A 144,179-nucleotide genomic window follows, 5' to 3' on the forward strand; every position below is an offset into this window, starting at 1 on the left:
CTAAAGACATATCTGTTCAGACAGCATCTGTAAACCTCACAACTCTCGAATATACTGGACTATACTGCACCCATTTGCATCAGTACTTACACCCTCTTGTACGTGCACGTAACTGCTCATGTATCCCACTACTGCTCTTAATTATGACTATAATTTCTGTATCTTGTACTTGATTTTACTCTTAAAGGTAACCACTTTCACATTGTTTTTTTATATTTGAAATCATTCTTATCCATTTATTGTAGTCAATACTTGCTCTTAATTGAATTTACTCTTATAAGCAAATATTTCTACTATAAGTTTAACTGCTCTTAGTCGAAATTGCTTTTTAAACATAATTTATTTTCTGTATTTTTTATTTGCTCTTATTTGAATGTGCTCTTATTTACTACTAAATGTATTGTATTTTATAACTGCCGTAATCTGTAATGTGATATTTTGTAATGTAATATTTGTAACAACTGTAAATCACCATGGATAAGGTAATCTGCTAAAAAATAAATAATAATAATAATAATAATAATAATAATATAATAATAATAATAATAATAATAATAATATGTTTATTAAGCTATTACATCTATAGGGTGTGTATTTGAGATATGATTCTTGCAAAATATATTACAAGCATGTTGTCAATTAATTGATTTTACAAATGTAACTCATTGTCTTTTCCCTTTTTAAATAATATTTCTCATTGTTATAATGCTTAAACATACAATCCTGGATTTACTTCCAGAGCTACTAGTAGAAGATTTAAGGTATAGGATGCGATGAGTTACAACCACTACACATATTTGCACTCAAGGATTGAAGGAGACATTTTGTGCTGTTTTCTTTTTTTCTCATGTAGCTTTTGTTTTTCCTACTTTCTTTCAGAATATACAGATTGAATATCTGTGCTTGACAGCAATAACACAGTTGTTAGGATCCAAAGAGACTAGCTTGAATAAATGATAAAAGTTCTGAGTTAAATAACAAATGCAGGTACCGTATGCTGCTATCAGTGCTTTGGCAAGTTACAAACGTTCCTGAAAGTTGAGATTCCTCACGACATTTCTACAAATTCTTTATGTCATGCAATTCATTATACCGTTAACTCTAGGAAGGGTCTTTCAAGAGACTTGAAGTACGTCAGGGGTATGAAGATTACAACTGTCAGGTTCAACTGCATGATTTTGTAAACAGACTGTGCCTTTTTATCTGCCAGTTGACCAGTTCATAAACGCTATTAACTCACTCTTAGGTTTCAAATTCTATAATAGTGACTGCTGGCCAAGCTATCTTTTATTTTACAGTTATAACTGGAACAGTGTATTTTGTCTGTTAGGTTTTCAGATTATTAATTAAAACAATACACCAATTATGAACCTAATTTATTATGTATATATATATATATATATATGATTATATATATATATATATATATATATATATATATATATATATATATATATATATATATATAGGTTCAAATATGTTTCCTTATTTGAACCTCCAAGCCTGAAAGCTTGATGGATTCTGCTGAGTCAACGCCCTGGTTTTAACAATCGCCCCACCACAACTTTTAGCTTAAAGTCAGATTTTCTCCATTCATTCTATAATTCTATATATTCTTCTGTCTATAAGTAGATGTTTTGTGCATTGAATGATTGAGGGTCATGTTTATAGGGTTATCTTTGGTTCAGATGAAGAAGACATGGAGTTCGGAGGTTTTGGATCAGATGATACAAACTCCACAGTCTGACTGATTATGCTTTCCTTTTTTGTAGAGACCGCAAGAACTTGTAACTCCGGTGCCATTTTTTGTATTGAACATTTTAATGCTATAGGACTACTTTGGTTGTTAATTTGTTATTTTGTGTTGTGTTTTACTTGCACAGATTATGTAAGGCCCTTTTATTTAATGGACGGAAAGTGTTTAAATATTTTTTAAATGTAGAAACTTTTATTTGAGTGTTTCTCACCTTGATGTGGTTGTGCACTAGACACTGCAGAGTTAAGGTTCAATTTTTGTTTTGTGAAAGGATTTGAAGTGACAAAACAATGGTCATAGCACAGCAGCTTTGAATTGTATTTCACCAGCCACTGAATATCTTCACTGTACTTCTTAATTCTTTATTGTGAGTGTGTGCTGTGCTCTACATTTGAATTTTAAGCATCCCTAATTGTAAACGTAATTTATCTACCTAATGTTAAAAATACTCCCTCTGCAATAATGCCTACAATTTACAATTGTAGCCCCCTGCCAGGTGCCCAAACAGAGATTGCTGTTTATATGCGGGGAACCACAACTCAGTAGTCTTAGACAATATATATATATATATATATATATATATATATATATATATATATATATATATATATATACACACACACACACACAGTAAACTGGGCAGTTATTATGGGAAGCAAGTGCTCATTAACACCTGCAACAGAGTGCAACCACAGTGTGAGCTAATTTAATTTACTGACACAGACTAAGTAGAGTAAGCCCCCCACAACAAGCAACAAAGAGCTTTAAAACTCTGTCATGCTCACCAGAGATTCCTGCAAGGGATTGTGTTGGATAAATTAGACTTAAATGCCCACACTCCGGGTTGGATGTCTGGATAAGCAAGCTTCAGGGTTTATGTAGCATCCCTCCCCTTGGGTTGGCAATGCTTTCTTATATCACACACAACCTCATGCATTATTTTCTCTCTCTCTCTCTCTCTCTCTCTCTCTCTCTCTCTCTCTCTCTATATATATATATATATATATATATATATATATATATATATATATATATATATATAGATTACAGACTGTGTCCATATTCTGCGCTTGTACTTTGCAGCTAATGATAAATGAGGTACACTTGCCCTGCTTCTTTATCTCTGACCTAACCAGGAAATGTCATCAGATATTTCTACTGGATGTGTTGGACTATGTACAGAAGAAAGGCAATAATCAGTTCAGTACTTTATTTGTTCCTTCACTTCATGTATGTACAGGTAATTATGATACGCTTATTTTTGTCTGATTTAAAGCCAGTATCAGAATCTGACTTTTTATGGATTAAAGACATGACAGGGGCAATCATTATTAAGGGTTGTCATAAGAGTACCTCATAGCTCGTAAATCTAAAAACACCGCCCCGGAGTCGGTTACATATAACAACAACACAACTCATTGTAAAAATCATGCCCCAGTGAGGGTGCTCCCTCACAGCCCTGAATAAAATGAATCTGCATTTGTAGTATATTCGGTATTGTTTATGTATTCATTATTATCTGTTCCAGTCAGAAATGCTTGTAAACATTATTTAAAAGGAAAGACAATACACTATTTCCTTGTAAATGTGTAAGAGCAGGATGGTTGCTGTTAATACAGACTCTGGATTACAGCCATAAAAATTGGCATTTATTTTAACATCAACCACAGTATAAGGAATGGCTCCACTAGAGAACTGGGTTCTTACAACCTTTGTTCTAAAGCCAGGGACAAATAATCCAAAGAGCAGAAACTAATAACACATCCCTGTGGTGCTGTTATTAAACCTCCAACCCAGTACAGAGAATATTATCCATGGATAACACTATGTAACACAATCAGCGCCCAGTTCCTGGGTAGTAAGTGCTTCTCATTTGGGGAGAGGGAGCTGAGGAAGCAGGTTGGTTTTTTGGTTGTTTAGAAAACTTGAATCCAGTGAAGGCATTGCCCAGCCTGGAAACTGTTATTTTTGTGAGTTTTGTTTTTGCTTTATTTGTGTTTGAGTATTTGTTATTTTGCCCGTGTGCACTTTATTTTTGTTTATTTATAATAAAATAGTTATTTTTTTGAACTGCAGTCTGTCTCTGGGCCTCTATCCACTCGCCAGCCTACCACATATGGTGTCGGAAGGCAGCAAAGATGGCTACAGAGAGGAGTGAGGAGCTGCCGTCGTCCCCAGAGCCAGAGAGGGGTGAGGAGCCTCCGTCGCTCCCAGAGCCAGAGAGGGAGGAGGAGCCTGCCGTTCCCAGAGCCAGAGAGGGGTGAGGAGCTGCTGTCGCTCCCAGAGCCAGAGAGGGAGGAGGATCTGCCGTCGCTCCCAGAGCCAGAGAGGGGTGAGGAGCTGCCGTCGCTCCCAGAGCCAGAGAGGGAGGAGGAGCTGCTGTCGCTCCCAGAGCCAGAGAGGGAGGAGGAGCCTCCGTCACTCCCAGAGCCAGAGAGGAGTGAGGAGCTGCTGTCGCTCCCAGAGCCAGAGAGGGAGGAGGATCTGCTGTCGCTCCCAGAGCCAGAGAGGGAGGAGGAGCCTCCGTACTCCCAGAGCCAGAGAGGAGTGAGGAGCTGCCGTCGCTCCCAGAGCCAGAGAGGGAGGAGGAGCTGCCGTCGCTCCCAGAGCCAGAGAGGGAGGAGGAGCTGCCGTCGCTCCCAGAGCCAGAGAGGGGTGAGGAGCTGCCGTCGCTCCCAGAGCCAGAGAGGGGTGAGGAGCTGCTGTCGCTCCCAGAGCCAGAGAGGGAGGAGGAGCTGCTGTCGCTCCCAGAGCCAGAGAGGGAGGAGGATCTGCCGTCGCTCCCAGAGCCAGAGAGGGAGGAGGATCTGCTGTCGCTCCCAGAGCCAGAGAGGGAGGATCTGCTGTCGCTCCCAGAGCCAGAGAGGGAGGAGGAGCTGCCGTCGCTCCCAGAGCCAGAGAGGGGTGAGGAGCTGCTGTCGCTCCCAGAGCCAGAGAGGGAGGAGGAGCCTCCGTCGCTCCCAGAGCCAGAGAGGAGTGAGGAGCCGCCGTCGCTCCCAGAGCCAGAGAGGGGTGAGGAGCCTCCGCCGGCGAGAGGCCGATGGTCTCCCTCGCCGCCGCCTCCGCGGCGCGTCGTCCTCAGAGCCCGAGAGGGAGCCGGGCCGCCGCCGCCGCCTCCCCCCAGAGGGAGCCGGGCCAAAGGGCCGCCGCCGCCGCCTCCGTCACCAGGGAGGGCCGCCGTCGCCGCCTCCGCCACCAGAGGGAGCCGGGCCGCCGCCGCCGCCTCCGCCACCAGGGAGCCGGGCCGGGCCGCCGCCGCCTCCGCCACCAGAGGGAGCCGGGCCGCCGTCGCCGCCTCCGCCACCAGAGGGAGCCGGGCCGCCGTCGCCGCCTCCGCCACCAGAGGGAGCCGGGCCGCCGTCGCCGCCTCCGCCACCAGAGGGAGCCGGGCCGCCGTCGCCGCCTCCGCCACCAGAGGGAGCCGGGCCGCCGTCGCCGCCTCCGCCACCAGAGGGAGCCGGGCCGCCGCCGCCTCCGCCACCAGAGGGAGCCGGGCCGCCGTCGCCGTGCTACCTTGGAGATTCGGGGCCCCCTCAACCAAAGAAGGCTTGGGGGCTCCGACATCAACCCCGCCCACCACCACCCACCATAACAGCCCACCCAAGGGACATAATTGGACTCTTGGGGGGGAGGAGGGGGGGGGGGGGGGGGGGGGGGAGGGGGGGAGTTGATTGCGGCCGGTGTACGTTGTACATGGGGGGAGGTGTGTGGCAGAGCAAAGCTCTGCCCTTTTAAATTGGCAGGGATGGGGTTAACTTCACCTGCCTGGGTTTATTATGTTCAGGTGGCTGGGTTGATTAGTTGATTAGGTTGATTAACGATCAATCAGCGCCCAGCCACCTGATATAAAAGGAGGCCTCAGCTTCTCATTTGGGAGAGGGAGCTGAGGAAGCAGGTTGGTTTTTTTTGGTTGTGTGTTTGAATCCAGTGAAGGCATTGCCCAGCCTGGAAACTGTTATTTTTGTGAGTTTTGTTTTTGCTTTATTTGTGTTTGAGTATCTGTTATTTTGCCCTTGTGCACTTTATTTTTGTTTATTTATAATAAAATAGTTATTTTTTTGAAGTGCAACTCGCCAGCCTGCCCACACGGTCAAACATATTTAATGCATACATACATACATATTGTGCCTATAGAAGGTCTACACCCCCATTCAAAATTGTCACCTTTTGTTGCCTTATGGATTTCTTTTAAAATAAATAAACACATATCCAATGGCAGGGTTGGGCAAAATACTCAGGAAATGTATTTTCAATACAAAATACAATTGGAAATTACAAAATACATTTAATAAACACAACTTGTATATGTGGAATGTGTTTTTAATGGTTGTTATAAGTGTAACCCTTCAAAGTTGCTCTTTAGGAAATATGTAGGGATTTTGATAAAGGACTCTTCAGAGACAATTACTGTTCCAAAAACCTTTATTTTTTTTTGCTGTCAAGATGCAATTTTAAAATAAATAACATTTTTTAACACCACTACTCGAATACACAATCACTATGATTAAATATCATACAGCTTCAGGTTAATATTTAAACTATTACTGACAATGTATTTTGGAGTATTTTGAAATTACAAAATACATAGGAAATGTATGTTTGATACAAAATACAAAAAACTTCTAAATTGGCATTTGCATTACAAATTACAAAATACATATGTAATTAAAATATCTATTTTAATTACATGCATTTTCGATACTGCCAAACTATATCCAATGGGCTATATTATAAAGTTAATAGGTTATTATAAATGGTTAGTAGGTTATTACAATATTATCAATATGCTAGCAATATGCTATATAGATTTCAGAATTTAACTTCCTAAAATTAAACAAAAAGAAAAGTTTAATTTGTGTTGTATAAATGTTTTAAATAGAGGTCGTCTGTCCATCCATACATTACAGCCATTGTTACACATGCATCTAGAGAACCTAGTGACAAGGGCCTTCCTTAGCATAGGCTATAAGGTGTATCATTCATTGAGCATATGCACAAGGCTTTTATTTCTGTCAGTCCGCATGTCAAACATTTATAACTTTGCATTTAAAGCTGTGGCTGGGGATGCCTCTGTAATTCATACCAAAACTTAACAACATACCATAATAAATGAAGATTCTGTTCACGTTACAGAAAATTTGCAATGTTACAGAACATCGTGTCAAACTATTATACCTGTGACAGTACTGATGATGAGCAGAGTCGTTTTACAGGCTGCTGGTGGATGTATACCTTACTGAGAATCTTTTACTTTGTTCATTTTTGACAGTGAAGGAAATGCATTAACACAGATTGGTTAATCAGCATTTAACTTATATACGCTAGTTAGTGTTCAAATAGAGTTTCGGTGTGGTGTACAAGCATAGAAAAAAGAAATCTCAGAACGATGTGACCTTTTAGTCTGAAGTGTATTGATGGCCGATGATATAACTTAGATTTCTCAGACAAAAAACAGTATTAGTTGTAAGACAAGTTATGAAATCATTTGCATGATAAATACAATAATTGAAATTAAACTATGGCATGTGATTGAGTATATGAAATTAAGTGGTAAAGGCATCTTTCTAAGTTAATATAGGGGTCAGAACCCCTCCAACCTCAACATATCAGGGCACTGCAGTACAAATGTTCGATCTCAGTCAGAATTACAGAACCATTCTCAAGGTCTTGTCAGAATACCAGACACACATTGATTCTTTTGCCAGACTACAGCCCAGTATGAGACTCAAAGTAATAGCAAGGAATGGGTTAGATAAAGTGTCTTGTTGTCCAGCTAAAAAAAAAAAATCAGAAAACACCTCTCAAATCCATATATATATATATATATATATATATACACACATATATATACACACACACACACACACACACACACACACACACACACAAAAGCCAAATTCTGACCAAAATCCAACATGTACATACAGTAGAATCAAAAGAAAGGTGTTCCTATCGTACATTAAGAGACAGTTAGTTGCTGCATACTTTATTAGTTGTAAACACAAAAACACTTATTTGAATGCTGGAATAGCTTCAATACAAACTTAAATTCAAACTGTCAAACAATCTATTGCCCCCTGGCTTTAATGGCTTTTTTTTATAGATAGCTGTATAATTGCCAAATGATTAATTATAATTGGTCAACCAATCATTTGCTAGTTTCTCACATGGCTGAAATGTAGAGAACCAGGGAACAATTTACAGCTGTGGCCAAAAGTTTTAGGATTGAGACATAATAAAAAAACACAACAAAAAAAAACAACACAACTATATGAAGATAATTTAGATCTTTTATTTATCACCATGTAGTCACAGAAAGTACAAAATGATATTGTAAAATTCAATGGGGTGTCTTAGTAGTAGTACAGTGTTTCATGTTAGATTTCAAGATGTCATATTTTTTCGATTTTTGTCAGTTTGTTCATTAAGTATCTGGAAAACTAGAGCGGCATGTAATTCAATATGTTAAAGTAACATTATTCAGCAGGTTTCATTCAAAGCTAAATATGTTAATTCTATAGGGTGATGCAAAACTTTTGGCCATAGCTGTACATTAAGGGATAGGGAAGGGAAGTTTGCCCCTGTCCCTGCCAATCTGAAACAAAATAGAACAAACAGTACATAAGTCATAGTGCAACAGGGGAAACCTTACCTTTCACAGTGGTCCACTAAGCATCTCTGCATTGTTTGGCTGAATAGTCCATTTGGCATGGGCTGGAGCACAGTAGGCTTCAATTTTACAATCATCATGCATTGCCACCCCCTTAGAGTTGGACAGGGAGAGTGATCTTTCCTTAACATTCATGCAGCATAGCAACATCACAAAGTGACTCAAGGGTTCAGTACAGATGCTACTGCCGTTGTGCTGTAATAGAACAATTTTTCGCTGATCATAATGCAGCTGCTTACCTCTTGTGTGTTTTAATGGTCAGCAAAATATATGTAGTAAATCTCCAGTCTTTGTTGTGCAACACTGACCTGACTTAAATGGTTTGAATGTAAACTAATTGTTTTTTGCCACTAGCGTTGTAAGTAAATCCTAATTGATTTAAGGTCATTTTGTGCATTTCTAGTTAGTTTTCTCCATGTTAAAATGCACCCTTTAACAATGGTTTAGCATTTCTCAAACAAACATAGAAATGGGTCAATTTATGTTTACATGTGAAGCAGTTTTGTCATTTTCAGGCATGACTAAAATATAACTCCACCTGGGAAGAAATCAGTAAAGAACAGTGACAAAAACTTTAGCTACTGTACATCTTGGAATGTCTGTATAGTTTGCGTGTTGTGTGAATTGACACCATCGCATAACGGTTCGGTTTATAAAATGTGGTCAATAAACTGTTATTATTACCATTATCTGTTTACTCACCTAACAAAGCTGTATCTTATTGTCTCAATAACAGTGTGCAGTGTGGCTACAGTGGATACAAAATTGACTTGAAAGGTGTTTATGCTTCTATACAGTTTGTAACCTAATAACCAATTTTTTTTCAAGCTACATAAATAAATAAATGAATAAATAAATAAATAAAGAAGTACTACTTTTGGAATTGATAGACCTTGTTTTTTAACCCAGTTTTTGGAACTGATTTCCCCTTTTTTGGAAAATAGACCAATTTTTGGTCAATAGACACTTCTTTGGAAATTAGCCCTGTTTTTTGAATAAAATAAATAAACATATCTTGACTGATAAGATGGCTAGTGTGTTGGAGGTATGTGTATTTAATCAATGTTGTTTTGAACACTCTGGAAAAAGTAAAAAACGTTTGTGGGGAGCGGACAAAATTAATATAACGCTTGCAAGGTTTTCAGGCAGGAAATCTATAGTACAAGTGCGTGGTACATTCATTGGTTAATCTACAAGCGTGTTACCAGCAAGTTCCAATTAACCTATATGTTGCAGGACAGTAGGAAAGAACCCTGCACATTTTTTAAAGGGGGCAGGGCAAAGCCCTGCATGTATTGTAAATATTGGTGATGGGAAAATGTATTGTTTATTTTAAAACGGGTGTTTGTATTTTGTGTTTATTTAAAGCAGTGATTCTTTGTTATTGTTTGATTTGACTGTGTTATGTATTAGGATTTATTTATTATATAAATGATGGCGAAAAGCCATGTGTTTTGTTTTGTTTGTTTATTTTAAAAACCTTGTGCAGAAGGTGACCATCTCCCAAGTTAATTATTTGATTAATTGTTGCTAATCAGGAGTTTTCTGCGCTCTGGGTGGGAGTTTGGAGGAGAGAACGGAGGAGTCTGGAAAAAGGGAAAAAGATCAAAAGATAAGAATCAGTGAAGGCAATTGCTCAGTCTGACCTTAGTGTTATTTTGTGTTCATGGTTTATTTTTGTTTGCCTTTTTATTTTCGCTCTGTGAGGAAGTGTTTATGTGAAACCTTCTAATTTATTTTTGTTTGAAAAATAAAAAATAGAGCCACAGTGCGCTTTGCACCCGAGTTCCTACGTGTGTTTTTTTCTGTTCCTGCTTCTGGCCTGAAGTCATCAACCTCAATCGCCCTGTCACAGTATAGAAACCTATTTCGCAAACTTAATCTTGTCGTGCTTTCGAATTACCACCTCCTCCAAAACCACCACCTTTGGGTTCAGTGATTTTGGTGGTTATTTAAAGCAAGTTTGTCCTGACTGAATAGATATTGTATGTCTTATATGGTGATTTGTGTTGGCATATAAGTTATGGTATTACCTGAGTTTAAATATATTGGGAGAGATCAATAGAAATAACCTAGACATTTCTACCACATTTCAGCCTTGCATTACCCACTGCTAGTAGTGGAAGTAGTCACTTCACTGCTCTTATAAAAAGATGCTTCACAGCTACTTTTTTTTTCTTGCATTGTTCATTATTGCCTCAATGCTGTCACCTTGAAAGATAAACCTTTTAATTCAATACAAAATACCTACTAAACATTATTTTCATGTTACTAGAGTGCTGCAAAACTACTAGCCTAAAGACCTATTTCGAACAAATCTTATATCGTGGTATACTAAAAAAAAAAAAAATTTAAAGAACACATGCATTACCCAATGTAAAATGAGTTTCTAACCATAGCTTGGAAGATTTCATTGGACATAAAATATCTCCAGAAGAGTCTCTGATGTAAAATGCATAATATAATTGGACACATATTTCAGATGTGCTTTTGAGTGATTAATGCTGCTGTGCTCTGCAGTGAACATGTTATGCATGGTTAGAAGTTTGTCATAATATCATAATAAAGGCTGTTCCTTAATTATACCGAGTGCATATGTAATTCACGTCATATATTTAGATAACTTTTTAAATGAAAAGCTATTAAAAAACATAACCACATACATAACTTGTCCAGTTTTGCATTTGAAGCCTCTGGAAATTGCATCATCACTACCACTCATATTTGATGATTAGAGATTGTCTTGCAAATCCATCTCTGTTAAAATGCATGGCTGTTTTATTTTCTTCTATTCTATCTGCTTCTAGTACATTTGAAGGTGGTGTTAAATCAACAATACAGCATTTTAGACTGCATAAATCAGACTACTAGTTTTGTATGATTGATTATAATCAGGTTTTTGCATGACTGCCCAGGTGAAATGTAGATTCAGTAAACAATAGTGGTGGAGAAAGAGAATTGAAGGGGATTTCCTGTTCAAGCCAACACTTTTTAAAACATAAAATTGCAATTTTTTAACAATGTTTACTATATATATATATATATATATATATATATATATATATATATATATATATATATATATATATATATATATATATAATTCTTAATGTTAAAGATAACCAATCAATCAACAAGCAACATACACATTTGATGCAACTTTAAATCAATCAATCTATTCAATTGATTCAAACAGGGGCAGATTCAATTCTGTGTTTCAATGCCAGCAACTACATTTTCAGAAGGCAGTATTCAGGGAAACCACATTTTATATCAACTGAATAAGCCAAAGTCCAGAATACTCCAGAATTCATAAAACAATATCATTCTGCTGCAGAACCTTGGCTGGCTTACTGTAAGCCTGAAAGCGGTTGGAAGGTATGTTTTTATAGTGGATTTATTTCTTCTTAAGATCATCTCCTACCTTACAGAGATCAGTGAAGGAAAATCATTTCTGGCAGTTCAATATGTGAGGCTTTAGCAGGGTGAAATGTCACGGCATGCTGCATTCCTAATGAGTAACAAGATATGACGTCGGAACTAAGAAATGAGCAAAAAATACCTTCTAAATGAGACTTGGAAAGACATATTTCAAGGGTTTCCATTCCCAAATATATGCTTGTGTGTCCTGCCTTATTTTATTAATGCAATTCTATAATTGCTGTTAATGATGAATAGGCGTGCACAGGAATATAAAATAAACAGGACTTAAATGGTTAAGTTTAAAATGTTCTAACATTATTTTTTTTCCATGTTGTTTCAAAAGTAATCTGTCTTCATCCGCAATGTGTAGGGATAGTTGAAATACTGGCATATTGTACTTAAAAAAGTCAAGGAGCCTTAAAATTGGTTAGTGTGTTGGGAAAAAAAAAAAGTTAATTTTCCCCACAATGATCACTTCAGGACAGAGGATTGATATTGTAATTTATTTCTCTATTCTCTCTTTGCTACCCGAAACATAATTGATGTGTGTATCTCATTTACAGAGTGCCATTACAATACAGTTGTTAATTATATTAGGATATATAATGGAACATCAATTAACAGAAGACTTTACCCACTGCCATTATTTATATGTTACTAGAATGCTGCTTAAAACAAATACATGCTGTACATATTTTAATTAACTTGTTGATTGTAAAAACTATTTTTTTAGATCAGACAAATACATTGTAACTAATGATATGGGTGATTTTTTTATCTGTCTCTATGGCACATATTGAATTGAGTCTGAACATGGCACTGTTTCCAGACGATTTATTACTGTTTACAAGCAGTCCAGTTTTATTCTACTGCATGAAAATCAGACGCATCTTCTTGAATAGATCACATCTTGGATTCTTACCACCCTTGTCTATTCCGTTTATGTCTTCATAGACTAATTGAGTCATGGTCAAAGTAAATATATAGTTCTACATCTTTGTCTCCCAGCAAGGTAGGCTTGTTAACACATTTTTCAGTTCATATAGTTGTGATAAACATTATTCTAAAGTGCAACTGGTGTATGATCAGATGTTTATTTAAGGTTTACAACTATATTTAGAGCATTTATCCTCTCCAAACAAATCATTGTCACCCTATCTAAACAGGAACCACGCCTAATGGTTCGAATTAGAGTCTACGCTGTATAATGTGGGTTCAGATTAAGAGATACCTGCTAGAAGATATTACTTCCCCTGGAAAAAGAAGGTCAGATTCATATAATACAGGTTCATCAATATAATGTTTAGGGACAAGTAGATACTGATACCCACTGAGGACAGAGAATATGATGAGAAAAACATAGAATTGACCAGCAGGGCAAACACATATAAATCACAGAACAGAAGTGTGTTAACATGTATCAATTACAAAAACAGACTCCCCAAGCCAAGTAGTGCAATGCATTTCAAATGCATTTTACACACTTCAAAGGAAATACCATCAAAACAAACATCGCCAATCTCATTGAGAAGATTATTATCTCACGGGAAAGAAAAGCACTTATCCATGCACAGCACTATCAGAGGGAACACCTCTTGTTTTTTTTTTCAGCTTGTTCGTGTGCATGTCTTTCTGGCTGCAATGATTTGATCACTGTGTGTGTTATGTTGTTGGTAGGCTGTATTTATTTAAATAAATAAATACTTTACAGTTAGATACATAGAGTACTAATCACAGCTTTAAAACCCACATCGCTGTGGCTCAAAGATAATGCTGTTAGTGAAATATTGATATTAAAACTTTGGTTATCACCAATTTACATCTAGTGAGGATCAAAGTACTTTTATGTAAGTTATTGTTAATTGAAAATTATTGTTAACACTTTACATTAAGTATATCTAATTACTGTGAATTTACATAGTAGTTACTTAGTAAATTCACATGTACTTACACATAATTACAATATTAGTATGCATAATTACAATGTACTTAATATGTACTTTTTTTTTTGCATGACATAACTCCTAACCCTAACCCCCTAACCCTAACCCTAACCCTAACTCTAAGCTTGACCTTAACCCTAACCCTTTTCTTATCCAATTGTGTACTTACATATATGTGCAAAAAGATGTACACATTAAGTACATTTTAACTATGAATAATAATGTTGTAATTATGTGTAAGTACACATGCATTTACTAAGTAACTACCATGTAAATACACAGTGATTAGAGACACTTATTATCAAGTGTTAGCAAATTATCTTTGTTACCTTTGTGGGTGACCCAGATCTCATCATTTTTTAAAAAGTTTAATATCATATTGCTTAATACGTTGAAATGAAATAGCAATAACACATCCTGCCAAGATATGTAGGCAGCTAGAATTTAATGCATGTCTGCCGGGACATCCATATGGCACAGGTTAAGGACAGGTGGACTTTATCATACATGGCAACTGACATGAAGCTCTGATAATGAATTAATAATGAACTGCATAAATGGCATTTTGACAGTATATGGCCACTAGGTCAATGAATGTTTCTCAAGGGGCAACATTACATTGATTTTTTAGCAGCTGTTAATGCACAGGCTGTGAGTTTTTAGGTGACATTCACAAACAAAATGCGTTACACAGTTAGCAAGGATACCATGGCAAAGCTTTTGTGCATTTTTAAGTTATGTGAAGTATACTGTGAATTATAAACAGTTACAAATGATATTATTTTATTTTTAATTTTTTTACAATGTTCACAAAAAACAAACAAACAAAAAAACCCTTGCAAAGCAAGAATTTAATATGTTGGTATGTTTGATCACTCCAAACCATTACACACAATGATATTTTGGACACAGATTGGTCTAATGACGTTTTTAATTGGGTTCCATGATTAATGAATAACGTGAGATCAGCTAGATGCAATGCAGGATGATCAATCACTCTGACTGGGATGTAGAGAATTTGCGAAGTAAGTGTTTCATATAAAGCTGGAAATGTTAAGCGTGTATGTGGATTTTTGAGCAAAAACAAATCCTAGGACACATTTCCTGATCTATTTTTAATTTACTAGCCCATTAAAGTTTGTTTTTCTCAACATGAAAAAAAAAAAAAAAACTTCATTTAATTTTACTGTTTCATTGTCAGATCTGAAAAGCAAGCATTGCTGTTTTTAATCATTTCACATTATTAATATGCAGTCAAATCTTGCTATGGACTTTTCCCCTTTTTTTTTAGCACAATTGATGTTATTGATCATAATCTGGAGGCATTTAAAGGGTGTCTGTCTGTCAGTCACACTTACATTTTAATATACCTGTACAGAATGAGACGTGCTAACTTTCTTTAGCACAGGTTTTTGATAATATGGGGGTATATAGATACTTTCTGCCTGTCTGTCTGCATGACACATTTATACGTGCTGAAAAATCTAAATAACAGCTTGTTAAATTAAATTATGGTCAGGCATGAAATGCTAACTATGAATAATATAAAAATAAATAAATAAATCAATGACAACTGTCATACATGGTCAAATAGCCATTGTGAGAATCTGTAAGAATCTTTCATTTTATTTGTATTTTTTTTTGGTATTTTATTCTGCGCTGCTGGATTGCAAACAAAAATCAATCAGGATTTAGTCAGTTCAGCCCATCTAAGCCATGTATCAGTCGTAGAGAGTGCTGACATGAAGAGCAATGAAGCACTGACAGATTGAGGGACGTTGTCAGCAAATTTCAGGAAAAAGTATGCAAGGTCTTATGAACCACGTTACAAAAACAGATTCCTAGCTCATACTTTACGAGCTATTTCAATGTTCAATCACAGGATGCAGATGTAAGCCAAGGCTACTAATACTGTAAGGTTCATACTGATATCAAATACATTGCAAATGCCATATGAAAAGATAAGAGATCAAGATCCCCTAAAACTCACACTACAAACCTTTTAAGTCATGTAATTCTTACATAACAATGGCAGTGAACCACATGTTCCTGAATTGGCCAGTTTTGTGCTGTGACCAGGATATTCATCTCACAGTATAATCTGTTTCTATACTTTAGCAATACAACATATAGATTCAAGGGTGTGTGGATACTTGTATTTGGTGAGTAATTTCCTTTAGAAAGTTTTAAGGTTTTACTTAAATATTCATGCAAAATGCAAAACAACACGTTCCCTCGGTTGCTCTTGATCACACAATTATGAGCAAATATCACTATTGCATGATTATCGGCCTGGGTAAATTGCAGTCTCTGATTCAACTTGATGAAGCTCTTAAGTTAGGTCTAAGGAAAGGTGACGTTTATGTGATGAATTACTTGCATTTGCTAGTTTTGCTAAATATTTTCATCATCAGTTTACAACCTCCGTACTGCAGCATGCAAGTAAAAATGCTGGCTAGACAGATGAATAGAAAATCATTCAGCTTTTAAAACATTCAATGCTGATGTAAATTACCATTGATTGATACTGAATTGTCATGGTTAGGGAAGGACAACTTTTCTTGTTGTGAAATCCTCATATAGTATTAATAAATAGGATTGTTTGGTTTCATTAAATAACCACTGACAAAAATTTCTTAAAGGGAAATACTCGAAAAACGCAAGTTTCGCATCCAGCGATCCCACCGCCAACACAATTTCCTCTTTACAGCCTTGACAATGGAGGACGACTAGCTTCTGGCCCCTGGAAGACAGAAGCCAGGCATGCAGGTGTCTGTTTGTGTTTACAGGGCCCCTGGCCAGTAGGGGCCACTGTAGCTCTGTCTAGTCTGCCTCTTCTAGTCAAACACCAAGAGTACACAGTCTATCTTATTGTATCTATATCGCTATGTATAAAACTCATTCAGGAAAGGCGGCTTCTTAAGTACCATTGAACTCTGATGTGTTCTCCTGAGGGTTTTTTTTTTTTTTTTAAGTGTGAGAAACTCTGATAGTGTGTCAGGAAAAGCCTGCAATACAATCTGCTAGAAAACACCCTCAGAGGCAAAGTCTGGTAATGAATCAGAAGCATTTAATCTAGGCCATGCAGAAAATGTCAGAAAAACAAAGTCTTGCCAGAAGAACTATGACCAGATTTGGGTGCCAATAATAATTGTGTTCTTTTCTTTTCTTTTTAAGTACTGAATAATAATAATAATAATAATAATAATAATAATAATAATAATAATAATAATAATAATAATAATAACTGAAGCATCTTCTAATTTAATTTTCTTTTTTAAGTTTCCCTTACATGTTATGATGTTTGAAATTATTCTGAAAGGTTCTTACAAAAAATGCTTAATTTCCAGTGGTTTGTCATAAATAAATGTACTGTAACATAGGTTAGGTCATATAACTTGTCTTTATAGAAGTAAGAGCCAGTAAATTCTGACAATACACAGCCAGTGGTGCAGGCATTGACTTTAGATGCTGATGCAGTCTACATTACATGTCTATGAAGAGCAGTTCCTGAACTTATGGTCCTCAAACTCTTCAAACTGCTGTGTCTTTACCCAAAAACTGCTGTAGGAAGATATAACCAAACCCCTGGCAACAGACTTGTCTTTAAGGGGATGCTCTGTATCAAACTGAGTATCAAATTGAATGCAGGTTCTTTAACACAGGTACTGCAAACAGCTCATTGTAATAGCTTTTCACTGCATGAACAAAACACTGTGGTATTCTCAACTCTCAGTGAATTCAAAAATGGACCACTGGGATCAATATGTTTTTGAACTGCCATTAGCAGCATCTTAAGCTATAAAATATTAAAACAACATTCAGTGTGGTTGCTAAGCTTGGTGGTTATACCAATAGCAAAAACAAAAGCAAGAAAGGAAAACTGCAATGTAATCTACAGAAAATGATCTGCATTGTTTTCAGATGACAGAGAAAGCTAAAAGATATTAACCCTCTATTAAATGTGAGGCCATCAATAACAAGGGTACTAATAATGCTCTATTAACACCAATTGTCTGCATAATTGTCTTTGTTCTATATGTTGGACATGTTGGAGAAGCTATAAAAAGCATACAGCACGAAAATGGATTTAAAAGAATTGGTTTGACTCCTTAAGTTGCAATATAAAGCAAATGGCCGACTGGGTCTAAGGATATTTACAGATGGGGTCTTAATTATAATAAAAGCATTTGTCTCATGATAAAAGATTGTGGGCAAGGTCATCAAAGCTCTTCAATTTAAAGGAGTTTTTTTTTTTTTTTTCAGAAAGGGAAAAAAAAAAAAAAAAACCTTAAAGTTACCATACTAGAAATCAATATGGGCAATGACAATAATGAGAATATTGTCTTGTGTTGATGTCCCTAATGATGATCTGTAGTACTTTACTGACTTTGATGTTTTGTTGTCAGGAATAGAAGCATCTCCTTTAGAATGATTGTAAACTCCCAACAAAAAATATGACCTTGCATTATTTACAATAAAAGTTTTGGGAATAAGGCTTAAAATGTCAAAACTCAAATCGAAACAGTCATGATATGAACACATTGGTGAAAACTGCTTAAAAATGGCCCCCAAATCCCCCTTTCATTTTAATTGAACTGTCAATCTTCAATCTTCTGTGTAATTCATTCCAATGTTTTTGGTTTATACAGGAAAGAAAACTGTCCTTATCCATTATGATTATATATTAATATTCTGACTCCTGCTCTTCTTTTTTTCTAGAGGAGTCCCTGTTTGTTTCCTCTGGGAACACTTGAATCTATCATGTTTTATTTTTTCATCCATCGGGGTCTTTGAAAGTTACATAAAAGACTAAAACAGACATATAATACACAAGTTTAAGTTCAGAGAACATTGTTCAACTGGAGTAAACTTTCATAAGTTTTCCTTTAGCGATCAGCAGGGGTTGAAGCAAGGAATCCCAAAGATTATGCTGATTAGGAAAACCAGAATTAAACAGAGATTAGGTGTTTCACAGCCAGTTGGTGGGTCATTATATACATTAATAATGTAGACATGCTGATTTTGTCTGGCATGTTTATCTTTTTTTGATTTATTTGTAAATACATTATTATATACAGAATGGATGCTGTTTACAGGGTCATTCTGTTTATTCTGTACATAAGGGAAGACTACAACACATAATGCACAGTATACCAATTGCTAGCTTGATAATGGTTCAATAATTGTGTTCATGGAGGTCAAATGTGTAATATGTATTACAAACACATCTGCAAATACTGCAAAATTATTTCATATCACGCTTTGGTGCTTGTGACTCCATGCATCCACATTTGTGATAATGTCATTTCGCATTTCATATGCATGGCATCATGTGCACAACATACGCAGGTGCAACACAAAGTTGTATATAAGCAGTGACATGCAAAATTAATCTATCATTAACAAAAAATATTGAACTGCAGTTCATTTTTATACCAATATTTTTACATTATGTTTTGTTCAACACAAAGGGGTCTATTACAACAGTAATACTGGGCTCAAATTTATGGAAATCAAACATTTAACATAGTGTATAATCTCTGGATAGATCCTATCTATTTAGCTCTAATGACATCTGCTATTTAGATCAAGGATTAGGACAAATAGACTTGTTCTTTATATACATTACAAAAAATATCACACAACAATGTGTTAATGCTTTTTTTTTGTTTTTGTTTTGGTTTTTGTTGTATCCTGAGAATGAACTGATAAGCAAGGTATTACAAAATTACTAGAATTAAATGACATTACGTTAAATTTGAATGTTGAAAAATGTACACAGACAAATTGCCTTTCCGTATATTTTCAAATTCAAAGGAATGCTATTAAATAGTGTTTGTTGTTCTTGCATGAGCCAGATAAAGGAAGCCTCAGAGAAAGTAGATGATATATTGCAAATACTTTCAAGGAAATAGAAGGAAATAAAGATTAAGGACCAATTTTGCTAACCTTACAACTATTGAAAATCACAACAGGATGACAAATAGTGGTCATTTGTATATATATTATCATTAAAATCACATCAATGTGTGTCCCTTCAACAGAGACAAATTTGTGTGAAACAAAGACATTTATTCAAATACATACTACATAAAAATACCTTTCAGGTGTAGATGAAGCTGTATTAAAGTAGCTTATTCATTCTAAATGGATAATTGGTTATGGATTGCCTTTCATCTCTTTATCTTTCACACCAGTCAGCTGAAGTGTTATGAATAAGGCAGATATACTGTAAAAGATAGCATGTCAGTCATAAAAAAGCACATAAACTATAACGACCTTCATTATAACGAACCTGGCCTCTGGATCCCAAATAATAATAATAATAATAATAATAATAATAATAATAATAATAATAATAATAATAATAATAAAAGCACATACGGGATGCCACCTCCTGCGTTTTAATTCTTTAATGAATAGGATAAAGCAAAGGCAGAATACTGCATACATGAGTTGAAAAGGTACATGTAAGTCTACTTTTATTCACAATCTCATCTCATTAACAGTTTATCATTCATTTTGATGGTCCTTTCACTACAATGAACCGCTCGATATAACAAATAAAAGGTTTGGACCCCAACAGGTTCATTATAGTAAGGGTGTACTGTGTATATATATAGTGCTGAGAAAAAGTTTGTGAACCCTTTAGGATTTTCACATATTTCAAACCTAAAATGTTATTTGATCTTAATCTAAGTCCTAATAATAGATAACCTGATTAAACAAATGACACAAAACATGATACTTTTTCACCATTTATTTATCCACAAATGATTCAACATTCAATATCCATGGGTGAAAAAAGTATGTTAACCTTGACTAGGCCATTTTAAAACTTCTTCTTCTGCAGCGATTCTTTTGTAGATCCTCATGACCCACTTTCGGTTCAGCTTCAGCTCATGGACGGATGGCCTGACATTGTCCTCTAGAATTTTCTGATATAATGCAGGATTCATGGTTGTGTCAATGATGGCAAGCCGTTCAGGTCTTGAGGCAGTGAAGCAGCTGCAAACCATCGAACTCCCACCAACATGCTTGACGGTTGGAATGAGGTTCTTCTGTTCGAATGTAGTGTTTGCTTTTCTCCAAACATAACATTTCTCATTGAGGCCAAAAAGTTCTACCTTTGATTCGTCTGTCCAGAGAACATTGTTCCAGAAGTCTTGTGGGTCATCTATGTGCTCTTTGGTGAACTTCAGATGGGCAACAATGTTCTTTTTAGAGAGTAGTGGTTTACTCCTGGTTATCCTTCCATGAACACCATTCTTGTTCAGTCTTTTTCTGATAGTTGAGTTATGAACACTCACATTAGCCAAGGCGATAGTGGCCAGCAGATCTGTGGATGTTACTATGGGGTTCTCTATGACTTCCTTGATGATTTTCCAGTTTGTTCTTAGAGAGATGTTGGTAGGACGACCGCTCCTGGGTAGAGTGACTTTCTTCATCTGTCTGACAGTGCATTGGTGGAGCCCCAAATCCAAATCTAGACTGATGAGCATCAATAATTGTTTTGCTGAGGTCCTCAGGCATTTCTTTTGATCTTGGCATGACTTATATCCACACAACTGTATGATGAAAACCAAACTCACAAAGTTTCTGATCCTTATATAGGGTGGAGCCTCCCAAACTCACCTCTGAAGATCTACCTAATTATTTAAAAACCTGATTCTAATTATCCCCTTAATTGAGCTGATAAAACCAGGGGTTCACTTACTTATTCACATACCCTGAATCTTAATTACCCACTGTTTGACTAATTCATGCATAATTTTGTTTCAAAAGACATGGAATTGGTTAATATAAACCCTATTGGATATTTAAGAAAAGAGTTTTGATTGAAGAAGGCTAACATGGTAAAACTTCGGAATTTCCATAATTATCATTGGGGTTCGCAATTTTATTCTCTGCACTGTATATATATATATATATACTGAACAAAAATATAAACGCAACATGTAAAGTGTTTGTCCCATGTTTCATGAGCTGAAATAAAAGATCCCAGAAATTTTCCATATGCACAAAAAGCTTTTTTCTCTCAAATTTTGTGCACAAATTTGTTTACATCCCTGTTAGTGAGCATTTCTCCTTTGCCATGATAATCCATCCACCTGGCAGGTGTGGCATATCAAGAAGCTGATTAAACAGCATGATCATTACACAGGTGCACCTAGTGCTGGGTTCTTTTTTAAAGGTATCTGTGACCAACAGATGTATATCTGTATTCCCAGTCATGTGAAATCCATAGATTAGGGTCTAATGAATTTTTGTTTATTTATTACTGATGCAATAGGACAGGATAAGCAAGATGGCTTATAGTACAATTTCAATACATCTTGGGTGTGTTCAAGATAAGGATTGATTGCTAGCATTTCGTAACAGCTGTGAGAATCTTATGGAAATTGGTATGCTATCTAATACTGGTATCCTGTTTTTATAACAACTGACCACAGGAATCTACTGTATCCACTGACATTTTCACCAGCGTAGCTGCTGAAAGCAAAACATTTGACCATGTATATCTTTGATCATTCCATATCTAAAAATTATTATGGTAAGTGTTTTGTCTTCTAATTAGTAGTTTGTTATATAAATGGGTTGTCTTAGGTATGCATTCCCAATGCAAATACAGATTTGTCTAGAAACAAGTAGCAATATTTATGTTTTGTCACACTTAGTGTGTTGCTCAGTTATTCTGCAAGTACATTGGTCAGAGTTGTTCTAAAGTTCCATTCCCGTCTGCTTGTCTCAATAGATACACTGAATCTCTGATAGGAGGCATTTTCTGTTTAGCAAAGTGAAGGCAAAGTGAAACCATTTAGAACTAGGAGGCACAGTATAGTGTTTCTATAGAGGTCAGTGCTTTCAATACGTCCTCAGTGCGTCTACTTCTGGGAGTATACAATGACAGGGGTGGCTTCTCTTAATTGCCACTATCAGCAGTACATGTTTCTACAGAGATCAATGATCCTGCAAGTAGAGTAAGTCAATGCTCCATCTTTCCTTCATTGTTATATACTGAAGTATTGCAACCTCTACCTAAACACCCCAGGTAACCTAAATATGTTTTGTGAGACTGAAAATAGCATCCCTTAAGTGAGTTTCAACATGTTTCGATTGATAGACTGCAGCCTGCTGTTTAAATGCATCGACAAGAATTTCCAATACAGTCATCAAGATAGTTTGACACAAGGCGCCACTTGGATTTAAAGGTTTAAGTGCACTTAATATTTCATTGATTTAACTGACATGCCTTTCTTCAAACTCAAGTTAAGATTGAGTAAACGCAACCTAAAACATTAAATTACTCTTGCATGTATTTCAATCTGATTTACGTCAGTGCAGCCAGTATGCCAAACTGACACACAGCTTTGGTGATTATACCTTGTTCCACTGTTAGATTTATTGCCACTGTGGAAGGGTAGTGGGTAATTCACTGACACACGAGACAGAACAGTTGTACTTGGAACACCACCCAGGTGCCCAGTTTTATTTTTGCCACTTTCACTGTTTTACCCGCAGAGGGCACTGTTGTCCGTGGGCTGCCTATCAACAAGGATAAACAACACCACGGTAATGCCAAAGCTGGTAAGTTGAATTACCTGCGGGCGCACTCGCAGGTGCTCAAAATAATACAGAGAACTGAAGGCGAAAAGAACAAGGAAAAATAAAACAGTAATAAAACTATAAATAAAAGGTGCTGCACTCGGCAGCGTTATCCCGGTCGCCGCTACCCGCGCAACCCGGATCACCGTCCTACTCTAGCGGCTCCCTGCCTGCTCTAAACAATACTTCGGGGTTCTGCCCAAGGGTTCCCCGCTGTCACTCTCTGGCTTGTTCGTTGCTCCCAGCTGGTTTCTCTGTCTTCGACCAGAGCTTCCGCACACACAGCGCGTCTACAAAGGCAGTCCTGAGGAAGCAGCAGAGCATTTTTTTATAGGGCTAGCAATTTCCCAAGACTCGCCTTTCAGCCATTCAGAGAGGGGGAAAGTCCACACACCCACTTTCCCACCTCCCCGTGTCACTGCCATGACTCACAGGCAGTTGTTGGAAGACTGCCACCATCTTCCTGCAGTACTGTGAACACGCCAGCAGTCAGCACAGATCTCCCCCTTCTACAGCCACATATAAGCAATTCATGATTTATTTTCTATGTACTTTTAGTGAAAAGCAGTTGTGGTGATCACTTCTCATTAATGGCAATATTACACGTCAATGAAATTGTTAAGATATGTAATAACTATTGCTAGTATCATCATCAGTCAGTTACTTCATGTTTATCAATCTCATGGGTGATAACACATGTCATGTTTTGCATGTAAAAAGCATAGCAAGCCAAGGCTAACCATACATTTAGCCAACTCCCATGGCTCTTCATTATCAAGTAATTAACCACAAACTTGATATATATATATAAGTATATATAATATATTATAGATATATATAATATATATATATATATATATAACATCAAATATATTTGATATGTAATTTAGTAACAATAAATTATTTGGGTTAATCAATTTTTATTTACCCCGTATTTGGTTAACATTTTTATTTAGGGTTTTGGGGTAAAATCACTGTATTTTTTGAACTAAAAATGTTACACTGAAAACAGGTTAAGGCAATTGAGTCAGTACATTTATCTCTGATCTGCATGTTGCCAAGGAAGTATTGAAAACAGCCAACCCCATGGGACACATTTTAATACATAAATAGCAACAAAGAGTTTTGTATTCTGCTTATGACATCAGGTACCTCACGATGGTAACTGACAAATTCACAGCCTACCTCTGTAAAGTGCTTTGTGATGGTGGTCCACTATGAAAGGTTCTATATAAAAATAAAGATATCATATTATTATTATTATAAATTATTTTCTGTCATCAATGACTATACACACAGCCCAGCAGCTGGTCTGTCTGATACTTTTCCATGAAGAGAATTGCTAGCCCAGCAGCAAACACAAACACAGAAGGTTGACACAGGCTACTGTTATTCATTTAAATAACGGGTGCCAGTACAGCAATAATTTCTCTAGAGCAAGGTGATTATAATCCCCTCTTATTCTGAATGGAAACATTTATAATTCAGATACCGAATGATGATTTAAAAAAAAAAAAAAAAAAACTAAAAGGGTTATATTAAAAGTACATAAAGACATTTACTGTAGTTCTCGCTTGGATCATATGTTGCTGTGGTACCAGTGTGCACATATCCACTGCATTTCACTTCAGATAAAGTCCATGAAGAAGATTCAACTCTCAACCATCTTCTCTGAGGCTAAACTATTAGAAACTAATTCAAGAAGACAAACATTTCAGCTAATGCCTTACCTGTCAGCATTATGGCAAAATCGTATAACACTGACAAAAGGCATTAGTCCTAAAGGTGTGTAGGTAATGTACAGGGAGAATATAGAGGTCATTGGAGCCAGGTTCAGAAAACCAATACATGAGTATTTTATCAATACATTTGATGGATTGTGTTTGTTTTCATATATCCACTGCACTGTGAATTACTTCTCCATCATTCATTAGACAGAGATTTCTTCTCACAGAATGTATATCTGCTACTGAAGCCATCTCAAGCTTAGGCTCTTGTTTGGGGTGATAAAACCATCTATCACAAACCAGCAATCAAGAGATGCTTACCTCTTCACAGTAATCAGCTCAAGGATCTAGCTTTGACCTACCTGATACCACACTTACCCAGCTATTTTCTCATCAATTCAGGGAGCAAAGAAGCAACTACTTGTAGTCACTGTTTTTTTTGCCAGTCCCTTCTTCAGACCCTCTAGACACAGATATATCATATTGTTGAAATACAGAGATCGGTTGTACCCTATATACATAAGAGTTATTAGACATAGAAGATATTTATAGGACAAGTCTTTTGGTCAGAAACCACTAATATATATATATATATATATATATATATATATATATATATATATATATATATATATATATACAAACACACACACACACACACACACACACACAGCTGTGCAAAAGTCTTAGACATGTTGCATTGTTCTACTCTGATGTATTATGAGCATCAACAATTTACTCAAAGCCTCCACTTTCTACTATTATAACAACATGGATAAAGAAGGAAAAAGGTGTGGTAATCGAAGCATAATCAACAAGTACAGATAAACATCATAAGTAACTGACAAACCCAGGACTGGAAGACCCAAAAAGCTGTCTAACAAGGATGAACAGTACTTGAAGATAATATTCTTAATATCCTTAAAAAACAGAAAGAAGATAATAAGAAGATAAAGATAATAGATAATATCCTTAAGGAATAAAAAGAAGACAAGCATTGAATTGACAACAAAACTGACAGAAGTCACAGGTGTCATTGTTCTGTAAGAATATCTCTGTTAAGAAAGGGGAAAAAGACTAAAAGGCTAAAATATGCACAAGAACACAAAAATTGGACTATGGAACAATGGTCAAAGGTGCTATGGACTGTGAACAAATTTTGGCTACTAGCCGCCACTGATCACTGTTGTGAGTCTATACATCGATTGTATTTTAATATGTACAACCTTCAATTTATGAATTATTAATACAATGATTGGATTTATTTTATTGTATGCCTTGATTGGAACTAGTTCACCGTCATGGCTTCAAGGCTAACCTGTTTGGTAAATCAGAAGTCAACAATTTGTGGATCCTACATTGATAGTCATAGCGTCAATGTGGACAACTGAAGCCAATGCAAATAAAAAGCAACAGCAACAAATAGATAAATAAAAAGAAAACTGTTTAATATAAAAGCAGCAAATCTCTCATTTCTGTGGTTAAATTTAAGCCTGACAAAGAATCCTACATCCCTGAATGAACTTTTGTGAAATACAATAATGGGAAGTTATTCTACAGCAAGATTCTACTATTGTACCTCTTCAGTTCAAATTCAAGGTTTTAGTTAAACATGAAAAAAAGATGGATGAGAAAGCAAGGGATTTATTCAGAATCTAGGGCACATTTTCAGAGATCAGCAAATTAGCTAACAATATGTCTGAGGAAAATTGGGGTAATTTATTCAGTTCATGTATTGTCACATTCTTATTCTCCAAAGTATTGTACAAAAAAAACAAAACAAAAAAACAGGATGTCACTAGCTAACCAGGATCGCTAATCACAGGGGATCCTAGAACTTCTCAGTTTATATCTCTATGAAATAATGTGATCCTTAAAATACAATGTTTTGTTATATACACTTTCATATACACACAACTGCTTTGAATCCATTAGTCCATTACAGCCATTAGTCCATTAAAGTACTCTACAGACTGCTCTCATTCACGACTACACAGTACACTGACTACCATGTGCTGCCTAGTATATAAAGTCTTTCAAGGTCTAATTTAGGCAGAAAGTACACCCTAGGAATTTATTTCGCCTCACTAGGATCCAACAAACATCTCTAGTCAAGTGATATATACTGTAGCTCCAGAATCAACTGGAATCTAGTGATGTAAAATTATACAGAGTTCCATACAGGTTACACCCTGCAAATGACATCTACAGTATTAAAGGTTATGTTTATAATTTATATCCCTTTGTGTTTTTATCAAATGTAATTTCATAGCAATCAACGCTATTGAATTTGCTATTAATCCACAAATCAGTTTAGGCCTGCTGCAGTGACAGATTCATAGTGCCATGTCTAACCACTATCTAACTGTTTTACTTTCCTAAATACTGGATGCATTGACCCTTTTGTGAAATTGTAATATATACAGTATACGAATTGGCTTGCAAATGTAATTGTGTTAAAGACATTTATTTTTTTTTTCCAACAAGAAAGTTCACACAAGCAAGCATTGTCTTTGTTCAGAAGTATGTTTTTGTTGATTGTATTAGTCTCGTACGACCCATAAACACTGCAGCTTGAAATAAATTAAAAAAAATAAGACAAAAGGCATAGCTATAGTATTTATGGAATTCTGATTTTAGCTGGGTCAAGCTTTTTGTTTCCATTTTGGTATACAATGACAGTGTAATTAAATGGCCAGGGATCATTTTGTCAGAAACCTAGATATTTTATGCTATGCTGGAAATTAGAAACGGAGGCAGACAGTGGAAAACCTCATTGTGACAAATGGTGCAATTGCCTGCCTTTATTGCTCAGTAGTGAATGTTTTCCAAAGCAACTTGCAAACAGGCCAATATTTTACAGCATTTGTAAGCATTTAACATACATTATTTAACAAAGAAAATCAAGTTAAGGCATAAGTATATCTGATATTGGGGTCTACGTTTTAAATGCATCTTAAAATATAAGTTCACGTTTTAGATGAATGTAATTGACATATTGGGTTAACTGAAGGGATACAATACCTCAGAGTCAGCTTTACATATGAAGCAGCCTATCTCTAAATTATTCACAAAATGTTTCTAATTTTATGATGGGTTGTGCTTCTTTGCTTGCAGCATTGATATTTCTGTCCTTTGTGTTACAGTTCGTGCTTCACGTGTTATAAGGATGATGGTCTGTGATGTGATGTTTAGACCAACCCCATTTGAATTTCAGAGGAAGCCTATTCCATTGAATTAATTCATCTGTGAACTACTGAGCACATTTTTGGGTACTTTCTATAGGTGGAAAAGCTAGGAGTATCAATAGAACACCAACAAGAATAGTAATAGTCTTTTATTTTTAATGAGTACAATTGACCATATTTATTGCAGAGTGTAATGTCTACTAGGGATTTAGTGACTCCTATATTAACTGAGAATAGATTGTATGCTACCACAATTAATGTTCATGAATAATAATATAATGGGTCATTTACGTGTTTCACATTTTAGAATTGAACTTTGAATAAAAAGTAAATGAACAAAATTAGCAATTTCCATAAATAAAAAATGCAGAGCTTTTAAAACCAGCAACGTTTCATGCTATCTTCAGCACTTTTTGCCATATTAATAAATCTCTTGAAGAGAATAATATAGATCTAGCTGAGATGCATTTGGACTAATCGGAGTTTTATCCTGACATCAGGAAATATATGACTATTGACTGGAAAGGTGAGACGATTAACCACTGCTAGACTTTTAACTCACTTAAGGCTAACTATAGAATAGTTGCTTGCAGACTATTGACAGTTTAGCTATGCCTTGTGACAAATATGTTAAAGCAGATTGTACACATAACACTCAGCTTACAATCTCACCATATGGTTCCTTGCTTGAACAGAATTCCAGTATTCTGCAGTACAAATGCATAAAATGAAGATATACACAGCCTGATTTTTCACTGAAGAATCAGTCTGTGTGCTTATAAACTGTCACTCCTACATGGACAGGTTCACGGGCATTCTGCTAAACTCCTGATTAGGCACCATCAAGTCTGCACATTTTCATTATAGATATACACAGTGGATAGATGTTCAATAACTGATGTTCTCAACTTCAGAACTGCAGCAAAATAACAATATAGCACTATGATGTAAGTGATGGGGGCCAGAGGTACTTTATAACAGATGCTTATTCAAAACACAGAGGTTGGAGCATTCACTTCATTGATAATGTCTCATCATACTTTGCATTTAAAACTCCCCACTGATTTAACACAATCTCATTAATGCTTAATTGAATTCAAATGCTATATTGTGATTTCCTAAAGTAGATAGAGAAAAATCACTTTTTCTGATTAATATCAATGTAATATATATATATATATATTATATATATATATAGGAAGATAGATAATATATATAGATATATAGATATATATCCTATATACGTGGATATATGCAATCAAACATTCACCTAGCTTCTTTAGTTGCGTGTTGATTTTCTTCTGTATGTTTATGCATGTAGACTGACATAATGTAAGAGCAGGAATTCAGTTTTTACATTTTTATTTCATATTCTGTTATCATAGTTCTATCACCACTAACAGGAATTTCATTTTTTTTTTTTAATTAAAAAACAAATTTAGCAATTGCTAAAAGAAGACAAAAATAAAATCTGTCTCAGTTGGCAAGTGTAAAAATGATAGAAAGTAAATCACATAATAATAATAATAATAATAATAATAATAATAATAGTAATAATAATAATAATACAAATAAAAATGGACACCTTTCATCCTTTACATCATACTTATGGTTGTGTATTATTTTTAAAATAAGCTCTAAAGTAAATCGTGTAAGTTTGACAGTAGTTATGCTGTATTCTTCACATCAATCAGTTCCATCTGACCAGGGAAATGGCAAAACATGTAACCTTTAGAATGTCCTCTGATATTTATGGAATAAAAAGGCTGTTGTCTTTAGATACAGTTTTATTCTTAAACTTCTTGGTATACATTATCATTATACTTAAGTTAATAAAGTGTGACTAATACAGTTACTTCAGATGGATTTCAATACTTTTGTAATGTTGACCAGAAGGCACTGTCTTTCAGATTGGAGGTATGGTGAGTCAACGGTGAGCGACACCAGTAGCCAGCGCTGAGGTGCAGCATTGAGTTTTGGAATACATCTATTATGCTGATTCATCTGTGCAGTATTTTCCATGGCAACTATGAACGACTCCTACTCGACCAAGGAAGCAGTTTTTCTAAAACTAAAACTGCTTGCTAAAATAAGTTGTAAGATAAATGTGGTTGTAACGTCAAATAAAAACTTCATAAAAGAAAACAAAAGAACAGCAAGCATTTGCACTGAGCTAATAGAGGACTGCTTATTAGGTTAAACCTGATACCCTCAGTTGCCATGGAGATCATTATACAGCCAGAGGCTGTATGAAAAAAAAAAACAGATTATAGCTAACAGAATAAGGAAAATGTCCAAAAAAAAAATTTGAAATACAAAACCACAGATAACTAGAAAAAAAGAGCTTTGGTTCTTATGAGGCCTACACATGGGCTCTTGATTAGGCTTCGGTATTTCAGTATCCTTGGACAGCAGCCAGTGGTGAACATTCTGGGGGACCATTACTGATAAAAGTAGAGTTTTTTTTCTTTTAAGATTATTATTTTGATTAAGATGCAATTCCTTCCAATGTGCATTTCCTCTACCCCTGAAACGTTTGGTTTTCGAGGGTTCCTTAAGAGTGTCGTTAAAAAAACAAACAAATAAAAGGTATTTTCATTGCTCATCAACATATCAGACATGCTTGACTCCGTGCCTTAGTAATCTTCATCATCATTGGATTTTTTTTTTTCTAAATGACAAAACTAGGACAGATTCTTTTAAAAACACATTTCCAAGGATGTCTAAGGGGCATTGTTCAAAATACACCAGAACTGTACACTCTTAAACAAACAGCCACCGTAGTGCATTTAAAGTATCACATTCCTGGAGTTAAGAGGGTCAAAACAATTACCGCTCACGGATAGCAGTGTTATATAAGTGGATCACTAAGTTAATTGGGTTATTTTTGTTTAACTTTGCCTTTATATTTTCAGAAACACTGAAATAGAATATCACTGCCATGAGAAGGGGTGCTATTCCTTTAATCTTCGATAATGGAGTTTTTCACATTTCAAAGAAAATACCATCACATCTAAAAGGAGTGATTATGCTTCTCTTTAAAATGAAATCATAAAAAAACAGACTTGTGACTTAATGTAGGGGTCAGACTTGCAACTAATGTAGAGGTCATTGGAGCCAGGTTCAGAAAACCAATACATTAGTATTTTATCAATACATTTGATGGATTGTGTTTGTTTTCATATATCCACTGCACTGTGAATTACTTCTCCATAATTCATTTCTTCTCACAGAATGTATATCTGTTACTGAAGCCATCTCAAGCCCAGGCTCTTGTTTGGGGTGGTAACGCCATCTATCACAAACCAACAATCAAGAGATGCTTACCTCTTCAAATGCTTACCAGGTCAAATGTTCAATCACTATGACCTATAGCAGCAGGCCAACAGCGTACATATCACACAAGCTATCATAAAAGACTAATATAATACAAACTGTCAAAATAAATAAGCACTAGCATTTATACAGTGTGCATCAAATGCCATTGGTTTACAACAGCACTAAAACCTGGATGAAGTTTAACACATCTGCATTGGAAACCAGTCACAGTGGAGAAGGGCAATTCACCTATTAAATTATGTTAATTAATCTGGGAGCGACCATTTCATATGCACCACAAATCCATTTAAAATCAATGAAACTCAGTGAGTTTTAATATATTTAACTTGTTGATAGATGAAATGGTAGCCGTATTAATCCAGAGAGGATAGACAAAGAGATGGAGATGTGATACCTTTTATTATACTAACTAAATAATGATTATTCACAAGCTTTCAGACCTCAAAGGTCTCTTCTTCAGGTGAAAGAAGAAGAAGAAGAAGAAGAAGAAGAAGAAGAAGAAGAAGAAGAAGAAGAAGAAGAAGAAGAAGAAGAAGAAGGGACCTTTGAGGTCTTGAAAGCTTATGAATAATTATTATTTAGTTAGTCCAATAAAAGATATCACATCTCCTTCTCTTTGTCTATAATGTATTTAACTGAAATCTTATCAATGTTTTTCCAGCTATAATTTTTAATTCCTCTATTTTGAAGTTCATCTCAATTGTACAGCCTCTAAAATACACTTACATTACAGTACTATTTGTAATTGAGCTTGTGTGATATAGAATATAGAATAAATCAGTTCAATCTGAGTCAATTATAAGCAGGAAAGGGGAAGGGGATAAGGTGGTAAGTTATGTTTCAGTCACATTTTAATATTTAGGTGTGTGGTAAGTGATTCTGTGTGCTTAACAAAAGTTAGATGGATGCTAGACAACAATATTTTAAGCTAAAGGTCAAATTCATTTTTGTGTCAAATATATTTCCTGTGAGAATTTTGTCAGAGCAAAAGGCTGAGAAAGATGTCATAGATAAATGAGAATGTTTGCAACATGCACTGCAGTATATGTGTCAATTCCCTTATAGTTTAGTGTAAGTGTAAATCGAATTTCGTTGCCAGGTTATCAAACATCTGTTATGAAATTCACAGGTTTTATTGAAGCTTTAGGAAATCCTGCAAATTTGTCTAACTGCTTTTATGGACGGTATAACACCATCACCATACTATTTCAGATACAATCATAAGTGATACTGTATGTATATATAGCTGTGCTTGCAATAGTACCATGTTGATACAAGATGTATATATGTTAGAATCCCAAGCTGAAAAACTGGCTTGGTGTTTATTGGGGATAATTAAAACATGATCCTTGTGGTTAAGGCTGTAAGGGTTAGGAATAAAGTAAGCTCATATTAATTGACCTGTATTTGTAAAGATTCAGCTATCATCAAAAAGGGTTTCTTCACTGGAATGTGAATGAATTTGAATATTTACCAAAGGATGCATCTGTCTCAAAGCAATTGAATATTACTGATATATAGCCAGAAAGACAAAAGAATCCTGTCTTTGCAATACAAAATCACAAAACAAACTCTGATGGCATGAACTCTTCAGCTTGAATGAACAGTGTGCAGCCAAGGTTCCTTTCAGCTATTTCTTAAGAGCCTGCATTATTAAAAAAAAATTAACACATCCAATCGAAACTATTGATTTCAACATTCATTTTCTATGCTGAAAGTGAAATCTTATCTTGAGTCAGCAATAATCTTTTCTACAGAAAGTGAAAACAGTGCACTGTGTCTTGTAAGCTTTTATTAAGTACTCTTAACAATCATATTTATTTTGCACTGCATGTCATTTTTCAGCGCATACTTATTAGCCTATGTAGCATATGATTAAATTGCAACACTTAAATTTAAGAATGTGTACGTGTTGAGAGAGAGAGAGAGAGAGAGAGAGAGAGAGAGAGTGAGAGAGAGAGAGAGAGAGAGAGAGAGAGAGAGAGAGAGAGAGAGAGAGAGTGAGAGAGAGTGATTCTAACTATGTAGATGTTAAATGATTTATAAACCTATAGGGATTAATATATAGCAAGGACATAATTGGTGCTAATTTCAGACACAACTCATTACGTACATATTCTAGTGTAAAACAAAAAAAACAAAAAAAACAAAAAAAAACATTCACACTATTTTTGGAGTCCCAAATAATCAGTGTGAGCTACTGTATTGTACATACAACCAAAGTCGCAGGTCGACATCATGGTAGGAGGTACCATTCAAACTCAAGCAAAACTGGCCAATTAAAACCAGCAGACGGATGATTCCGATGTGTTCACCTGCATTTAAAGTTACACTGATGAACACAAGCTTTGTTTTGCCTTTTGGACTACCAGACAATGCATCATTGTACTAGTGATATTTGTACTTGTCAAAAGCGACTAACCACATTGTAATACACCATTCAGGTCAGAGGACACAGGGCTCATATCTGTCCTGTGAGTCTCACATGCTTGGTAGACTAGCTTGGGGAGAACCTGTTGAACACTGGGCTGGCTCTTTTAATGCTGTAACAATCTGTTTGCAGTTTCTAAGGACAACTTTACCAATGGCACATTCTATGTGTGGTCTGACTGTATTAGTTCATGGTCATCGTTTTTGCAGCCAGGCAAAACAGGGAAACAGCACAGCTGAGTTTGACAGTGTTCAATGCTTCCTATGTTAGGGTTTGTCTAGTATTTACTAGTATTAGAATTTGAATTGTGTGGTTTGTTGGTCTTTTTTTTTTGAATACAATGTGCATGATCAATCGTTATTAACACTATATCAATGAGCAAGAGCATGAATAGGTAAACTATAAAAGCCACACATTTTAAATGTGACTTCTTATATAAACAGAATATGCAATATAATGTACCTCAAACCTATGAAGAAAGACTAGTTTAACTTAGTCATAGACAGATAGGTAGCCATGTGCTTAAAGTGGACATGATTTATAGCATTGCATGTGTACCTCTATGGTTTCACTGAACATGTCACTTTGGAAATGTGTGCAGTGAAGCAACGGGCTGTAGAGAATGCAATCTGCCTTTCATTAAACTTGTCACTTAAAGTAAGAAGATTTGTTTGATTTTGCATTTATAGAAGGGTACATATCCTTATACTTTCCAGCTTGCTTTGTAAATTGTATATGACATATATGTCATTTTGCTGTACCCTTATTGAACTCTGTATGCTGTATACAGATAGGACATAGGAAAATGATTTTGATGCTTCTTTCAGCTGCTCATTCTTTTAAAGTATTTATGCTTAGGCAACAGTACATGTATTTTCTACTTTCCATCACTTTCCCTCCCTAACAGTATGAAATGGAAAATTGCATTAAAATAATCACAGGAATTATTTTTAAAACATACCACTACACTGTTTAAAGTAAGTGTGTGTGTGTGTGTGTGTGTGTGTGTGTGTGTGTGTGTGTGTGTGTGTGTGTATACACACACACACACACACACACACACACTTACTTTAAACAGTGTAGTGGTATGTTTTAAAAAAAATGATAATATGCTGACCCATTTAAAACAAACAATGTATGATGGATGAAGATATTTTGTGTAGGCTTAAAAGCCTGGGTCAAGATTAAATCAAATTCATGTAGTTTAAGGATTAGTGATAATGATTTGTCTCAACCAGCAACAAAATGGTTCTAGCTGATCTAGCTTTACTTTTCTTTTGAAGAGTACATTGATTTGAATTGATTCTAGCAAGGGCCGACTGTGACCATTTTTAGGCTAGAGCACAACAAATCAGTATGCAGCAGTCCAGCAGATTTAATCTACAGATAACTGAAACCAGAATTCAGTACAATGCAAGCTATCTTAAACAATATGTTACTTGGATGCATATTTATATTTCTATAATATATAGTATCTAGTTATCTACATTCATTCTATTTAACAATATACTGCATTATGGCAGTACACGTTCAGACACAAACAGCATATTACATGTACAGCATACAATACTCTATATGATTTCTTTCAGGAAATCATATAGTTTGATATATGCTAATGAAGAATAGACAGAGGGCTGTTTTTGTAAAACTTAAATAGTAAACTGTACAATGTTAATGCCCATGTCACTGTGGCATGGTTGATATTCTACAGTTGCTGCTGTTGTTTGAAGGACAGGGGCAAGCTCATCTATGTTTGATTGATGGACAGAGACAAGGGTAGTGCAAAGTCTCTTCTGTGATTATTTTCAGCCACAACTCATTGAGAGGGGCTGGGTTCCCAGGCAGATATAGATACAATCTTGGAAATGACTTTGGAGTTCCATGCATCACCTTGATTTCGTATTTTTTCCAGGAAAATAGTTAATCACATGAATACAACACAATTATGTTATGTATACAGGTGTACTGTGTAGTGCACAATCAGGATTAATGTCTGTATTGCAAAATCCTCTTTGTTTATGTCCCTTTATTCAGTGGACTATTGTCATGACTAAAAACAGGTCTTCATTTCAAGGGAATTAAAATGAAAAAGTAAAACGCTACTTAAAAATGTCACTCTAAGTTTGCCTTTAGCCTGTGCAAACTACATTACGACTTCCACAAACATTAATAGTGCCAGAGTCACGTTTCAATTATCACTTCCTACTCAGAGCAATTATAAAAAGTTTTTTGAAAGCTAAATTGTAAAAAGAGAAAGAGAAAAAATATCGTTGCAACTTCAACAATACAAAATGGGTTTTGAAACAACTAAGCTTAAAAAAAAATCCTGTTATTAAAAACAGAGAATACATTAATTTAATGGCTCTTGATTTTTATTGGTTTCAACAATTACATTTATGCCTTTTAGATATGATTTAATACCGTTTGGACTTTTGTCCAAAATAGTATTAAATCCAATGTTCTTGGATCTGTTTTTAGGTTCAGGAAACACGCACATAATTCTGTTATGAAAATTGGAAACCAAATAATATCTGTGATGACAGAGGATATCAGGCATTCAATTAAAGTTTAGAGACAGTACATACTAAAGCCAATAATAAGATGATCGTTCATTGGAAAAAAGCTCTGGAGAAAACACTATATGGTGGAGTGCACATGTTCCATACTTGCATCATAAAAATGTCTGGATGCACCCTGCAGCCTACTCATACACAGGCTTTCACATCAGTCCAGAACCTTCGATCCTCTCCTTCAAGTTAGTGTCAGAAGCATCAAGGGACTTTTGCACTGGACCCTGTTAATGTAGTGTTTATCATGCTTCCCTACAGGGCCTTTTTTAAAAATATTTTAGCCTGTGAACAAATGCTCCATATCATTGATGTGGTAAACTTACTTTTTAATCACCCTGGATATACTGTGTGTGTATGTGTGTGTGTGTGTGTGTGTGTGTGTGTGTGTGTGTGTGTGAATCCTACTCCTAGGTGACTTCAACATTCATGTTGACTTGCCTTGCTATGCTACTATCATGTATTATGCACTTTCCACTGTATTTAGTGTACTATTTCATGTATTATGTACTTTCCACTGTATTTAATGTATTATGCTTTTTTTTCTACTGTATATCATGTATTATGCATTTCTCTATATTTTTAGTATTATGGATTTTCTTGTATTTACTGCATCTTGTAAAACGCTTTCTGAAGGTGTTCCACTATGAAAGGCCTATGATTCAGTTTGGGGCAAAAATAACTGGGTGATACTATAACGGTATATATATATATATATATATATATATATATATATATATATATATATACCCAGTATGCATTGAACTTATTTTTTTATTGCAGACCTAAATTTGTGGCTAAACTTCCAAGTATTTCATGTTTGGCATAGCTCAGAAATTGCCCACAACATGAACTCATGATTTAGTTTGCCTTTTGTGTCTGGGAGCCAGGTGCTGATTCAGTTGGCAAAAATAACTATCCATCAGATTAATCTGAAACAACACTGTTGACCTAATTCTGTGATCAAATATCCACAGCGCAATTGTGGCGCAGAGACGATAGTGCGTAACAGCAAGTTTTGGGAAAGGGAATGTTATACCCAGCTTTATCCCAAAAGACTTGTTTCTAACCCAACTCCCTTATAGAAAATCACTCACTGTACACCATGATGCAATGAACTGGACAGACAGTGTTAGACCTGATGCCTTCATATATTACAAAATTACACTGAGTAGCCAGGCACAGTTGGGTCTATACATATTAGGCAGGCATCCAGGGTTTGCCTGAGGGATCTTTAATCTTTTGTCTTTTGATGGATTCTATATCTGTAAAAGAAAGCCACAGAGCTGTGTAGACTTCCCTTTACAATCCATATGCAATGTTAACTAGAATGCTACCTCCCATGCTGTGGCACAGTACATATTATTTGTTTAAAAATCTTATGATCACATAATTAACTGAAAAGACAAGGGGGGACCATGAGAGGGAAAAAAAAAAAACTGACTCCATTTTAATAATCTCAATAAGCTGCCTGCTCAACTGTGTACCTCATTCCAGCATATTTGTTTTGCATGTGTTGATACTAATAATCAATTCTTGGAGAAAAAGATGTGGGATTTATACAGTCAAAGGCTGGCAGTGTTAAGTTCTGATAATGTCTAGATTATTACACTAGACCTCAATTACATTTATTGAAATAGTCTTGCAGATTCTTACAGTCCAAAAGTATAGAAGCAAACAATACGCTTTGCCATGCTAAAAATTGAACTAGCTGTAATGTTAACTTAAAATATGAAACAGGAGGTAGTTTCCTTTTAAGTTAATTTATTTGATGGACTGAATTAATTTGTTCAAGTATAGTCCAGATTGTAAGTAATGGCATTTGAGCTGCATAAATTAGAACATTAAGATTTCATTTAGATTTAAGAAGTACTTTTCAGAACCAGATTCGTTGTATCTGTAATGTGTCAAATTATTTTTTATCACTAAGACAAACTTATTTTTTTATGATGACATTCTCATCAAAAAAACTCAACTATCACACAGTGGCAATCACCAGCTAATTTATCAACCTCATACCCTTAAGAAATCTTCTCTGTGAATAGTGTGTGATTACACAGAGAGAATAGACTTACCACTACTCTACTGTTTAAGAGGTACTGCAGCACACTGACATGAAACTCAGCTTCTAGTAGAATGAAAACTGAGAGGGAGAAGCCTTTGGAACTTTTCAAATTATTTACAAGCATGGATGCACTTTAAAACACAGGTACATTACACAGTACTAGCACTTCTGTTACACTATTTAACACCTGCATTTACAACAATTATAATTGATCGAAAACATTATTTTGCTAAATAAGTGTTCTGAACGTATGGAGTTCCATCCTCACAATCCATGTCAGTACAAAGACCACAAGTAAATGTAAATACTCTAAATGGTAACTACATGTAATTAATGCACCTGCATTTTGAAGTTTATCCAAGGTATGTAATATTACTGAAATCTTAAAAAAAAAGAAGTGTGACTAAATGTGCATAACTAATCCTACAGTGTGGTTCAGAAACAGCAAAAGACAGAGAAAGTCAGATAAGTGAATTGGATGGGAAAAGTATATTCTGCATAATAGAAAAATAAAAACTATTCCAGACTCTGAAAGTGCCATTGTGATTGATCATTAGAAGTATTTATTTTCTGTTGATGGCTTCATGAAACAATACAGTGGCTCTCAAAGGTATTCACCCCCACTTGGACTTTTCCACATTTTATTGTGTTACAACATAGAATCAAAATTGATTTAATTAGGAGTTTTTGCCACTGATCAACACAAAAAAAGTTCAGAATGTCAAAGTGAAAAATAAAATCTACAAATTGTTCTAAATTAATCACAAATATGAAACTGAAAATAATTGATTGCATAAGTACTCACCCCCTTGAGTCAATATTTGGTAGAGGCACCTTTGGCAGCAATTACAGCCATGAATCTATTTGAATAAGTCTCTACCAGCTTTGCACATCTGGACACGGCAATCTCAGGATGATGTGTGGCATTAGGCTTGCGCCAAACATAAAGCTTAGCGCTGGGGCCAAAAAGCTCTATTTTGGTCTCATCAGTCCATAGAATCTTCTTCCACTTGATCTCAGAGTCTCCCATGTGCCTTCTGGCAAACTTTAGCTGAGATTTGATGTGAGTTTTTTTTTCAACAATGGTTTTCTTTTTGCCACTCTCACATAAAGGCCAGTTTTGTGAAGCACCTGGGCTATTGTTGCGATATACACAGTTTCTCCCAGCTCAGCTGTGGAGGACTGTAACTCCTTTAGAGTTGCCATAGGCCTCTTGGTGGCTTCCCTGACTAGTGCCCTTCTCGCCCGGATACTCAGTTTTTGAGGACGGCCTGTTCTAGACAAATTCACAGTTGTGCCATATTCTCTCCATTTCTTAATAATGGACTTTACTGTGCTCTGGGGGATATCAATGCCTTGGAAATGTTTAACCTTAATTGCACACAGGTGGACTCCATTCATCTAATTATATATTGCACCAGAGCTTATTTAGGTGTGTCACAGCAAAGGGGGTGAATACTTATGCAATCAAGTATTTTCTGTTTTATATTTGTAATTAATTTAGATCAATTTGTAGATTTTATTTTTTACTTTGACATTATGGACTTTTTTGTGTTGATCAGTGGCAAAAACTCCTAATTAAATCCATTTTGATTCCATATTGTAACAAAATAAAATGCGGAAAAGTCCAAGGGGGTGAATACTTTTGAGTGCCACTGTAAATACAACCACTGTTGGGAGAAAAAAAGAACACTAAATACAAAGAATTGTTCTGTCATTTGTGATTTCTGGGTACCAGAAATGTCCCTGCACTGTAATGCAGTCTGTAGTGATCATTTTCAAGGATTCGGATGACTTTAAGGTGAGTCATTAGTTCTGATACTGCGTGGTGACTTCACTCACTAATGCACATTTGCACAGCTAGATAGTGAGAGCATGGGAGAAACATGGAGAGCGTAGAGCAATGTGGGTGTGCCTTGGGAATAATCCAGGGCAATGTGTTTACTGGTAAAGCGCCTGATCCTGTAATATGTATGTTGTGGGAAAGGAACTGGAACCTGGCTATGTTTGGTCTGAATCCTACAACTGCCTAGTAAATGTGCTATGTTTGTACCCGAATTCTTTGAGCTGGACTCTCTTTATTTACCTCTGGCCTGCAATCCTCACCGATACCAGCCTAAACAAATTTACAAGTGGCAGAATGATGTCATGACAATAAAACAGGGACATTCCAGGAGAATTATATGAAAACTTGAGTCTCACGGTGCCAGACATGAAAAAGTCAGCATATTTGTGCTTCTAGTTTTCTTCATGTGCTTCATATGCAAACTGTGTGTATTACAGAATGCTTATATGTATGTTTCAGGTTTGCACTAATTATATGTCATTACTGCGGGGCTTAATGACTGTGCTTAGTTGCCAATATTATGCAATGTATTACAAGTAACATACTGTAGCATATGCACTCATCGTTGTGTTTTTCACATATTAATTGACTTTAATATTATGCTATATATATATATATATATATATATATATATATATATATATATATATATATATATATATATATATATATAATATATATATATATTTCCAAATCTACCATAGGTTGGTTCAATTAAACAACTGACTCTCAATTAAACTCTTCAATTGCATAATTAAGGACATGGTTGGAACAGGGTCTGGAACTGGAATTTATTGAAAGAAACCACTGTGTGCCACTGTTCTACACAGTATGATATGTTTAATAAGGGAAATATTCCACAACCCTCTTAGTGATGGTGCTATTCACAGAAGCACTCCATTGATAAGAGTTCTGATAAAGACTAATAGATAATGAATGAAAGCAATAGTTTCATCAGTGGTGCCTGTGACAATTTCCCCAAATCCTATGGAGTATTGACAGATCAAGTATGACCTTTTCACACACTGAGTGTTTGTACAGTGAAGTTTGTGAATTCAAATATATGGAAAAACAGCCTATGGGATCATCGGATAACCTTTGTGCTTGAAACAATCTTCTCAGGGAGCATAGTGGAGAATTAGTGGAGAGTTAGCTTCTGAGGAAACAGTGTTTGCTACCCAACTACCTTCACCACCTATCAACTAGTCTTCAGTTTGCACCAGAGCAGATTAAGTTACTAGAGGTGGATCAGTAACTAATTTAAAACACCAATAGAATTTAGCTTGGTTCTCCTAAAAGCATGATAAATACAATACATGCCAGTAAAATTTATATATACTGTAAGATAAAGCCATGCCTGTTATTACATTTGTATTACTCATCTAAATGCGCCCACTTTTTTGAATACTATATAGAGAAATATGTTTTCTAAGTACATATGTTCTCAAGATCACTAAAGCAGGAAACAGCAATTTTAAACAGTTTCATGAAAACCAATCTATATTTATTTTTCATAAAACTCATGAGTGGAAGTTTGTTAATACCACAGGCCCTTTATTAGGCCTTAAAACCAGGTTTTCTGTTGAAAAAGATTTAAAACCCCTATTCACACAGACCAAATTATATCATGAAGATATAGTCTCTGTGAAAAAAAATTAATTTTATTAGTTGTCCCTAAAAACGTTCCATGAAATTTAAATCTGGTTATAGTAGGTCATAAACTGACATTAATTACTTTTTTGCTCCTGAGTAAATGTGCAATTATGGTTGAAACTAAATCATTCTATTGATCACTCCTGCCCCCCCCCACCCTATCGTCTTTCCCAGCTGCACTGGCTACCTGTAAAGTTCAGGATTATTTTCAAAACTCTCCTGCTCACCTACAATGCCCTTCATCACACAGGTTCTGAGTACCTCCTCAACCCATTGACCCGCTGTGTCCCTGCCAGCAAGCTGAGGTTCTCCGACTCTGGCCTGCTTGTTACCCCCAGGCAAAAGTGCACCGCGTTTGGAGAACGCTCGTTTAGCTTCATTGCTCTGACTCTTTGGAACGCTCTCCCAGTTCCTGTGCATGATGTTCCCACCGGTCGTTGTTTTAAATCAACTGTCAGGACGCACCTGTTCTCTCTTGCTCTCCATGCTCTTTAAGCCTGATATCTGCTATTAGCTGCTGTGTTGCTGCTACTATTTCATATATTATGCTACTATCATATATTATACACTTTCCACTGTATTTAATGAATTATGCATTTTTTCCTTCTTACTGTATATCATGTAGTATGCATTTCTCTGTACCAGTATTTAAAGTATATATATATTTTTTTTCTTGTTACTGCATCTTGTAAAGTGCTTTGTGATGGTGGTCGACTATGAAAGGTGCTTTATAAAATAAAGATTGATTGATAAAGTAAACAGATTGAGTCATAACATGCTGTCACCGCAAACAGTTTTAATTCTAAGTCCTGGAAAAAGGCTAAAATATAACAAGATTACTGTAATCAACACAGAAAATACCATAATGATGAAAATAGCCAATAGTCTGCTCAATAACACTGTAGTAACATACATAGGTGTAGGTGTACTAAGATGGGCCAGGCGCAGCGCAAACACACCACAATCTGCATTTGTTGTTGCAGCACTTAGCAAAGTATACATTTTGTCTCATATACTAAGAGAAAATATGTTTATGAAAAGAGCCACAATATACTAATTTAAATATGTGTTGCATCTTCTTAACGAGACCCTTATTGCGAGAGTTGTGCAACATTGTTCAAATAAATAGCGGCAGCTGAGTTGTGGTTTGCTGCAGCACAGGGTGCCTGAAGGACAATGTCTATACATGCAAGGGTGCAAGAATCAAAATAACATTGTTTTTGCTAGGAGGTGGGTTTTAAAAAATACAATAAAATCGCACACACATACATTTACAATGCTCAATGTATTTTAAATGTATAAACCACTGCCCTAAAATAACACAAATGTGTTTTGGGTAGGCTACAGATTATACTATGAACAAAAATATAAATCTGTACAGTAGGCCTATACAGTACAGTAGTAAAATCAAATGAACACCTAGCACACTTTCTTTTTACTTTAGCCTGTAGGCCACCGGTATGGTAAGACAAAATAAGTCACGCTGCTGCATTGTACACATTGGTGTACAATGCAAATAAAATATTATTTTAAATTGAAACTAAATAATAATAATAATAATAATAATAATAATAATAATACTAATAATAATAATAATAATAATAATAATAATTATTATATATTATTATTATTATTAACTTGGCAGCCTAGACAATTAACACAAAATAGACCATGGTGCTGCATTGACAAGTTATGATGCTTACAGGAGGACAGACAATTCTTGTTAATACGAATTTGAAAGGACCGTTATACCACTAATGCATATTATCATTAGTATTCTATAAGCCAAGTGTATACTGTCACAAACCACCTGCACATTAATGGAATAGGTGTGTTTCCTATTACTATACAGATGCTCAGAGTGAGCTGGAGGGGTTAGCGGCATATGTGTGCAGTCTATTGCTCCCAGCACGTTGGGGAAACCAGAAATGTCATAGAAACTTATTTTAAAGGCTTGTAAGTACACCCTGCTTTTAGGGGAAAATAGGTATTTGGCTGTTTGCCTCAAAAATGCATTGAGCTCAACTGGCAACGCATGAGAAAAAATGGACTGGGAAATGCCAGCAACAATTGTGACTGTTTAAAACATGCTTTCAAAAGTTCTTAACAAACTGATGCAATTGTAAGTGCAGCAATTCTCTGCAGCTTTCGTACATCTCATTATAATATTTGAGAACCCTCATTTGCACTATCCACTCCCTTTTTGAGAATTTACACAGTAACATATTCCTCTACTCTTGAACTGCAAACAGAAACTGCTGCTGCAAAGCATTCCCTAAAAAGTCCCAACTAGCATGATGCTTGTTTAGTACATTTCACACAAGACTTCAGACTCGCTTGCAACTGGTTTGCGACGATTGCGACAGGTGCAACACTTTAGTACACCTACCCCACAGTGTATTAAATGACTTTATTACATTGTTTGATTATTCTTAGATTTTGTTGTGCTTCTGGAATGTAGTCCTAACTGGAATTTTATGGTAACAACTTTGTTCTGAATGATATTCTCGAGAATCTCATTTTGGTTCCTTCCAAACTGCCAGTGTGTCATTTACTACAAATTACAATTCCTTTTTAAATCCCATGGTTATTAGTTCTCCTGTGATGATTTTCACATTTCTTGTATATCCTTCTGATATGTGCCCTTTCTTATATCTTCATTATAGCCTTCTAATGATAAAGCATAATATTAACTTTCTGAACCCAGCTGGCAAGTTTTCCAAAAGAAGCTAACACAGTTATTTAAACCGCTGTCATTCATTTTGGGAAACTTTGAGGGGGCTCTTCAGAATGTAGCTCAGAGCAAAAGTAATGAAGGAGACTATGACCTTGTTTGGGCTTCTTTTTTTATGCATTAAAAAGCTAATAGAGGACGAGAAGAAGTTTCATGTAACAATGTAATGTGAAGAAGATTGGTAATTAAAGTGAAAACTGTACAAGACAATTTACCACGGTGCTTGCTATCTGAGTTTCTATGTTTCACCATTCCTACATAAGACAGCAAGACAAGCGTGAAGAAATAAAGCCTAGAAGTTTGGATCATTTTACGAGAGCTGCAACAAAAAGGCAAATCTAACAATAATCAGATAATTGTTTTTTTCACCGTAGCTGTGTAGCCCATAGTATTTAAGCATTATTTTTTGACACAGCGTTCATCACATGATAGATAAACGTCTGTGGCAACAGTGTCCCGAGCCAAGGACTAGGGCATTTAACGAAAGACAAAGTCAATTAACTGCTGGTAATGACCACTGTGAAGGATATACACGCTGTTCTAAGCAGAACCTTTCTTTTGTGCTGTGATATATGCAGAATGAAACAGCAATGTGCATGCTTTTCTACTGCAATTTTGAGATGATCTCTTTAAAATCACACACTGCCTAGGACAACTGTCTAACTCTAGGCAGAATAGTATTATCACAGACAATAAGGTTTAGAAATTATAAACTAGTCAGGTCTCACACTGAGATATACAGGATTCTCTTACAGCCCATGCTGTTGAAAATCCTAGTGTTTACAGTCAGGTCACAACCATGGTCTAATGGATAATGTTGCCACATGTTCTGGGACCTGTGACAAGAGTGTTAAGATATTGGTAGCAGGCAGGTTAGTTGTCCTGATTGAGATTTTAATAGCTGGAAACCTGGAAGAAGTGCTTTAATGGCGACTGCCAGTAATGTTTAAGCAAGACGGTTAATCCAAGATTTTGGTGATTTTGTTAAGACCCCACTGATTTTGCTGCATACAGGTAATATATTCCTTACTGAAACAGTGAGTTTGTTAAAAAAAATTGCTATCACAGTTACAGGAGGGAATACATTACTGGTGCACAACCCAAGTGGCCTCACTACAGAAATTCCACTTTGAAACATCTAGCGCTGAATAACTTTTTCATATTAAATAGTGAATCTCATTTTGGAACCAGTGTAACATATTTGAAAGTGTAGTAAAGCTTGGGAAATGCAGGGCAGGGGAATTGCACAGCAAATGAGAAAAATACTGTGCAAAGAATTAACTTCAGTCCTTTTATTTTTGGCCCATGCCTTGCTTGAAAAAATGGCATTTCTGTAAAACGCTAAATCTGCATGTCTATAGCACTTCTCTGTTGCATTATGTCGTACTTAGACAGGATAACTTGGATTTGACATTGGTGGTTTGGAAAACGTTCCATAGCTTCGTGTTGAAGTTTGTTGATGTCCTCCATGGGTAACACTTGTCTCATTCTAACACACACGCACACACAATATCATAAACACATTTAACTGTCATTTATAAAGATAAGTAGATCACTATCTCATACTGTGTTTCTTTTCATTGAAGTCAGTGGGGAGAATTCAATTCACAGTGGCCCTAAATACTACCACTGATTAAATCTACATCATTATTACAGTCAGAAATGAAATAAAGAGACTCCAAATCACTGTTTAATTTCCATAACCGTGGTGTACCAAAGGCTATGTTATAGCATTTTGAGCTGCGGCTGTCTAGATTAGTGTTTCACAACTCAAATCATGGAAGGCCGGTGTCCCTCTTGGTGCAGTTGGAATAAAAACCTGCAGGGACACCGGCCCTCCTGGACCAAGTTGTGCACAACTGGTCTAGATCGATTGAATAGGTACCACTGACTGATAATTATGCAAAATCTACAGTTACTTGTATAGATGTATTGTACTGTAGCATTTATATTGTCAAATCATAAAAATAAAAATAAATATTTATATCGGATTTAATTGGCTATTTAATTGTTATTTACTTTTTATAGCATTATATTAATTATGCTTTTATGTGTAAAATCAATTTAAAAAATATTTTCCAGTGATGTATATTACAATAATAGATAACGTAACGTTAACTTGTCAAGAGTAAGTTGCCAAATTCATCATCTGATTAAACCTCACAGTGGTTGACCTTTTGCATGTAATGTTAATAATTCCGGAATATAAAACTTTCAATTGATGTCATGCCCTGCTTAAAAAGATGATTTATGTGCTATAGTTATAATTTCCTAAAGTAGAATTAAAGGGACTGCAATTGCTTTAATTGCTGTCAGAGAGCCATTTGGCGCAGCAGGGAATATCAAAAATGAATGTGGAAAAATAACCTTTTTGTTGGATAATATTTTTGATAGATTGAGTAATTTCTTCCTTCATACCCTCTGAATTTGTTCAATTTCTTCATCATCATGTATTACTTTTTCTGCACCTTTGGGACTGTCTCTAATCTAGGTGGAATTTTTTTAGTCAAATTAATAATGCCTAAAAACACATATAAATGATATTGTCTGATATTGAACAAATGCCCCTTGAAAAATCTTTAAAGAATTTTTTCTTTTTTTCCATTATGGTTGATGATAATAATAATAATAATAATAATAATAATAATAATAATAATAATAATAATAATAATAATAATAATAAACAAACATGACTTAAAATACAACCATTTTGTGAAGAAAATAATGTTTTCTTCTAGTGTAATCTAGAAAACGATAGTCCCGAATCACTCTCGCTGTCATAAATTCCATTACAAGAGCAGATGCACTCTCATGATGAATCACCTACTTCTGTAGCTTAAGGCTGATAGTAATATATGAGGGTTTTGACTTCATTGTACTCCACTAAAAGTTTGTGTTCAGATTAATAGAATTTGCTTGTACCCAAAAAAAAAAAAAAATAAAAAAAAAAAAACCCCTGCAACTGCTACCGGTAGTCTATGTTTCCTGAGAGATTGATGTTGATTCTGTCATTGAGACTCGTCTGTTGTGTGACATTACTGTCTCTTTAAATACTTACACATTATCTTATCTGCCATCATTTTCAGATCAGCTAGTCCACCCTGCAGTAAGTTCACCTGGAGTGAGGCAGCCACCACCTTCACATCGTGTCCATCCTACAAGATCTGATGTATTCACGTAGAGTTACATTTTGCCCGTTTTATACAGGCCAGCTTAAAAGGCAATACTGGGATTAGTGCACCAAATGTTATGGCTATGGGTCAAAGATCTTGAAAATAATAATGCTTCATTCCTACTTACAGCATTTTGAAATGTCGTCACTTAAAATAGGATAAAGCTTTGTTCTTTGTCGGATGTTGAGCATGTTAGTTTATTTGTAAGGATAAGTTGAAAGCATTACAAATATTCTCAATCAGGCAGACCATTGACAGACTTCTGTTAATTTAAAATTAGGTACATGCAGGACACGATTCAGAACAATCCAAATAAAATAATATCTGGCAAGCCTTAAGGACTTGATTTTTGCTTTGATTTGCAATGAGACAATCAGTGGTTGACAGCTAAGAATGCTATGTAAACTGGACCTGATGGCCCTTTTATAAGACATTTACAGCTTTTATGCCTGAAATACATTCTCTGCACTTTGAGTGCTTTAAGTAACACAATTATTTTGTAAACACCTGTGTATAATATTAATCATAAAAAAACAGTCATCAGAGAATTAAAACAACATGCTCTTGTACATGAGTTAGTTTACCTCTGAGAGGTTTGAGTACCATCTGTTGTTTATTTGAATAGTTGCTTTCATCACATTCACACCGAGTTACGCTTTCATAGAGTGCCAACCACGTTCCTAACTGGGTCTTCTCAAGCTAAAATATTATAAGCATTTATGAATATGTAAGTGCTAAAAAAAATAAAAAATAAATAGATGACACATATTTTTCCAAAAAGAGCTAAATAGCTTCACATATTATTACTACGCATTATTTATAGCAATGATGTTTTCTATTTTTATAGTTTTCTATAGTCTGTAGGGTTTAATTGTGGTTTACATGCAACACCATTCCACTGGAACCAAGAAGAGGAGCCTGGCAAGAATTAGAAGTGAAGCATCTAAGAAAACCAATTGCTTTGTGAAGTATCCTTGACGACAGGCAATTCGGAGTCAACATGCCCCTTCTACAGGACTTTGAAACTTTGATAAGGGTGCTTTTTGGACTGGCAGTCTTTATTTAAAAAAATTGAGGGATGAAGCCTATCTATCTTTCTTTTTTATTAAGAATGAATATTATCTTTGTACACTGTGTTTTTTTTGTGGGTTTTTTTTTTGACAAAACAGCTAAAGCTGTTTTTTGGGTTTTTTTTTGGTTTAAATTAAAAGTTAACCATGATTAATTATGTGGGGTGCACAATCATATAATTGTCCAGGTATATTGCATAATGGAGAAGTATAACTGCAGACACAAATAGAAAATAAATCACAATGCAATGGGATGTATCTATTATTTTTACAGCCCAATATTTTCAGGGCTGTAATTATCAATATATTATATTTATATTTCAATATATTATACAGTACTATATACACATTTTGCTACTTGTTCCAGTAATTCTGTTTTTGGCAATTTCGTTAGTAAACAATGCACTCTATTGTGGCAGCAGAGGTGCCAGAGAGATAATAATACTTTTAAGCTCTTATGAAATTAGGATGAAGGATGTGATTCCATAAAATACATACTGCACAGTACAATAAATATAGAGACCATATCAATATTTATTTGAATTCTAAGTTGCAAGACACATGTTTATTTAAGCAGGGTGTTCTTCACAATTGTTTTTAATAAACTATAGACTCAATTAAACCTTTTGAGAGTTGCTGGGTGTCTTTGGTAAATATCGCAGCAAGTGTATTCAGAAGCAATTAACATGCCTAATGACAGAAAATTGGTGTTGATTTCTGCTTGATTGAGAAAAAAATAAATAAATTCTAAGAGAAATCTCAGCCTTCTCAGAGAAAATGAATGCAAGCATGGAGCCAAAGGACTATATGTCACGGTTCTTTATTTGTTTAATTAGACATTTAACAAATCACACCCTAATTTACGGATATCCTTGTACTCTGGCATACTCACACAACTCTAATAATGATATACAGATTAAATATACACAATTACTCTACAAAATAATTACTAAACTATTTTCATCAGAAAAAGATGGTTTTCCGTTTTACAAGATGGAGGATGAGGTAGCTTGGCAGTGGCTTGACCCAATAATTCCAGTCCAGTTTTAGTTATTCTACTGCTATCGTAACTCATGGAGGAGGTGCAGAGTAAAATGTATTGGTAATCATATGAGAGCAAAATGTAATGGTGATGTTAAACCAGTTTGCTGGAGGTGACTGGCACAAGTAGAGTTGCTAAGGTAATGTAGATTAAAAATAGTTGGAGAGATAAGGCATGTGCAGAAATGTATGGGTAAGAAAATACAGTAAACAATTAAACACAGTAACCATGTTAAAGTAGATAGTGGTTTGTTGCACTTGAATGGAGCAACAGCTGAATGGCTAATTTCTATTGATAATTTGTAAGATAACAAAAGCAGACCTTAATCATGTATGTCCTGAGCCCTGAGTCTACTATACTATAAATACCAGGCATAAAGGCATGCACACACAAAGAAACTCCAATACCTCTAAGATCATAGTGGACAATTGATTAATCAGTCTATGGCTGTCTCTCCAGGGGTGCAGTAATTCAATCAATTGCCTATGCCTGTTAGTACTCTAATATTGTTAATAATCTGAACAATAATGTTCAATGTAGAATGTAATGTGGGCATTTGGAACCAAAAAATGGTGAACAAGATTTAAAACATGTCTCGTCTCATCCGTATAGTGTAACAAGTAGTTTATTAAGTATTTAATTCGTAAACCATACACTGACGACTCTGTTGTATAGTCTATAATAGGATTCACATGAACAGCAGGACCTCCATGGGGCACCAGTCAATTCCTAACAACAATAAAATAAAAATCACTGGACTGTGAATTACAAATTCTGGTGATATTAGACACCACGGGAGCAAAGCAAGCCAAAAGGTAATTAAATAAAGGTCAAATGAGCGGGATATGTTTTATGGTAATTTATCTTTTTTTTTTTTTTTCCTGAAATGGGTCCCCATCAGAAATATTGAATTACATGGAATTGTTCCTGTTTTTCCCACCTTATGTTTAGAACCTATAAGGTCCACTTCACCTAAAAAACAAAACAAACAAACAAACAAAAAAAAACATTAACATTGTAATATTTTTTAAACCCATTCATGTCAAACAGACAAGCTCTTTGATGTGAAGGAATCTTCTGAGCAAAACTACATTCCATTTGTATGGGGGTCTCCCTGGAAAAAAAAGGAATGATCTTTGGTCTTTCAATTATTCCCCAGAGATTAATTAACTCATTTATAAGGCACTTAAGAAATAAACTACTGATCCATCTTGTTAACATGTCATCCCCTCAGCTATTGACTTCACATGTTCAGGGTCTGTGCCATCCTCTCAATATTCAAAGCTCCTCCATCAACCTTAACTAATTGAGCACCACGCGTTCTCAGCTTCTGTAGGCCTTAGGTTTCACAGAATAAATGCTATAATCCTTACTATCCATATTCCCAAGGTTCACTTGTCTTTGTTTAATGTGTTCCTAATACCAAAACAGAGCTCTGGCACACCTTTATTGAATCTGGCTGACCACAGTTTGAAAATACATATTCTGTTTTCTTATAATGGATTAAAGGACTCCCATTCCATTGATACGTGTGTAATCATCTTCCCTGGGGAACCAATACAATATAAATGTTCTGATTACGTTCAATTGAAGTCTTGGTAGATTTAATGAGGAATGTAAGGTCTTTTAATTGAACTCCCTTCTTTCCACTGAAGAAGTAGCTAGTGTCGTCCAATATAATGTACATCCCTGTTCCTTGTTTCAACCTCATCTTTTGGTTGATTTTACAAGGGCAGGGAAAATAAAATTAGCCAAGACAGAAGTAATTAACAGAGCATACACTTAGGGGAATGTGTACACCTGTTGTTCAGTGAATAGTGCCACACTTGGGCATAAATGGAGGTCTAGCCCAGAACGAACAGTGACTTCTACAGGTCAACCAGCACCCCTGCATGCAGCACATGCTACTAGTTAGGGGCATCCAAGCTAGACTACTGAGCTTTTTCTTCAGTAGTTTCTGACAAAATGAAAGGATTCTACTGTGTTTGGAAGTCCTGACGTTTCAGAAAACTATTGCATCAATGCAATAATATTTCTTATGCCAGTTTGTACTACTATATGTCTGGAAAGGTTAGGGTTAGGGCTTCTAGCATCCTGCTACTACCTTAAGTGATGACAGTGTTTATTCTTGTTTTGGCTTTTAAACATTACTAAGCATGTGTCCTAAAGTTCTACACTCACATCCTTCAAGCCTGCTGCCATGTGATATATGCTTGTTATTTTGATATTTCTCAGCACATTCAATCTGAACATGTACATTTATTCCATACTCTACTAGTTAATCCAAAATACCAGCCATTCTCTAGGAATAGTCTAACAAACAAATTAACTACACTACTGGTTTGCAGATAAAAACAGACCAATATAGAAAAGTCTGTGCAGATATCTAAAATACATTAGCTGTCCTGTCAGCGAGACAGTAACATGTGTATATGTTCCATCCATGATAACACAAAGCAATGACAACATCACCTAGCTATCCAGACTACAGGGGGAGTGTGGCAGGCTGGTGAGTGGATAGAGGCCCAGAGACAGTCTACAGTTCAAAAAAATACTAATTTTATTATAAATAACACAAAATAAAAGTGCACAAGGGCAAAATAAAGGGATTTAAACACAAAAAGAAAGACAAAAAGCAAAATGTACAAAATAAAGGTTTCCAGGCTGGGCAATGCCTTCACTGGATTCACAAATCTCCAAAAAAAACCCACACAAACCAAAAACTACCAACCTGCTTCCTCAACTTCCTCCTCTTTAATGGGAAGCAGAGGCCTCCTTTTATGTCAGGTGGCTGGGTGCTGATTGATCATCTAATCAACCCCAGCCACCTGAATACAATGAACCCAGGCATGTAGGGGAATTTAACCCCATCCCTGCCAATTTCTAAAGAGCAGAGCTGTGCTCTGCCACAAGGAGTAAGAGAGGACATTTATTCACCCGCACTCTAAGATGCATCACAGGTCAATGATGTATATACCTTTGAGATGTTTTTCAATCCATGCTTGTAAAACACACATACACACTCACACACACACACACACACACATATATATATATATATATATATATATATATATATCGCGATATAAATTATATATTATATATATATATATATATTATATTTAATTGAGCCGAACCTTTTTATTGTTGGAACTAACCAATTTGTCGTAGTGTCACTGTGTGACCATAGCGTATACCGTCGCTTGCATACTAATGAGCCGTTTCACACTGAATAAATCACTATGCACCACTACATTCTCAATTACATGACAAACTGTCATTTTATTTGTTATTAGTTACAAAACCACTGCCAAAAATAAGTTGCATTTCACCTATTTCCTTTAATATATTTGGATCTGAAACGCCACATACCTGGTACAACACCAACTTTCTGAGTCAAGACAGCAGTTCATCTGAAAAAAAAAAAAATAAATAAATACGTGCACCAGCAATAATAGACACATAATAGTAGATGAGGAACAGCTAAATGAAATAGACGCCTCGGGCCTTATCATTACCCCAGGCATGTTATATATCATGGGAACCACATGGCCCGTCGTGGTTTATACCTTATTTATATAATTATGGCTCGTGTGGGCAAAAGGTACTTTGTGTATTTAGAAATGTTTTGTTTGAAACTTTTGTTTGTGTTCTGTGTTTGTTTGTTTTGTGATTTATTAAAAGTGCAGAAAAGCGCTTAATTGCAGTTCTGTGTCTGGGTCTACTGTTTAACCCTTTGCTGCCAAACGCTCTATTTCGTAACTTTTGTTACAATGACGAAACATGATATATCTCAGCAGTCCAATCAACAATCTTCTTTTTTTTCAATGGGACATAGCCATTGCTATGATGAATATCCCTGTGTAATTGGTTTAGGGTTGCGGTAGGTGTGGCTTTTTTATTTGTGTTTAATTTTTAACTGGAAAATTGTACTGATACTCATCTGTTGAAACGTCTATATCTCCCGTTCTACAAGCCCAAAAGTACTGATCTATAATTCATTCTAAAGCTAACAACTGGGACTAACTAGTCACGTTATTATACACATCAGATGTCTACTGAGACAAACAATTAATTACTGAAAAGACATCTAAGATAGCCCTCTCATAAATGTTTTACTGTTATTTTTAATTATATACATTTTTATTTTATTTTGTGTCCTGTTTCGAAAATGTTTCTCTGGATGGAGGCGAAAGTAAATATGACACCTGTCTGATCTCTAGCTAGCTAACTTAGTAGATTTGCCATGTCAGTGTTGTTTTTATCATTATTTTGTTTATTAGGCTTCCCAGCCTTTGGCTGGGAAGCCTATTGTTATTGTTAAAGTTTTTTTCTTCTTCCCAAAACTTTAAACTGCTGCTGCTTCGAAGCTGTGTGACTGACCAGGTTCTGACTTGGCAGCTAACAAGCTGGATACATTGGCTGTCTGACATTGAAAATACTTTGCTGCTACGTCCTTGCAATTGGCGCCGTGATGCATTTTTTGATAAAACCTTTTGAAATCTTCTTCTTGGGAACCGGTGAAGCGATTGATCTGAAGCTTAGCATTTATCATCAGCATCCAAACCTACATCAAGTTTGCGAAGCAGAAGCTGCTGTGATAAATTTTAATGTCAAAATGGCTGCTACAAATCTTATCAAAACACGCCCCTAACAACAAACTGCTGCTGTTTGAAAACTGTTTGTCCAACAAACTCCAAACTTGGTAGTTATTGTCCCAGTAACAATGGGATACAAATATATCAAAATGGTTGTTTTATAAAAAAAGATGGACGCCCGGTGTACTTTTACGTCCAAAATTTAAAACTTCCTCAGTTGACAAACGATTTACTTGAATAACTCGTTCACAAGTATCATCATTGACACTGTATCAATACAACTGACTTTCAAAAAATTGTGTTGAGCTGAAACAAACATGGCCGTTTGACGCATTTTTTTTAGAAACTTTTCAAAATCTTCTTCTTGGGAACCGGTGAAGCGACTGTTCTGAAACTTGGCATATAGCATCAGAATCCAAACTCGCATCAATTTTGAGAAGCAGAAGTTGCTGTGATAAATTTTAATGTCAAAATGGCTGCCACAAATCTTATCGAAACGCGCCCCTAACAACAAACTGTTGCTATTTGAACACTGTTTGACCAACAAACTCCAAACATGGTAGTTATTGACCCAATAACAATGGAATACAAATATGTCCAAATGGTGATGTTTTATAAAACAAGCTGGCCTCCAGGTGTACTTTGACAAATGGTTTACTTGACTAACTCGAAACTTCACAAGAATCATCCTTGACACTGTATCAATACAACTGACTTTTAACTTGTGGTAAACAAGATATTTGCCTGACATATTTAAAAAAAAAAAAAAAAAAAAAAACTTTCAAAATCTTCTTCTGTGGAACAGTTGAGAACTAAACACGCTTAGACTAGTACTGATACTGGGGTTTGGGAGCCGTAAAACTGCCTGGCAGTTCTATTATTATAATTATTATTAGTGTACTTTGTTTTTTTGTGTGTGAAAATGATGGATAAGTATTTTTCTGTAGTCATTACTTTTATTATTATTTAGCTGTTTGTTATTGGAAGTTTTTTTAACCTACAGTATTCGCAAGTTTCTTCTTTTTAAAAAAAGAAAATAAATAAATAAAAATAATAATAAGCATACTCAACATCTTGTGTAGCAGACATATTGATACCTCTACACTTAAATAATTAACTAATCACAAACGGCATTATATTATATTTCTAGGTTTCTTCAGTTTCACTTTTCGTTCTGTATCCAACCATTTCGGCTCTTTTATGCACATTTTTTTTTTACATTACAAAACCTTATGTAGCTCTGCAACTGTACAAGCAATTTAAATTCTGATTAAATATTTGAAATCCTCATAAAATTGTACATCTCCCATATACTTAACTTTTTTTTTCCTAAATTGTTTGGAAAAAATATGAAAATTTGCACATTTGTGAAATATTATTAATATGTCATATTTCAATATTTATTTGGAGGTGTTGCTTATAAGATAAAATCTATAAAACACCCTACAACAAAACAGATGATACCATTGGAAAGGTCTACTCAATACCTTTCTGTTGATATATTGGGTTTTAATTTGTGATTTATGGTTATTAAACTACAAGCGTTAAAATAGAAAGCTGTTTAATACATGCACAATTTATAGTCATTCCTTGTAGGCTGCATAGGGTTAAAAAAGCAGCCTTCCGGACCCCCGATCCACCCCCCCTACCCCCCCCACCCCCCCCCCCCCCCCCCCCCCCCCCCCCCCCCACCCCCCACACACACACACACACACACACACACACACACACAATCTGAAATAGACTTTATTGTTCACATGTAATTAGAAATGAATTACCAAAGCCTCGTTATTATCGAACTACATTAAACTAAAATGCCCTTTGTAAATATTTTGCTAAGCGACAAGACAGACAATTAGTCGATCTCTTTTATTTAATAAAATGAAAATTGTCCTTTTGAAAGAAACTCTTTAAAATATACTTGTTAGTTACATCACTACCAAAAGTCTTTTCAGTCTACTTCCAGTAACAAAACTCAACTGAATTTACACACAGGAGACAGCAGTGCCATGCCTCCTACCTCTTATCTACTGTAGTTAAATAACTTACTCACTGACTTGTCAGTTTCATAGTGTGAATTTGGGGTTTCAGACAGTATCAGACATTATATTATTCATATCAGTCTTTCTGTTTAATGAAGTGCTATTGCCCTAAGGCACTAAAAGTTTGCAATTATTGTTGTCAGTGCCTATGATAGGTCATAATGCTATATGGTGAAAAATAATTTTAAAAAACCCCCCAAAAAACTGCAGACTCATTTTCTCAAACATCCCCACTATGAAATTGTATTAGTAGCTAGATTATGTCTAATGTGAATGGGAAACTGATTATTATAGGGGGTTTAACTCACAGGCATCCTCATAACAGTGACAGCACGTTGCTCTGAATTTTAATGATTAATATTGAGACAATAAATGTACCAACGTCCTGATGAGAAACAGAACCAGTTCCTCCTGAATGTGCTATTGATTTGCTAAGATTCAAGTTGTCTATCTTACTTCACTGGTTGTCTGAACCCTTTATTTTCACAGCAGCAGCAAATATCTGGTCAGAGGTTAACTGAGCAAACAGATAATACAGATACCACCACATTCAAAGACCTCCAGGCTTTTGGAAAATAAGATTCTAAAAACCATGGGTCAGGCTTGATAAATTGAAAACCGAGAAATAAATAAATAAATAATGCAATTTCTTTTGTAAAGAAACTATGTTTCAATAATATGTATCACATTGTGCTCATGCATTTTGTAAACATGTTTCTGGTTTACACATCACGAAGAAAGCTTTCTTCAGGAAATTACAGTTTTTAATGATTCATAAACTCAAAATTGCACTAGGAGTCACAGTTGCAGCATAGTAGGGGAATAGTTTTTGGGGGGGACTTTTGTGCAATTCCCATTAAAAAAAAAAAAAAAAAACATCAGAATTCTATTCTTGAAAGATGACCAATTGTATCTCAATATAGTAAAACACGTTAATTAAAAAACAAAAACAAAAACAAAAACAAAAAACTAAACAAAACAAAACAGTATTTTTAAAGTCAGTAAAAGGCTTCCAAAATCAATAATAACGGGAAAAAAAAAAAAGCAATTCACATTTTGAAGGTTGGCAAGTTAGTAAAAAATGTACACAACTCCACACTGGAACGAAACTATGACGAATGTAACTGCAGTAGGATAGGCAGGTCCCTCTCCTTCCCCAGTATATTACAAGAATTGAAACTCACAACTATAATAACCAATGCTGGTACAGTAATACATCTAATTAATCATCATCCTCATTTAGAGAGCATTCATTTTACAAAATATTATGGTCTTTCTGATAACACATTACTAAAACCTTGAACCTAATCCAAGTATACAGATTGTATTAGTGGTTTTCTGTTTACCTTACAGCAGATATAATAATCTTTTTAGATATTAAGATTTTAACCTGTAAGGAAAAAATGAATACAATGACTATAAATGTGATATTCTGGAATAAAACAGAGCTAGTATTATAAATGCAATGTATAGTGTACAATTAATAAATGATAAAAAAGATGAATGCTTACAAAACGTAGACTAAATACATTGCTAAGAATTACCGAGCATTGGTAAGTGTTGGCATTTATTAGCTACAACATTACGTAGCTTGCCAATGTCCCAAAACATTAATTTACAGTTTTTGCATACCTTCTTGCAACTTTGGATGAACTATTACAGTCCTGGATTAAATTTCCCTTTTGGCATGTTTTAACTATGTCTGATTTATTAAAAAAAAAAAAAAAAAAAAAACATAACAGCATATAAAATTACATTTTAAAATGTCTAAAATAAAAAAGATGATCCCACACAAACAAGCATATTATTTAAAGGAAATAGTGAAAGCACCTATAAGCCTATACTGTAAGCATACATTTGCACAGAATGCCTTAATATAATCAAAGTTACTGTCATTGTAGCATTTTTTTAAACACAATTTACAATGATGTAAGCTAATGGACTGGGAAGGTAGGTTTCAGTCCATTTGCTTGTGAGGTAGAGGAGCAGGGAGGTTGCAAGAACTCAAAACTGTGTGGACTAAATTAAAATAATAATAATAGGTCTGGATTACAATGAGTAAAATCACTATATTAAAAGTTAATTGACAAAAAATATATATAAAAGAAAACAAGAAAAACAGACTTGCCAAAATATAAAAGTGTGTGTTTTTTTTTTTTTTTAAACAGTGATCCAAAGAATTCCTGTTTCATGTGGTAAGATACAGTTTCAGGTTGATGGACTGTACATCTAAAATGATCCACAGGTTATATGGCAAAACGTTTTACTGCGCTGACGCCAAAACTGAAGCAATAGTGATTAACATATTGGCTCCACTTGTAATGAAAGAATGTAACTAGTACTGTGGTAAACAACAATAAAACTATGCCAAGCTTACAGTATATATACAGTACACATCTTTATTTATAATGCACTAACTAAAGTACTCAGCGTTGCCTGGGAAAATTCAATATTTCAATATTTCATGTATGAAACGGGGGAACGGTAGCCTTATGATTTCCTATAAGTTATCAATCATGGGTGTCGCACTATGTGCTCGGACCCCATTCTCCCTAAATTTTTTGGGGGGTTTTGACATTTTTTATTGTTCTTTTTATTTATTTATTTATTTATTTATATTATTTATTTGTGGGTTTCTTTAATTTGAGATACATGGTAACTGTAGTGATCCAGCAATGGGGTTACTAAATAAAGTACCCCGGGGGTTAAATTTTGATCCAAACACAGCCTTCGACCTTCTCCGGGATAAAAGGAGGCCATGCAAAGTTTGGTTGCACTGGCTTCTGTGGGGTCTGAATGCATAAAGGAACAGACAGACAGACAAACTTTCTTCTTTATATATTAAGATTAAATGTCCTGAGTATGTGTAAAGTAATATGTTCCAGAATGTTTGTTTTTTTCATATGAGTTACTATATTAAATGAATAGTATGCAAAATTATGAGGTTAAAAATAGCAATACATATGGTTATAACATATAGCTAAACTTGGCCATGAATTGGAAAGTGTTGTACAGCAGTCAGAGGCTGTGATTTTTTGTTAGTTTAATGTGAAAACAGATAAAAGCACTGTATTAAAATTTTAAAAAGCACATTTTTGAATATGTGTCCCTACTCTGAACTGGTGCGGCAGGTTGTAAGAAAACAGTGTGTTGGTATGGTAGGATGTAACAAAGCATTGAACTTAAATGCTACAGAAAAAGGTTTTTTTTTCTTGACAGATAACTCAACAAAGCTGCAAAGCTAAGCTTCTATACTAAGTGGAGTTTGGATCAGTGAAAGAAGCCAATTATTGCTCTGATTAAAATGTATCCATTTTTGTTTGTGCTTAAGAATTCTAATTGTTTTTTAATTATATGAAAATTCACAAAGTCGATCAGGTGATATTGTGCAGTGCACAGCAAGCATATGGGTGTTTGGATAACTAGTAAGTCTGGATAAGGGGTGTTTGGTTAAACTGTTTTCTGCAATATAGTGCATTAGATTGTCAACTCAATATTGTCCTTCACCCTTACATTTGTAATTACTGCATATATAAGTGTATATTTGAATAATTTAGTAATTACATACAACTGGTATTTGAAACTCTAGTGAGTTAACTTTGAATCAGATGGTTTTGAAAGAAGTAACTATAGTAATTACAACTGAGATAATTGTATTTTTTTAATTGCTATCAATTACCTGATTAAGGAAATTCAAATTAGCTGCACATGATATAAAATAATAAATTATAATTTAGTTTTGTTCTGGCACCAGATATTGTTTCCCTCAGGAAGAAAAAAAAATACTATTACACCTCTCTGCAAAACCCTATTCAACAGCATGTGACTAAGTAGAAATATTGTTTAGGATATTTTGTCCTATCTGCATCATTCACGGTATTACACATGGGCTCCTTTTTTGGAGCACTATTTTATTCCAGATAGTGCAGATAATTATGAGCTGTGTGAAATATAATGATTGTAATTTACCAGTGCCCTCTGGGGCATAGATTATTGTAGTGGAACTTGGAGGAAGGGGGAGGAGGGAATTGGGACCACAAAAAAAGAGCATTCCAACTGACCTGACACTTAAGTAGCATATAATGTATATTGCATACATAGAAATGTATCTATTAATTTTTATCTGTTGGTTTTGGGTTCAGGGATATTTTAATTTCTAAAACCTCTAATATGCCATACAAATATAAACCATGACTGATCAGCCACAATATTTCAGCCAAACTCAATGAAACTAAATGTCACTGACTCTGTGCACCATCCTTATATTGATAGTATTATTAGAAGTAATAGTACAGTAGTTGTAGTACCATGTGCTTCCTGTCATTAATAAACATATTTTGCTTCACAAACTGAATGGCATATCAAAATTACTTCTGGTGACATGAAGAAACAATTTTGCTCTTGTAAGTTTATAGTGTCACCAGAATGTCAGAATGATAAAATGACAGACATGTTATATACGGTTGAGTGTAATCTGTTTATTAGTTATTATTATTATTATTATTATTATTATTATTATTATTATTATTATTATTATTATTACACTTTACATTGTGTCTCTAATTACTGTGTATTTACATCAGTAGTTATTTAGTAAATACATGTGTACTTATGCATAGTTACAATGTACTTAATGTGTCAATCTTTTTTGCATGTGACTAAACACTTGTATCAGATAAAGGTTAGGGTTAGGTTAAGGTTATATTATGCACACAGATTTACATTGTAACTATGTATAATAACATTGTAATTATGTGTAAGTGCACAAATATTTACTAAGTGACTACAATGTAAGTAAATGTTAATTACAGATATGTAATGTAAAGTATTATTATTATTATTATTATTATTATTATTATTATTATTATTATTATTATTATTATTATTATCATTACATGTTGTACTTTGTTATTTTTGTTCTATTTAGAACATACTTCTGTCATACTTGTTGACAAGTTTCTTGATTTGTATGCATTTGAAAGATTTTCTATTTAACATTTGGATGCTACTGTAAATCAACAACAAAAGCAGGAAAGAAATGATGGCATCCTCCAAAGATCTCCTGCACAGCCTGAGTGTGCTTGAAGTTAGCAAGCAAAGGTTTCTTAGAGATTTATTTCTGGCAGTAAAGGTTATAATGAAGAGTTATGATCACATCTGAGGCCTTAAACGTCACCACAGCTGAAAGCGTGTTAATGTTTTGATGGAAGCAATCAATCAGTTGTGTGAAATATGTCAAATTTCAGTCTCTGAATAATTACCTCTGAGTACTGCTAAACACTTGGCAATCATTTCTATGAAATCTCAAAGTGTTCTGAAAGTCTCAGTGGCAAAGATAGAAGAGAATCGCGTAGAATTATGCAACCGTTCTGAGCGTAGGAGAAAGCTAACAATAGCACTATGGCTTCTAAGCAACATGCCAATTATTGCACAGGTTTAGCTGTACTGAAAAATGAAAACAAGGTCCTCACAGAGCAGATCTGCACCAGCAGTAACAATCATACAGTCAATTCCAAAATACCATAAAAATCAAATTAATAACAAGTCACATTTTAAATGTCCTCATACATTAAGCACACATAACATATACTATACAGCTCTTGTTTTTAAGTGATTATAGTTCATTGTGGAGGAACTGGCAGCATGTACAGATTCTCAGTTACAGTATCTGCAGAGTGCTTATTGTGCTAGCAGCCACAGTATGGGAATGCTTGTCAGCACACCTCAATGCTGATCTCGGGACATGCGACAGGACAGGGTACACTTCATCTACTTGAACAATGACCAACACAGGTGCTTAGATCAGCCGCACTAGGTGAGCTAGATTTAAACAATGGGTAATTGTGCAGTGGTAGAGTTCACTGTTACTGTAAGCAAGTCAATCTGAAAAGTCTCACATCAAAATATTTTGTCATTTCTTTATTTCACAAGTTTATTGTGTCATCTTTTTTTAAATTTAATTTCCAGTTTACACATGTTAATCTTGAACAGCAGAATCTAATGTAAAAGAGACATATAAGGCTGGCATAAAGTTTCTGTAGCTTACCTAGCTGGCGTAGGGTGCAGAATTTCTGTACTGTCACAGAACAAGCCATGTGGAAAAAATGATGTAACACCACATTTAGAGCAACTTTATGCCAGCCCTGTTTTTTACACCTGTAGAAAATGCTACTGAATGCCATCTTAGAACATGGAAATAATGCAGGTTCTGTATTTTTTATTTTTTATTTCGTTTTCTCCTTAGAATCCCATCTTGTACAAAAATCCCAAACATGTCACAACACAGGTGCTCACATCCTCGTTAGTACTGGATGCATCACCACCTACAGTAGATGCTTACTCTTTTAGTCAAAATGTAGCTGCGTTGCACTCGTCCACTCTCACATGCTCATACGCATCAACTGGGCAACATGTTATTGAGCATCGCCATGCAGCATCCCTTTCTTCAGCACTGCTGGGTTATATTTGGTTGATCTATAAATAGCAGCACCTTTTATTGAAAGACTGGGTTAATGGTTTAAGATTGTTTAGGATATAAACTTCTCTGTCCTGAACTGCCTGTGATATGGATCCTTGAATAGATATAGTAAGATATACCAACTGTTTTCTTTGAGCACATGTCCTTGTGTGTCTATGTTTACAATATGTCCACCAGGTCATGTTTCACTTGAACAACTTCTGTGTTTTAAATTAAAATAAAAATGTACAGGTCAGGCACCGACATTTATGATATTAGTGGATGTAAAAATGATCAGTATGTTTATGCATACTGACTTTGTTGTTTTTTTAGATACTGTCCACTTATCAATAGCAGTGTTCAAATCAAAGTATATTGACCAACATGAAAATATACACATAGGATATAGTATGTGATATGCATGTTTAACATGTATTTTGAGAGTTAACAGCAATAGCTGATTGGCACTAGCATTTACAGTAAGAAATGGTTTAGCTCAATCTAGCTCAGCTGGCTCAAAAATCTATTGCTATGGGATATATATTTTTTAATCTTAAAAAAAAAATGGATTTAAACACCATTGATTAAATACTTAATTCACAGGGCAGCTGTAGCACTTTCATTTTAGCTAAAGCACAGAGTAAGAGACAAGAAGAAAGCATAAAACACATTTGATTTTAAATGTGGCAACAAGGAAAGTGCAGGCTTGTTGGTCCCCTTACTTTTGTGTTGATGTCTTATACTGATCTTTGAGAAATGTATATATATATATATATATATATATATATATATATATATATATATATATATATATATATATATATATATATACACACACACATTCAATATATATATTTTTTTAAAGCTTATGGTATAGTGAAAGAGCAAATGATTAGATTTAAAATGGAATACACAGCTGGAACTTGCAGAGAAACAACAGCAAGAGCTGCCATACAAAGCTGACAGCAGTTGAACAGAACACAGCTGCTGCAATAAAGAATGGTTCTGCAGGTGATTAAATGCCAGATGGAATGTAGGTGGATGACAGTTCCATGGATGATTTCAGTGTTCCAATCTCAGGGCTCGGTGCACAGAAGGGAGTTGTTCCTTGTTGTGATGCAGCAAAGTGAGATGTTCATGGTACTGAAAGGTTGCTGAGAGGCAGTGAGCAATAATCATTCTGAAACTAAGACTTGTACCCTTGGACCCAGTCTTATCAAAATAATTGCATTCATGTGAGCATTTGAAGTAAATGGTACTTGGGGTATTTTTCCACAAGTTAGGGCTTTACAAATCCACTATACGTTATTTGTTATAATTAGATTTATTTGTAATGTTCATTGCATTTAGTCCTAATTAACTATTAACAAATATATACGCAAAAGTATAATTCATGATTAATTTCAGCAGAATTCAAGCAAGCTAATTTCTTCTTTCCCCTTGATAGTCTTGTTATTTCTATTGCAATACTCTATCTTTCACAGTCATTCTTTATCTATTTTCAATGCTACAAATGATGACTGTTTTCTCCAGCTGAATGTGCCATGATTGAAAAAGAAAGCTGTTTATTTTTGTCCAGTATACAACACCATCCTTTTCTTAAATTGTTAGCAGCAGACATAGCCTTTCCTTCAGAAAACAAAAGTCTTCAAGATCCCTGTATTATATTAGCTGCTAAAATACATGAGTTTTGTAGCAATATACATACAGTATACAAGTAAGGATGCTAGTAGGAAGATCCTGTGAATAATTTAATCCAGCCCTTTAAATCCATTATTTCTTCAAACCTCTTCATTAGAGCCCTAATGCTGCTCTCTATACACGCAGAATAATTATTTTAATGGATTTGAAACCATGTTTCCATATTTTTTGATATTTACTCATAACTTAAATTAAATTAAGGGACTGGGTTTAATAAAAGAGTGCAAATAAAAGGGAAGCCAGTCCATTTAGCAAGATGCTAATATGATCTCAGGTATTTCCGGTAGTTTTCTAGTTTTAACAGCTTCTTTTATGGAATCCATTATTACAGCGTTGAGTGCTTGGTGTGATAAACATGCACTTATGTGAACTTGGTAATGTTTTTTGCCATAGCAGACTATCATGTTAAATGACAACCTGCAATGTTATGTTAGCACGATATAGTTGTTGATCACCTTTGATATTTCTGGTAATTAAATGTATTTATGTTTTGATCCAATTGGCGATATAATAAGATCTGTCACTTGTGGACCGATGGACAAACTGAAAGCCTCATGGCTGCAGAGTAAAAACCAAATTAATCAGTCCAATTAGTAATCAGGATAAACAATAATTATTGTATATATAACAAAATAACATATATGAGGGGAAAAGCCTGCACAAACAAATCAAGATATGTGTGTAATAAGGTATGTCCACATTAAGCCCCCTGGATTGCTCACAGCTACACTATAACAACTTGTGATCCATGAGCAACATCTGCCAACATCAACAAAGAGGAGCTAGCCACCTTGAAAAATATGGTTGGCTGTAATATTTTCTAAATGTTTTTACAACACCCAGTTTTGTTGCCTGATGCTCTATTTGTTGAGAGCCACATTTTGCTGGCATCTGAGCATACTCCACAATGCTTTCAAATTAGACATTATATGTAGAATCTACACAAACTACTCCAAATTGATAAAGTTAAAAAATCCATATAGAATATTATAAATAAGTAAGATTTACAGAGAAAAATAGATTAATCTCACTTGCATAAGTATTCAACCCCTTTGTTATTGCAACCCTAAATCAGCACAGGAAATATGCAACTCACATAGTGATCCAACAAAGCAACCATGAAGACCAAGGAGCTTTCGAAACAAGTCAGGGATAAAGTGGTAAAGAGGCACAGAGCAGGAGAAGGGTACAAGAAAATTTCAAAGGTGCTGATTATCCCTCTCAGCACAGTGAAGCCCATTATTAAGTAGTGGAAGATGCATCATACCACCCAGACACTACCTAGATCAGGTCACCCTCCGAAAATGAGAAGCTGGGCAAGCAAGAAACTGGTTCGGGGTGTCACTTTAAAGCCAACAATGACCTTGAGAACTCTGCAAAGTTCTGTGTCTGAGATGGGAGTTAGTGTTCACACATCAACAATAAGCTGGTCCGTACACAAAGCTGGCCTGTATGGACGGGTAGTAAGAAAGAAGCCATTACTCAAAAAGCCTCATCTTAAAATACATACGGAGTTTGCGAAAAAGCATGTAGATGATACTGCAGACGTGTGAAAAAAGGTTTAGTAGTGAAACAAGACAAAAATGTAACCTTTCGGTCTAAATTCCAAATGTTGCATCTGGTGCAAGCCCACACTGCACATCACAACCAGGATTCTGCTCCTTATTTGGTCAATTAGTTCCTGAGCCAAGCCTAATTCCAAAGGTGATAACTTGCCAATGTACAAGTTGACCAGGTGTGCGGGAAGACAGATATAGTTTAGCATACAGGAGAACACTAACAGTGTTTGAATGAAGAAGGCGGCACCCTTCTAAGCTTGTAAATTGCAAAGATGAGTACAGAACAGTGCAAATACAAAGTCTCTTATATCGCCTTTGTGTTGAAAGCATCTCAAAGTTCTGAAGAATATGCATGGTTTAGTCTGAAGATGTATGATTTGCTTAATCTCTGGCCAGGGGTTCCACAAAGACTACATTATGAAGAATATCACATTTAGTTGCTGCGTAGCATGGAGGCCAGCTACAGATTATTGCCTGTTGGAGTGTCAGTGGAATTAACTGCTACACAGCAGTCAGAATATTTTTTGCAATCCTTTTGTTGTTTCTGAATGAGCCTATCCTGTAGCTGCTGAAAGCTCCACTCTCCTCCCCCTTCTCTCCTCCAAGCCACTCTATGATACACAGCAAAAATTAGATCCCAGGCAGGGGATTCTTTTCTGAATATGCAAAACCCCACTGGTGTAGCTGCATAATAAGCCTTATGCTGAAAAAAATCCCTTTGCTCTGCGTCTTTTTTAATCGAGGATAGAGAGATTCAGCTATCATTGTAAATATAACACAATGCAATGTACCATTGATAAATAACACCCAGAAACATTGTTTGTGTTAATCACCATATGCTTCAGTATTACCCAACTGGATAATGCTGAATATATATATATATATCTATAAATATATATATAATATATATATATATATAAATCATAATATATATATATCATATATATTGATACAGATCAGACGCATACATACTATCTGGGTAGTATTGACATCTATATGTAAAAAATAAAACATACAGGAAAACAAATGATCTCCTAATCATAAATCAGGGGCTAGGTTAAAGAAGCTTTGCACTTTTATGACTGCCTTTCAGGTGGTCTGTTTCTGTTTGTCTTCCTGGGACTGACAGAACTGAGGGGTTCTGTCTTTGGGGGCAAAGCCTGCTACTGGCTTTGAATAAATGCAAGACAGATTCCCAAATGAGTAATCAAATATGAAAAAGTTATTCAATGTTCGATATCTCAACGCTTCTTGTATAGACTTGAATGATTAGACCTCAGTGTCTATCTAGTTTTCTGTGTTAATAACTATGGTAGAGTAATTAATTATTAGGCGCACAATCATTTCTCCATGAAATATCCACAAATTCATTGGGTTACTGATCACTTGTGGCGTTGCCATGAAAGTGACTTTGTTTTTAGTTCCTTTGAGAATTAAAATATACCATGTACTACAGAACCTTCACAACCCCCAAAAATAAATTATGAAATTATGAACAGTGTTGTACCATATTTATTAAAGGCTTTACACTAAAATACAAGTTGCATCATATTAATTATAAATAATCATACATGTAAATTAACATTAACTTTAATTCAGTTTGGAGTTTTGTATTATTAATGTTTTGTATTGGTATTAAAATGTTTTGTCTATGGCTGACATATAATAAACTCCAAAAACATTAATGCTAACTCGATGTTATATCACAAAGTCTCTGTTTTAAGTCGAAACTATCATGTTACTAATCCTATTACCTGAATAAAGATGCAATCAGCTCTAGAACTGCCAGGTGCTATTATGGAGACTGACAGTTCTAGGGTTAAGAGGTTACTATATCTAATTCCCAGTGCTGTAAATTATCTGGAGTGAGCAAAAGGTCCTACAGATGTAGAAGTAATAACTTTCAAGGTTAATTTGTAAGAGGCTAAAGAATTGTACTTCTAAATATGAATAGAGGGTATAGATTTTTTTTTTTCATATGACCTTGCTGTTTTATTAAGTCCTTGTGTAACTTTTATTCCTTTCAAATTATGTTAAATGACTGATATGGGGACCTTTAATGTTACCCTTTTATTCCTAGTGGGTAATCTAAGGTTATCCATGTCTTTATTCTTACTAGGATAATCTTTCAGGGAAAAAAATGCTAGAGCTCTGCAATGGCTTTGATTTTAGCATATATGGCCTTAATGGTTACCTCCCCACTTAAAGTCCCAAAAGAGTCTCTCCGGGTCCTGGCACAGGAGTTAACAATGGAGTCACAGACAATGATGCAAGACCCCCCTCCCGTGGCCATGCTGGCAGCGGAAAGGCTGACAATGGTGTGAGGCCCTCCTGCAGTGGCAACAACAAATCCCCTGGGGTCAACAGCAAAGGACAGCCTGTTGATGACAAACAGGCATCCCCAGGCATTGTCGACAGGAATCCCGGGTGGTGCAGGACAGGCAACCCCGGGCGATGACGAACAGACATCTCCTGGGCGGTGGTGAACAGGCACCCCCTGGTGGTGACGAAGTTGCACCTCCCGGGAGGTGATGATCAAGTAATCCCGGGCAGTGTGGGAGAGGCAACCGCGAGAGGTGTGGGAGAAGCGAACCTCGGAGGTGAGGGATAGGCAACTCCAGGCATTGAGGGATAGGCAACCCCAGGAGGTGGAAGTAGAAGCAATCCAATCACTAAGAAACCCATAGGGATTTGGTAGGGGGAGTCCCAGATTAGAAGACAATAAACACCCAAGTATCAAGAGTGGATAGCTCTTTGAAAGGCTGGAAACTAGTGCCCAGAAAACAGAGATAACAGCATGTCTCTATAGGGGCTACCCCCAAGGCCAGTTACTAGAAATTGATTGAGCCTATTACTGTGGTCTGTATAAATAATCTACCTGTACCAGTGATTCATCTAAATATTGCCAATTTAACTCTAATAATCCTGCTGGTGTTTACGCCCAGTGATGATTTATTGACCATTAAAACAGACCTCAATATTTCACAACAACATTCACCATCGTTCTTAATTAAACATTGTTTAGAAAATACAACCCTTCTTCTGTTGGATCTTGGAATTGGATTGCAGCTATGGTAAAAATAGGTTGTTTGTATTATATAACATAATAGAGATCTATTGAAGTATGAAATATAATCATAGGCTTCTTTTTAAGAAGTGTATTTCATTAAAATCTTATTTGCATGCATGCAAATAAAGCAGTATGGCAAAATTGATGAGGGAAAATGTGTCATATGTAGAAGTAGTTCTACTGGAAAGTAAATTAATTTAAAACTGTGTGATTATCCAGTGGAAAATGGTTATTGGAAACAGGTGTTACCTCTCTATTTTTATACATATAACCTGTCAGACGTTAAAGCTGCCCAGTGAACCAATACATATCAGTAGAACTATCCTAGAATCTTATGTACATATGAAGACTTACTTACTTTATATGAAAAGGCAACTTGCTAAGATGATGGGAGATATTTGCCATTTGTATAATACAAGCTAAGGCAACACATGCACATGATCAATTAATTGCATAGTAGGCCATTGATAATGCTTTTTGTTAATCATGACATCCTTAAGTTTCCAGCATTGGTCAATTATGTTGTCCATCTGTTTGTATAAATCTTGACATTCATTGAAAGCACAAGGTTCATAGAAAAGAGAGGAGCAAGAGGCAAAGTAGTTTTCTGTGCTATTTTGGATAAACTGCCATCTTGCCAAGCGCCAACTCATTCACATTCTCATACACGTATTTCATGCATTTGATCTGCATTTATAGTGCCTGAAAAACACAAGCCAAGCTAGTAGAAACAATTGGAGCAACCTTGGCACCCATCGATTTGACAATTGTACCTATTTGCTTGGTGCTGGCCAAGGTTGCCCCAATAGTTTCTTGAAACTTGGCTTGTGTTTTTGACATATCCTGTGTCACAAGAAGAAGCCAAGTGCTTCTAACCCTGGAGGAGAAGTATGTATATTCAATATATATGGACTATATAGTTCAGATTATATATATTGGTTCAGATTTCTGTTTTAATTATATATTTATATAGAGGAGTGTTTTCTAATAATTTTTTACGCCAGAGAATTATGTTGTGAATTATGTTATTATATTTGAAAAGTAGGTGTAATGATTTGGCAGACTCAGCAATGAGACTGACCTTCACTTTGTGTGGAAATGCTGATTGTTAAAAAACAATGCTAAAAAAAAAACTAAAAAAAAAAAAAAAAAGAGTATTCACATTATTTTCTTGCTCATGTGTGTCTTTGGAGAGACAACACATCTGTACACTCCCTTATAACACCCAAACTTATAGATAATTAGACTTCATTGGAAAGCACCGGAAAGAAAACAATTGTCATTTTTCAAATCCCCAGATTTTCAAATAATTCCTTATTTAGTATGGTGTTTAAATAAATAAACAATAAGTGTATTAACACCTCAATATTAACATATACACATTTTTATCATTAAAAGCTGCTATGAGGAGTTAAATATTTTTAGTTTGTGATGATGAGTAAGCGCCACAAAAAGAAACTATAAATTGCCAATTTGTTTGTGAACTCTGCCATGCATAATGATGAATACAATTTAGACAATTTACACTTTTAATCAGTGACTAACATATGGCTTCTATGGATTTAAAGGATAAAAATATTCTTTATACAATATAATGGTTGCTTAAAACATTGTTATCGATAACTTGAAAGAAAATAACTTTTACCTAGACAGTGGGGTCTAATCAATTGATCTAAACACTAAGCAGGGATCTAAATACAATTCAGAATTTGAGAACCACGATTATGGAAATCAAACAGTCAAAGTGCAGTGATTGAAAGGACAACAGTACTCCTATCCACTAACATTTAGATTTATTGAATAGATCCTAGTGCAGGTTATGCATTTATTTTACATTTTAAGTCATATGATTTACATAGGTCAAGCCTATGTTGATTAAGAAAGATTATGGGTGACCTTTCAGCATTACAGATAGATTTATCTGTTTGGGAAGGATAATTTAAGAATCCTAATTCTTGATCACCTCAGAATGTCTTTTGCTGTCATCCAGTCTCTATAACCTCTCATGCTCTGCCAGTCTATGTCACATCAGTGTAATTGTCCTGTCTATCTTTGTGTTGCTGTAAAGCTGATGCAGTAATGTTATCCATGGGGTTTCTATGGGTGGCACCAAAGACAGAGCACTAATTGTCTGTCAAGTAATCTTTGTAATGCTGGTGGCTTCTCTTCCATGTCTTCTGTGACTGACTTAAATTCCCTCTGAAATAAAAGGGCTTTAAGTAGACCTTGAAGCATTGATCTTGCTTTATTGATGCAGCGTCTGTTATAGAATTATACTCAGGCAGGCTCTGCCACTCTAGAATTGCTACTGACCCTCCAACAGGTTCTGCCTTATCGGATTATGCTACTGCTTTATTCCACTGCAAGAACCTTTCTCTGAATAACAGATCTGTTTAATTTCCCTCATTAATATTGTTTTGTATTTTAAAAGATAGCAGACTGACTTTAAATAAAAGCACTCAAACGAATGTTGCAGAATTGTGATTCATTACATTGATCCAAAGAAAATCCTTCAGAGCATATACTGTAACAGTGTTTTGTTATAATGCAACTGACTGCTTGTTATTATGCTACCGAGTATATGAATGCTGTGTTATGTCAAGAACTTACACAAAGTCACAATGTAGATAGATCATTGCATGTTAAACAGAGCTGTGGCTGGATGTTTGTCCCTATGTTTTGTATGTTTAATAAATGCTATACTACTGTCGAATTACCATACAAACATTTACTTTGTAACATCTTATGATAACCATGGTTATTAGGGTGTAGCTAATATAAAGTGTTACCACTAGAGTTTTTACGCTGCATAGCACTACATGCAGTTCTGCATTTACACAACTATATGGACATAAACTGAATTGCAAAGGCATTCCTATAGAAATATAACTATAACAAGCTTATATATCTTAGCTCAAAGATACATTATTTCCTAGTTTTTCCCATGCATTAATATTTACATCTCCATATAAGATGGCTAATAAGGTTTAAACGACAGTGTTCTGCATTGGGCACAAGAATAACAATACTACCATCAAGATCTCTTTTTTTAAACCTTTGATAGAGTAACTAAACTCACTGTATGTTACTCATTGTAACTAAACTCATTGTACTTGAGGGTCTGATAACCTCAAGTTATCAGAACCCATCCTATAAAAGTACGTCTTGCAGTCATGGGACACACTTGCTGGCCCCCTACCTCCTCATACATTAGTTCCACTTTTTATATTAGCACTTCTGTATATTTCCTCTGGGCTTTCTAGTGCCTACCCCATGATACAACACCCTCTGCACTCCTGATTCCAATGAAGCTCAGCTCTGAAATTGACATTCTTTATGGTTTTCAATTCTTTCCTGAGGTCGCACTGCTAATATATTTACTGTATATTACTAATCTTCAAATAAGGTATAAGGAAATAATTTGTAACATTGCTGTAATCACAAACCTTCTGGATTCTAATTATTAAGATAGCAGTCTTGGGTCATTATTTGGGTAATAAGGCCTACAAACTCTTGCTTACGCATTAATACCTTAGTTTGTCAAGGATTAGGATGAATACATTGATAAACCGATTGTGATGCTATAGTGTCTAATTTAATATTATCATTACCAAATGAGTTTCTGCTTTAAGCTTTACTATAACAGCAAGATCATAAATGCTAGCTATTGAATCACTGTAGAGTATTCAGGCTTGTTGAAGTGCATTTAAAAGGTGTACAGGGAATGAGAAGAATAAAGTGATCATTTATTGGTGTGTACATTTCAAGTGGTTCTCTGCATATAGTCAGTATCTTTTTAATACATAAAAAAGAATGTCTGTCTTTCTGTCTGTTCCTTTATGCATTCAGACCCCGCAGGAGCCAGTGCCAAACTTTGCATGGCCTCCTCTTTTATCCAGGGGAAGGTCGAGGGCTGTGTTTGGATCCAAAACTTTGACCTCCGGGGTACTTTATTTAGTAACCCCATTTGACCTCCGGGGTACTTTATTTAGCAACCCCATTGCTGGATCACTACAGTTGCCATGTATCTCAAATTAAAGAAACCCACAAAACCAAAAAGAAAAAAATAAGAACAAAAATTTAGAGAAAATGTAAAAATGGCAAAAAACAACAACAAAAAAAAAGGGACAGGGGTCCGAGCTCATTGTGGGATATCCAAGATCGGTAACTTATAGGAAACCATGAGGCATTTTAGTATTAAATTTACCATTGAATTATGCTTACAGATGCTGTATGCATGACTGGACAAGTAGATTGAAGAAGTGAAGCAATTTTTCCGTGGATTGCCAAATGACTGGCCAACCTATAGTAATAGTTCTGTTCACATGTGTCCTGGAGGACTTCTGTGTTACTATACTAATAACAAAACCTTATACAATAAATATTACTATCATGGTCAGAGTACAGCAGCTGTTCATACTAACACACCTGGGACATTCAAGAAAAGATGAGATGCTGCCCTGGAACTAATGCTGTGCCTACGTGGACAAGCTTCAGTGAGCCAAGTACTTATTATGTTCTAATATTTATTCATAAATAAATACATACTTTATTATACATCTTCTGGATTAAGTAGCTTCAAATATCACTTAACATCTAGTTGCCTACCATTGATATATATATTAATGGGCTAGATCAGCCAAAGTTTCTTTATAAAAGTAAGCCTCATCTAATAATCTGCCACTCGCTAATACGTTTCCTTTAGGCTTCCTGCTATACACTGCTATGCATTAGATAGTGCTGGCACTTACTAATATAAAGACACATCAAGCCTATGTTACATACAGTATGTCTATGGAAAGCAATAGAACTGAAGAGCAGCTGCTGAACTCCTAGTCAAAGCACCTTAATACAGACTTATCACAAATGACATACAACTTTAAATGCGTAATTAGTAACTAATTAATGCTAAGAATGGTAGAAAAAAAAAAAAGATTTCAAAACCGTAATGACTAAAATAGTGGAAAATGTAACAAAATAAAATTAAAAAAAAGTCTTCACTAAATATCTCTCTGCATGTTTAGTTTGTTTTAGGTTGTCTCTGTAAAGCTGCACTAATCCTTTGTAATCACTTTCTCATGTTCATTCCATTTTGTTACGACGTGTTGTTTAGCCTAGATGGTGATGTGTAAAAGCTAATATCCTCATAAGACCTATTGCTAGCTGAATAACATCCAATAACATAACCTTCAGGTTGGTTAAGTATAGTATTACTGAAAAGAACAGAGCTATAAAGTTATAGGACTCGATATTCAAAAGGTTTGCACACCGCGCAGAGGGATATGCGCCGCAAATGGCCGTTGTGCTGAAATTGCGCAAAGTTGCCTTATTCAAAACGTCCTTTTGCGCATCACAATCCATTCTGCTCTGTGCAGAAATAAAATGTATGCATCGCACAATATGGGGGGAGTGGTCGACACAATAAAATACAATTAGGACACAGGCAAATCACATTTAAAGCAATAATCAAAATGCACAAAAGTAGTCAACTATTTAAAACACTCAGTCAGTTTACAACTCTCAATCATGAAATCATGCATCACCATAGTCAATTCGTGGCAAAAACATACAAGCAATAAGCCTCCTTTTTTATATAACATGTTCATATCATAATGATGTTTATAGCATATTCCCATGCCCAACAGACGAGTGTGGAAACATGCACTCACCTCTGTCCAGCACACTGCCTTCCTCCTGTTCCTTTAATACGGTCCTATTAGCATATGGTAATGCATCGGTAAATAGAAACATGCAATGCAAATGTATTCTATGTGGACATTCAATATGCACATAGCGCAATTAAATTTGAATTGGTCGAAAGCCCTAATTCAGACGAATATACCAATATCTGTGCGAAGATTTCGACAGCTAGTTCCAATAACTGCGCACCGCTAGGTCCCACAACTATGCACCGCTGGCTCAAAATGTGTCACAGTCCACAGCTGTGTGTTTTATCACTGTATTGATATGATGGACAGCGGTAGTGTGTTTACATATACAGTTATATGTGTTCTTCACTGCTCCACAGGCATATCGGCATCCAATGTATACCATCAAAGTATGGAAATGAAGAGAAGGGTGAAGAGGGGAGGGGGGTCCTGCCTGCTATCTTTGCTGTGTGTTGCCACACATCTGTAAATTAATTGTATAAATACGTCATACACCCATCCTTTGGCCCATTGCTTTATTTGATTATTCCATAGGTTGCTGTGCATTTACGGGTGAGGGGTGGGCAGCTGCATTTAACATTTTCCTAAATTCAGACTGGTGATACGATCAACCAATCAAAGACCTCTATTTTCTCTGCAGCAGTCCAATCATAAGTTAGCTGAGGTGGGACAAACAGTTCTGTTAACTGTAATTTCTGGCCATTTTTATGCAGCTGTCCAGTCTACCGAATGTCAGTTTTGCTAATTGTACTGAGACTGTTAATTTATTGAGAAATCATAGTAGGTCTACAATTAATATTTTAGGAGCGTATTTAGGATTAATTATTATTCTTACAAAAAAATAGCATGACAAAAAAAATCCATTCCAGCGACACTCGAAACCTTACAAACTGGGCTTAATCATGATGTTCAAATGGGTGAGTATAATGAATAACATAATTTATTTCTGTGTATTGTGTGTATAAAAATGCTTGATTGATGTTTACTTTGCAGGTGAATGACCTCGTTACATTTACAAATCAGAGAGCGTGCTACCATAGTTTAGATTTTGTCACGGCACAACTTATATAAAAAAAAAAAAATCATTCAGAAAAAAAAGACAGTATCCAAAGCCTTTTTTAAAATGTTACTTTAAAAACATACATCTACGTCGGATCAGCTGGCCTTTAAAGAAACCTATATAGTATTTCCTTGTGATACAATACTGTTTGTATTCAATAAAACAGTGGAATTATCAGTACATTAATTTGAAAATTCGGCACCTAGCTATTGAGCCAATTGTGTATTTGAATGGTCCGTATGTATGTTTGCACGATATAATGTGTGGTCTCGTCTGCTGTCATATCGGTTCATACTGTGACAACAGCAATGATAGCAGCTTGTCCCATTAATAATGATGACTGCCCATTCTGCATTCTCGCTTGGCTGTTGTATGTAGTTGCTATATTGGTAGTGAATGGACAGAAGGCTTTGCGAGGCACAAACAGATATGCGAATTGCTCAAAAAACTGTTATATTCCAATGTCTCGCAACTGCTTTGTGCCGTTTTGGAATATCTCTCATTTTGTGCCAAATCACTACTTTTTTGCAAGGCACAGATTTAGCGAGGGGATTGCATGAAGATCAAAGATCGGGCCAATTGACCCTTGATTAGAGGGTCTTCTATCAACTGTCGGAACTACCAAGGCAATTCCTGATAATCAATTTATTGCTGAACAGTGGATTAAACAATCACCAAACAATTAAATTAAACTGATTAGCTTCAGCAACAAATGCAACAATGTTGTTGCAAACAAAGACCAATAGTACAGTATTATGAAGCCAGGCTAAATTGTTGTAAATTACAGTATATCAAGGCACTTCAGGATAACATGGAGTGTTGCATCACATGACATCCCATCACATCATACTCATGGACAAAAATGACAGTCTCTGTTTATTTCACTGGCAGTGCCCATCAGTTTCCTTTCTGATACTCAGAAAGCTTCTCGTGGCAGCAGCACTGGAAGAATCTGGGTAGAATGTGTGTTCCAGGAGCCATGTTCATAAACCATGAATGTATTTTTTTATAATAATTGGTGAGCAATTTTTTCAATGGGCTCATTCAGCTGACTCCAGGAAACACACACTCATTATCACCAACAGCAGAGTGAGACCCCCAGCATGAGCTGTCAAAGTGAAAGGAATTCCACAACAAGCAACACAGAACTTCAGACCTATGGCAGGAAAAAAAAAATCCTCAGCAGGATTATAACAAATACTGTATGGGGTAGTGTGATTAATGAGAAATGAATGCCCACTCGGGCAGGATGCTTGAATTAACCTCTTTGGCTTTGCCCTCAGGGTTTAGGTAGCATCCCACCCCTTGGGTGGGCATTACATTTTCATAACATTCACTACCCCATGTATTATTCTATATGTAATGTCGTTGTTGGAGAGATTTGATGCTAACCTACAAATGTGTTGCAGGCAAGTCCTCTGCATTAGTGTTTCTATAAAGAAAGGTTAGCTGCCTCATGCAATTATGTTATGTATTATGCTGACTTCAGCAGTGGGATGGGACTATTTTGTATAGTAGGGTGTCAACTACATGATAAATAGACTGCACTGTTCCTTTTTTACAGTACTTACATTTCCCATAAAAAAGCAAATTCATATTCCAATGTGGTCTTACCAGAGTTGGTTTAATTTAATTAATAAAAAATACATATATTTTTAATTCACTGAGCAATAATTACACTTCAATCCAAATAACTTTTAACCGCTCTCGATGGCTGCACACGTTGTTCTTGTTTAAAATAGACATTTCCCTAAGGCTTAAATCCAACTTCTATGATTTTGTTCATTGTTATAATGCATTTGTTAAATGCTATAATTTATATTTATTTTAGTGAATCATGGCACGGTGAAGCAAAAATCCTCTTGCCTATTTGGCTGGTGATTTACTTTTCTTGAGTTTTGCACCAACTGTATATCAGAGTTACAATATTTTATCTTCAACAAAAAAGGCTTGCAATGGGCTCCCTTAGCCCAAAGGGAGAGGAAGGAGGATTATTGTAATAAGTTATGGATGGTAAATAGGGGTGGGGGGTCCCTTCAAGAGAGAATAATATGATCACACTGAAGAATTAAATCAAAGGTTATCCCAAGGCTGATAAGCCCCCTCAGTCTTCTCACTGAGAACTAAAGGGCCCTTGCTTTTAAATCAATGATCTAATGGTTCCGCCTTTGATCATATCTGACGCTTGGTGTAGCTTTCGCCCCTGTGGTTAGACTGTAACATCGATTTTTATATTTATTTATCTGAAAAGCAACTTATCAAACCTCGGGAATAAGCCTTTCGTTGAACAAAGACCTTCATTCTCGGAAGTAATTCCTGTATATAGTAACCAGCCTGCTTTATTGCAATACACTATATATATATATATATATATATATATATATATATATATATATATATATATATATATATATATATATATATATAAGAATTATAGTTATTAAATACATTTTCTGTCAATGAGTTTAAACAGCACTCTGGTGATTATATTGGGTGAGAGGGTTGTTTTTCCTTCAGGAAGTATTGTATTTAATCTACGTCTTCTAAAATTCTGGTTCATTAGATCATTGTACCGTAAGGTTATTTTGAGATATGCATATGCTGATTTAAGTTTATACATGTTGTAGCTAATGGGACCCCAGTGAACATGACAGTATATTAATTAATAACCCATGTACAATTCTCAGTAAATGCCCATTGTAATTGGAATGCTGTCCTTAAAACACTTATATGACTGGTTCATATTATATATATATATATATATATATATATATATATATATATATATATATATATTATATATTATATATATATATATATAATATATATATACACAACCAATGGCTGTTATTACCGACGATAAAATATTTATTAGGCTGAAAGTGGTAATAAAAAGAGAACATTTTAAATAAATATTCTTTGTGGAAATAATACAAAGTGATATACAAATTCAAAATAAGAAAATAATGATGAGGAATATTTTAAAAAAAGTAACTGTCATAAATATAGCTGGTTGTGTAAAAGGTAATTGCGGAGTACCATATGTTGTAGAAGAGCAATATTTTATTGACGGGAAATATGAATAACTATTCTGGAAATTCTTAACGTCAAACAGGCAGATAAAAATAACACGTACCGATTCCTGACATTTGCCCCACAGCGATAGCAATATATGATAATAAACTGAATAGCATTCAGGTTTAGGTTTGCAAAGTAACATATGTTTTTGTCAAATTTTTGTCCTTGTCATATTTTATTCTAAAATGTTTTAGTTTCTACTTAAACGTCTACATCCCATCACCATTTACTTTACTCTTCTGTAATCTGTGTAATGGCACATTCAATGAAATTATACATTTTATTAGGTGCTAATCTATTGAGAACAGGGACATGATGAAAGGACCTGAATTCTCCTGTGAATGTTTCTTTTAAATGGCATTGGCGTACCTTAATGGTTGAAATTGTACCTTAATTGTAACATTCACAATAGCCAAGCTAAAACATAAAGGACAAATGTAAAACCAGTGAAGTGAATATGGCTAGGAGAATCAATTAGTCCCAGTTCATACAGAGTACAGTATGTTGTTGGGGGTTAAGTGACATTTTATTCATAGAAGTAATAAAACCTATTCCATAGCATTAGAAAAGGTGCCAATTGGGAATGAATTACAGAAGTGGCATTCCCATATATAAATGGCTTTCATCACACACATACAATTGAATTGAAGTTTCTTAAATGAAAATGAGTTTAAAACATACCCTGACAGATTATGATTTTGTCTAATGCGTTTGTCCACTTGACCAGCTTTGCAAAGAATCCTTACATCACTTTCTGGGTGAAGGTGAACAAGGCAGGGCAGTGTGTGCGGTATCTGCTTCCTGTACTAATTTTCTGCTCAGGTTAGTTATATAATAAAGGTGCAATTTGAAGAGCTATCAATCTGCTTTAGTATTCTCCAGTGGCCCTTGATGGAGTGATTGTACCTGCTGTGTTCGCGGTAACGACCATCGTCCAGTATTGAATTTCACGGTTCTCTTTGTTGTTTTGCTTGAGACAGATTATTTATTATTCAAACTGCTTATGTGTGAGTACTTGAGATCTCACCATAATATAAACAAAGAAAAATGAAAAACACATCAGCTATATAAAAATTATTTATTTTCAATGTATGTATTAGCTTCATAAAACAAAACAAAACAAAACAAAACAAAAAACACATTACTTATTGGTCATGAATTCCCTCCTATCACCACCTAACTCTAAAACATGACTTATGTTACAATGTTTTAAAAGCTTCCAAATCCCGTTCAAGTTGCTGACCTTCTTGCCTTCGCATGCTGTTTACAATCATTCTAAGTTCACTTGCTTTGGTATCCAGTTGCTCTTACTGTACATCATATTCCCTTGGCAAAGTTCCTGTCCCAGGATGTGTAGAATGTGGAAAGCTACTGCCCAAGCACTAGACAGAAGAGGTGGATTAAGATAAAAGCAAAACTGCAGTGTGAAATACAAACAAGGTCAAGTAGAGTGTCTGACCTCCACCCCTGGGTGATTGAAGCTGTTTCTACCCATTCATTCCAGAGATTTTGTGACATTGGTTGAGTTTTTGTTATCCAGCTGTGGTGTTGTTTGCATCCTCTCTTTAAGCTGCTTTTCAGCCTTTTCAGTTTACATTGTGAGAGATACCTTCAAAATTAACCAATTGGTACAGTCAAAAGCAACCACCTCACCAAATGATGATCACAGACAATGGGCTTGCCAGGAAGTCTGTTACCTCTTTCAGTGGTTGTCAATCAGGAATGTTCTGCCACTGATGGATTTTTAAATGTTTAATTTTTTTATTCAAAAAATAGCTGGCATGGTGGAACAAAGGGACACAAAACCATGAATCAATGTTGTTTGCTCTTAGAACACACAGAAGACAACGAGGGATCTTTATTTTGTTACTAATTTGCTATTATTTATTTGTTTTGTTTCTAGGAAACAATTTACATTACATGTCTCTAATTACTGTGTATTACATAGTAGTTACTTAGTAAATATATGTGTCATTGCAAATAATTATAATGTTAATGAGCATAGTTACAATATACTTAATGTGTTAATCTTTTTGCACGATATAACCCTAACCCTTTTCTGAAACAACTGTGTACTTACGGTACATATATTGCACAAAAAGATCACACATTAAGTACATTGTAACTACATAATAACATTGTAATTACATGTAAGCACACCTGTATTTACTAAGCAACTACTGTGTAAGTACATAGCAGTTATATACACTTAATGTGAAGTATTACCTGCCTTAAATATGAAGATTGTGCTTGACAGGCAACGTCCTTCAATATAGTAATTGAGGATGACTGTCCAATCATTATAGCATTGAAGTGGTTAAGATTTAATGCTCAGCAGGAGCTAGGAACATTAAGAAAAACGCATACAGAATAATACTGCACACATTTCATATGTATACCAAAATTGTGGAAACAGCACATGACATGACACCCCAAAGAAGGTACACTCCATGTATCACAACTCCAGATGACAAAAATAGATAATAATAATAAAAAAAACCTAATAGAGCAAGAGAGTGATGAACACCCCTAATGAGAATTGCATTTAAAAGGATTACAATAATTTGTCAAGGTACAGAGAGACACATTAAGCCAACCGGAATATGTTACTTTAATTATAAAATTGGCAGATAAGGGAGGTATAATTGTCATCCAGAATGGCTCTTGGAGCAGGAGATTGATTGACAGTTGAATAACAGTGCTCTCTAAAGTCCACTCTAACAGGAAGGTCAAACAGGAAACAAACACTTCAGTTTTGTGGTGAAGTAAGGATGTTGATTTTATGAATGTAGACTTCCCAGTCTGACCATGAATTATACTCCTACAGGCATAGCATGCTCTATGGACTTTTACATATAATATGACACTAATGATACAAACATGCTCCTTACTAAAACAGAAAAAGAATGTTGTCATTACAAATACTGACAGAAACTCAATGAGTTCCTATGAGTTAGATAATGAAAAACTACAGCAATGTGGAAATATCTGTGCTGTACTAACCTTTTTAATTGAATGTTAACAATATACATGGATAAACAGGTTGGACGGGTTCACTGATATGACCAGGCAAAGTGTGGTCTTGTTTGGAGGAGAGTTGAGCATACCAACCTGTTCAACTTGTTTTCGAGAACTGCACAATATTACACTGGAAGTTTATACATGAAAATCTTGATGTGTCGTCTTGGATTTTAACATACCACTGGCTAAGCTTCAAAATAGAGATTCTTACCTGTGGGTTTATGTTTTATATTGATACACTTTTGGCATGTTATTAAGACATTTGAAGATTTTGGTATTGCTGGACTTTAGGTCTCCTGGTGGTATCATTTTGGGTTGAGTGCTAATTGAAGAATGGCCACCTGTATAAAAGGAGGAGAAATCCTATGCGTGGTGAAGGGAGTGTGGGTGTGTTAGCCTGTGTGTTAACCTGTCTTAATGACTATGTGTAGTGAAGGCGATTGCCCAGCCTAGAGCCGGTTAGTCTTTAGTGTGAACCTTTATTTGGCCGTCATGCCATATATATTTGTTTGTTTCTGAAATAAATGTTGACGTTGTCTCTTCCTTGTCTCTGAGTCTCATTCCTGCCAACAAGATGTGATCCCACAGCGCTATCCTGCCACAGTGCCATTGAAAACCTTACTCTTGGACTCTGAACTCATAACTTGGCTTCCAAAGCAGTTTAAAAAACAACACCATATAAGAATAAAGATTAAAAGAAACAAAACAGTGTTATATTGACACAAGTTAGGTAACATTTCTAAAATACTGTATAGTTCTGAGGAAAAAAATATTTATCATAGCGTACATAAAGAATAGACAGAAATGTGATAGGAGCTACATTGCATTAAAAAAAAACTGTGGCATGCTTCACCACTGTGCAGCTCTGACACTTCTAAACTTGTTCTTATCCTCCAAGGTATGCAAATAAAACCTCTGCTGGAGTCAGTAGCAGTAGGCACCCTCTGGAATAGTAAACTGCAGTGCATTGTACTGACACAGACATCTACTCTTCTGTATAAGAACCAGCTGGATAGTGGTCCTCAGAAATATAAACTAAGCTCAGGACAGCCCTTGCTGTAAAAGGGAATCGGTTTTCCCAGTAAAATTGTATTGGTTGACTAATGAACCCTTTGATTTGTTTCAGTACTATTAGCATTATCGTTAGCTTTGTATTAGACCAAATCAACTGGGTTTGTCAACCTAGTTCAGGTGTATTATTGATATATTGTTTTTACAATATGAATTATTAGAATATACAGCTAAATTAAAATATACAAGTACTTTTTTCTGTTTTTTTTTTTTTTAACACAATTGTCAAAAAGTTTTCTAAATAAAATATAGGCGTGAAATCTTGCATATTTACTTGCATCAGTGCTCAAGCAACACATTAAATCAGAATGTTTTCTTTTCAAAGACTGTGAGCTTTGAGATAATGTTCTAATTAAGCTAATTACCAACAAACCCACAGAGTTGTAGCTTGCATTCCACAGTAGAGCGCCATAGCAACCACCATAAAAGCTGCCCAAGTTTGTTTTATTTGCAGCTTCTTATTGCAAAGAACAAGTGGGGAACCCTATTCCTTAGACAGAAATGATGAAAAGAAAAAATAACACAAGAGAAAAAAGGTAGTTTTGTGTATTACATTGTTTGACACTCAAATCAATAGAATTGCTAGATATTAAGGTTGGGTGAACAATGCATGCATATGATGCAAAGGCACTGTTCACTGTAGCAATGCAGTTGTTCTACGCATTAGCACAGTAGTGCCACACTTGTGTCCTTATATTCTGGCATCACAGTTAAATAAACCAACTTTGTCTGGGGAAGCAGAATGTAGACATAGGTAATTTTAGCACAGCCTGCAAGCTGGTTTATGTGTGTGCATAAATTTGGGGTCACACAAGCACTCAGAGGGACACGCATCTAAGAGCTTCCATTCCCTCCCCGAACATGTGCTGAGGTATGCCCAACATGACTCCTAAGGTAATATGGCCGACTACCTAACTATTGTTTAAACCTAATGACCATTTTAACATGTTCAATCTTGAGTCATAATGACAATAAGTAATCAATGTTATAAATGTAAGAAATTAAAGCCTCTACCTTACATATAACTAAATCAAACACCTTATGATATCAGTACTGTATCAGAACCACTATTAAGTACACTATCTGCTTTGCCACTGCTGGTCTCATTATGATTGTTTGGGTTGCAATGGTACCTTATTGGTGCCCCAATGGTTAATTTAAATGTTTTCTCTGATTTGAAACAGACAAGGATCAGGGATGTTCAATGGTTTTCCATTGCAGTGATTCTAAATATACCTATAATGTGTTCTTGAAAATGATGGCACCAGCAAGAAGTCTCACAATATAAAGTCACATTTATAAAGACCCATTCAAATTTGCAAATAAGTTGTTCACCAGAGAGAAAATGTCACACTAAAAGCATCTAAGTTTGAGCTGGAGAGATATTTGGAGGAAACACATACAGATTCAAAAAGGCAGGAGCCTATGTCAATTCCTTCATCAGAATACCAAAAGGAGGACTGTGCATCTAAGTGGAAAGAAGTAGAGCAAGCTGTGATAAAAAACAAGGGCATCATAATCTCCAGGGCCTAATGGAGTTCTGTACAGAGTGTACAAGAGTGCTTCAGGAGTTCTAGGAATCCTGCAGAAATTGATGAACAGCTTGTACCAAGAGCATGTCGGCGAGCAGGTGGAGTCTTTATACCAAAAGAAAAAGATTCTACAAGCATCATTCAGTTTCACCCAATTTCCTTATTAAACATAGCATCAGCATTATTCCTCAGAGATTGTTAACGTACCTATTAAAGAACTGCTTCATTGACACTTCAGTACAAAAAGAGGGAATTCCAGGTTTCCCAGGATCCTTAGAACACATCAGTGTGATCTGGCTACAAATTCAATCAGCTATAAAGGAAAGGAAGGCGCTCCATGTGACATTCCTGGATTTGGTTAATGCATATGGTTCAGTGCCACATCAACTTCTTTCGGCAGCATTTGATTTTTTCATCGTACTGATGACAATAAGAAATTTAATTAAAGCCTACTTTGTAGATTTCCAATTAAGATTTTCAACTTCAGAATTCAGCACTACATGGCAATGCCTAGAAGTTGGAATAATGGCAGGATGCACTATTTCCCCACTGGCTTTTACCATGGCAATAGAAATAATTATTAGGGGATTAAAATGGGTAGTGGGTGGAGAGCATGTGGCTTACAGCATATATGGATGACATGAAAACCAAGATTACAACAGTAGCCTGTACTAATCGGTTATTGGGCAAAACAGCCAATAACACTGAATGGGCACGAATGCCCTCTAAATCAAGTAGGATCCCTATAATTAAAGGTAAAGTAGTAGATAAAAGGTTCTACATTAATGGTGAGGCAATACCATCAGTGTCCGAGAAGCCAGTGAAAAGTCTAGGGAGAAGGAATGATGGAGATCTAAATGACACAGTTCGTTTGAGAGAAGTTAGACACCAAGCAATGGGGGTTGAAGAGCATAGACAGCAGTACTTTACCGGGCAAATTAAAACTCTGTTGCTTTCAGTTTGGTCTACTGCTGAGGCTTCTGTGGCCATTGACTGTGTACAGGGTTTCTTTGTCAACAGTAGAGAAGCTGGAAGCTTTAATCAGTTCATACATCAGGAAATGGTTGGGACTTCCATGTTGCCTCAGCAGACTTTATGGTAAAGGAATACTGCAACTACCAGTCTCCACTCTAACTGAGGAGTTTAAGTACGACAAGGTCTGACTGGAAATGACATTAGTAGAGTCATGCGACAAATGTGTAAAGGAGGCAGCATCTGTGTTGAAAACTGGAAGTGGGCAGCAAAGAAAGCCGTGGAAGATTCAAAGGCTGCTCTTCGAATCGGTGATATCATGGGTCAAGTTCAACATGGAAGGGGGTCTTGGTCTCAGTTCAGCTCCTCCTATATGGCACAAGGCAGCCCCAGCTCAACAGAGGATTAGGAGTGTAAAGGCTGTTTCCCAGGCTTAGCAGGAAGAATGGATGAGATGTGACAGTGTGGAATAATGCAAGATCGGCTGGCAAGACCTATGGATAATGGAACAGAGCAGTTTCCATATCAGGTCAACATATGATGTTCTCACATCACCACAGAACCTAAGTAGGTGATCATTCCTCATATCCTTTGTGTTCATCACCTGCAACATTAAGGCACATTTTCACAGGATGTAAAGTGGGTCTTAGCCAAGGACGGTTTACTTGGCACCAGGACCAGGTGCTGGGATGTTTGGCCTTAGCATTTGAAGACAAGCGTAACATGACCAATAAGTTGCCACCAGTTTCATAGAAAACATTTCACACAAAAGACACATTCATCCGCCCAGGACAGCAACTGCCAAGAAAAGGTATTTAAACGAAGCCTCACCCAGGACAACTGGAAGCTGCTAGAGACTGGAAAATGCTGGTGGATGTTGGTCAATGGCTTATTTGTCCACCTGAGTTTTCCACCACTAACCTTAGACCAGATATTGTCTTGTAATGTGGATCAGCATGCCTTGTTCACCTGGTAGAGTTAACTGTGCCATGGGAGGATGCTGTAGATGAAGCGTGTGAAGAAACTGCGGTATGCTCAACTAACCATTGAATGCAATAGCAAAGACGGAGAGTCTAGGTTTACCCAGTTGAGGTGAGTTGTCGCGGATTTGTGGCACACTCTACAACCCGATTTCTCAGAGATGTTGGATTCAGTGTCCAAGAGTGGGTCATAAAGTGAATAACTTATCTGAAGCAGCAGAGAGGAGCAGACAATAGAAAGAAAAAAAACGCTGATGTACAGGTAAGTAAACTGGGTTGAGTTGAGTGGGGGATAGATGGGGGTGATGCTTGGATGCCAGAATCACAGTTGAGTCCTCTTGAGGTGTCGTGGGTGAGTCGGTGTAACAACGAGCACGGAAGGTGCTCACTTGAAGACCCCAGAGATGTATCCTACTTAGCTCAATCCAGACGGTTGTCATGCTGATGCACTGGGGAGACAGAACTGTGGTTCATCCCCGGAGCCAGCATCGCCACCCTTGTGTGTGCTGATGCACTGGGGAGGCAAAATACGCTGATCCTTGGAGCCAACATTACACTTCAGCCATCAACACCAGGCAGAAGGATTTCTACATCACCAGATGGAAGGAAACGCAAATGGATAGATCACATTAATTTACTGTAAATCTACATCATAGTTGGTGCTTATCTTGGCGAGAGCCAAGTTCAAATCAGCATGAAATTTTAGCATCTACTCTCATGTAGTGGAAATCATGGTGCTGTGTTAAATCTGACAGCCTGAAAACAAGCTGAAAGATTGTGAACATGGACTTTGGCATGAATGAATGAAATTAGTCTTATAAAGAAATGAAAAAAAAGAAAACTGGGCAACATATCTTGACCTGCTACTTAACTTTATCAACCATTAGTTATTTTTATTTTTTTTTGTATGTTGCTTGGAAGACGATAAACATTAATTTGTGTTATTGTTTGTTGAATTAAACTGATAGAAGTTACGTAGAAAAACAAGAAACTGTGTATCTTTTTTTGCAGTGACACAAAAACACAAACGTTAAAGTTTGAGGTATAATACAATAATAATATTATTATCATATCTTAATAGTATATATATAATAATAATATAATAATACGATGATTGAGGACTAACTCCTTACACTTGTATGATATTTGCAATTGTTCAGTCATTCAGAGTGGATCTTCAAATTATTAGTACTGAAAGCTGTCTACAAGTTTAGGAGCGGCTCTTATGTTTTAGTTGTCTGCCATAGAGATATGTAATGTAGGCTAGATCAGCCAAAGTGTCTTTACATTAGTAAACACCAGCACCATTTATTACAGAGCTGTGCATTGTGAGCAAAACAAAATTACAAATTAAAATGTAAATAATAGTACATTCCAAAAACATTTAATTTGCATTGTTTTTTCATTTACAAAATTTAGTAGAAAGAGATTTAGTAAAGTTGTGTTAAAATATTATACTAATATGTTTCAATTAGCAGCCTCATACTTATAACTTCACAGGGGAAGACTTACACTTTGTTTAGTATCTCAGCAATGTTTGCTTGGTAAATGCCTTTCTGTTGCAATTTAGTAATTCATGTCTGATACTTAAAACCCTTTTATATTTCATTTATAAAGGTGAACATTCTGTCTCTTACACTAGAGCCCAGAGGCAATTTAAGAAACTAGGGCAATGTGAAATATTGCTATAATAAAAGCTGGTTTGTTACAAGTGCACACCATCAGTAAAGTCTGTATTGGTACTTGTTACAACTTTAAATTACATGTTTTACAACTAAATATAATTAAGACAATATTGCTCAATTTTCTGAATTTCTTATCTGTTCTCAAATGCTGGCATTATCATAAAGTGCTGGCATGGTTACCTTCATGTGAGTACGTATATACTTGATATAACAGCCTAACCCTAGCCAGTTTAATATCCTTCAAGCAATGTCTTTAGACTTCTTTATGAGAGTGAAATAATAGGGGCCGTGAAGAAGTGTTAGATGATTCACTTCTGTGAGCAATTTGAGCTTGGATCATCAAGAAGAAAATTGTTGTGTAAGAATAACTGCTAGCATTTAGGTTATTGTGCAGTTTTATAGATTACACAGCTGATAAAATTGCAGCTTATTTCTGCCTGATATGTTATCTTGTACAGAGAAAAAAAAAAAAAAAAAATCAATATATATATATATATATATATATATATATATATATATATATATATATATATATATATAATTTTTTTTTTCTCTGTATATGTATAAAGATTGCAGGCAGGGAATATAGTGACAGAAGGGATAAAAGAGAGCTTTGTCATTTATCATCTTATTTTAATATGTTTATTTGTGTACTATACAATTATTATATTCTGATATTCAGTGTCAAAACTTGCGTACAGTGAGGGTTGTAGAAATCTATTGTAAGTTGGTCATCATGAGATACAATGTGTGTTCTATATGTCACTCACTTTTCAAACATGTAGAAGTATTTGCACCTTTTTTGCTTTCTGTATAACTGTTTCAGTTAAATGTTAATGCCTTTTAGCTATATATTGTGTAAACTGACAAATGACATTTGCCTTGTGAGACCATGACTGAATTCCATGGCTATCACTGCCAAGATAACAGTAGCACTGGCATCACTGCCAAGGAAAGAGACAGCAAGATTGACAAGGGCAACTGTATAGGATTAGAGTAGAGGCCTGTTAAAAAAAAAAAAAAAAAACAACAAAGTGAACTGCAGGGCACATGGCGTGCACAAGGAGTTTCAAGACAGGGATCCAAGACGGAGTTGAGTTGAGTCCTTTTTAAGTCAGATACAAGCTGCTTCAACTTTGAGTCTGACTTCAGCTGAATCAATCATTCACCTCTTTGACAGGCTGTGGCTGCAGTGAGTCCTTTGTGATGGTTGTTTATCTAGACTGTACAGTATTACGTTATTGCAGGATAACAATCCCAAATGAAAGTGAATGGCAGAGACAGATTCCATATAATGATCTGTATTTATTTACTAAATGGAACTAAACTAAAACCTGTCCTAGCACACATGTCTCTCTTCTAAATGGATATGTTTCTGAACTATCAGATGACATCTAATGTACTTTGACGGGAACAATCTTCTTCTTATATAGTGTTGCTGCCACTGGGATATCAATGTAAATAAGAAAGAAAGCCATAATACTAGCCACAGGGGGTAAAGGATTTCATGGCAGCATATGCACAGTTAAATGGTGTGGCAGTTAATATCTTAATTCACTGTCAAACACAATACATACAGTTTGTCAGAACACCACAGTTAAGGTAAATACAGTAATGCACAGTAAATCAAAGCTAAGACAAGAGGACAGAGGTGGAAATAAGATGACAGGATAGTTGTAGATTGCATTTCACAGTATCAAAAGCTGTGAATGGATCTAAAATGAAACAGATGGCCAACACAGCAAGAAGGAGTAGTTATGCTTTAGAAATGTTTGTATGCCACAGGCTTGGCCCTATTATGTGTATATAAGGGATTTAAAGACTGCATAATCCCAGTCACTAAAATTGTAAACCAAACAATGCCTGAATAAAAGGGATAATCTGCAGTGAGATAATGCATGAAGTGAACAGCCCATTGCTCTAGTGACAACAACCTTGTGACAAAGATTAGATAGCTACTAGAACTTTGGTTACACCATGTAACAATTTTTTTTTTTTTTTTTGGTTCCTGGGTAGTAAGTGTAATTTCCTAATTGCTTATGCCTCAAAAGTATAGAAAATGGCTATTATTCCCCACAAACTTTGCTTTTGTGACCAGGACAGTGACATTTTGAACTTTACCTATGTTCCGGAACATTCCAGATAGATTCAGTGCTGAGTAAACTTGGAGTAACTTCTAGAACTTTCCAGTAATATAAATAGTAGTATAAATACAGGGGCCTTAAGCCCACCAGTTCAGTTTTGTTCCAGCTGCCTAAGTGGATACATATCTGCATTTTTGTGAGATGGCATCAAGAGGCTGCAATGGTGATATTCCTGATGGGTCTCCAAGGCGGTTTTACCAAGTTTCCCTTTTATCTTTGCCTTTGGGACAGCAGGGACACCAAGGCGCATTACCACAGGCGGGACTTGCCACAGCGGACCGAGTTCTCTGTGGGGAGGAACAACGTCAAGTGGGAGCCACTGAAGGACCCCCGGAAGGTGCTGATGCCACCACTTTACATCAAATTGGGCCTTATGAAACAATTTGTCAGAGCTCTAGATAAGGAGTCGGCAGCCTTCAAGTACCTTCAAGACTTCTTCCCTAAGCTGTCTGAGGCAAAGGTCAAAGCCAGTGTCTTCGCTGGACCACAGATAAAGAAGATCCTGGAGTGCAATGAATTCCCCAAGAAGCTCACTAGTAAGGAGAAAGCGGCATGGGACAGCTTTGTCACAGTGGTTCAGGGCTTCCTGGGCAATCACAAGGCCGAAAACTATGTGGAACTGGTTGAGACTCTAGTGAAGAACTACGGCACAATAGGCTGTAGGATGTCCCTCAAAGTCCATGTCCTTGATGCTCATCTTGATAAATTCAAGGACAACATGGGAGCGTACTTTGATGAGCAAGGTGAGCGCTTCCACCAGGATATACTGGACTTTGAACGCCGCTACCAAGGGCAGTATAACGAGAACATGATGGGAGACTACATTTGGGGGCTGATTCGTGAAAGTGATTTACAGTATAATCATAACTCTCAAAAAACTACTCACTTCTAAATCTTTTGTAGTCATTTTTGTATTACTTTAGTATAAATACATGTTAATTTGGATTCATATGTTGTTTTTTTCTGACTTTATGTGAACGAAAATATCACTGTCCTGGTCATAAAAGCAAAGTTTGTGGGGAATAATAGCCATTTTCTATACTTTTGAGGCATAAGCAATTAGGAAATAACACTTACTACCCAGGAAAAAAAATTGTGTTACATAGCGTTATCATTGACATTGCATGTGTTTTATATTTTTGTATTATAACTTTTCTGCAAAGGAAAAATTTTATTTGTTTCATACTGCACTTTAGTTTCACTGATGTCATAGTTTTATTAATGCAAGACCCCATTGGTGTTGGTCTTGTAGTTTGTTAAATAATAAAAAAAATAAAATAAAAATCAAAAGACTGATAGCACTAGTTTTGTTTCTTTGTTTTTGTATCTATGTCTTTATTATGATTTATTACAGTGGAAAGAATATATTTTTCAAAAAAATACAATAGTGTACAGCATAGTTAATTTTTTACTAACAGTCTTATTGTTTATGATGCCACATTAACCCTAGATGGAATTATTTTCTTGCAACTCACTGAAGCCCATCTATTATTCTCTCTATATAAATTATCCTGACTGCTAATTAAAAAAAAAAATATCCTAAATGCCCTGGTGCAGAACATTTGTGAGGGTTGCTTTGAAGTTTGCAAAAGAGGACTTTAGAATATCTAAGATTTTGTTTGGAGATCATTTGGAGATTTGAATGCGTTTTTCTGTAATAAAAACAACAAATCTAAAGCTATATCAGTACACATGTATATGTTTCCTGTCCTACTGGGTAGGACATGACAACACGAACAGTCCTTATTTGGTGAAAGCAAATTGTCTAGGGCATATGGGACAGGTATATTAATAAAGCCAAGGAAATCAAAGCCCCAGCGTTATCCTCTGCTGACATTCTAATGACACAAGCTGTCTGCAGTGGAAGATCAATTGCAAAAAGAAGAAAGTACATTTTCTAGATGATGGTTCTCCAGTAGGTGGTAATCTTGCATATTTATTGCCATCTGCATTGCTGGCTGCTGATCAGGAGTTGGCATTAGCAGACTTGCCAGAGGGGTCAGTTTATTGTCATACAGTACAACTTCTTGTGTACATACTGAACAATACTGTAGTGTTGGGGCATAGAAACTCATGGCACAAAGGTTTGTTGTTGTTATTATTGAAAATTTAGTAAATTTAGTTGTGTTAGCTTATTGTCCACCATAAAACCGTTTGCTTCTTCTTAAAATAATTGGACCAGATCTTTACTGCTTGAAAGATCTTCACATGTAGTAGAATTTATTTCATAATTTTGGAACACTGAGTCAGTCCAACCAGCTGGGCCAATTTGTCATGTTCATTTTGTTCGCTGTTATCTTAATACTGCCTATGACACTGTAACTGCTGAGTGCACCATAATGTAAAAGACAAAAAAAAAATGTAGCGCAGTGTGCTTTTACTGTATGGTTTACTGTATTGATTTATTCAAAAGTACTTTTGTCCGATGATTTGTGATAGTGAAAGTATCTATCATACTGTATTAGGTCACTATAAAATGACAGATGTAGTAGTCATAGGGTATAGTTAAAATGCCAAACAAACATGTCAACTTGATATAGCCTGAAATTAGAGGATGAAATTATAGATCATGTTAATTTAATCACATCAGAAATTGTTACTGTATAGCTAAATTATATCACTGTACTGCATTGTGTCTTGACAGGAATCCTAACACACAGGGAAGCATCTTTTTTTTGCCAAAAAAGATCAAGAACACGTAACTTTAAATACAGATACACAAATAATCTACAGAAATATACTTGCCCAACAGTGCCAGTTTTGGAACAGTTTTCTACCTAAACTTCCTCATATAACCAGTAATTACATACACTACAAAACACATAATAGGCCCATAATTTATCTGGAACCTTTTGGTGTGATTATCGTAATACAATATTCAGAGATCTACATCATTATTTATTTATTTATTTATTTATTTATTTATGTGTTTATTTATTAAAAGTTAGGAGAAGTGTGCTTGGCAGTAATTAAGAATTTGGGATTTAAAATGCATAGGCAGATATAATGCTTCTTGATAATTTCATTACAGTCATCCAAATTGGGTCAGCAGTCTGCAGTATCTACTGCAGTTTGTTTCTTGCCACCTTCAGTCTCACAAACAAAGTTATGCTATCAAGCATATTTTGAGGGCAAAGTTCTTGCTGCTTCGAAAACCCACTGTACCCTGTCCTTTCTCGCAACTTGTTCATCTTAACAATGCCTTTAATTTGTAACATGTTAATAGAAAGTTACATCTGGTTTTGTAATGACATTTTCATCAAGGTCCTGATATTATTATTATTATTAATTATAATAAAAAAGACAAGAAAGAATGAGACTAAAAGCAACTGGAAAACTTTTGTAACTCAGAACTTACTAACATAGTAAATGATTTGACTCTTAATGTTCTATTTTTACAGAGAACATCAAAGAAGTAGAACAGGCTTGGAAGTTAGAATTCCACAGCTTCTGGAACGTCTATATGCTGGACTGGAAGATCAATTTAATAATAAAAATAAATAAATAAATGTCCCTAACTACTAACTAACAAATACAGGGATGGAAATAAGGTTCATAGTTTTTAAATGTGCTTGGTTAGCTGCATTGTATAGGTAAAATGCTCAGGTGTGTATCATTAAACTCATCATAAAACTAGAAATGGATCAAACTGTTATGTAATGGGAGTCTTATTACCATCCCTGCAAATACATTTAACAATGGGAAAATTAAGGTAATACACATAAGTATTTTAAAGTACAAAATATGTGATTCTTTGTATTACCATAACACTGATTAAGATTTCAAATAATGACTTGTCTTGCAAAGTAACTTATTTTACACATCAGAACACTAATTTCAAAGTTTTATATCAGATATACAAATATGCTGCATAATTATTTATATTACATTTCAGATTTACCATTGTGCTTTAAAGGTAAATATTTTAATTGCGTATGTTTGTATTTTTTTTTTTAAATAATCACCACTGATCAAATTGCATTAATAAAACTTGACATCAACTGAGATAAATATTAAGGCCATACATTTTTGTAATGAAGAACATGTCTGTCTTTCTCCTATTAACGGTAATGTTTTCTAACAATAACATAATACATATTGTTTAATTCCTACACTGGTTCATCCATCTATTTCTTTTTAATGTCTTGAATGCCATACTCCTCCATTTATAAATGCATTACACATAGAGGTGTTACAATTGACCTTTTAAAAGTGATGCATTGGAAAACTGCTTTTGACATTTTAACAAATTACTCAGCTTATCCACGAGTGTGCAATCAACTATTGCCATGAATTTCAACTAACAAAGAAGCTATAAACTTTATCCATTTAATTGTACCAATATGGGATATTAGATAAAGTATTACTTACTGAGATAAGAGTTTAAATTTACTACCAAATTACTGTTATGTAAAATATATTAATATTTAACAGTTTTGAAGCAATATAATTAATAATACATTACTATTATTGTTATTAGTTTGTTTAGCAGACACCTTTATCCAAGGCGACTTACAGAGACTAGGGTGTGTGAACTATATATCAGCTGCAGAGTCACTTACAACAATGTCTCACCTGAAAGAAAGAGGACAAGGAAGATAAGTGACTTGCTGAGGGTCACGCAGTGAGTCAAAGATTAAGCCAGGACTTGAACCAGGGACCTTGCTTTCTTGATATCCTTGGCAACTGAGATAGGGACGGTCATACTGACACTTTTAAGAGGCATGAAAACTGTTTATCCAATGGAGCTAGATCTTGGAGGGCATATTTTCAAAGTATTATATCTAGACCTAATTGGAAGAAGAAATTGGTTAATTTGACAAGACATTATTCTAAAATGTGCTAGTGCAGTGTTCTTTCTACTATGACAAGGTGTTTTATGTAGGTGTATTTGTGTGGAAAAATAAACAACCTCTTATCTTGATTGCTTCTTAACAGAGGAGTTTTTATTTAATAAAAATCTTCATAGTTTACAATTCCACTGCAGAAAACAAATTGAGTAACACCCAGCAGTACAGAGAATTACCAGAGTATTTTCCCTTTTTCTGTTCTTTTGTAGAACGTACAAGATAGCATTAGATAACACCCAGACAATAATCACCTGCCACTGTCTAGATTAATCCAATAGTTAGTTTTCAAGCATTTTAATGCCTTTTTTATTCTATATATAATTTTTTAAAGCATATATATATATATATATATATATATATATATATATATATATATATATATATATATATATACAGTGCCTTGCAAAAGTATTCAGACCCCTGACCAATTCTCTCATATTACTGAATTACAAATGGTACATTGAAATTTCGTTCTGTTCGATATTGTATTTTAAAACACTTAAACTCAAAAACAATTATTGTAAGGTGACATTGGTTTTATGTTGGGAAATATTTTTAAGAAAAATAAAAAACTGAAATATCTTGCTTGCATAAGTATTCAACCCCCACACATTCATATTTAGTAGAGCCACCTTTCGCTGCAATAACAGCTTTAAGTCTTTTGGGGTAAGTATGTACCAGCTTTGCACACAGTGTTGGAGTGATTTTGGCCCAGTCTTATTGGCAGATTTGCTCCAGGTTGTTCAGGTTGGTTGGACGACTCTTGTGGACCGCAATTTTTAAACAGTGCCACAGATTCTCAATGGGAATGAGATCAGGACTTTGACGGCCACTGTGGGACATTCACCTTTTTGTTCTTGAGCCACTCCAATGTTGCTTTGGCCTTGTGCTTGGGATCATTGTCCTGCTGAAAGGTAAATTTCCTCCAAAGTTTCAGTTTTTTAGCGGACTGAAGCAGATTCTCTTGCAGTATTTTCCTGTATTTTGCACCATCCATTCTTCCTTCAATTGTAACAAGATGCCCAGTCCCTGCTGATGAGAAGCATCCCCACAACATGATGCTGCCACCACCATACTTCACTGTAGGGATGGTGTGTCTTGAAACATTGGCAGTGTTAGGTTTGCACCACACATTGTGCTTTGCGTTTTGGCCAAAAAGCTCTATCTTGGTCTGATCTGACCACAAAACCTTTTTCCACATCGCAGCTGGGCCACTCTCATGCTTTCTGGCAAACTCCAGACGTGCTTTCAGATGGTACTTTTTGAGTAATGGCTTCTTTCTTGCCACCCTTCCATACAGGCCAGTGTTATGCAGAGTCTTGATATGGTTGACTGGTGCACCATTACTCCACTCCCAGCCATTAAACTCTGTAGCTCCTTCAAAGTGATTGTTTGGCTCTCTGTGACTTTTCTCACAAGTCTCCTTCTTGTTTGAGCGCTGAGTTTTAAGGGACGGCCTTTTCTTGGCAGTGCCTGGGTGGTGTGATGCAGCTTCCACTTCCTGATTATTGATCCAACTGTGCTCACTGGGATATCCAAACACTTGGATATTATATTTTACACTTTCCCTAATCTATGCATTTGTATTATTTTATCTCTCATTTCTGTAGAATGCTCTTGGTCTTCATTTTCCTTCAGAGTTACAGCCTTGCCAATGATCCTTCAACAGTGGGGTTTTTATCCAGAAAATTTGGCAGCAACTTTAATGGTTCACAGGTGGATGCCAATGGTAAGATAATTGTATCCTCGTTAGGGCAACTTCTTTAATCGGTGCAAACTGGGAGCTTCCACAGCACAGGGGTTGAATACTTATGCAAGCAAGATATTTCAGTTTTTTTATTTTTCTTAAAAATATTTCCCAACATAAAACCAATGTCACCTTACAATAATTGATTCTGAGTTTCAGTGGATAAAAATAAAATATCAAACAGAAGGAAATTTGAATGTACTATTTGTAATTCGGTAATATGAGAGAATTGGTCAGGGGTTTGAATACTTTTGCAAGGCACTGTATATATATACATAACACATACACACACACACACACACACACACACACACACACACACATATATATATATATATATATATATATATATATATATATATATATATATATATATATATATATATATATACACACACTGCTGTGCAAAAGTCTTAGACATCTTGCATATTTTTGGGGGAGGTTATACTACTATAGAATCAACCTGTGCCATCTACTAAACGTTATGTCATGTATACATTTTCAATACAAAAAAAGGTTTTCCTTTTTTATTTTTGGAAGCTTCTCGCACCCCCATTGGATTGCTTCGCATGCCCCTCCACTCTGTTGAGAGCCACTGGGTAAATCGGATGGATTAGCTACTACAACATTTCATCTTAGCTGCTGATATATAGCTTACTCTGATTTGTTGTGATCACAAGTTTTTGAAGATTCTGATCAATGTGAAATAAAGATTTCTAAATGACAAGCTTGATTTCTTCTAACCCAGACTAAGCAGTATAAATAACTGTCAAATTTGTTATAATAGTGGAAAACACTGGTGGAGGCTTTGACTAAATCATTGATGCTCATAACATCGATATCATATCTTGTAGATTGAAGCGTTGATTTGACCTGTTGGCATGGTGTTTTCATAAATAAAATTATTTATTTTGGAGCTTATTTAGTGTGTGGGTATTTAAATTCTTTATTCTTGTTTTGACTACATTGTAATCTGCACCTCTTTTGATTAATGGATGTGTGTATAGTTACCTTTAACTCCTGAATGTCTCTAGGAATTCTGCACAGCAGTATATATATATATATATATATATATATATATATATATATATATATATATATATATATATATATATAAAACCTTGAGGTTATGAAAATACTTAATCATATTGAAAGAAAACTCATGATATATCTTGCAACAACTCAACTGGCTTTTAGCCAACAAAAGACTTCCTCTTTTCCGTGAACTTGCAGCCAACAAAGGATTTCCTCTTTTCTGTGGACAAAGCCAGTTTTCATCAAAATTGCACAAAGCCTCCTGTCAACCAAACCCCTTCATGACAACTGCTAAATAGCATTATTGTCTACACATACCCCTACATTCTACATATTGTGTATGCATTGTAGTAATATGGTTGTGTTGCACAGATGGAGGCATGTTAAATTCACTGTTATGTATCATTAGCGAAAAGAATACTGCATTTTATAATTACATGACTAAGCCTTCCACACAATAGATAAATAAATACCATGAGTAACACTGTTTTGCGAGGTCACTTTGCCTTTATGAAATGTTTTTACACATATTTTATTTTTCAGCTTGTAGGCTGATTTAAGCACTGATACGATTAGATAAAATGGTGCTTGCTTTGTTTGAAAAACATTTATATCGTATTTTATTATTGGCCTACTAATCAACAGCTTGGTTGCTATGAGGATTTCTAGGGTATATGGCAAACATATAGAAAACAATGAAAATATACAATTCCCTTTCTTGTGGAAACTACTCGTTGGTTACAGTGCAGTATGTACAGTAAGAGGACAATCTCAATGATAAACAACCCATCACTGACAGCCTAATGGAGATGCAACTGGCCTGATCTTAAAGGAACAGAATAATATATACATTGTGTTAAAAACTAATCTTAATTCTGTCGCTTTCTGTGTGAAAATTGCAGAGCAATGGCAGTTAGTCAATTTAGTCTTGCATAATTTGCTAAGAAAAGAAAGCAGCTCATTAACAATGTCTGTGATGGCTCTGCAGTGCCTACTACATTGCACCATTTCCATCTGCTGTCATGAATGAATGGAAAGTGATTTGAAATGAGACCCCTTTTAGCAGATTATTATATAGAACAAAATGAAGATTGCAGGCTGGCAGAAAGCAATGTTAAATTACTCTGACATACGTGACATACTCTGAAAGATGATTGACCAGTAGACTATTATGGGTTTACACTGCAAAATCTATCATCTATCTTTTAATTATATATTTAGTCCTATATTGAGTATTGACCAGAAACTTGCTGCATGCATGTATTTTGTGAATTTATTTAATGACTTAATTGCAGGTTACTGAAAATCAAGGAATTTATAAATAAAATCATGGACATAATGGGTTAATGTTCTATGCTGTGCCCCAATATGTGAATATTATATAAATACTAGACTACTTTTTTGGAAAAAAGTAGTCTAGAAGTTATATAATATTCACATATTATTGCATGTACTCCTTTATAATGCTTTATTTGTATACTAATAAAAGACAATTATCATTTCAGTGTACTTCTGCTGGATGATAGTTTGTTCGATTCTGCCATGACTCACTGAATTAAACTGCCTTGAGGTGTAACTATCTGAAAGGAGTAACATACAAAGAATTTTTTTAATAATGGCGTAATCAACTTTTTTTTTTCAAAAGATGCAGTACAATGAAACAATGTTTGATGTAATATGTTTGAAGTGTTGAAAAAAAAAAGCTTTTTTAATGCTATTATAGTTTTTTTTTTTTAAGTAACTAATGTTGCATCAAGTCATTTCCGTGGATGGCACTAATTTTGAATTCACTAAAATTGGCAACATGTGCCTCCCTTAGCTAACTGGCATGATTAAGTACTGTGGAGATGTTTTTAGTTGTTAAATAAATGTATGATCAGAGATCTCATGATTCTGTAGTGAAAGGAGCTGCGAAAAAAAAAAATGTTGTAAATTGAAAGTACTGTAATCAGAAATTGAACAAATAACAATTGATTTCCATTACATGAGAGGAGATGTTAAAGCTTCATGCTAATCTGAACTCGGCTCTTGCAAAGATGAGAACCAACTAAGACATAGTTTTACAGTAAACTAATGTGATCCATCTGTGTCTCCGGCCATCTGATGATGTACAGTGGCTTGCGAAAGTATCGACCCCCCCTTGGCATTTTTCCTATTTTGTTGCTTTACAACCTGGAATTAAAATTGATTTTTATTTGGATTTCATGTAATGGACATACACAAAATAGTCCAAATTGGTGCAGTGAAATGAAGAAAATAACTTGTTTAAAAAAATTCAAAAAAATAAATAACGGAAAAGTGGTACGTGCATATGTATTCACCCCCTTTACTATTAAGCCTCTAAATAAGATCTGGTGCAACCAATTACCTTCAGAAGTCACATAATTAGTTAAATAAAGTCCACATGTGTGCAATCTAAGTGTCACATGATCTGTCACATGATCTCAGTATATATACACCTGTTCTGAAAGGCCCCAGAGTCTGCAACACCACTAAGCAAGGGGCACCACCAAGCAAGCGGCACCATGAAGACCAAGGAGCTCTACAAACAGGTCAGGGGCAAAGTTGTGGAGAAGTACAGATCAGGGTTGGGTTATAAAAAAATATCCGAAACTTTGAATATCCCACGGAGCACCACTAAAGCCATTATTAAAAAAAGGAAAGAATATGGCACCACAACAAACCTGGCAAGAGAGGGCCGCCCACCAAAACTCACGGAGCAGGCAAGCAGGGCGTTAATCAGAGAGGCAACAAAGAGACCAAAGATAACCCTGAAGGAGCTGCAAAGCTCTACAGCGTAGAATGGAGTATCTGTCCATAGGACCACTTTAAGCCGTACACTCCACAGAGCTGGGCTTTACGGAAGAGTGGCCAGAAAAAAAGCCATTGCTTAAAGAAAAAAATAAGCAAACACATTTGGTGTTCGCCAAAAGGCATGTGGGAGACTCACCAAACATATGGAAGAAGGTACTCTGGTCAGATAAGATTAAAATTGAGCTTTTTGGCCATCAAGGAAAACGCTATGACTGGCGCAAACCCAACGCCTCTCATCACCCAGAGAACACCATCCCCACAGTGAAGCATGGTGGTGGCAGCATCATGCTGTGGGGATGTTTTTCATTGGCAGGGACTGGGAAACTGGTCAGAATTGAAGGAATGATGGATGGCGCTAAATACAGGGTAATTCTTGAGGGAAACCTGTTTCAGTCTTCCAGAGATTTGAGACTGGAACGGAGGTTCACCTTCCAGCAGGACAATGACCCTAAGCATACTGCTAAAGCAACACTGGAGTGGTTTTAGGGGAAACATTTTAATGTCTTGGAATGGCCTACTCAAAGCCCAGACCTCAATCCAATTGAGAATCTGTGGTATGACTTAAAGATTGCTGTACACCAGCGGAACCCATCCAACTTGAAGGAGCTGGAGCAGTTTTGCCTTGAAGAATGGGCAAAAATCCCAGTAGCTAGATGTGCCAAGTTTATAGATACATACCCCAAGAGACTTGCAGCTATAATTGCTGCAAAAGGTGGCTCTACAAAGTATTGACTTTGGGGGGGGTGAATAGTTATGCACGCTCAAGTTTTCAGTTTTTTTGTCTTATTTCTTGTTTGTTTCACAATAAAAAATATTTTGCATCTTCAAAGTGGTAGGCATGTTGTGTAAATCAAATGATACAAACCCCCAAAAAATCAATTTTAATTCCAAGTTGTAAGGCAACAAAATAGGAAAAATGCCAAAGGGGGTCAATACTTTCGCAAGCCACTGTAGATGTCCTTGTGCCTGGTGTTGATGGCTAAAGGGTGACTCTGGCTCCAAAGAACAGCTTATTTTGCCTCCCCAGTGGCTGCGACGCTGGCTCTGGGGATAAATCGCAGTGCGGTCTCCTCAGTGCATCAACATGACAACTTTTGGATTGATCTAAGTAGGGTACATCTCTGCGGTCTTCAAGTGGGCACCTTCCATCCATCCATGTGTTTCGTTGATTAGCCCACGACACCTCAAGAGGGCTCGACGGTGATTCTGGCTTCCCAGCTTCACCCCCCTCCATCCCCCACTCAACTCAACCCAGCTTACTTACCTGTACATCAGCATTTCTTTCTTTCTATTGTGCTTGAGATCCCCAACCAGAATCTTTCTGTCTCAACCACAGCCAGTTACTGCCACTCTCTGCTGCTTCAAATAAGTTCTTCACTGTGCTACCCAACTCTTGGCCACTGAACCCAACATCTCTGAGAAACCGATTATATAGTGTGCCACAAATCCTTGACAATCCACTTCCACTGGGTAAACCCAAACTCCATCCTCGCTGTTGTGCTCAGTGGCTAGTTGAGCAACTGCAATTTCTTCCTCTATTATGCCTCATCTACAACATCCTTCCATGGCACTGTTAACTCTACCAGGTGAACAAGGCTTGCTGATCCAGACCACAAGACAACATATATATATATATATATATATTATATATATATCCAACCATATATTAATATATATATATATATATATATATATATATATATAATATTATATATATATATATATAATATTGATAGCACATCTTTTTTTCTTAACAATGCAAATGATCTTGCATGAATGTATTAATTTTGCATTGCAAAAAACATGTTATTTCATTAAAAAGAAACAAAAAAACACTACATTAGAATTATTGAATGTTTTAATGATTTAATCTTTGTTGTGTGAGAAAAACTGAGGAAAAACAATCTCATGAATTGTCGAATATATCACTATTTAAAATATAGGTCTATTTTAAAAAAATCAAACAAAAAAAAAAACATTTTAATACAGAACTGAATGAGTTTCTGCACTAAACTATTTTCAGTAAAGATCCTGAATGATTCTTACCAGTTTATTACATTAACTGCTCTGTGTACACTTCAGTGGCTACACTCTTGCAAGCCATCATTTGAGATGACAGCAGGAGCCCATAACTCTAGTGTATGTATAGCTGTTCAATCTGCACCTCTTCTATTTATTAATTACAAATAGAGCTGGTGTGATTATAAAAGGCACATTTTATATTCAGTTCTATTTAATTCAGTACAAACTGTTAAAGCATTGGCACAGTACTGTATATACACAACCTTATATATACGAAAGCCGTGTGTGTTCTGGCAGAGGCGTGTTTTGGCAGCTTGTCTTTTGTCAGTATAATTTAGAAACCCTGTGCCCCATGTGATCGAGGGATTATTGAATAATTGATAGTTAATCTCTTGGTCATTATTATAAAAGCTTGCAGCTCTCTACACTCACAGGGTGTTCAGGAGGAGGAACAAGAGCGGAGAGGAGTGAAAATTAAAATTACAAATAAAGATAAAGTGTTTTGTCTTTTTTGAATGTTTTTGTTTAATCTTTTTATTTCTTTCGGTGAGCAAGTGTTTGTCTTGTTTAAATATTTATTTTGTTATCTTAAAATAAACACGGCGCAAGCGCCTTTTTGCACCGTACCTACTGTCTGTCTCTTCCTGCTTCTGGCCTGACGTCAGTACACACATTATCCTGTCACAGGCATCTTACAGTAAAATAAAATATATGGACTGATTTGGCAATATAGGATTAAGACCCCCTTGGTAGATGTGTTGCCAATATCTCCCATTCTGTGGGAGCTTACAACAATTCTGAAACATAATCAACTAATGAACATCAGACGTCTATGTCTTCATTCATTGCTGACCAGTGTAAGGATCCTGGGACCGTAAATAGAGCTATGGATATAATATAAAGGTAGAAATGGAGTATAAACCACACTGTATTTTTGGTTTATAAAACACACGTTGCTCCAATTGTGGTGCTGATGCTGCAGTGCAGAGAAAAACTAAACTAAACCAGTTGAGTGTTCTAGTCTCTGGTCAGAATGCGTCCCCTTGTGATTAAGATTACCATCCTTTGTACACAAGAGAAGGCTAATTTTACTGTTATCATTTCAGGCTACAAACCAACAGGTCTAAACTACCTTCCCAGATCAGCACTATTAAGGAATTTCAGGGTAAAGTGGAGTGCTGTTCAAATATAATGCACTGTTGACAGTGAATTTTGTCACAACAATGTATTTTTTTTTATTCCAAAAACTAGCTGTAAAACTAGATGTACACAGTTTCAGGGGAATAAGAAAAAAACAAAAAACAAAAAACAAACAAACAAAAAAAAAGACGTCCACAAGGGAATTGTTTGCCCTTCCTTTGGTAAATGCCAGTCTAATATTGAGCAACGAAAGAATTAATCAAGAAGATATTAAAAATAGATCATCTTCACAGTCTTTATTGGTTTTCCCAGAGAGTGTGCAACCAGTTGCTTTTCACTTCAGATAGCAAATCATTAAACATTAAAAAATATTGAACATTGTTAAAATAAATAAATAAATATATAAATAATATTTTGTATATACTCAATGTTTGCAGTTATGTTATATGTAGGTTGTCAATTCATCCAGTCATAAAGGCTCTGGGAACATCTACAGTTTAAATAGCATTTGTTGAATTAAACATATGTCAATCAACCCAGCTAGGGACTGAATCACAATTTTACTATCTGAGTTACTTCAAGTTTAGGATTACTTTAAAAGTTTGGGTTAAAGTTATATGTTAAGTATAGTCTTAGATTTCTGTATAGATGCTTCTGCAGCATTAGGCCCTGGAAGAGTCTTATGCATTGTGATGATTATTCTGTACTGTGTATCAGACAGTATAGTATTTCCAGTAAGTGTGTATTGTTTTCTTTTTTTTTCTTGTTGCATTTAAACATTAATACCTATATATGGTTGCAAAATTTTTATTAAAAGAAATATAATACCCTGTAATTATTTGTATTATTCAGTCAAGTGTTAAGATGCAGCAGTTTCTAAGCACTTTATCTGTAATGTTGACAACAAAGAATAGGTTCCATGTTGATTTAACCTTACAATGTGTGCCTCATGCATTGTTAATTGTACAAAACTAAAAAAATAAATAAAATAAAGGAGGTGTAATAATAAGCTGATATTCAGACACTAAACCATTTGGTCAATAATGTTTGAAATGTTTCTTTGTTTATTCATGTTTATGCATGTGCCTTGCAAATTAATTTTAAAAAGAAACTGCAAAAAAAAAAAAAAAAAAAAGAAAAAACATTAGTGTGTATCATGCATAGTCACAAACCAATCCTTAATTTCAGCCTTTAATTTGAATTTACTGGCTTTTTCAGCAGGTGAGACATTTACATTCCTTATCTATACTTAGCTTTAGGAAAGTAATTCCTTCGAAGTGCTCTTTTTCCAAGAAGTCCTTCAGATAGATGGAAAATCCATGACATCAGCAGAGAGAGAAATAAGCTGTAAATAATAACCTATTATTATTTATGATATAATTTCAAATTTTTAATAACAAACACAGTTTTTGGTGCTGTGGGGCGGCTGAGTGCATTCTATTTCTTAGGCCAACTTTGCAAGAACCAAATCTTAATCAGCTTAAATGTGTTGCTGCATCAGACAAGTAATCACCAGTATTCAATAGAGGTGTTTATACTAAAGGAGTTTAAAGTAACCTTCTGGACATTTACATTTTGAGATATAATTGTTGAAAATGTTTTTCCTGGTCTATTTTAATATCATAGGATGAATTCAAAAGGCCTTTATCCTTAGAAATCATAGCTGACGGCACTGTAGGACCAGACAAATGTAAAACAGTGATCCAAGTAAGTAACACTCAGCCATGCAAAATAATATCAGACATTCTGGAAATTTTTGTGTTATTGTGTGACAAAATGTTAAGTATTATCTTATTGATTTCCACTGACTCTAAAACTATAATTCAATTCAAAAGCAATCAGCTCAAAATAATCTATTTTAATTGCATTTGTAGTTGTTTAAATCAAATTACATATCACTAGGAAGGTCATATTATATGTACTCTGTGACATTTAAGAACACTTAAATAATAAAACATATTCTCCTTGAATTGTTTAAGTGTCCTGATATGAATCATAACTCTACTAACGTGCATGTACTGGAACATTATTTAAATCTGAAAGGAAAACAGGAAGTTTTTTTTTTTTTTTTTTTTTTTACTGACAAATTATTTAATTTGCCGTTGAAGGTCAAAAGGAAAGAAGATTCTAGGATTTCCAAGACAGATTATCAGCAGGTTGCGTAGCTAATGACCGTACATCTTATTGCATGGACTGTTTAATGGGGACACTGTTAGCATTAGGGGAAATTCTGTCATTGGGATTGCATTTTAAATGACAGAATGCAGCATTTTCACAAACTATGGAAAGAAAAGTTAACCGAGTTACATATTTAAAAAAAAATGCTTCTTATTAAAATGGAAAGTTTTCTGTAAAAACAGTAGTTGAGCCAGTTGTGAGCAATATTACAATGGCTGTGTACCTGCATTGTGAATCCAATAATTAGAGCAGCTAGCAGTGTGCTCTTGCTGTTTTCTACAATAAATCAGAGAGCCTAGTCTTGAGAAGTAAACAGAGACCTGCCTGCTTGAACTAGCGCACTGATGCATTTGCTGTTGCAGGCAACATACAGAAGGCAAATGACAGAATATACATTTTAATGAAGCAATAATGTTAAGATTTAAGTGGAGCATCTGGTAAAGGTGCTCCATGTGGAGTGCAGGATGCATCCCATAGCCCGGACGATGCCAGTTCGAGTCCAGGCTATTCCAGTGCCGACCATGGACAAGAGCTCCGAGGGGGCTGCGTACAATTAGCTGAGCAATGCCTGGGGGGCGTAGGTTGGCCAAGGTTTAACTCTAGCTGACACTTTTAGGTCTTTACCAATTGGGCAGTCTATCTATATGTCTTCACCACAAGAGGATTTGCTTATGTCATGGATCTGATACAGAGATAGATACATATCAATGACCAATGTATTTGTCTTCAGATTTTTGAACAGAGCATTGGTGAATGAGAATTAATTCAACTACTGCAGAATGATAGCAACATCAGAAATCAAGGGCTGCAGAAACCTGAAGTCAGTCTAAATTAACAATGCATCTGTGACCTTATTAGGTTCTAGAGCAGGAGTCCCAGACTACTGTCTCAAAGCCTAAGACAGAGTTGCTTACATGAAATGACAGATCCTACTCTTGATTTGTATCCTGAAATAAACTAGAAAAGATGTATGGAAATCTTACAGCTTTCTTCACCAGGTTCAACTCAGCACTCAGTGCACATTTTTGTTGGTTTTACAATAAATACAGAGTAATTATGACCTTTCAGTAAGATAAAAATCACCTGTTCTAGACACTGTTAAGTTGAAACCTGTTCTGAACTGTAATCTTAAGAGATAATACTATTTTCAGTGTAATTTGGATATTTTGTTTTCATTATGACTGGACCATCCAAGAAACAGCCGTTAGTGTCTGATGGCCCCATTCAATTAACTTTTAGCTTGGAAAAGACATTTTAGGGGCCAGTAAAATAATGATCCAAATTTGCTCCGTTGATTTTTTCTTAAACTATTTTTCTCATCTAGTAGTTAATTACAGTAGCTAATTAGTATAGCATCCTGCAGTATTGAAAGGTGTAATATTATTTTGTATTTACTCATTTGTTGAATAAAGCCAAACTTGATTAGAAACCTGAGGCCTACTGTTTACAGCTGTAAGGTTATCAGAAACACAAATGTATATTTTGCTGCCAGGTAAAATGTGTCATCAATCATGCTCTAAAAGGGATGTTTTCATAGTGAGTGTTTGCATTGACGAAGGACTCTTTCTCTTGATCCCCATATGCTTACAGTATTACCCTCCAGACCCCCACAGAAATAGACTGCACTGGGATTTGTGTTCTACACAGACCTAAAGATGAGTGCAGATTTAAAACTGAGAATGGCAGGCCCATTGTTTTTATTGGCTGGAAACAAAAATCTGCAGCAGCTGGCTTTGTTTTAAAAGCCATGATTCTGTTTTAGAAAAGAGACAACATCGGGCCCACTGGCACTTTGAAAAGAGGGGTGCTTAAATTGAGCTACAGGTCTGAATCTCTACTAAAACACACATTTCAGGAAAAGGGATAATGACAGTGCAAGCCAGATGACATTTAACAATATCTAGAATGATTGAAAGAAAGACCATTAACATCAACCAAAATTGCACAAATGATTGATTGTCAGGCATTTGGTATTGTAAGAGAACATTCTTCACAAGACAGATGGAATGCCTGGAGCAGAATTCTAATTAAAAAAAAAAAAAAAAATTAGCTACAGTGTTCAGGGTCTTTTACGGTTTCCTTTCAGCTTAAAACTTTTGAGTTAAGAGGCAAATGTTGTTATACTAAGGCCCAGAAAGGTATACATGATCATAACATACCATCATAGTTTAAAGATTTGTTACAGACAAGCAATAATAATCTATAAATGTGTTATAAGCATTACTAGATGGTTAAGCAATAGTTTTTCCTCTTCCTTCACAGAACATGCTTGCACATGCATGTTAAATTAATATATTATATATATATATAATATATATATATATATATATATATATATATATATATATATATATATATATATATATATATATATATATGTGTATTGGTTAGAACTCCTCAAACAGAGTTAAGTCAATTATAAGCACCTGGTTTGGTAAAGTACCTTAAGTAAATGATCAAACTTATTTAATCTTCTTATGGGCCTTCTTGATGGGCCTGCATCAACTGTGAGGCTTGGTTATTTCCAGATAGCATTATGCAGAAGATCATTTTTATATTCAGATTGTGCATAAAAATAAATAATGTGGGGGTCCCCAAGTGGCTCATCCAGTTAAAGCACTGCCGCTGGGAGCGCTAGATGAGTCACACAGCTTCGATGGTGCCAGTTCGTATCCGAGCTGTGCAAAGAGGCCGAATTTTGCTGGTGACCTTGAGGGAGGTGTCACATTGACTCTGACTCTCCCAGGGTGGGGGGTGGGAAACTGGCAGGGATTGTTTCTCCTCATAACGCAAAAGCGAACCCTACTGGCCAGACACAGAGCACATTCAGAATAGATAAGAGGCAGGTTTGGCCTCTGTTCTCCAGGATTGGTAGCCCACCCAGCTCTGCTCTGGATTGCTTGGCATAATAGTGATTCTGGCTTTAGGCTTGCGAGATTAGAGGACGCTCACACGCCCTCAGAATGTCTGTGCTGTGTGGGAACTCGCTGCGTTGAGGAGAAAAAACATAATTTGGCATTCCAAATTGGGGGAAAATAAACATAAATAATAATTGGTTACCCTAAATTAAATATTTTTAAGGCTGCAGTCAGGACAGCTTGGGGTAAAATAGAGTTCTTACCCCTGGGATGCCACTGCATTGTTTTTACACAATGATCCTCCTTTGAAGAAAACTGCAGTTTAATTGTTTAAGTAATGTGGATTGACTACAGGCATCAAAGTATCATTTAAAGACTGTCTAGCATGGGGCTACAATAAGCAATAAGAATGGGGGTCTTGAAAAGACAATGAACAGTGGGCTTGGGGAAAGAGAGTTTTAAGGTGTTTGAGTTTTGAAGATTGTCTTCAGTTGGTAACAAGCATGATTTTGTCTTATTTTGACTACGCTGACATTGTTCTCCTTTCTACCACTGAATAGTCCATATGTCCAGTAAGTAAAATAAAAATACTTGTTTTATATCATACGAGTGCTAGGTTTGCGTTAAAGTCCTCTAAATAAATGCACCATTGCAATAATTCTAGCAGATTAGGGTGGCTGTATCATTTGCGGCTCACTTTTTAATTAAGCAACCATTGCCTTGCTTCTAATAATCTTCATTGTGTCTGTCTTGAGTGGTGTTGAGCAAAATACTTTGTGGATACTTCATGAGGATTTATCTGCTGTCTAAAGTGATGGTGACGTTAAAGGTTTACTTGTTGGTTTGCTGAGCTGTGTGCTTGTAACAACTTTATAGAGCTGTCTCTTGTCCAAGGAATAAACTGGAAATGAGACCTCCGTCTGAGTGAGTAATCAGTCCTTGTTCAAATGGTCTACACTACGGCAAAAGAATGATGTCTCACCTGTCAACTAAAAAGTTATCTCTGCAGTCAAGTAGCTAAGCACGTGTCTTATGCTGATTTCAGTATTATCTAGGAGGAACCCAATAGGGAGCTCATTACAGTGCATGTGCACATATCCTTTGTTTCCAGCTGCACACACATACATTTTGAATAGTATAGTGAATCCCTAGAAAGGCAAAACTGCTTAAGCTTCTGTTTTGGCTGCATTTAACAAGAATACCATTGTTGAAAAAAAAAAAAAAAAAAAAAAAAAAAAAACGCTTGTCCACCCCAGCAGTTTCCTTACTTTGTTTCCAAAAGGGAGAACATGCATGTTTTTCTCTCAATCATATTTCCCAATGGATTCACTGATATCTTAGTACATAAAGAGCATAGCAGAATGCAGTAATAAAACTATCCTACATTAAACTAAAGGAGCCAATGCAGCACTTAGCTGAAGGAACGTGATGAATGTTTAATGGGTACACCTTAAATGAGGGTTAAGGTTCCATTGCAAATCAATAAATACATCGGCTGTTATTATTATATTGCTACTCTGTTTACAGGCGCAGGATACTTTTATCTAAAGAAACTCTGTTACTTTTTATAATATAAAATATATGATAGGAGATGGAATGTAGTTGTTTAATGTACTGCATATTAAACATATTTTTAATATTAGACATTATTTTTAAGTGAGACTCATTCATATTGGGTGATGAAAAATATGCATAGGTTAATAGTTGCCTTTTTTAGACACTGGCTATGCTGGCAGAGCTGCAGAGTGAAGTGTATGCTCTAGAGATGAGCTTTCTATGCTTTTACTGGAATTCATTTATAAACCACAGCAATGCCTCTCACTCTCTCAGTCCCTTGGTACTGAAACGATATGTATATCCCATATGAAATTGAAGCAGGGTCAGGAATAAAGTTCTCTAAGTAAATTATGAGCAGCAGGATATTCCCTCCTCCCACAACTACAGGCTGTCCCCAACACCTTTATTAGACCTTCAGTATTTTACTAGAATGGGACTGCCAGCTGAGCTAACATGAAGCATTAACATGTGCTGATAATAACATTGGTAGCTAAGCATTAAACCCTTATGAGGCCAACAAAGATATTTGTCTTTCCTCACTGCAGCACAGCCACCAAGCACACTCTCAGATTTGTGAAAGATTGTAAAAGAACATAGTGAGATAGAGTTAAAAGAGAGTTGTAGAGTTGTAAATGTAAATGCAATGTCTTCTGTAAATTGAAATCAAAGCGTGTGATACTGACAGTGTTTACAGTGATGCCAGGTTTTTGCACACGCAGCAACAATGGTGTATGCTAGTGTTCTGAAGGTAATTGATTCACATTTAGCGATTCCAACAAAAACAATTGATTCAGCTGGAGATGTTGCCTGACAAAATACATTTGGCCGGTGTTTACAGACACTATGGATACAGTGCTTCTGGGTACATTAACAACTTGCAATGTAGTTATTAATATTTACCACTGTACATACCCTTAACAATCAATTACATGCTGCATTTAACACATTAAACTTCTAATCGTATCATTTTGTTGTGAGTACATGCATTAAATGATGTAAAAAAAAGTGTAAGTACAGTGTAGCTACAATGACAATTACCTGTAGTTTAACCCTTTACTACCCTGGGTATGTTCCCATAGGGTTAAAGTGAATCCGTGTTTACCACATAATATATATATATATATATATATATATATATATATATATATATATATATATATATATATATATATATATATATATATATATCGTCATTCCTTCGTAAGAACTCATATATATATAATATAGATATATGATTATAGCATATTCTTGAGCTGTGGGTTGCTCATATATTATATTAATTATATAGATTACAGATTAGAGTAGAAAAATCGACACTGGCAAAATCATCTCGCACACAAGCAGATTTTATTAAAATAATATATTCTGCCTTGTAGCCTATTCCTCAGGTATTGAAATCCATGAATTATATTGAAAGCAAGCAACTTCATAGCCATTCACTCTCTCGTAAATAGATTTATAAAGTACAGGACAGTATTGCATAGTTGACTGTGCCTGGACAACTTTCATTTTCATTCTTTAAGTTGCTCATTCATTTTAAGTGTTTAAGAGAACTCTTAGAAAAGTTACATAATATATATATAATATATATATGCTATATATATATATATTATTATATTATAAATGTATATATATATATAATTGTTACAGATCTCTATCACCTCATAACCACTGAGGAAAGTTTTCAATTTTCCAGTAGTGGAACTGCATCTGATGAGCTGTTACAATCATCCAGTTAAAAAAAAAAAAAAAAAAAAAAACATTACATTTATGCATTTAATTATGGTATAACAAATTTGTCTCAACATTTTTGCAATAGTTATATTCTAGCAAAAAACAACATCTTAAATGTCTATCAAGCAGTTAGTGCCAGATTTAAAAATGGGTTCTTAAAAAATTAATCAGCCTTCAAGCATCCTATTCCGATAATAACACAGTAAAAATCCTATTCGGAGAAATGCAGGCTTAAGAATGCTTACGTTACATTTCCAAAAAGGAAGTTCTGATGTCCTGTGGGCTGCCAAGGTTACTGTAATTGGTCTTGTAAAACTCAGGGCAATATCAAGAAATCAAATGCAATCAGCTTACGGAGAACTTGACAAGCAGAATGATAAATTCATATTCAATACCTGAAACATTATACCATGGTTTCTATTTCAAATCCAATTCTCTTTGAAAATATTTTGGACTGGTTATGCACTCCACTCTCAAGCCATGATGTAAACACTAATGTTAGCAACTCCTAAAACCACAATTCCACAAATGTTACAAACTATGTGGTTCTACATCACAAAATAAAAGCTTTTATAAATCCTCTTTCGAATAATATATTTTTTTAAAAAGTAAAACTAATTGGGCCTTCAGTTTCATTCAGACCCCAAATACAGCTTCAGACCAGCCAGATTTTCTCTGCAGTGTATAGTCTACTTTTATAATATGATGAAATTAGTTTTTAGTGCATATTCTGCAAACTGCAACGATTAATGAGCTGGTTTCAGCTGAATCTAGCAATGTCAGTATAAAATATCAGGCTATATTAATAATTTGTACTCCATTGTTAAAAACAAGAGGAGCAGAAGAGCTTCCAGCTGATACAATCCTAAACAGATAGATTACTTTGAATCAGCGTATAGACTTAAGACAGGTGTTGTATATCATGGCTAGAACTATCACCCCACAGGACAACACAATGCATCCTGGTGGTCAACTTTTGTCTGAATTTGCAATTCCAGTTGAATGATTTTAATGCAGAAGCATACATTTCTGAGCACAACCAGCACAATTAGCAAATGAGAGACTCAATTGTGTTTTTACTGGAGGAACCCTAACGAATACAAAACCTTTTAGTGCCTACAATAATAGTGCCTACATCAGTTTTAATCAAACAAAAGATCAAAACTATTTGTTCATGAACTGGTTAGACATGCACTAGGATAGTTTAATGTAATTTTACTTGACACAGTTTAACTTAAAACTTAAATAAGCATAACATAATAATAAATCTCAGAATCAGGATTTCTTCATTTAAAATCTCCTATAACTTGAAAGGGTAATTGTGAAATAGTAGTGTTACAAACCCTTAAGAATCTCTTCAAAGGCAAAATAGGCAGACTTTAATTGTACTCTGAGGCATGCAAGTGTTTAATTACAGGCATCAGGCAGACTGCCAGCACTCTAAGACCTCTCCTGTTTTTGCAGTGACTGGTGTTATACAAGAACTGTAGCCTGAGACTGTACAAGGAAAAATACCCTTGGTCATTTTGCTTCTACATTCCCTTTGCCAAACATCATTATGAGACATCCTGCCTTACAAAAAAAGGTAGCTTCTATTTAAAGCATTTGCTGCAGGAAATCTGTCTGCCTTATTGTTTGATATTAAACTCCCATGTCTGTCCTTTCAGCTATTAGCAAGTAAAACCAAGTGTACAAAAAATGTTGCTAAAAAAACCTCCAACCGTTCGTTGAGCATGTAAACACTTACTGACTGCTCCCGAGGGAGCATAATATGCTTAACTCTAATTTTATTAAAGATAATCTGATATATATTATATATATATATATATATATATATATATATATATATATATATATATATATATATATATATATATATATATATATATATATATATATATATATATATATATATATATATATATATATATATATATATATATATATATATATATATATATATATATATATATATATATATAATATATATAATAAGGAAGATTTTAATTTACTAAACATATAGACATGATTCAATTAACTGTAACAGAAAAGAGATGAAATGTCCTGCTAGATAAGTATTTCATTGAGCACAGAGCCTTTTGACATTTACCATCTCCTTTTATAAAACAGTATTTGCCCAAAGTGTAAAGTAGAAGTCTGAAACAGGCTTACATTACAGTCACATACAATTGCTCTACATAAACGAGAATGACATAATAGTCAAAGGCATTACAGCCCTTTGTCAAGCTTGAAAAGATAAAGAGGCTTACGAGATTGCTAGGATTTTAGTGATGCAGATCTGCTTGTTAGATTTTATCAGCAAAAACATTTTTGACAACAACAATATCCTTAGGTATGCAGATAGACATGTTGTCAGATTCACATTTTGAAAGCTTTATTACAGATATCCAGTCGTTAATGAAATTCAAAAATCAATCGGCTACACACAGTATGTAGCTCATTTATTTCTTTGATCTTTAACTGAAACCCTCTGAATTTTCAGTACACCATTCACACAGAGTATATACAAAACCTGAAACGCAAAGGATGCTATTAGTAAACAGCATCTAAGGCCACAAAACTGTGGTTTCTCCAGGCACTAAAAGCAAATCTGTGTATTAGCAACACTGAACAGAAGGCAGAACACCACTGAGTATAGCCCTCTTCCAAATCCCCAAACACCTAATTAGGCCCATTGTGTAGGGAGGAAAGTGTAAAGTATAACAAGCTCTGGGGGTAGTTTAAGGCTGGCACATGATTACAGCTGGAGCAGTCCCGCTTTATCTTGAATCAGCAGGTAACTAGCATCCTCGGGAATCTCCTGTAAAGTTGCAAAAATCAAATTGTTGAGCTGGGAAAACAAGCTGGGTCTGTGTTCCTGACACCATCACACTCAGTTCTTTTGCTATTCTGATAAATATTTAATATAACGTCATCTACAGAAGCCATTATTTACAAATATGCAAATACATACAGGTAGTTAAAAACACAGTATTAGCATTAATATTGGCATTTAAGTAAGAATGAATGAGTCTGTGTATACCAGTTATACATTCCATATCCACGTTACCTGATTTTCCTGATTCTAACAAGACAACCTTGTAAAAGATTGTATAATTGTTCTGTAACAATTGTTTCCAGTCAGAATGCATGACTAAAAAAAAAGAAGTGAGAATTTGCATGGGTTTTTAAATACACTAAAATATCTGTACTTGCCTATGTACAGTATACAGACTACATTATGCTTTGTGGTAGATTAGTGACACCCTCTGCACTTGTGAAATGCTTTCTCCACCCACACATGCCTGGCTATGGTAGCAGGTGACAAGGGAAAACAATGGAAGGTGATTCGTTTTTTTTTTTTTTTTTTTTTTTACAGAAAAAACAACAATGAAAAGCTTCTTATAATAGTTAAAACAGAAGTTGCAGTAAGGTAGGTCTAATTTCATTTTAAGTTTTATATCCTACAGTAAATATTCACCATAGTTGATGGTTAGAATGGGAAAGAGTTGAAAACTAGTGGTTTAGAAACGTTACAAACTATTCAATTTATATAAACAGAGGTACATCTCAAATCCCTTTCCCATTTAAATATTAAATAAGGACCACATTTGTAATCAAACACCTAAGAGAAATGTATGGAAAGTTAGAGATACTGGTTCTCAAACTCCCCTTCTTTTAATGAGGGTGATATTTAGATCTGTCGTTGTAGGAACCAATTGAACGAAACCCATAATTCTCAAAGAAGCAACTCACAAAAAAAAAGGATTAAGAAAACAGCATCTCCCAGTATAAACATTAAACTTATGGAATCATAAAAAAAATCTATAGCTTCAGAATAATAATGCCATCATACCGAATGGAAAGATGTAAGAAATCACTACGCTTGCTATTTTGAGAGTAATGTTTGATTGTTTCTATCTGCTTACCTCCTGTAGCTGGTACCAAAATAAAATGTATGATTCATTTCTCAGAAAGAAACATAACTGAAGGGAGGATGGCTATCACCACAGTATATCAGTAAACATGCTTTGATTGACACTATAAATCAAACTCAATATGTAATATGTTGCTTTATCCCCCAAAACTCAAGAATCATTTACTGGCGTCAAGTTATCTTGTTACTGTTACTATTCTTATTATTATTTTTTGTTATGAAATTATAATTGGCAGTGGGTGTTTATCTCTATGTATAAACCATACTATATACTGCATTTCACAACGTAATGTGTTATCAAAATTTTTTAAAAAAACAATATCTGTACAGGAATTATTTGTGAAAAAATGTATGTCTCACTTAATCTTGGTAAGGTATCTTTGAGAGGGCAGGGCATCTTAACAGTAATAATCCATGCGATTTGGGGACTATTCTACATTACAGAGAAAATTGATGGGATAGCTAATAGGCTGCAGAGCAGAAACAAAAGTCAGGGATCTACTCTTTTGCTAGTTTAAGGTGATGCATCATGATTATTGAATGCTTCTAGATATCTCCATACACAACCTGACACTGCAGCTCATGAATTTTCTAATTACCATGAAAGAGCCCCTAAAGTGACTGAATGTCAGGTTTACCTGTTAGTGAATGGCAAACTGTACTCGGTACTGGATGCTCTCAAAATGCCCGATTGAAATGTACAAACAAAGATATTAAGAAATCAGGAGGATCAAATATAATGAAGGGGGGGGTTACCCGTTGACTCAAAAATCCTGGAAACAAAGGATACAGATTGCAAGCTTCAGATATGTAAAAACTCAGTTGCCTGTATCAATATGAGACTTTATTTATTTAATTATTGATTTAGTTATTTATTTTGTATCTCCCTCACAGTCAAAGCCTGTCATGGATTTGGTATTTCCTTCATAGTTGCCTTGTCACTTCGTAGGCTTGTTTATGATTGCTTAAACAAAAATAAAATACATATATTAATGGGTAGATCTGTATTATATCATTTTGCATCAAATATGTTCAAAGATCTACAAAGGTAAAACCTGCCTGCTTGAATTACATACAAGAAGCAACAGTAGCACCATTTCTATTGAAAGTTAAGATGCAGCTATATTTACATAGCTATCGGTTAAATGTTAATTAGCCTTTTCAATCCTATCCACTATCCACTAGATGTGAATTAACTGTCTATAGCCTCAACAGCAAATCAGCTAAACAGATCAAATACATATGGAAGCATACATAATCTTAATTCTTCCTCACCACTTCTTTGGATGTGTCAGAGATCCATAGTGAATAAAGCGACACCTGGGGTGCATTCAATAGCCAGAGCTCTACAGAACATTCCGTAACGTTTTCTATTCTACGCTCTGTTATAAAAAAGCATTCTGGAACGTTAGCTAACACTCTCAGGAGTTGACTCTGTGGGCATGTCAAATGGTGGAGGTGAACTACCAGTGTGCAAAGTGCTGTCACATTTGACCAAAACATCTGTGTTAAGTACATTATTGTCTATGGTTGTAGTCATTGTTAATGTGTAAATCTTGTTTGCTTTAAAAAAAAAAGTGATATTTTTTGTACATTTCCACATGTACAAGAAGTAAACAGTCTTATGTTTTGTAATGGCTGCACACATTTATAAATATTATTATAAATAAATATAAACTTATGGTCACACACCATACTGTAGTATTTTCAATAGGTTACTAAAGATAGGAATGTTAAATGTTTTGCTACACTTGCAGTTATAACGTTTATTTATTTTTATTAAAGAGGGAGAGTGACATTAACTTCATTATTATTATTATTATTATTATTATTATATTTATTATTATTATTATTATTATTATTATTATTATTACAATTACTATAAGTATTATTAAAATAAAACATGACATAGGCTACCTCCAATGTTACTCGCTCCATCCAAAAATGAACTTTAAATGCAGCATCGGTGTAGTAGGCTATATCGCAACATTCTCAATTATCATAATTTTTTACCCTCACTGGACTATTTGAGTTCACTGCTGTCACAGCCACTAATGCTGCAATATTGGCTGATGAGTATAGGCATGATGCTCTCTATCTTCCAGAAACTCCTGCAAAACTAACCAATTAACTCCTGCAAATTTGTCCACCATTTTTTAAAACATTCCCTAACATACCATTCAATAAGGCCTAACTACAAAAACGCACTCTGCTTATTGAACACAGCCCTAGTGGTCTTTTCTGGGTTAACTCAGCAACTTTTAATTTATTAATTTTTTTTATTTCGATGGGTTCCGGTCATACGGATGAAGTTCCTGAAATTAATTGAAACCCTTGGAGATTAAATATTCCTTTCAAGAACTACTTGGTACCATTAAGCAATATTGATGAATCCATTGTATGATAATGCATTCTGCTGTTACTATAGTGCTTTCAATTTAGCCATTTTGTCATTAGTGAATAACGATTCTAAATTCAAAGAGTCTGTTACTCCACCCCCACAGAATATGCATGTGGGGTACAATCAGAGTTGATTGCCTATAGACAGCAGTAAATATTTTTTAATTAGTAGGTGGATTACAGTTCATGTACAAAGTTTTGTAATTTTTTTTGTGTATACACTATATATATATAATATAATATATATATATATATATATATATATATATATATATATATATATATATATATATATATACATACATAGATAGATGGGCTTCAATGAGTTACAGGAAAATAATTTCATCGAGGGTTTCTGTGACATCATAAATTACAAGACCGAAGGTCGAGTACTTTATAAACTGTTACAGAAACCCGAGATGGAATTGTTTTCCTGTAATGCACTGAAGAAGCCCATCTATTATTTTTTATAATAAATGGATACCCTTGTAATGCTAATATTAAAGAAGATGAGGTTTAGCAGTACAGTTCGTTTTTTTTTTTTTTTTTTAAATGTAGTGGTTCAGTGCTGTACAGGCGTTCTATGTTGTTATCCTTTTCTTCAGTTTCTCTGAGACACGAATGTACCAGCTTTAAATCTTTTTTTTTTTTTTTTTTTTTTAATGTATTCTCATTTTTTGATCAATAATGAACATTTCTGTACTGTGGCTGTTGTTGAGTGATTGAAAATGAGACATTTTGTGTTTAAATTGAATGGGTCAAAGTTAAAGTATATTTTTCTGTAGAGGATTTATCACTTCTTGACATCACTACTGTGGTATTATGCCTTTTCTTTTTTAGAATGGTTCAGGATGCAAATATAGACTTCATATATATATATACACACACACACACACAAAACCAACATATAGAATTATGTTGACATATAGAATGTGTTATTAGACCGAACTTCTCCTTTTTGAGCGAGTTCAATGCAAGTGAGAATTGTGAACTCCAATGATAATTGTGGAAATTCCATAGTTTTACCATGGTAGCCTTCTTGAATCAAAACCAGCCTTTTCTTAAATATCCAATAGGTTTTATATGAACCAATTCTATGTCTTTTGAAACAAAATGATGTATGAATTAGATAAACAATGAGTATTTAAGATTCAGGGTATGTGAAAAAGTAAGTGAACCCCTGGTTTTATCAGCTCAATTAAGGGGATAATTAGAATCAGGTGTTTAAATAATTAGGTAGATCTTCAGGGGTGAGTTTGGGAGGCCCCACCCTATATAAAGATCAGAAACTTTGTGAAGTCATGTCACGATCAAAAGAAATCTCTGAGGACCTCAGAAAAACAGTTATTGATGCTCATCAGTCTAGAAAGGGTTACAAAACAATTTCTAATTATGTTCTCTGGACAGACGAGTCAAAGGTAGAACTTTTTGGTCTCAATGAGAAAACCAAAAACTGTGTTTGAACAGAAGAACCTCATCCCAACCGTCAACCACGGTGCTGGGAGTGTGATGGTTTGGGGCTGCTTTGCTGCTTCAGGACCTGGATGGCTTGCCATCATTGAAACAATCATGAATTCTGCATTGTTTCAAAAGATTCTAGAGGAGAATGTCCGGCCATCCGTCTGTGAGCTGAAGCTAAACCGAAAGTGGGTCATGCAGCAAGACAATGCTCCTAAACATACAAGCAGATCTATAAAGGAAAAGCTGCAATAGAATGGAATAGCTGTCCATGCAAGGAAGCCCTTAAATGTCACCTAGTTGAAGCACTTCTGTAAGGAGGAATGGGCCAAAATTCCTCAAATCCAATGTGAGAGACTGACCAACAGTTACAGGAAACGCTTAGTTGAACTCATTGCTGCTCAAGCGGGTGCCACCAGTTACTGAATCTAAAGGTTCACATACTTTTTCACACATGGATATTGAATGTTGAATCATTTGTGGATGAATACATGTTAAAAAAGTGTCATGTTTTTGTGTCATTTGTTTAATCAGGTTATATTTATCTATTATTAGGACTTAGATTAATATTTAATAACATTTTAGGTTTGAAATATGTGAAAATCCTAAGGGGTTCACAAACTTTTTCTCTGCACTGTATATGCTTATTTATATCCTTACTGTAGCTAAAAAAAAAATGCTTATAACAATTCTTAAAATATGGTGGTAAGAGTTCACACTCAACCATCACATGTATGTAATAGATACTGGCCCTTATGATGACAGATCTAAATAAAAAAAAAAAAAAAAAATTATAAACCCCCAACTCCCTGGCATTATACATATAGTACCATTATTTCCAGACAAGGAATGTAAAGTAAATACCCAAATGGTGTTGGTTTTCATAACAATTGCACACAAACGTGTTCTCTTCGTCTTGACGATGTTGAAGTATGGCAGAATAGTGTGTCATTGAATCTTTCTACAATACTCATTATTTACTATTTCTGCCCCCAGAAGACTGTTTATTGGTGTAATTTAGTTTTAAAGAGAACCACAATGATTTATACATTTACTGTATAATGTAATACTCTGAACCATTACTCAGTGCTGGCACAGGTCCCAAACTAATTTGAATGGGTTCTGATCAATGCTAATCCAAAATGCCTGGTGGAAGTACTTGACACAGTTGTGTCTCTTGCCCTGCCCTGTGGTAAAATGCGAGCTGTAGCCGCCACGGGTAGTCAGGATGACACTGCAAGGTGTTCAGATTCTTCTGGAAGGATATGTGACCATCACATGTTAACCATAGGAAGTTGCTTTTCAAGATTGTATTTTGTGTGTTGCAATGAGTAAAAGAGTCCTGAATCCTTGTTGGTAAAGAAAAGATTAAAAAAAAAAAAAAAACATCATCAAAAGGTAAGCTGAATGTGAAAACGGAGCCTTGAAAAATGAAATTTGAACGATTACATTTACATACTCATCACCCAAAGCAACTTGCAATTAATTAACATGGGTTCCCTGACTTTTTTTTACAAGGAAAATTGATTAATAATATTCCTTGAAAACATGTTCAATCAAAGACTGTTGAAGGTTATGCTAGCCTATGCCCAACCAAAGACAGGTTTAAGCATAGCGGGCTTAAAATCATAGAGCTTTATTTTTAATCTTAGTAACACCATCACAAGCCAATTATATCCTATGGATATGTAATGACTTTATTTAGATTAACAAAAAACCCACAGAGCAGAGATGTTTCACCTCAGACTAGAAAAGGTAGCTAATAATATGATTTTTTTTAGCAAACTCTTAAGTTTATGTTTGTTAGGCTTACAAAATGTAATCTAATTCATTGCAGTGCAAGGAGCCCAAATCTGTAGTTAAAAGCTCCTCCAAAAATATGAATCCTTATCTGTCCTGTAATGACTGGAATCATTTTTAATCCTAAATCATGACTCACCTCCACTTTGCTTTAGGAGTGAAACAGTGATCATTTTAAATGCATGCTGACATCTCACACTTAAACTCACCATCAAACCTGCAGTAGACACCTAAATGGAATCAGTGTCACTTATAGGTTATTGATTTTCTCGATATCTGTCTGCGGCTGCCATTTTCAGCAACGGCAAGCTTAAGGACAATACACTGTCCTACAACCCTGATAGGTTCAATGTATGTGTTACATGGCCTGTACTCAGTTATGTAGGTGTAAAGACTAGTATCTTTATACCAATGCACCTTATGAATTTGTTCTTAAACAGATGAACAATTGTGCTTAATTAAAAACCAAAACAAAAAGGGCTATTATAGAACTAGCAAGTCAAAACAAATGTATACGATGCAGGCCATATACAGTTTCTTGCAAAAGTATTCAGACCCCTGACCAATTCTCTCATATTACCGAATTACAAATGGTACATTGAAATTTTGTTCTGTTTGATATTTTATTTTAAAACACTGAAACTCAGAATCAATTATTGTAAGGTGACACTGGTTTTATGTTGGGAAATATTTTTAAGAATAATATAAAACTGAATCTTCTTGCTTGCATAAGTATTCAACCTCTGTGCTGTGGAAGCTCCCAGTTTGCACCGATGAAAGAAATTGCCCAAACGAGGATACAATTACCTTACAATTGGCCTCCACCTGTGAACCATTAAAGTTGCTATTACATTTTCTGGATAAAAACCCCACTGTTGAAGGATCATTGGTAAGGCTGTGAATCTGAAGGAAAATGAAGACCAAAGAGCATTCTACAGAAGTTAGAGATAAAGTAATACAAATGCACAGATTAGGGAAGGGGTACAAAATAATATCCACGTGTTTGGATATCCCAGTGAGCACAGCTGGATCAAAAATAAGGAAGTGGAAGCTGCATTACACCACCCAGGCACTGCTAAGAAAAGGCCGTCCCTCAAAACTCAGCGCTCAAACAAGAATGAGACTTGTGAGAGAAGCCACAGAGAGGCCAACAATCACTTTGAAGGAGCTACAGAGTTCGGTGGCTGGGAATGGAGTAATGGTGCACTAGTCAACCATATCAATAGCTCTGCATAATACTGGCCTGTATGGAAAGGTGGCAAGAAAGAAGCCATTACTCAAAAAGTGCCATCTGAAAGCACGTCTGGAGTTTGCAAGAAAGCATGAGAGTGACCCAGCTGCGATGTGGGAAAAGGTTTTGTGGACAGATGAGACCAAGATAGAGCTTTTTGGCCAAAACTCAAAGCGCTATGTGTGGTGCAAACCTAACGCTGCCAATGCTTCAGGACACACCATCCCTACAGTGAAGTATGGTGGTGGCAGCATCATGCTGTGGGGATGCTTCTCATCAGCAGGGACTGGGCATCTTGTTACAATTGAAGGAAGAATAGATGGTGCAAAATACAGGTAAATACTGCAAGAGAATCCACTTCAGTCTGCTAAAAAACTGAAGCTTGGGAGGAAATTTACCTTTCAGCAGGACAATGATCCCAAGCACAAGGCCAAAGCAACACTGGTGTGGCTCAAGAACAAAAAGATGAATGTCCTACAGTGGCCCAGTCAAAGTCCTGATCTCAATCCCATTTCGAATCTGTGGCACTATTTGAAAATTGCGGTCCACAGGAATCGTCCAACCAACCTGAACAACCTGGAGGAAATCTGCCAAGAAGAATGGGCCAAAATCACTCTGACACTGTGTGCAAAGCTGGTACATACTTAAAGCTGTTATTGCAGTGAAAAAGTGGCTCTACCAAATATTGATGTGTGGTGGTTGAATACTTATGCAAGCAAGATATTTCAATTTTTTATTTTTCTTAAAAATATTTCCTAACATAAAACCAATGTCACCTTACAATAATTGATTCTGAGTTTCAGTTGATAAAAATAAAATATAAAACAGAACGAAATTTCAGTGTACCATTTGTAATTCAGTAATATGAAAAAATTGGTCAGGGCTCTGAATACTTTTGCAAGGCACTGTATATATTATTCTACACATTGTACTACAGGGGTTCTCCAAAACATTTAATTTGTATCATGATCTTCATTTAGGTGCTGCCAAATGGAACAAACATGTAAACCATTCGACTTCTTGCAATTGCAAAGTACAAATTTATGGCGCACACAATATAGTGTATTATATATATGATTCATGTGAAGCATTGACACGCTATTCTGACGAAGGCACTGTGGTGCTGAAACTGGTAGATTTTTACATATCTTTTTTAATGCAATAAAGCATATTGAATACACTATATTGTGTGTGCCATTGCAAGAAGTCAAATGGTTTACACACACACATATATATATATATGTATATATATATATATATATATATATATATATATATATATATATATATATATATATATATATATATATATATATATATATATATATACACAGTACCAGTCAAAAGTTTGAGTACACCTGCTTGAAACCAGGTTTTTCATGATTATCTATGCTTTTAACTGTATAAACTTGTCTATAAACACTTAATATTTAATTATATGATATGTGTACTTATATAAGCTGATAATCATACGTGAATTGCATTCAAAAATGTAAATTTTAAATGAAAATGTAAATCTTGTCAATTTCAATGAAATGGTCACCCAAAGCAAGGGGATTTCAGTCTGAAGCCCAAGTCAGTTAAAAGTCTGAAATGTGTATAACACGGTGTTAGAAACTGGCCTAAGTATAAAAGTGTATTTATTAGATGTTTTCTGAGTTAACTAGCATGTTACCTAATTAACCTTTTGTCACCAATTATTGTTAGCAGGTCAGGGTCCATGATTACTATAAATATAGGTAGCATAGGCACAAGTTTGTCATTCCTGAATGTAAGGGAGCAGAAACAGCAAAATACTCTCAGTTAAGCAAATAAAAAAGACATTCTGTAATTACTTTAAGAAATGAAGGTCAATCTTTAAGACAAATCGCAAGAACTTTGCAAGTGTCTGTAACTGCTGTGGCCAAGACCATCAAACGATTTGATGAAACTGATATTCATGAGGACCAAACAAGGTCAGGCTGGCCAAGGGTGACCTCAGAATTAGAGGACAAGTTCATTCGAGTCACAAGTCTGTGAAACCGGCGATTAACTGACCCCGAAATACAAGCTCAGCTACATGCTACTAGAAGTACAGATGTTTCAACATCAACTGTTCAGAGGAGATTGCGTAAAGCTGGCCTAACTGGAAGAATTGCTGCAAAGAAACCATTAAGAGTACAGAATAAGAGGAAGAGACTCGCCTGGGCCAAAAACCACAGAAACTGTACGTTTGAGGAGTGGAAGTCGGTCTTATAGACTGGTGAGTCAGAATTTGAAATATTTGGGTCCTACCGCCAAGTATTTGTAAGATGCAAAGAGGGTGAGCGCATGAGTTCTGCATGTGTGGTTCCCACTGTCAAGCACGGAGGAGGCAGTGTCATGGTCTGGGGTTGCTTTGCTGGTGACAGAGTCAGTGATCTTTAACAAGTCCATGGCAAGCTCAACCAGCATGGCTATCATAGCATACTTCAGAGGCATACCATTCCATCAGGATTACAGCTAGTTGGGCAGTCCTTCATTCTTCAGCAAGATAATGACCCAAAACACACCTCAAAGTTGTGCAAGAACTATCTGGCGAAAAGGAAAGTGAAGGACAACTCAATCTAATGACCTGGCCTGCCCAGTCTCCAGACCTCAATCCCATAGAACTTATATGGGACAAACTGGACAGAAGACTCAAAGCAAAGCTACCCACAAGTGCCCTACATCTCTGGGAATTGCTGCAGAAGAGCTGGGAAGACATGTCGGGTGATTTCCTGCTGAAACTTGTTAACCGAATGCTTAGTGTTTGTGAGGCTGTTATTAAGGCAAAGGGTGGCTATTTTGAGGAATCCAAGATTTAGACAATTTTCAATTTTCTTGAACATTGCTTTGATACTCCTTATGTTTTGTTTTGTATATTGTAACGTGTTTTCATTTTCAAGTATTTATAGAAACGTATACGACGTAAAACATTGTCAACTATGAAAAAAAAACTAGCTTCCAGCTCAAACTTTTGACTGGTACTGTATATATATATATATATATATATATATATATATATATATATATATATATATATATATATATATATATAATATATATATATAAAATCATATAGGGGGCTTCAGTGAGTGAGGAATTGTTTTCCTGTATCTCACTGAAGAGGCCCATCTATTATTATTATTTTTATAATACATGGATATCTTTGTGATGCTAATATTAAAGAAGATGAGGTTGAGCAGTACAGTTTGTTTTTATTTTTTAATAGTGTTTCAGTGCTATACAGACGTGCTATGTTGTTATCTATTAGTGCTTCACCTTTATTTGAATGATTGCCTTACCTTGTTTTAATTTCCCAAATGTACAAGCTTTACATCATGTTTTTTAATGTATTCTCATTTTGTTGATCATTAATGAACATTTCTGTACTGTGGGTGTTTTCGAGTGATTGAAAATGAGACACACACACACGCTGTATATATAAAACATATTATTTATAAGAAAACTTTCATTAATGCATAAACAGTTCAAGAAAAAAATAATAATAAATAAAGCACATTTCCACAATATTAAAATAAGTTATTTTATAACTATAACAATAGGCAAACTATTAAGTGGAACTAGAAAGTAATGAGACTTAAAGTGCTATTCCTAATGAAGTGTTCAGTTTAGTACATTTGGCTTTCCTAAAGCAACACAAAGGGAATTACTCTGCACAGCTGTTGTTTATGAAATTACCATTTAACCAAAAAAAAGCCTTCTCTAGTTGTCACATTGCTTTAAGTGAATGATTTAAAAATTTTAGTGTGTTTGGTCACTGTAACTCTTTGTGTGCAATTTTGTTAATTGATTAACGTGTTTAGATTTTTTCTCAGGGGAATTGCCTTTACAGTGGGACAATGTAACAATTAAAACAGTTGACTTCTTAGGCAATGCCCTCAACCATTCCACATTTAAAATCAGCTTCGGAGTCAGTTATCCTCTTTTTATAATCCAGGTAGAGAACATGTTTGTTATAAAATAGATTTTTGTGATCTTATTGTCAACTAAGTCAAGCTGTGCAAGAAGCAATTACATTATATCTCGAAAAATAATTTATTGAGTTAAAGCTGCAAAGTGTATAATGCACTGTTTACTTTGAAACCCCTTTATACAAATGATTTTATTTTTTTTATTAACTAATATGTCAGTCAGGTTCTAAAACTTTTTTTGTTTGTTTGTTTGTTTTACAACTATTTTTTAAATGCTGTTGAAGCCTACCAGGAATTAATACATTAACAATTTCATATAGTTGAAGATGCATGTACTTCACACTCAAAGATTACAAGCTAGTTACTACCAAAGAAAGAATTTGGAGAACTTGTTTGACACATATTAGACATCTACTTTTGGAACAAAAGCAGAACAATGAGGTAACTGTCTGGAACTTAAATAATGTACAGAATTTTCAATCCACCTTTTTACATAATGAAGCACCTCAGAGCTCTTCACAAGTGAAGAATAAATCTATATTGCCAAGAGCAATGAACAAAGCTCAATGGTGGCTAAGAAAGCATTGGCATGTAAAATGTGTATTAGTAGTATTGTAAATTAGTGAACTGTCTCAGCTCCCTTGATTTCCCAGGGGAGAGAGTTCAAACAGAAGGGGCAACTGAATGCACTGCAACTCTATATGTTTATCAGTGGGTGGTGCAACAATAAGGGGAAAGCTTGACTTGATGCAAAAGCATCACCCAATGCCAATATCTCTTACCTATATGGTCAACATAATATGAATTGATCCACACCCTATCAAAAATAGTTATCCAATACAAATTACACTACGTATTTATTTATTTTTTTGCTAGAATATATGAGCTATGAGCTATGGTATGTTATTATTCTTTTCTCCTCTTTATAGCTGAGACAACAGGATTAGTGTAATATATTATTATTAATTCAAAGGTTTTGAATAGTTTTGAACTTGTGAGTCTGTGTAGCTGCACCCCATCTTTGCAAACAAACATGGATTATATATGAATGTATTATTTTTAACATTTATTTACATGTAAAACTGGACATTAATGTACCAATCCGAATATTATCTTTGTAAGTGCACATATGACCAGACATAAGTAATAGAATGCCAGTGACACAGTGTTGTGATAAAAGCTAGAACTCCTTTTAAATCTTTCCTCGCATTTTCAAGTGATTGACAGTATAATCGTAAATCTCAAAAAACTATTCACTTCTAAATCTTTTGTAGTCATTTTTGTATTACTTTAGTATAAATACATGTTATTTTGGATTCATATGTTGTTTTATACTGACTTTATGTAAACAAAAAGACACACATTTGCCCATTTGCCCATTGGAAATAGTGATATTTTGAAATATCACTGTCCTGGTCACAAAAGCAAAGTTTGTGTGGAATAATAGCCATTTTCTATACTTTTGAGGCATTAGTAATTAGGAATTAACACTTACTACCCAGGAACAAAAAAAAAAAAAATAATTTACACAGTGTTATTATTCAAGTTTGTTTCTTTCAATATTTGTATTGGAAAGCCTATTCCCTCTTGACACAAGGATTACAGTCAGACTCCTGATGATTTTTTTTTTTTTTTCTACAAACAGATTTTCTATATTATATATATATTTGTTGTTGTTTTTGCTCAGAAGAGCCAACTTCCCAACATTCTGGTAAGTGTGTTTGAGAACAAACAGTGAGGTACTTATAGGCTTTTGATGCCATGGTAACTATACTCATGTATTTCTATTTGAATCTATTAAGGTGCTCGGGATGTTATTCACTACATCATTAATTATGTCACAATCACCTAACCCCTACTGTTGAACCCTTCAACCATCATGGCATTGAGTGGATTTACATATACTCTCAGGGGTGAGAGTAACCTGCACTTCTTTTATATATATATTTTTATATATATATATATATAGCGCCTTTCATAGTGGACCACCATCACAATGTGCTTTACAAGATACGAGACAAGGGTATGTGAACTATGCATCAGTTGCAGAGTCACTTACAACATCGTCTCACCCCAAAGACTTCTGCAACACATATTTTAGGGATTTTTTTTACAACGTCTGCGAGTTAACAAAATGAGTTGAATGTAGGTCTCGAGCATGAAGCGATTGGGGTAGGGCATCATTTTGGTGTCCATGCGAGGAACAATTACCTCCCATCTGGCATCCATTAGCAAAGCTTGATCTGGTGCTCACAGGGAATGATTTTTGAAATGAACGTGCCACCTGACATACAGAGCCATAAAAGTTTTACATTACCCTTGAATGTAATACTATTTTATTTATAACTCACTGGGCAATAGAACAGAACTCTGAACACTTGTTATAGTATTTCTATAAGACTACCTTTATAAATAGATATGAACTCATGAAACAGAATTCTACTGTACTGGAAAAACTGGGATGGGTTCTAACCCTAGAAGTGATTTTACCTCTATAATTGGTAACATCATAACTGCAAATTTAGAAAAGTACATTCCAGCTTTATGTGAGCAAGGATTACAGTTATTTTTGCTTTCATTTACACCCTTTTTGTGGTATAGGTTATTTCATGCAAGGAATAGTTTCTGCTAGTGATAGACATTGTCCAATACAATATCATTATTACTGCATTTCTATGGAATAGAAATAGAAAAAAAGCCATTAGTTCTTTGTGTCACATGTCTGTCTGTGAGAAAGTATATGAATTTAAAAGCAGGGATCAGCAAAATAAACATTTGACAGAAGCTTAAAGTGCAATAGAGGTCATGACTTTACTTTTTTTCTTATGAAAACCCTTGTGTTTTAAAGGAGTATTAATGTCTGCAGTGTCTGCAATATATTGTAGCGATCTCAGTTCCCGCAGACAGGCGCATCACACAGGGCGAGGCAAAACACACACAGATGGAGGGCGGGCACAAACCTGGGACTTCCTGCACTAAAGCATAGCACTGATACCACTGTACAAAAGAGCCGACTCCTTTGCAAAGAGCGTATACCGGGCTTAAAGTGCCATGAAAAAGTATATGCCCCCTGTCTGATTTTCTGCATTTTTGCATATTTTTGACACAATGTTATCAGATCTTCAACCAAAGTCTAATATTAGATAAAAGGGACAATGAGTGAAAAAAATTAACCAACATTCTGATACGTATTTCATTTATTTATTAAAGAAAGTTATGCAACACCCAATGCCCCCGTGTGAAAAAATAATCACTCCCTTAGACTCAATAACTGGTTATGCCACCTTTAGCAGCAATAACTGCAACCAAACGCTTCCTGTAGTTATTGATCAGTCTCTTACAGCGCCGTGGAGGAATTTTGGTCCAATCCTTCATGCAGAACTGCAACAACTCAATGACATTTGTGGGTTTTCGAGCATAAACTGCTCGTTTCAGGTCCTGCCAAAACATCTCAATTGGGTTTAGGTCTGGACTTTGACTAGGCCCTTCCAAAACTTTAAATTTCTTGTTCTCCAACCATTCTGATGTAGACTTGCTTGTGTGTTTTGTATCATTGTCTTTCTGCGCTTCAGCTTCAGCTCACGGATGGATGGCCTGACATTCTCCTGTAGAATTCTTTGATACGGAGCACAATTTATGGTTCCTTCAATAACAGCAAGTCATCCAGGTCCTGATGCAGCAAAGCTCCCCAAATCATGACACTACCACCACCATGCTTGACCGTTGGTATGAGGTTCTTACTATGGAATGGAGTTTTTGGTTTTTGCCAGACATAACTGGGCCATTTTGGCCAAAAACTTCCACTTTTGACTCATCTGTCCATAGGACATTGTTCCAGAACTCTTGAGGATCATCCAGGTGTTTTTTAGCAAACTTGAGACAAGCATTTTTGTTCTTCTAAGTAAGCAGCGGCATCAACAACTTTTTTTCAGAGGTCTTCAAGAATTTATTTTGATCGTGGCATGATATGCCTCTAGAACCTGTGTGCTGACAACTTCACTGTGATGGTAAGGGCCAAAGTTAGTCAGATTTATATTGGGCAGGGCTGGCCCAAATCAGGCTTGATTGTTAACAAAGTATTCAAACAGCTGACCCTAACTAACCCTTTAATTGGGTTGGGTTAACTAGGGGGGCAATAACTTTTTCACACTTGAAGATTGCATGTTTGATTACCTTGCACACCAAACAAATGAAAGAAGCACCAAACTTTGTTGTCATTTTTTTCTCTCAGACTCCCTCTATATACTACTACAACCCACTAAAAGATCTGATCAAATTCAATGTGAAAAATGTACAAAAATGCAGAAAATCAGACAGGAGGAAAATACTTTTTCCCTGCACTGTATGTCTTCATATGTGGTTACGTCACCTACCAGCCCTGCTGCTGCCTTCCCCCGTGCACGCTACACTCTCCCCTGCCAGCCTCAAGTCCGCCCTGGACTTGCCCACCAGTCTACTTCTGACACCAATGTAGCGATCTAGGTTAACGCAGGCAGGCGCCTCACACAGGGTGAGGTAATCCACACACAGGTGGAGGGCAGACACACTATAGCATAGCACCGATACCACTGTATAAAAGAGCCGGCTGTATGTACTGTATACAAGCTACAAAACACACAGGGCTGCAGTCATTTTGATCAATTTAAAATAAACGCTGCTTTGCCAAATTGAAGTAATATATATATATATGATATAATATATATATATATATATATATATATATATATTCTATATATATTATATATATATATCTATATATAAATATATATCAAAAGATCTTAACAGCAGCAGAAAACTGTTCTGTTAATGCATTCCCACAGTGAAAATGAAAGGCGTTTTCACTACTCCAATGAGTACTGTTCTTGTGCTGTTTCAGTGGGAATTGATACCCTTAATCCTTTCCAGAATCCACCCAACTTGTAATTTCCAATGATGAGTGTGTGTTATAAAGTTGTTTGAAGGTGTCCATGGCAGAAGCCTTTTATTGAGTACAGCATGGTGCTCAAAGAGCAGCAGCATCAAGTATGATAGCCATTTAGTGCCTCACAGATCTTTCAACTAAGTTTGTAATGATTTTCAATTTAGAAAAAAAACAAACAAAAAAACATAGAAACAAGCACAGGATGGATCTTCATTATGTATCATGGCTAACGTCAAGGGACCAGGTGATTAGAGGGGAGAAGGTGAACTACTAGGCAAAGTAACAGGTTAATATAAGCAAACAGGAGCATGGCAGCAGGGTGCAAAACATGCAGAGGCAGAAAAGAAGGGCTTGGGAAAAGGCTATTCTGAGGGCTCCAGCACCCCACTAGGCTGTGCATATTATACAGTAAACAGAGATTTTAAATGGTGCATTGAGAGTAAACCCAGTGACCAAACTTTCAAAACATTTTTTTTTTTTTTTTTTTAATCTTTCAAACTATCTCTGGTGAACAGATTTTTATTTTTTTTATTTTGATGGGAGTTCATTTTTAAGCCTGGTATTGGAGTCTTGATGGATTCAAAGGGCTTGTTTGTTGGTGCTACACTCAATGAATGATTCCTTCTGCTTGCCTACGCTAATAAATAACATCTTGACATGCCAGGAATTCAACAGATTAATCTCTTGTTCGGTTTCATCATTATATTCCAGATTTAACCTCATCAAGTCCATTCTGACATGCTACAGACAGGCTTTGTAATCAATTCAATCTGGCAAATTAGAAGTACATATTTACTTTGAAAGAGAGTTGTTTACTAAAATGAGATATTAGTACATTTCAGCAGCAGCAGTAAAATAAACTTCAAAAAGTGTACTTACTAACAAAGTGAATCTTTATTTGTTGATGTTAAGGAATTACAACAGCAATTTAATAAATGCATGTTATCATAATTCACTACATTACAAATTCATTTTTTTTTTTTTTATAAATATTGGTATCTACAAAATGATCAATACAATATGGGGAACAAATAAACCCCAAAGAAAGAAATTGCAAGTTTTACCATGGGGTCTGATGAAGGTTATCTACAAATATGCAAGTTATTTTCTATGCTGTAAATGTATCTATTTCAACTGATGCAAAAGTAAAAACAGTTCTGTGGTCAAGTCAGAGGTGCTCTCAAGTTGCTATGGAAACTTCAGTAGAAACAAAGACATTTGAAAGCAAAAGTCTTATCAAATGTACAATGGAATAACAAAACAAAAAGAAGTCTGACATTATGCAAAGACAATATGCCACTTATGATTTAGTTTCAAGTCAATTGTTTTGTTTGATGTAAGATGCCGTTGGAAAAAGGATACCACCCATTCAAATTAATATTTCTTATACACACAATTGGGAAAATAATCCTATTCTCAAAATATATATATTTTTTTAAATTTGAAACAGATGCCTGAAATAAAATGTACATTTGAGTAATTAGAATTGCTAAATACAATAGGAATCGATTAAAAAGACCATGATTTTCCTTTTAATGAACTCATACTACCCCACAGAAAAGTTAAAAAAAAAAAAAAAAAAAATTCTCTCCTACACATCACTTGCTTTAGCCCTGCTGCATGGGAATAGCATCTGACAATGCATACTAAATCCTGATTTTCAGTCCTAGGGAAAAAAATAAAATTTGAAAACGCAATTTAAGGAAATAATAATAAAACAGCATATATTTTGCGTCCCTTGCATTTTGGGGGATTGTAGAGTCAAAATGATTCCAAATCTAACCCTGAGAAGTCCTATATTCATGTAATGAATTATCAAGCCTGATGGCCTCCAAGTAAGGACTAGCCTAGGTGTGAAGGAAGAAATGCAGTCTCAACCCATCCTATAATTAGCCTCTTTTTGACAGTTTCCCAAAACTGTCACAAGCAAATGTATTGCACTAGTAAAAATAGAAGAAAAAGAATCTCAGTCTAAAGCAGCAGTGGACACTGTAGGTTTTTGGGTCAGGTGTATGCAGGGTTATTGAGGAATACAGTTCTAAACATAGATTGACCAGAGGAAAGAAAAAAAAAAAAAAGATATGCTTTACAGGGGTTGCATGTTTTGTTTATTCATCTTCACCACATTATACATTCAAAGTCACATTCACAAAGCATTTTGTCAACTGCTGATGGTACCCACCAATGAGCCAAGGTGGAGCGCCCTTAAATTCATTTGAAGCTCAACGATTTGTTTATGTCTACTATGTTGTGCTAAATACATTGTGAACTGATTTATTTATGTGCTAATGGTGTCCATTGTTTGTTCACAGCAGATTTTGTGGAGTTAGGTCAACATATAATATAAATACTGTACTAAGGTCTGTATCTGTATAGAAACTATATTAAAATTATATTTTTCAACTATGTCATTGCCTTACTGTTTACAGTTGAATCCCTATCAGGACCGCTAATGGGATGGAATAAAATTATTTTAATGGAGGAAGAGCTTTAGATTAGTCTTCACATTGAAAGCGGTTGACAAAGAGAAGTCTTTTCAATATTGAAGAACTTGTTAAAAAAACAGGTGCACACAATTATAACACTTTTTTCTTTTTTTACTACAATGATAAATGGCTTTAGTTACACAGTGCAGCAAACATTTGCATTAGTGATGTGGGGATATAAAAATGGTGAAGGTAACAATAAACAATCTGAACTTTCTAAAGGAATAATATAGCCTCATTCTGTCATTTCGTTCCTTTTTTACGAAGCTTGTGACAACCAGCCAGGTTTCCCTACATACAGTAATGGTAATACATGCATTAGAACAACTTAATATCAAAGGTCTTTCTAGTACAAAATGACAAACCGAAATCTACTACTTAGACGTCATGACATCAGATTTACCTCAATAAATCAGGTGTTCATAGTTGACAACTTTGAGTTTTCAAAATAAAATAACTTTTGTAAACTGAAATCATAGTGGCCTAAATTGTAGTGAATACAGACATAAGACAAATGCATATGACTATTCCACTTTATTACTTCCTTCTAATTGCTTTTAAAACGGAAAACTATTAAACAGGTGCAGGTGGCTGATTTGGCAGCAGACAGAAGAGTAAACAAATCCAATTGGCGCTGTTACTTTCATTGCACAATAAGCCTAAAATCTGAGGTTGGTATTTCACATTGACTACGTCATCAAAAGATGCGCTATAGCACCTACCTTAATGACAAGAAAAAAATATCTAAATTCAGTAAACCAAAAATATACCACTGTCAGCAACATTTCATTGTCAACTATCTTCTGTTTAAATGCACATAGTATTGTTGTATATAAATCAATCTGAATTCTAAAGCAACATGGGTGCTGAAATTGTAATAGACACGTTTATCTTTCACTACGTGTGTGACCTTTATACTTTCCTACAGAATACTGTACAATGTGTGAGTCTGGGAACATGGATACTACAGATTTGCTGAACTACTGGCAACATGTAAAGGTCTCTGCGTGTGCAACTTTCTTGATCTCCGTTTTTCCTTTGGCAATGAAAGAGGTTACATAAACGCTAGTTTTATGAAGGTTTACTCTCGTGCTTACCACACACAGCATCATTCTTGCTTCACCGTTAAAATTAGTCCTGCATAGTTTACAGAAAGTACGTCGTTTTCCAACGTTGTTTAGGATTATGTGAGAATATGTTGTGGTCCAAGAATTACGCGCAACCTTCATATATGCTTAAACTACTGAATGCATGCCTGCCACGTGGCTCCCCTGGGTCCTAAACCCTGCTAAATACAGACACTGATTGCAGTAACCACAGACATTACATGCATTTTTCAGAAGTTAAATGTTTGCTTACATAAAGGGGTTTAACAGTAGGAGAGAATCTGCCCCGGGAGTTGTCCGGCAGACGTGTCCAAATAATCGTTAGAATGTGTTCGCTGGGCTGTTGGTTCGGATCAGTTAGCACAGCGATTTCTCTCCCGGGTGCCTGCTCAATTCTTCTGAAAACATGTCCAGTCGGTTCATGGTATAGGTCAGTAGGGATCACCTGGCTCCCAGCAGAATGAGGTGAATTCCAAGAAATCATTGGCTTGGAGAGAGACTACTACCGAGGTAGGTGTGCATGTCTTGAATGTTTTGATAAATCAGTATTGATTGTTTACCTGGTGCGAAATGATTCAATGTAATACAATACTGGAGGTGCTGGTGGATCCCAGAAAAAAAAAAAAAAAAAAAAAAAAAAAAAAAATCTGATGGCTGGGGGATATGCAGTTGCCTGTTGCTTATGCTTCAGAGGTAAACTACAGATGCAGCACCTGAATTTCTGCAAGGAGCTCTCCAAAGTGCTGAACCTTTGTGCGTTTGTGCGTGCGTGTGTGTGTGTGTGTGTGGATTTGTCTCTTACACCTGACTAAATGGAGATAGCCGCTACATGTGTTATCAAAACCTAGCAATAGCGTATCGCCTCCTAAGCACAGGTACTCTCTACTATGTAAGGGTTTGTACGGTAACTTATTTTAACAAGCACACTTCTGATTGTCTTTGAACTGCGGTAGTTTTGTGTATTGTACAAGTTTATACAATGTACGCAACAGTGTTTAACATCTGAAAGTCATATCTCGCCATAATGATCTATAACACGAAATGCTTATTGTCTACCCTCTTAAATCTAATTGATGTGAATGTATTGTGGTGTTTCAGCTAGGTATCCATTAAGAAAACTTGTTTGCTGTGTGTTTGCTAAAATGTTCTTAAAAAATACATTTCTGAGATTGTTCTGTGATATGACAAAAAGCAAGACCACACATAGACATGAAACGTGTATTATTAGTGCATACAATGCATGTCACTCGTTTTGCAATGTCAGTCATCTACAGTATACATCATCGTATCTTAGTTATAGTCAAAATCTCCGCAAAACAACAACACAACTCACTCACACACAACACACTGCCAGGTGCAATAACAGCTTCTTATTTAAAAATGTAATATAAAGTGTTAAAAAAATAACAAAAAAAAAAAAAAATAACAAAAAACAAAAAACATATAGGTACAATTAATGTGCTGGACAATCGTATTTATGTCCTAGTCTTTCAACAGTGCGCTAACTGATGGGTTTCGGTCAGAAAGATGCAGTCTTGTGTAATATATCTTAGAGAGCCCTGGATGCATTGTTTTATATACATAGTATTGCAATATTCAAAGAAACAGAAGAAAACAACGGTCTTATTCATCAAAAACGTAACATGACGCATATCAAGTCCAATAAACCATCATGCAAGAAAGTATGCTTTCCACGTGTTTAAGTAGAATTGTAACGCGTCACATTAGGCAGTGCAGTGCTTGGTGAAAAGGTATACCTGCACATTGCACCCCCTGCTCTGTGTTGTGTATCTCGGGACGCCATTACATAGGAAACTTTTGGCTAATGATCATTTGTTTTCTGATGCAAACCTGCACCGAATGATTGATTGACTTGTGCCAGTTATACTAAGTGTGATGTTTTACATACAAAAGATACACAGATCATACATTGATATTTGTTCACACATTGTATTACTTATCTTCTAAAATTATTATTATTATTATTATTATTATTATTAAATTATAATAAAATAATAATAATCATAGTCATCATCATTGTGTATATATATATATATATATATATATATATATATATATATTATATATATATATATATATATATATATATATATATACAGAACATTAATTTAACCAATCTTTAAGACGAGCTTGAAACTGCAAAAGCGGCTCTCTGGGCTTGGGGGTTGTTCCTTCATGGAATCTATTCCTGAATCAGTGGTACACAACCTTTAGGTGCCTCATACGTCCTGTTCTAGTGGTGTTACGTCTCTTGGACTTGGCACTCCAGTTCACTGTGTAACCACATTTTCTACATATTGATTTTTGGAGATAGTGAGCATCCAAAACCGGCGACCAGTTGGTCATCTTCCCCCAGAGGCTATTATTATTATTATTATTATTATTATATTATTATTATTATTATTATTATTTATTATTATTATTATTATTATGATATGATCGTTTGTACACACACGCAACAGTTCTCTCTCATTCGGATGGAAGTTAAAAGTTATTCTATAAATAAGATATGTGTACTGAAAAAATACACTAATGATTAACATTGTTAATTCTGTATGTATATGCTACGATTCCGTGGGACACGGATTAACGTTTATATAATAATTATATATATATATATATATATATATATATATATATATATATATATATATATATATATATATAGAGAGAGAGAGAGAGAGAGAGAGAGAGAGAGAGAGAGAGAGAGAGAGAGAGAGAGAGAGAGAGAGAGAGAGAGAGAGAGAGAGAGAGAGAGAGAGAGAGAGAGAGAGAGAGAGGGGTACATGCTTCCTTTCTGTTGCAGATTGAAATGCATTTGTTTTAAAAACAGCAATATAAGGGTTAACAAAAGATCTCTCGGTAACAGATAAATACAAAAAAAAAAAAAAAAAAAAAATCTGCAGTTGTTACCGTAGTGATTCTGGGTTCCTTTTCTGCGATTTCTGTAGCCTCCTAAAGGCTGCAAGAAGTCAGGACGCTAAGCACAGAAGAGGAAGCGTTCTTGTAACGAGCTGTTCTTCGGGACCTTGGTGCAGAGATCGAAGTGAGACACCCAGGTTCCCCAGAAGAAACTGGTACACAGAATGCTACTCAAAGCACATTGTTATTGGAGGGAAGCAATCGTGTGCACATTGAAGAAGTCCAAACCTATATCACCACGTTGACAAGACGTTCATCAGATCAGACAACCACACCGCGAATAATAAATAATAATAATAATATGGGTATATAATTATAAGAATAATAATAATAATAATAATAATATAATAAACTTAAAATGACCTAAAAAATTACCTGGATTATTTTATTATTATTATTATATTATATATTAATAACAACAATACTAATATTAACCTCCAGGTGTGTTGTACTGAGCAAAGAGGTGAGTGCGACACTATATTAAACTGACTCACAGTTGAGTAGAGACGTTACGTCTCAATTGCCCCAGTCCCCCCCTTTTGCCCAAAAGTCAACAAATTTTCTTGCTCTTTTCGGACTGCAAGGACTGAATGATTAGTAAGTCGATATTTATTTGAAAGACATAATAATAATAATAATAATAATAATAATAATAATAATAATAATAATAATAATAATAATAATAATAATAATATTTTGAGATGCAAAAGCACCCTGGTGCGCGTCCCCGATTCAATGTCAAACGCGTCCCCGCCCCTACCGGATTTGCTCCCTTTTCTTCAAGCTCATTTCCATGACGTCTGAAAGACCTGATCGGGGAAAAACGATTCTTCGTTATGGTCCAGCATCCCAGTCATGTACTAGTGCACTGGAAAGCAGCATCAGAACTCTAAGCAGTAGGTTCTCCTGTTAGTCCATTGAACGTGCCTCACAGCAGACCTGCATTCTAAACATCCCTTTAGAAAACAGGAATTACATTCCCATCACGTCTCCAGTTTTTTTTTTCTTTTGTATATTTTTATATTTTTTATTTTTTAAATTTTATGTTAATTTTATTGTTTTTTGCTTTAGCCAGAAGGAGGGGGAGAGAGAGAGAGAGATAGAGAGAGAGAGAGAGAGAGAGAGAGAGAGAGAGAGAGAGAGAGAGAGAGAGAGAGAGAGAGAGAGAGAACACAATCTAAACTAGTCTTGGATTGTCTAAAATTCTACTGCAAAAGGTGAGTAACGCACATATACTATTTCGCTGTATAGTTTGAACATTGATATGGGGAAGAAATTTTGAAGATCGTTTTAATAAATAGCTTTATTTTTTGTACCTTAATTTAAAAAAAAAAATGCGATTTTGCTAACAGGCTTTTAGTCATTTGATTTGGCAGAACGTTGTTTGCCTATTTTAAACGGCAGTTGCTTTTGTTTGTTTGTTTGTTTGTTTTTTAAGGTTTCTGCTGCTTCTGTTGTTTCCATTTGATTTTATTAGCCTTTCTTGTCCATATTAGCATGTACTATCAGTCGTTTTTAATTCCTTTGCAGTATTCAGCATGAAGCTTGTTGGGACAACCTGGTTTTCCCAGATGCAGGATTTCTAGCACTCTAAAGTTCGACCCGGATAATATTTTTTAAAGTACGTACCGTTTCGACATCTTCATTTTAATAATAGAATCCTGAAATAAAATCGTTCTCATCAAGATGTCAACTTGGCAGTGCGGGGGAAGAGTACAGTGCAGTTACTCGAAATATGGCTTGCATTTTAATTTGTCCTTAGCTATAAACATTAACGCATGCAATTGCTTATTGGGGTTTGCTTCTTAGACATTTGTTCATGATGGCATAACAGTATAGGGATCTTAATCAGTCAGCGTTTTATTTATTTATTTATTTATGGGGGGGGGGGGGGGGGGGGGGGGGGGGGGGGGGGTGTAACTGAAGCCTTTTTAGTGACAAGGAGACCTGTATTTGAATTCCAGTGCAGGGCTTATCCTTAAAAATCTTCAGACTCAGCAACATTCGACTAGTTTATCTTCAAATCTGCTGATATTATGGGAATGTGATGTTAACTAGTTAGATTTCGTAGTTTTTAAGTTATAGAAAAGAAAATATTTTCTTTTTAAAAAGCAGTTATGTTTGTTAGATTTTCCTTGGCAAAACACAATAAACTTACAGTACAGATCTCCACCAGTTACCAGTGTCATAGAGGGGAAAAACGAATAATATAAATTAAAAAGAAAATACAATAATGTACAACATCCAACACAAATATACAACATTTAATATCTGTATTTTTCGTAACTGGAATCTATAGTCAATCGCATTACTTCGACTGTGCAATTGTGCAATCGTTGGTAATAATAAACCAGATAGTATTCTGTTGAAAAGTCGTTCACTGGAAGGCTGCTTTTTAATCATAATATGTTGACTGGTAGCAACTGTCTGATGGTTTTGGTCGGTCTTTATGGCGCTAACCTGTATTTTAGGTCAAAAGAATCTAGGTTAGTGGGATGAAACCAATTCTGTCATGTTAAAAAAAAAAAAAAATGGAACTAGCAATAGTATGTGCTTAGGTTAATAAGGTTTGCTGCAATGTTGTCATAATGTGGTAAACATTATTATTATTATTATTATTATTATTATTATTATTATGGGATACACCGTCATCTTTTATGTAAAACAATATTGCAACTAAAATGGGACTAAATGCTGGTTAACTCTTTTCTGTTTTGCAGTGTTGTGAAGCATTTTTCAATTATTACACAGTTTTATCTATTCTTCAAAGGATGCTGTGGATAACTCTATTAAGCACAATAGCTCTAGGATGGACTACGCCGATCCCCTTGCTGGAGGACTCAGAGGAAATAGATGAGCCGTGTTTTGACCCCTGTTACTGTGAAGTAAAAGAAAGCATTTTCCATGTACATTGTGACAGCAAAGGATTTACAAATATCAGTCAGATTTCACAGTTATGGTCAAGGCCATTTAAACTTTACCTGCAGAGGAACTCCATGAGAAAGCTGTATTTTAACAGTTTTTCTCATTTGAACAACGCTGTGTCGATCAACTTGGGTAACAATGCACTGCAGGACATTCATGCCGGTGCGTTTAATGGCTTGAACATTTTAAAAAGGCTGTATCTCCACGAAAACAAACTGGAGGTGTTCCGAAATGACACTTTCAAGGGGTTAGAAAGTCTGGAATATCTTCAGGCAGATTATAACATTATTAAAAGAATCGAAAGTGGAGCATTTAGGAATTTGAGTAAACTAAGGGTACTCATACTGAATGATAATTTGATCCCTATGCTACCAAACTTTTTATTCAGGTCTGTGTCTTTAACACACCTTGATTTGAGAGGAAACCGGTTAAAAACCCTCGCTTACAGGGGCATGTTGGAATACATCGGCAGGAGCCTTATGGAGATCCAGCTGGAAGAAAATCCATGGAACTGTAACTGCGAGATTGTCCAGCTGAAAACGTGGCTGGAACGTGTCCCTTACACAGCTCTGGTTGGGGAGATTACATGCGAGTCACCCTTTCACTTTCACGGCAAAGATTTAAGGGAAATTAAAAGAAGTGAATTGTGTCCTCTGCTGTCTGAATCCGAGATTGAAGCTAGTCTTGGAATACCACGTCTGCCATTTAATAATGAGAATGCATGGCCTACAAAACCATCTTCCATGCTGTCTTCTTACCATAACACGGCCTCTTCAGTTGAATATAAGACATCTGACAAACAGCCAAGACCAACAAAAAAACCCAGACTACATAGAATGCCACCAACCCCCCGCAGTGTTTACCCAGGGCCAAATCAGCCTCCTATAGCTGCTTACCAGACAAGACCGCCTATACCAATCATTTGCCCCACTGGGTGTACCTGTAATTTACACATTAGCGATTTAGGATTGACAGTTAATTGCAAAGAAAAGGAGTTTCGTAATATATCTGAACTCCTTCCCAGACCACTAAATGCAAAGAAACTGTACTTAAGTGGAAATTTAATACAGAAAATATACAGATCCGACTTCTGGAACTTTTCAAGCTTGGATTTACTTCATCTGGGTAATAACAGGATATCTTCTGTTCAAGATGGGGCTTTCATCAATCTTCCCAATTTAAAAAGCCTATACTTAAACGGGAATGACATTGAAAGACTAACGCCTGGCATGTTTAGGGGGTTACAGACATTGCGTTACCTGTACTTTGAATACAACGTTATAAGAGAAATAAAGCCCGCTGCATTTAGTTTGATGCCCAATCTTCAGCTGCTGTTTCTCAATAACAACCTACTCAGAACACTGCCAACCGACGCTTTTGCAGGCACTTCACTTGCCAGGCTGAGTCTAAGAAATAACTACTTTTTGTATTTGCCAGTGAGTGGAGTTCTTGAGCATCTCAATTCCATTGTACAGATTGATCTGCAACAGAACCCCTGGGATTGCACATGCGACATAATACCCCTAAAACAGTGGATGGAAAAGCTTAGTCCCGTTATAGTGGTGGGAGAGGTAGTATGCAAAACACCAGAGTTTGTGTTTGAGAAGGATTTGAGGTCTCTTGAAGCCAATCTGCTGTGCCCAGAATTGAAATATGTCGCAGTATCACCTGCTTTGCCTGATGATATGATCTCAACCACTGATTCTGGGCTAGGATTGTCTCCAACAAGGGGCGCCATCCCCCTTTCTGTTCTCATACTGAGTCTTCTAATCCTATTCATCTCCTCTGTTTTCATTGCCGCTGGACTCTTTGCTTTTGTGTTAAGGAGGCGAAAGAAACTGCCCTTCAGGACAAGACAGGAAGTAGAACTGACTGGCATTCAAATGCAATGCAGGATATTCGAAGAAAGACAAAATGCATCTCCGGAGAAAACTCCTGGTCACGTGTATGATTACATACCCCATCCCGTGACAGAAATGTGTAACAACCCCATATACAAACCCAGAGAAGGGGAAATGGAGGAGCAATTTGTCGAGACTAAAGAAAATAATACAAACTATAGGACTTTAATAGAGAAAGAGAAAGAGTGGGCAATGGCAGTATCCAATTCCCAGCTTAACACTATAGTTACAATAAATCAGTCGGGGGACATAGCAGGGTTCCATGAAAATGGTGTTCTGTGTCCCAATGTTATAGACAGAGAAAGGCCATCGCCAACAGTGGGCTT

The 144,179-nt window shown here is 35.5% G+C and overlaps 1 protein-coding gene across 1 annotated transcript in view; it reads left to right on the plus strand.

The window, feature by feature from the left end:
• Positions 1 to 140,185: 140,185 nt before the first annotated feature.
• The window catches only part of LOC121322780 (SLIT and NTRK-like protein 3), a 4,999-nt gene continuing 1,005 nt past the window's right edge, over positions 140,186 to 144,179 (plus strand). The window contains exons 1-2 of the mRNA XM_041263075.1: positions 140,186 to 140,244; positions 141,748 to 144,179. The exon at positions 141,748 to 144,179 is cut by the window's right edge and continues 1,005 nt beyond it. Coding sequence (XP_041119009.1) covers positions 141,799 to 144,179 — 2,381 coding nt within the window. The 5' untranslated portion in view covers positions 140,186 to 140,244; positions 141,748 to 141,798. The remainder of the gene's footprint in view (positions 140,245 to 141,747) is intronic.

This window comes from Polyodon spathula, chromosome 11, assembly GCF_017654505.1.
Source record: "Polyodon spathula isolate WHYD16114869_AA chromosome 11, ASM1765450v1, whole genome shotgun sequence".
Taxonomy (NCBI): domain Eukaryota; kingdom Metazoa; phylum Chordata; class Actinopteri; order Acipenseriformes; family Polyodontidae; genus Polyodon; species Polyodon spathula.